This window comes from Mobula birostris, unplaced genomic scaffold, assembly GCF_030028105.1.
Source record: "Mobula birostris isolate sMobBir1 unplaced genomic scaffold, sMobBir1.hap1 scaffold_319, whole genome shotgun sequence".
NCBI lineage: Eukaryota > Metazoa > Chordata > Chondrichthyes > Myliobatiformes > Myliobatidae > Mobula > Mobula birostris.
Window position 1 is genome coordinate 569,506 of NW_027276252.1, and position 143,948 is coordinate 713,453.

General features: G+C 49.2%; 2 protein-coding genes across 4 annotated transcripts in view; both read left to right on the top strand.

The window, feature by feature from the left end:
* LOC140192950 (kin of IRRE-like protein 1) overlaps nt 1-26,260 on the top strand; it is a 210,838-nt gene extending 184,578 nt beyond the window's left edge. For 2 of the 3 annotated variants that reach the window (XM_072250424.1, XM_072250423.1), the window contains 3 exons: nt 13,208-13,347; nt 22,299-22,376; nt 24,215-26,260. In XM_072250424.1, the coding sequence (XP_072106525.1) occupies nt 13,208-13,347; nt 22,299-22,376; nt 24,215-24,616 (620 nt within the window). In that variant the 3' untranslated portion in view covers nt 24,617-26,260. Of the gene's footprint in view, nt 1-13,207; nt 13,348-13,690; nt 13,832-22,298; nt 22,377-24,214 lie in introns of all 3 variants that reach the window. The other variant, XM_072250422.1, reaches the window with a different exon arrangement.
* A 27,855-nt stretch (nt 26,261-54,115) lies between these two features.
* LOC140192946 (calsequestrin-1-like) lies at nt 54,116-112,404 on the top strand. The gene is made up of 11 exons (XM_072250418.1): nt 54,116-54,591; nt 77,340-77,424; nt 77,728-77,828; nt 85,312-85,423; nt 92,589-92,662; nt 96,150-96,280; nt 96,723-96,768; nt 96,929-96,983; nt 97,507-97,607; nt 99,618-99,692; nt 112,027-112,404. The coding sequence occupies exons 1-11, from the start codon at nt 54,358-54,360 to the stop codon at nt 112,192-112,194; spliced, it is 1,182 nt and encodes a 393-aa protein (XP_072106519.1). The 5' UTR covers nt 54,116-54,357; the 3' UTR covers nt 112,195-112,404.
* The last annotated feature ends 31,544 nt before the right edge of the window (nt 112,405-143,948 follow it).

Consider the following 143,948-nt stretch of genomic DNA (forward strand, 5'->3'; position numbering starts at 1 on the left):
ATAGGGAAGTCTAACTCCAGAGCACACAGCCTCAGAATGGAGGGATGTCCACTTAGAATGTAGATGAAGAGGAATTTCTTTAGCCAGAGAGTGGTGAATCTGTGGAATTTGTTGCCGCAGGTGGCTGTGGAGACCAAGTCATTCAGGATACTTAAGGAAGAAGTTGATAGATTCTTGATCAGTCAAGACATGAAGGGATACGCGGAGAATACGTAGGAGATTGGGGCTGAGAAGGAAATGGTTCAGCCATGATGAAATGGTGGAGCAGACACAATGGGCCAAATGGCCTAATTCTGCTCCTATATCTTGTTCTTATGGTCTGACCTATGCCCTGGGAGTGTGTGGTGGGATAAGTTAGAGAGGGCTTCACTCCATGTACTATCTATGCCCTGGAAGTGTATGCCAGATGGTGTAGAGGGAGCTTCACTCTGAGCCTGACCCAGGCAGTGTGTGATGGGGCAGTGCAGATGGAGTTTCATTCTGTCAAACCAAGTCGCTGGGAGAGTGTGATGGGCAGTGTAGAGGGAGCTTCATTTTGTTCCTAACCTGTGCCCAGGAGGTTTGTGATGAGGCAATGCAAGGGGTCTTTCACTTTGTGTCTCAGCCATGCCCTGGGAGTGTGTGATGGGACAGTGTAGAGGTAGCTTTACTCTGTATCTAACCCATGCCCTGGGAGTGTGTGATGGGACAATGTAAAGGGTGTTTCAGTCTGTGTCTAACCCATGTCTTGGGAGTATATGATGGCACAGTCCAGGTAGAGCTTCACTCTGTCCAACACATGCCCTGGGAATGCATGATGGATGGTGTATGTAGGAGATCCATTCTGTATGTTATCCTCAGAGTGTATGATAGAGGGTGTAGAGGGAGATTCAGTCTCTATCTAACCCTTTTTTTAATTTACAAAATACCTTTATTATAAATACAATGCATTCAACAATACTGCAAACACAGCTACTTGATGAACTAAATTAAACTGAAATGTTCCCATCTCTAAAAAGAATGGCACTAATCACCCATGGAGCCCAATGGTCCCAGAACACCTCCTTGGTACCCATGTTGGAATGTGTTCTCTTTCAGTGGTTACCTGGGCATGGACTTTACCAGGCAGTCTGCCCAGTATAACCCTCTGTCACCTGATTCAAGGACCCGCAGACAGCTGTTTTAGCAAGCCCTAGGAGCAAGTTCACGAGGACATCCTCATCTCTCCTTGCTCCCCTTCTTACTGGATGACTGTGTATAAATAGGGTGGGGCTAAGATATAACCAGAACCTGAGGAGCAGCCCTTGAAGATATATGAAAAGGAGTTGCAGTCTCATACACTCCCTGTACATGAGGTACACGGTCTCCTCCAGCCTGCAGAAGCAATATGTGGCTGGGAGATCCATGTACAAAGTAAGAAACTTATTACAGAGCACTGCTTAATGCAGCAGCCTCCATCTCAGGTCCCAAAGGTGCATGGGAAGAACTTCCTCATAAAGAGACTTCCACTGGGGACTCCCCTCATTCCCAGGTGGGAAGACAGGCCGTGTCCGGATGAACGACAAGGGCTAGGATATGGAGGTGTGGAGCAGCAGCCCAAAAAGGACCCGCCTACCTGTATCCCTGAAAGGGACTGTGGGTGTTGATAAGAGATGACTCAAGTTGTATGGCCCCAACAAGCAGCCCTAGGGGAGTGGAGGTGAGCCCAGTCGCTCCACACACCTGAGCTGCACCAACATCCATTGGGTCAGGTTGGGCCATTCCTTCAGCCAGCAAGGAGGGTTCTTGACCTGAGGTAACCATGTTCCAGACTCTTACTGTTTCTGACTGGAAGCTAGGGGCCAACAGCATCAGCACCCCATTGGAGGTGGAGCTGAGGTGACTCACATAGACCCCTCCCTGTCATTCCAGGAGCCAGGTGGATTAGTCTTCCAGGATGGTATGGGTTTCATGAAGGAGACTCACTGCATAACTTCCATGCCTGAGGACTGAGAGGTTGTTGAACAAAATCCCCTTCCACCCCCTCACTTTGTATGGAGTCCCGGTCATTTTCCCTGTGTACCAGCCAACCCATGCTCCACTGTGCTGTTGGTACCTCATCTCCACCTCAGTCCTCAAGGAACAGCTGCAGAGGAGCTTTCCCCCAAAATATCTGAGGAACAAAGGTTCAATACGGGTGGCTCGATGGGGATATCCTTTGCCCAGGAACTTGGCTGAGGAGCAGCCTGAAGGCTCAAGTTTCAGGGGTCCATCCAGAGCCAGGTCCTGTGAGAGGGAGAGCTGGTCTCTGTCTCACCACCCTCCTCTGTTACTCCCATCCCTAAGAAGGCATTAGCCACAAAGCCCTGGGTCAAGGGTTCCTGGACTGTCTCAGTTGCCATACTAGGGCAAAGTCACCTTAAGCAATGGAGATGTCTTCCCACTCAACAGGACTGGGACTGCCCCTCGTCCTCACCACCACAGGGGGATTATCAGGGCATGAGGCCACAACTGGGCGTTCAGGCTGGGGGTTAACCTCCACAGTGGGTCCCACTCCCTCTGATGGCTTCTGCACCTTTGCACTTTCTTTCCCATCAGGAGAAAGACACCTCCTTGTCTTCAGGCCAGAGGAGGATGCCGATGCAGGGGCTACCAAAACACTGGCAGCCTCAGTTTCCATCACCTTGTCCACCTGGCACTTCCCTCAGACCCTGTCGACCTTCAGGGCAAGTGGATTCCCCGATACAAGGCACAGGGGTGGATGAGCTGCGTATCCCCAGGAGTCCGTTATTCCGATGCTTCCTCTTGTTTGCCTTTCTGCTAAAATCGGCTCTTCCCCATCCCTCCCAGCTCCCACGCTTTGCAGCCTCAGGTCCCCCCCCCCCCCCCCGCCCACCGCCACCCTGAACCTTGGGGGGGAGGAGTAGGCAGTGGGGGAGAGGGGGCAGTGGTGCCAGAGGTGGAGACTTTGAGCTGAGATTTAGGGCAGTCCCTCTGAAAATGCCCCACTTCCCTGCTCGTATGGCACTACAGACACTCAGAACCCCAGTATACCTTGTAGTTTTCCCCTCAGTGCCACAAGGTAAATCGATCCTCAACATCCTTCTCCTGGGCCAATTGCAGGAACGCCTGGCACCAGAAAGAGATAATGTCACGGAGGGTGCGGTACTTGAACTTATGCCTCATGGGGTAGTGATCTCAGATCTTACTTGACCCAAGTGGGCAAGATGGGGAAGGAGATCTTCAAGTCAAGTCAAATCAAGTCACCATAACTGCTGGTACAGTACACAGACGCTTTTCAGGACCATGGTGCTACATGAAACAATACAAAAACTACACTGAGCTACGTAAAAGAACACAAAAACTATACTAGACTACAGACCTACCCAGGACCGCATAAAATGCACAAAACAGTGCAGGCATTACAATAATTAATTAAACAAGACAATAGGCACAGTAGAGGGCAGTAGGTTGGTGTCAGTCCAGACTCTGGGTATTGAGGAATCTAATGGCTTGGGGGAAGAAACTGTTACATAGTCTGGTTGTGAGAGCCCGAATGCTTCATTGCCTTTTTCCAGATGGCAAGAGGGAGAAGAGTTTGTATGAGGGGTGTGTGGGGTCCTTCATAATGCTGTTTGCTTTGCGGATGCAGCGTGCGGTGTAAATGTCTGTAAGAGACCCTGGTGATCTTCTCAGCTGACCTCACTAACCGCTGCAGGGTCTTGTGATCTGAGATGCAGTGACGAGTGGGGTACCGCAAGGCTCAGTGCTGGGACCCCAGTTGTTTACAATATATATTAATGACTTAGACGAGGGAATTAAATGCAGCATCTCCAAGTTTGCGGATGACACGAAGCTGGGTGGCAGTGTTACCTGTGAGGAGGATGCTAAGAGGATGCAGGGTGACTTGGATAGGTTAGGTGAGTGGGCAAATTCATGGCAGATGCAATTTAACGTGGATAAATGTAAGGTTATCCACTTTGGTGGCAATAACAGGAAAACAGATTATTACCTGAATGGTGGCCGATTAGGAAAAGGGGAGGTGCAACGAGACCTGGATGTCATTGTACGCCAGTCATTAAAAGTGGGCATGCAGGTACAGCAGGCCGTGAAAAAGGCGAATGGTATGCTGGCATTTATAGCGAGAGGATTCGAGTACAGGAGCAGGGAGGTACTACTGCAGTTGTACAAGGCCTTGGTGAGACCACACCTGGAGTATTGTGTGCAGTTTTGGTCCCCTAATCTGAGGAACGACATTCTTGCCATAGAGGGAGTACAAAGAAGGTTCACCAGATTTAGAAGATTGAGGGAGGATCTTATTGAAACGTATAAAATTCTAAAGGGATTGGACAGGCTAGATGCAGGAAGATTGTTCCTGATGTTGGGGAAGTCCAGAACGAGGGGTCACAGTTTGAGGATAAAGGGGAAGCCTTTTAGGACCGAGATGAGACAAAACTTCTTCACACAGAGAGTGGTGAATCTGTGGAATTCTCTGCCACAGGAGACAGTTGAGGCCAGTTCATTGGCTATATTTAAGAGGGAGTTAGATATGGCTCTTGTGGCTAAAGGGATCAGGGGGTATGGAGAGAAGGCAGGTACAGGGTTCTGAGTTGGATGATCAGCCATGATCATACTGAATGGCGGTGCAGGGTCGAAGGGCCGAATGGCCTACTCCTGCACCTATTTTCTATGTTTCTATGAGATGGTGCAATTCCCAAACCAGGCAGTGATGCAGCTGGTCAGAATGCTCTCAATACAACCTCTGTAGAATGTGGTGAGGATGGGGGGTGGGAGATGGACTTTTCTCAGCCTTCGCAGAAAGTAGAGACGCTGCTGGGCTTTCTTTGCTATGGAGCTGGTGTTGAGGGACCAGATGAGATTCTCCGCCAGGTGAACACCAAGAAATTTGGTGCTCTTAACGATCTCTACAGAGGAGTCGTCGATGAGTGGTTGCTCCGTGTCCTCCTGAAGTCAACAACCATCTCTTTTGTTTTGTTCACATTCAGAGACAGGTTGTTGGCTCTGCACCAGTCCGTTAGCTGCTGCACCTCCTCTCTGTATGCTGACTCATCGTTCTTGCTGATGAGACCCACCACGGTCGTGTCAACGGTGAACTTGATGATGTGGTCCGAGCTGTGTGTTGCAGCACAGTCATGGGTCAGCAGAGTGAACAGCAGTGGACTGAGCGCACAGCCCTGGGGGGCCCCCGTGCTCAGTGTGATGGTGTTGGAGATGCTGCTTCTAATCAGGACTGACTGAGGTCTCCCAGTCAGGAAGTCTAGGATCCAGTTGCAGAGGGAGGTGTTCAGGCCCAGCAGGCTCAGCTATCCAATCAGGTGCTGAGGAATGATTGTGTTGAATGCTGAACTGAAGTCTATGAACAGCGTTCGAACGTATGTGTCCTTTTTGTCCAGGTGGGTTAGGGCTGGGTGGAGGGTGATGGCAATGGCATTGTCTGTTGAATGGTTGGGACAGTACGTGAACTGCTGGGGTCCAGTGAGGGGGGCAGCAGGGTCTTTGTGTCTCATGATGAGCCTCTCGAAACACTTCATGATGATGGATGTGAGTGCAACAGGACGGTGGTCATTGAGGCAGGACATTGAAGACTTCTTCGGCATGGGGATGATGGTGGCAGCCTTGAAGCATGTAGGAACAACGGCGCTGCTCAGGGAGATGTTGAAGATGTCAGTGAGAACATCTGCCAGCTGGTCTGCACATCCTCTGAGCATTCTGCCAGGAATATTGTCTGGTCCAGCAGCCTTCCGTGGGTTGACCCTGCACAGGGTTCTCCTCACATCGGCCACGGTAAGACACAGCACCTGGTCATTTGGAGGAGAGGTGGTCTTCCTCGCTGCCACGTTATTTTCCGCCTCAAAACGAGCATAGAAGTTGTTCAATGCGTCTGGGAGGGAGGCATCACCAGCACAGGCAGGTGGTGTTGTCTTGTAGTTGGTGATGTCCTGAATGCCCTTCCACATGCGCCGTGTGTCGCCGCTGTCCTGGAAGTGGCTGTGGATTCGCTGGGCGTGTGCATGCTTTGCCTCAGTTTGGCTCTCGCTGTTGTTAGGGCTGCCTTGTCGCCTGCTCTGAAGGCGGAGTCACGGGTCGTCAGCAGCGCACGCACCTCCGCGGTCATCCATGGCTTCTGGTTAGCGCATGTAGTGATGGTCTTGGCCACAGTGAAGTCATCGATGCACTTGCTGATGTAGCTAGTCACTGATGCCGTGTACCCCTCTAAATTGGTAGAGTTGCCATTGGTTGCAGCCTCCCTGAGCATGTGCCAGTCAGTGTGCTCAAAGCAGTCTTGAAGAGCAGAGAAAGCTCCTGCTGGCCAGGTTTTCACCTGCTTCTGAACTGGTCTGGAGCGCCTGATGAGCGGTCTGTATGCTGGGATTAACATAACATAGATGTGGCCTGAGTATCCATATGCTCAAAAATTGTGCCTTAAAATTTAATTAAGTAACACCAGATCCAAAAGGCCGTTGCTGCTATGCCACACCGCCTACTGGAGTTCATTGGGGATGAAGAGCTTGAGCCTGAGGATGATCCGCTGTGTGGGAGTAGTCACCAACTCCAACTGAGGAAAATTTCCTCTACCATAAACCCTCCGCCAGCTCAGTCAGTCCTGATGCGCCAGCTCATCGGTCCTCATGTAGAACACAACCTTTCCATACTCCTTCTCAGAGGCCAGCATGCCGCTGACACCAACCAAGTCCTCCATGGCCTCTGAGTACTTTTCTAGAGTCAGAAGGCAAAATGCATTGTTCCCTGCGTTAAGCGATACTGACTGAACAGGGCACTATCTGAAGTTTTAGAGGCAGGAGCCTTTACATAGTACCTCAGGGTCCACTACTCCTTGGTGATCAATCTGTCATGGTGGCAATACAGTCCAAAACCAAACAAAACTATAGTATATATGCAGCTACAGTGTAAGCAGCTATGTCAACTGATAACATCACATAAAAAGCAAGAAGTGTTCCTAACTAGAAAGTTTGGAAGTTTTCACAGCTCACCCAAATGCTGCTGCGTTAGCAGATCCCATTGATATGGCCACCTCAGGGTTGTGGGGTCACATAAAAAAAAATTGGAAAACATCGCTGATCACACTAAAACTAGCCTTTGCTGTTTAGGCATTGAGGGGAAGATGTAATGGAATCTTCTAAGTTGGGATGATAGGAAAACACCCCACACTCAGCGGTCCTCTAGGTAAAACGCCAGCGAATTCCGATGCCAGAAAAGGCTCCGCTGGTCCTGAGAAAACTTCAGGCCTCAAAGAATTGAGACATCTAGGAAACACTCCTCCACTCATACTAACTGAGGTACATGATGAGACAGAGGGAGGGGATTCGTTCTGATGAACGATGAGTTTCTCACTCCCTTAATTGTAAAAACAGCTTCTGACAAATTGCCAGCTGCTGTGGTGAGAAACTGCGCGGTTAACGGCCGCCAACAAATACAGCCCAAACAGGTGGAAAAACTGCAGAAGAAGCTCCCGCAATGGAACAGCTACTCATTAAGATTTTCAGGAGTCATGCTGTGCCCTCCCTGATGCCTCAGGATAACTTTATTCAATGGTTTCTCCCAGCTCAATCAGAACATCTCCACACTGTGTCTAACCCTGGGCATGTGTGATGGGTCAGTGTTGCTGGAGCTTCACCTTGTCTAACCCATGTCCTGAGAGTGTGAGATGGGACAGTGTAGAGGGTGATTCTCTCTGTTAAATGAATGACTTGGTAGAGTTTGATGGGACAGTGCAGAGGAAGTTTCCCTCTGTGTCTGGTCTGTGCCTTGGGAATGTGTGATGGGACAGTGTAGAGAGCAACACTCTGTGTCTGATCCTGGGAGTGTGTGATGGCACAGTATAGTGGGCACTTCACTCTGTGTCTAACCCATGATTTGGGAGTGTGTGATGGGAAAGGGCAGGGGGAATTTCACTCTGTGTCTGATCTGTGCCCTGGGGTGTGTGATGGAATAGTGTAGAGGGATTTTTACTCTGTGTTTTGCCAGTTCCCTGAGAGTGTGTGACAGGCTATGTAGAGGGAGCGTCTTTCTGTATTTAATCCATACCCTGGGAGTGTGTGATGGGATAATGTACTGGGAGATTTGTTCTGTGTCTGACTTGTGTTTTTGGAGTGTGTGATGGACTGTGTAGAGGAAGCTTCACTCTATGTCTAACCTGTGCTCTGGGAATGTGTGATAGACAGTGTAGGGCGAATCTTCATTCTGCATCTGACCTGTGCCTTGGAGGTGAGCGATAGACACTGTAGAAGGAGTTTCACTCTATGTCTGATCCAGGAGTGTATGACGCGACCATATAAGAGAACTTCACTTTGTATCTAACCCATTCCTTGGGAATGTGTGATGAGGCAATGTAGAGGGCATTTCAGTCTTTATCTGACCCATGCCTTGGGTGCATGAGACTGGATAGTATAGAGGGAGCTTCACTCTGTGTCTAACCTGTACCTTGGGAGTGTGATGGGACAGTATATCAGGAGTTTCATTCTGTGTCTGATTCATGCCCTGGAATTGTGTGATGGACGGTGTAGAGGGAGCTTCAATCTTTGTCTGACCCTTCTTTTTAACAAAACTACTGTTATTACTAATTTAAACCCCTACACTAATGTTCAATCATATTACTAAACAAAAGTCAAAACAAAGTATAACGATACACATTACACTAACACATTCCTGTTCCCATCATGGACGGCATCTAACCCCCACAGTGCCTAACGGCCCCGAAACATTTCCATGTTACCTGTATGCTGCGTGTTCTTTTTTGACTGCTAACTGGGTACATACATACCCCCTGAACATTGCCAGACAGTCAGCCCAGTCAGAACACTCCACTGCCTGTCTCCAGGACCCATGGATACCTATCTTAGCTCGCCCCAGAAGCAGGTTAACTCAGACATCCTCCTTTCACCTTGACCCCTCTTTACTGGATGATGAAAGATGCCAATAGTGGGGCTAAAATGCAGCCAGGTGAGGAATAGCCTCCTCAGATCTGCAAATAGAGGCTGCAGCCTTGCACACTCCATGTATATGTGGTACCCTCCTCTTCCAGCCCACAGAAATGACAGGCGGCTGGGAGATCTGTGCGGAAACTGAGAAACTGCAGGACACTGCTTTATGTAGCATCCTCCACCCAAGATCCCCAATGTGCAAGGCAAGGACATCCTCATAAAAAAACTTCCACTGGGGACTGTATGGTGTGTTAGAATGGTGAACAAGAGCTAGGAAATGGATGCTGTGGAGCAGCAGCCCACACAGATGCCTCCTTCCTTCATTTCTGAAAGGGACTGCAGTTGCCGATGTTCAGGAAGTATGTACCGTATATGCTCAGTGAGCAATTGAAAAAGTTGAACAGACTTCCAGATAAGATTCCGGGTTTGATGAATGACTCCAGCTGAGCAAACGTGGGCCACTCCCCCATCTTGGACACCGACACTTGTTAGCTAAGTTTGGTGTCAGCCTGATGTTACCATGTTCCAGACTCTTAGTAGGTCCTGATAGAACCCAGGCAGCATCCACAGAGTATAGAAACATAGAAAACATAGAAAATAGGTGCAGGAGTAGGCCATTCGGCCCTTCGACCCTGCACCGCCATTCAGTATGATCATGGCTGATCATCCAACTCAGAACCCTGCACCAGCCTTCCCTCCATACCCCCTGATCCCTTTAGCCACAAGGGCCATATCTAACTCCCTCTTAAATATTGGCAATGAACTGGCCTCAACTGTTTCCTGTGGCAGAGAATTCCACAGATTCACCACTCTCTGTGTGAAGAAGTTTTTCCTAATCTCGGTCCTAAAAGGCTTCCCCTGTATCCTCAAACTGTGACCCCTCGTTCTGGACTTCCCCAACATCGGGAACAATCTTCCTGCATCTAGCCTGTCCAATCCCTTTAGGATTTTATACGTTTCAATCAGATCTCCCCTCAATCTTCTGAATTCCCAACGAGTATAAGCCTAGTTCATCCAGTCTTTCATCATATGAAAGCCCTGCCATCCCAGGAATCAATCTGGTGAACCTTCTTTGTACTCCCTCTATGGCAAGGATGTCTTTTCTCAGATTAGGGGACCAAAACTGCACACTCCAGGTGTGGTCTCACCAAGGCCTTGTACAACTGCAGTAGTACCTCCCTGCTCCTGTACCCGAATCCTCTTGCTATAAATGCCAGCATACCATTTGCCTTTTTCACCGCCTGCTGTACCTGCATGCCCACTTTCAATGACTGGTGTATAATGACACCCAGGTCTCGTTGCACCTCCCCTTTTCCTAATTGGCCACCAAAGTGGATAACTTCACATTTATCCACATTAAGCTGCATCTGCCATGAATTTGCCCACTCACCTAACCTATCCAAGTCACCCTGCATCCTCTTAGCATCCTCCTCACAGCTAACACTGCTGCCCCGCTTCGTGTCATCCGCAAACTTGGAGATACTGCATTTAATTCCCTTGTCTAAGTCATTAATATATATTGTAAACTACTGGGGTCCCAGCACTGAGCCTTGCGGTACCCCACTAGTCACTGCCTGCCATTCTGAAAAGGTCCCATTTATTCCCACTCTTTGCTTCCTGTCTGCCAACCAATTCTCTATCCACATCAATACCTTACCCCCAATACCGTGTGCTTTAAGTTTGCACACTAATCTCCTGTGTGGGACCTTGTCAAAAGCCTTTTGAAAATCCAAATATACCACATCCACTGTTTCTCCCCTATCCACTCTACTAGTTACATCCTCAAAAAATTCTATGAGATTCGTCAGACATGATTTTCCTTTCACAAATCCATGCTGACTTTGTCCGATGATTTCACCGCTTTCCAAATGTGCTGTTATCACATCTTTGATAACTGATTCTAGCAGTTTCCCCATCACCGATATTAAGCTAACCGGTCTATAATTCCCCGGTTTCTCTCTCCCTCCTTTTTTTAAAAAGTGGGGTTACATTAGCCACCCTCCAATCCTCAGGAACTAGTCCAGAATCTAAAGAGTTTTGAAAAATTATCACTAATGCATCCACTATTTCTTGGGCTACTTCCTTAAGCACGCTGGGATGCAGACCATCTGGCCCTGGGGATTTATCTGCCTTTAATCCCTTCAATTTACCTAACATCACTTCCCTACTAACATGTATTTCCCTCAGTTCCTCCATCTCACTGGACCCTCTGTCCCCTACTATTTCCGGAAGATTATTTATGTCCTCCTTAGTGAAGACAGAACCAAAGTAATTATTCAATTGGTCTGCCATGTCCTTGCTCCCCATAATCAATTCACCTGTTTCTGTCTGTAGGGGACCTACGTTTGTCTTAACCAATCTTTTTCTTTTCACATATCTTTAAAAGCTTTTACAGTCAGTTTTTATGTTCCCTGCCAGTTTTCTCTCATAGCCTTTTTTCCCCTTCCTAATTAAGCCCTTTGTCCTCCTCTGCTGAACTCTGAATTTCTCCCAGTCCTCAGGTGAGCCACTTTTTCTGGCTAATTTGTATGCTTCCTCTTTGGAATTGATACTATCCCTAATTTCCCTTGTCAGCCACGAGTGTACTACCTTCCTTGATTTATTCTTTTGCCAAACTAGGATGAACAATTGTTGTAGATCATCCATGCGATCTTTAAATGCTTGCCATTGCATATCCACCGTCAACCCTTTAAGTGTCATTTGCCAGTCTATCTTAGCTAATTCATGTCTCATACCTTCAAAGTTACCCTTCTTTAAGTTCAGAACCTTTGTTTCTGAATTAACTATGTCACTCTCCATCTTAATGAAGAATTCCACCATATTATGGTCATTCTTACCCAAGGGGCCTCTCACGACAAGATTGCTAATTAGCCCTTCCTCATTGCTCAATACCCAGTCTAGAATAGCCTGCTCTCCAGTTGGTTCCTTGACATGTTGGTTCAAAAAACCATCCCGCATACATTCCAAGAAATCCTCTTCCTCAGCACCCTTACCAATTTAGTTCACCCAATCTACATGTAGATTGAAGTCACCCATTATAACTTTCCTTTATTGCACACATTATGTGTTCCTTTATTGCACACATTTCTAATTTCCTGTTTAATACCATCCCCAACCTCACTACTACTGTTAGGTAGCCTGTACACAACTCCCACCAGTGTTTTCTGCCCCTTAGTGTTATGCAGCTCTACCCATATCGATTCCACATCCTCCCGGCTCATGTCCTTCCTTTCTATTGCGTTAATCTCCTCTCTAACCAGCAACGCCACTCCACCTCCTTTTCTTTCATGTCTATCCCTCCTGAATATTGAATATCCCTGAATGTTGAGCTCCCATCCTTGGTCACCCTGGAGCCATGTCTCTGTGATCCCAACTATATCATAATCATTAATAACAATCTGCACTTTCAGTTCATCCACCTTGTTACGAATGCTCCTTGCATTGACACACAAAGCCTTCAGGCTCGCTTTTACAATTCTCTTAGCCCTTATACAATTAAGTTGAAAAGTGGCCCTTTTTGATGCTTGCCCTGGATTTGTCGGCCTGCCACTTTTACTTTTCACCTTACTACTTTTTGCTTCTACCCTCATTTTACACCCCTCTGTCTCTCTGCACTGGTTCCCATCCCCCTGTTGTGAACTAACCTCCTCTCGCCTAGCCTCTTTAATTTGATTCCCACCCCCCCAACCATTCTAGTTTAAAGTCACTTCAGTAGCCCTCGCTAATCTCCCTGCCAGGATATTGGTCCCCCTGATGTAGCACTTTTTGAGTGGCACAGCTGACGCTCACTGGAGATAGCCATGTCTCTTTATGAAGACAGTAGCCCCTCCAGAGAAAGTACCTTGGCAACATGTGCCATCTGGGAAGGTGCTTGGTGCAGTCTCTGTAGATCCTGAGGTAGAGAGCCGCCAACTGTGTTTGGATTCTGGGTTTGACCCTGGGAGTGCGTGAAAGGACAGAGAGACATACAATTTGTTGAATCCATGCCTGGGAGTGTGTGATGGGACAGTGTAGAGGGAAATTCACTCTGTCGAATCCATGCCTGGGAGTGTGCGATGGGACAGTGTAGAGGGAAATTCACTCTGTCGAATCCATGCCTGTGAGTGTGTGATGAAACAGTGACTCAGTGTCTGACCTGCGTCCTGGGTGTGCGTATTGAGACAGTGTGGGGGAAGCTTCACTCTGTGTCTACCCTGTGCTCTGGGAGTGGGTGATAGGATGGTGTAGAGAGAGCTGCCGTACTATGCTGTCTTTGTCCCCTGAATATTTGGTATATTCTTGCCTAGGTCGGAAGGATGTGACTCTTGGGAAACCTGATATTAAAGTGGAGTCGGTGAACAAAGAGGCACCACTGGGCAGCAAGGAACTGGAGGAGGATGATTCCAGCATCTCCACAGCAACTCGGGTGATGAAAGCCATGTACTCGGTATGGTGGTAGTGTGTTGTAGGTGTTGATATCCTCTTGTATGTGTTTGTGTGTGTGAGAGAGAGAGAGTGTGTCTGTGTTCGTGGACATGTGTGGTCTCCGTATCTTAAATGTTATTCTGTCTCAGGTAGTTTCTGAGTGAATAAAGTGTTGTAGGTTCAGTGTGAGGTAGGTGAGAACATTAGAGAAGAGAGGGACATTCGGGTTCAGTAATATGTGGGTCTAGAGAGAGGTTGAGGCAGAGGAAGTGTCCAGGTGCATCAGGAATTCTGGAGATGGTCATCTATGTGTGAAATCAAAAGGTCTATGAGATCTGAAATGAGTACTTTTTTTCTGCATTTAGTGTGGAGATGATCTTAGGGAATTCAGGAAAGAGAACAATGATGTCTTAGAACATATCCACATTGCAAAAGAGGAGCTGCTGAAGGTCTCAAGATGCAGTAAAATGGAGAATGCCCAGGACCTGACCAGTTATCATCCAGAGGTGAGGTCGCATCTGCAATGTTGCGTGCATTTCTGGGCTCCTTACTTGAGGAAGGATATACTGGCTTTGGAGGCAATGCAGAGAAAGTTCACCAGGTTGATTCCAGAGATGAGGGAGTTAGACTATGAGGACAGATTGAGTCTCCTGGAATTGTACTCGCTGGAATTCAGAAGGATGAGAGGCGATCTTATAGAAACATATAAAATTATGAAAGGGGTAGATAAGATAGAGGCAGGAAAGTTGTTTCCACTGGTAGATGAGACTAGAACTAGGGGACATAGCCTCAAGGTTCGGGGGAGTGGATTTAGGTTGGAGATGAGGAGGAACTGCTTTTCCCAAAGAGTGGTGAATCTGTGGAATTCTTTGCCCAATGAAGCAGTGGAGGCTCCCTCGGTAAATATATTTAAGACAAGGTTAGATAGATGTTTGCAGGGGAATTAAGGGTTATAGGGAAAAGGCAGGTAGATAGAGATGAGTCCATGGTCAGATCAGTCATGATCTTATTGAATAGTGGAGCAAGCTCGACAAGACAGATGGCCTACTCCTGCTCCTATTTCGTATGTCTTATGTTCTTATGATACTGTGGGAAGCTTGGGAAGAAATTGTAGGGGCCATCCAGATATATTTTTTAGCTACACGAGATGTCTGGAAGTTTTGAGGATGGCTAGTGCTCAACCTTTGTTGAAGAAGGAATGCAAGGACAAGCCAGTGAGCCTAATGTCAGTGATCAGAAAGCTAGTGGAGGGGATTCTGATAGAAAGGATCTGGGGCGGGCCCTGAGTTGGATAGTCAGCATGGCTTTTGCATGGAGAACCGTCTCTCAAAAGCTTGACTATTGTTTTTAGAATCGCATAGTAGAACTATACAGCACAGATTTAGCTCAACTCATCTATTCCAACCAAGGTGTCTTCCTGTGCCTGTACCATTTGCCTGTGTTTGGTCCATGAAACCTTTCTTATCTATATACCTGTACATATGTCTTTTAAACGTAGTCATTGTACACACCTTTATTAATTGGTTTGGTATCTTGTTACACACCAACCACACTCTGTGTGAAAAACAACTGACATCACTAATGTTTTTTACAAGCCCTTTGGCCCAACCAGTCCATGCCAAACATGGCACCCGCCCGTTCATGTAGCTATGCAAGTGTTTCTTAAATGATGCTATTGTAGCTGCCTCAACCACTTCCTCTGGCAGCTTGTTCCATAGACTCACAACCCTCTGTGAGAAAAAAATTGCACCTCAGTTCACTTTTAAATCTTTCCCCTCTTATTTAAATCTATGCCCCCTAGTTTTTGAATCCTTTACACTGAGGAAGACACTGTTATCATCAATTATTTATGCTTTTCATAACTTTAATCATTTCTGTAAGGGCAGCCCTAATTCTCCCATATTCCAAGGAATAATTAATTAACTGTCTAGCCAACTTCTCCCTATAACTCAGCTCCTCTAGTCCTGGCAACATCCTCATGAATATTTTCTGCACTCTTTCCAAGCTAACAATGTGTTTCCATTAAAGGGTGACCAATATTGTACATTGTGCTCCCAAGTCTGGCCTTGCCTTATGTAACTGCAATATAATGTCCCAACTTCTATAGTCAATGCCCTGTTTTGTTCATTACTTTGTTAACTTGTATTCCTAGGTCCCTCTGTTCCATTATACTCCCTAGTGCCCTACAATTCAAAGCATAAATGCTACACACTGGTTTGATCTCAGTAGTTGAGAAGATGTTGGAGTCAATTGTTAAGGATGTGATTTTGGGGAACTTGGAGGCACATTATGAAATAGGCTGTAGTCTTCATGGTTTCGTTAAGGGAAAATCTTGCCTGACAAAGTTGCCTGTTGAAATTCTTTGAAGAAATAAAAAGCAGGATAGATAAAGGAGAATTGTGTATGGATTTTCAGAGGCCTTTGACTAGGTGCAACACATGATTCTGCTTAACAAGCTATGAGCCCATGGTATTACAGGAAAGATACTAGCATGGATAAAGCAGTGGCTGATTGGCAGGAGCCAAAGAGTGGGAATAGAGGAGGCCTTTTCTGGTTGGTTGCTGGTGACTATTGGGGTTTCACAAGGGTCTATGTTGGGACCACTTCTTTTTATGTTATATGTCAATGACTAAGATAATGAAATTGATGGCTTTGTGACGAAGTTTGTGGATGAAATGAAGATAGGTGGAGAGGCAGTCAGTGCTGAGGAAGTAAAGAAGCTACAGAAGAATTTAAACAGATTAAGGTACTGGGCAAAGAAATGGCAGATGGAATACAGTTCTGAAAAGTGTATGGTCATGCAACTTGGTGGAAGAAATAAAAGGGTAGACTATTTTTTAAATGGAGAGAAAATTCAAAAACCTGAGGTGCATAGGGACTTGGGTATCTTCATGCAGGATTCCCTAAAGGTTAATTTGCAGGTTGAGTTGGTGATGAGGAAGGCAAATGCAGTGAATTAGAATTAGAATTTATTTAAATCTTATATCCATCCCACAACATGAGAGAGTAAAAATCTTTGTGTTATGACTCCGTTGCAATGTACATGTGAATTTAAAAGTCTAATGACTTGTAGAAAGAAGCTGTCCCGTAGCCTGTTGGTCCTGGCTTTAATGCTGTGGTATTATTTGCAGCTGAAACAGTTTATGGTTGGGGTGACTGGTGTCCCCGATGATCTTCCAGCTGCTGTTTCTTTATACACCTGCTGCTGTAAATGTCCTCAATGGAGGGAAGTTCACATCCACAGATGCGCTGGGCTGTCTGTACCACTCTCTGCAGTGCCCAGCCATCAAGGCTGGTGCGGTTCCCATACCAGACAGTGATACAGCCAGTCAGGATGATCCCAATGGTGCCCTGTATAAGGTCTTGAGGAATTGAGGGACCACGCCAAACTTCTTTAGTCACCTGAGGTGGAAGAGCCACTGTTGTGCTTTTTTTTTTGCCACAAAGCCAGTGTGTACAGTCCAGGTGAGATCATTGGTATTGTGTATATCGAGGAACTTGTCACCGTCTCAACTGTAGACCATTGACATTGATCGGGGCAAGCCTGTCTCCGTACTTCCCGTAATCCACAATCAGCTCTTTTGTTTTTTAGAGATTGAGGGAGAGGTTGTTACCTTGGCCCACTGTGTCAGGGTGTCAATCTCTCCTCTGTCGGGTGTCTCATCACTGCTAGAAATAAGGCCAATCAAAGTCATGTCATCTGTGAATTTGATCAGCAGATTAGAGCTGTGTGTGACAGTACAGTCATGGGTGTAAGGGATGGAGAGAAGGGAACACATAACACAACACTGGAGGAGACCCGTGTGAGGATCAGAGAGGCAAAGGTGTGGGAGCCTATCCATACCATCTGTCGGTGATCTGAAAGGAAGTCCAGGGTCCAGCTGCACAAGGTGAGGTGCAGGCTGAGGTCTCTGAGCTTCCTGTCAAATCTGGAGGTAATTATGGTGTTGAATAATGAACTGTCGTCCAGGAACAGCATTCTAACATATGCATCTCTCTTCTCCAGGTGAGTGAGGACGGTGTGTAGGGCTGTGGCTATGGTATCATCAGTAGACAGTTCTATCGATAGGTGAATTGTAGGGGATCTAGTGTGGGTGGTAGCACGCTGCAGATGTCATCTTTAACCATATTTTCAAAGCATTTACTTATAATTGAGGTGAGTGTGATAGACCGCAAATCATTCAGGCATGCTACCTTGGTTTCCTTAGGTACAGGGACAATGATAGACGATTTGAAACAGGAGGCCACTACAGAGTGGGAGTGGGAGGGATTAAAAATGTCTGTAAACACACCAGCCAGCTGTTCAGCACACTCTTTGAGTAGGTGCCCTGGGATGCCATCCAGCCCCACTGCCTTGCAGCTGTTGGAATGTTCTACGTACCTCGATGACCAGGGTGCAGGTCTTGTCGATAGCTTTTCTCGGGCGTTCAGTCCTCGCAACTTTAAGTTGATGTAAAAAACATTTCACTTGTCTGGAAGCGAGGTGGAAACGTTGGCTGGACTGCTGCATTTCCTCTTGAAGTCTGCGATGGTGTGCAGACCTTGCCAGATGCCGTTTGTATCACTGTCGCAGAGTTGTGACTGGACTTTGTCCCCGTGTTGCCATTTTGCTACTTTGATGGCTCTTCGTAAATCATAGTGGCATCTCTTGAGCTCCTGTTGATCTCCGGAGGTGAAGCAACACGCACTGAACTATTTACCCAAGGCAACACACACAAAACGCTGGAGAAACTCAGCAGGCCAGGCAGCATCTGTGGAAAAACCTGCTGAAGGGTTTCAGGCCAAAATGTTGACTGTACTTTTTTACACAGATTCTGTCAGGCTTGCTGAGTTCCTCCAGCATTTTGTGTGTGCTGCTCAGATCTCCAGCATCTGCAGATTTTCGTCTGTTTGTTATTTATCAAAGGCTTCTGGTTTGGGTAGACCCAGATTAATTTTTAGGGAACAATGTCTTCAGTGCACTTCTGAATAAAGCTTATGAATACCTCTGTGTATTTGGAGATGTTATCAACTCAAAATACGTCCCAGGTGATGCTATCAAAGCAGTCTTGTAACAGTGAGTTTAATTGGTTGGATCAGCAGTGGATAGTTTTCACTATGGCTGCTTCCTGCTTCAATTTCTGCCTGTAGGTGGGTAGGACCAAGATGGAGGAATGGTCAGATTTTGCAGATGGAGCACGGAGAAGTGCTTCATAGGCATTGTGGAAGAAAGAGTAGCAGTGCTTGAGTATGCTTCCTCCCAGAGTGCTCACCCGACGTTTTGGTAGAACTTCGGGTAAGCTCTAGTCAGCGATGCTTGGTTAAAGTGTCCAACGAGAATGAAAGGAGCCTCTGAGTGTGTGGCTTCATGAATATTGATGGTTTGGCAAAGTTTATTGTGAGGCAGGTTGGTATCGGCCTGTGGTGGGATATGTACAGCTATAATAATAACAGACCTGTTATTATTACAATGTTAACATTTACTTTGAGCGATCCAGAATATAAAAGCAAGGATATAATGTTAAGACTTTATAAAGTACTGGTGAGGCCTCACTTGGATTATTGTGAACAATTTTGGACAATGTGCTGACATTGGAGAGGGTTCAAAGGAGTTTCATGAAAATGATTTTGGGATTGAGTAGCATCATACGGGCAGCATCTGATGGCTCTGAGCCTCCACTCAACGGAATTCACAAGAATGAGGGGGGATCTCATTGAAACCTATCAAATGTTGATAGGCCTTGATAGAGTGAATGTGGGGAGATGTGGAGGGGAGTCTGAGACCAGAGGACACAGTTTCAGAACAGAGGAATGGAGTTGCACAGGAATTTATTTAGCCAGAGAGTGGTGAACCTCTGGAATTCATTGCCACTGTCTACTTTTAAGGTCGAGGTTGATCGATTCTTGATTAGTCAGGACATGAAGGAATATGGGGAGAAGGCAAGAGATTGCAGCTGAGAAGGAAATTAAATAGCTTTGATGAAATAGCAGAGCAGACTCATAGAAACATGGACACACAGAAAACCTACAGCCCAATACAGGCCCCTCAGCCTACAATGCTGTGCCGAACATGTACCTACTTTAGAAATTACCTAGGGTTACCCAGAGCCCTCTATTTTTCTCTAGCTCCATGTAACTATCCAGGAGTCTCTTAAAAGACCCTATCGTATCTGCCTCCACCACTGTCGCCAGCAGCCTATTCCACGCACTCTCCACTCTCTGCGTAAAAAACCTACCCCTGACATCTCCCCTGACCTACTTCCAAGCAACTTAAAACTGTGCCCTCTCATGCTAGCCATTTCAGCCCTGGGAAAAAGCTTCTGACTATGCACATGATCAATGTCTCTCATCATCTTATACATCTCTATCAGGTCACCTCTCAACCTCCGCCGCTCCAAGGAGAAAAAACTGAGTTCACTCAACCTATTCTCGTAAGGCATATTCCCCAATCCAGGCAACATCCTTGTAAATCTCCTCTGCACCCTTTCTATAGTTTCCACATCCTTCCTGTGGTGAGGTGACCAGAACTGAGCACAGTACTCCAAGTGGGGTCTGACCAGGGTCCTATATAGCTGTAACATTACCTCTCGGCTCTTAAACTCACTTAATATGACACTCTTAAAAGCTTTCCAATTGCCATTTGTTCTTTTTTCTTCAAACAGGCTCTCCCAAACTACCTCTGCTGGATTCGGCCTCATTCCCAAAAATTAGCTCTGCTCCAGTTTAGGACACTAAACTGTGGACCTGTCCTATTCTTTTACATCACTGTCTTAAATCTAATAGATTTATGATAATGGTGGCAGAAGTTTTCCCTGATTGTCACTACAGTTATTTTCCCTGCCTTGTCCCCTAAGAGGAGGTCCAGTATTGCACCCTCCTGAGTCATGTCCTCTATATATTGACTCAGGAAACCTTCCTGACCACATTTCAGAAATTCCATCCAATCCAGTCGCTTAACCCTCTGGATGTCCCAGTCAATAACTGGGAAAACCTCCTACCAATAAAACCCAAACAACAGGAATTCTGCAGATGCTGGAAATTCAAGCAACACACATAAAAGTTGCTGGTGAACACAGCAGGCCAGGCAGCATCTTTAGGAAGAGGTGCAGTCGACGTTTCAGTTAGTTCTGACGAAGGGTCTCGGCCTGAAACGTCGACTGCACCTCTTCCTAGAGATGCTGCCTGGCCTGCTGCGTTCACCAGCAACTTTTATGTGTGTTACCAATAAAACCCTATTATTCTTACAACTATGAGCAATTTTTCAACCTGCTTCTCAAATACTTACTAGCATATTTCCCTACACAGACATTTGTCCATTTCTGGTCCGTGCAACCCTTCCCTCTTGGATAGATTGCCTCTACCCTTGAAGAGATCCCCGTGGTCCAAGATCTTGAATTCCTGTCCCTTACACGAGCTCCTCATCCACCCATTCACCTGGCCTATCTTTCTATTTCTGACCACTTGTGCATGGTATTGAGTGTAATCTGGATATCACTTCTTTCGGAGTCCTGCTTTTTAATTTTTTATCTCCCTGTACTCATTCTTCCTATATTGTTCTACCTATGTTGTTTTTTTCATCAACATAAACAACAATCTCTAGCTGTTTACCATGCCCCTTGAGGATGTTCTACACCCACTCAGAGACCCATGACCAACTGGAAGACACACACCATCTGGTGTCTTCTTCCACACTATTGAGTCTGCAATCTCTATTACTCACTATTGAGTCTGAAATCACTATTGCTCACTACCGAGTCTGAAATCACTATTGCTCACGACTGAGTCTGAAATCACTATTGCTCACTACTGAGTCTGAAATCACCGTTGCTCACTATTGAGCCTGAAATCACCATTCCTCACTATTGAGTCTGAAATCGCCATTCCTCACTATTGAGTCTGCAATCACCATTCCTCACTATTGAGTCTGAAATCACTATTGCTCACTATTGAGTCTGCAGTCACTATTGCTCTGTCTGACTGTATGCTTTCCCTCTAAGCCTCAGAATCAGTGATAGAGCCATAGACATGGCTACTGCCTCTTGCCCCTGAACGTGGCCTCTCAGTACTTGTACTCAATTGATGGCAAGTGTGCTACGTTTACTCTTTTCAATAGAAGCTACCTGACCTGCTGAGTTCCTCCAGAATTTTGTGAAGTGTGTCACATACCTTCTTCATGATCTCGTCTATTTTCAGGGATATATATACTTACACATACCTCTCAGTCTTTCTGTTCTACAACATTCCCCAAGGCCCTTTAGTCTGGCCCTAGTTTTACTTCTCAAAATGCAACACCTCACACCTGTCTGAGTAGAATTCTATCTGTCATTACTTGTCCTGCTTTCTCTGTTCATCTAACCTTAGATACCTTCTTCACCATTCACTACACCACCACTTCTGGTATCATCCACAATCCTACTAAGCATACTGCCTACATTCTCATACAAACGATTAACAGTAATGACAAATAACAGAGAGCCTATCACCGATGTCTGCAGAACAGTACTTGTTGCAGGTCTTCAGTCCTCATGCCCACCCTCTGACACCTTCCACCAAGCCAACTTCATAACCAATCTGCTCGCTCACCTCCAAAACTGTATGATCACACCATGTGGGACCTTATCAATGTCAATGTAGATTTGTAGACAATATCAATCCCCTGCCCTTCTCAGTCCCCTTGGTCACATCTTCAGAAGCTCAGTGAATACGAAGACATAATTTTCCCCACAAAAAGCCATGCTAATTATTGAAGAGGTGGAAGGTGGCCAGTCAGAAGAGGAACTAGTGAGTGTTCCTCCAGCTGGAACAGAAAACAACTATCTCTCTCTCTCTGTCTCTGTCCCTCTGTCTCTCTGTCTCTCTCTCTCTCTCTCTCTCTCTCTCTCTCTCACACTCTCTCTCACTCACTTTCTCTCATTCACTCTCTCTCTCACACACACACACACACACACACACACACACTCAATCACTTAGTCTTCATTGTCTTTCCTTGCTCAGGCATTCAAGGAGGACATCGAACTGAAGTCCGACCTGCGTCCAGACATCATCGATACACGGGAGGAGAGTGAGCTGAAGGTAAAGGAAACTCCAATCCCACTCCCAGCAACCCCAGCAGGCACCACATCCCACTCAGTGTGGTCCCAGCTGTGGAGCTGTGTAAATGAGGAAGGAGATGGACAGAGCAGTTGGAAAGAGAGTGGGAGGAAGGGAGGAAGTGGACAGATGGAAGAGATGGAAGGAAAATGACAGGGGGGATTGGGTTGGATGAGGGTGAGAGGAAGGAAGGAGGTGGATGGAGCGATCAATGCAGGCTGAGAGGCAGGGAGGAATAGATAGAGGTTGAGAGGGATGAGGTGGATGGTGAGTGAGATAGTGGGAGAGAGGAGGCGAATGGAGGGTCAGAGGGAGGGAGGAGTGTTTGGAGGATGAGAGGGAGGGAGGGAAGGGCATTTGGAAGGTGAGAGAGAGGGAGGAGTGGAAAGAGGATGGATGGACGCTGATAGGAAGGTGTGTATGGATCTTGACAGAGAGGGAGGGGATGGAAGGGGAGACGGTGGGGTGGATAGAGGGTGAGAGGGAGGAGATGGAGGGTGAGGAGGGATCAAGAGTGAGAGAGAGGCTTGTGGGTAAGTGGGAGGGAGGGATGAGTGGAGGGTGAAGGGAAGGAAGGGGGTGAATAGAGGGTGAGAGGGAGGAAGCATGTGATGGAGGGTGGATGGAGAGTGGGGTGGTTAGATGGTGGGAGGGAGGGGTGGATGAATGGTGAGAAGGAGGGATGAGGTGGTGTGTGAGAGTAAGTGAGCTGGAGGAATGGAGGAGTGGATGGCGGGTGAGAGGGAGGGGTGAATGGAGGGTGGGAGAGGGAGGGTGTAGATGGAGAGTGAGAAGGAGGGAGGGTGGAGGTGGATGGAGGATTGGAAGTAGGGTGGGTGGATGGAGGGTGGTAGAGAGGGAGGGTTGGTTGGTGGGAGGGAGACAGTGGGGGTTCGAGGGTGGGAGGGAGGGGTAGATGGAGGTAGAGAGGAGGTGGTTGGAAGGTAAGAAGGATGGAGGGGTGAATGGATGCTGAGAGGGAGGGAGGGGAGGATGGAGGGTGAGAGGGAGGGGAGGATGGAGGGTGAGTGGGAGGGGAGGTTGGAGGGTGAGAGTGAAGGGAGGATGGAGGGTGAGAGGGAGGGGAGAATGGAGGGTGAGAGGGAGGTGAGGATGGAGGGGAGGATGGAGGGTGAGAGGGAGGGGTGAATGGAGGGTGGGAGAGGGAGGGTGTAGATGGAGAGTGAGAAGGAGGGAGGGTGGAGGTGGATGGAGGATTGGAAGTAGGGTGGGTGGATGGAGGGTGGTAGAGAGGGAGGGTTGGTTGGTGGGAGGGAGACAGTGGGGGTTCGAGGGTGGGAGGGAGGGGTAGATGGAGGTAGAGAGGAGGTGGTTGGAAGGTAAGAAGGATGGAGGGGTGGATGGATGCTGAGAGGGAGGGAGGGGAGGATGGAGGGTGAGAGGGAGGGGAGGATGGAGGGTGAGTGGGAGGGGAGGTTGGAGGGTGAGAGTGAAGGGAGGATGGAGGGTGAGAGGGAGGGGAGAATGGAGGGTGAGAGGGAGGTGATGGAGGGTGAGTGGGAGAGGAGGATGGAGGGTGGAGGGAGGGGAGGATGGAGGGTGAGAGGGAGGGGAGGATGGAGGGTGAGTGGAAGGGATGGAAGGCATGAATGGGTGGTGAGAGAGAGAAGGTTTATGTATGGGTGATGGGGGGGATGTACTCAGGGTGGGAGAATTTGAAGGGTGGATGGTTGGGAATTGAGTGGAGCAGTGGAAGGAGGGAAGAGCAGTGGAATTTGTTTCTGGGAGAGTTGGAGGTATGGATGGAGGGGGTTACTGTAGTGACCGAGCACTCACATCTAATCTCCCCTTGGCTTCAGGACCCGACCAATGGTTACTACAATGTGCGGGGTCAAGAAGAGCGACCAGCTTCACGGACACTACTGTATGCGGACTACCGACCTGCGGGGCCACGCTTTGAGACACGCCCTCCTTCCCGCCTCTCCCACACCAGTGGTTATGCCCAGGGTGCTGGTGTGCCCCCACTGACAGGCTCACCCTATGGGCGACTGCCCGACTTCCCTGGGGATGGAGCTGGGGACGCAGTCAGCCAGCTATCATATGAGCCCTATGCCTATACGTATGGCGTGCCCCTGTACACGCGGACATTCGAATCCTTCGAAACTCCGCCCAAGTACACTGGTGCCTCCCGCTTCTCTTACTCCTCCTCCCAGTCCGAGCATGGACGTCCCTACCAACAGCGCATGCAGACCCATGTCTGACCGTATATGATCCTCAAATCCCTTTGTCACCCCATTTCCCTATCTGTCCCTTCGATCATTCCCACCCCTCAGGTGCCTTTCGAATTGTGACCAATCAGTATTGAGGTGGAGATGGTGAAGGAGTTGTTGGACAGTCAGACACCAAGGTCAGAGAGTCACGCCAGCCCTCAATCAGGGAAGCCCCTCACTCTCTCTTCCCTCTACCCTCCCTCATTTGCTTACCTGTCTCCCTCACCCTTCTCCTTCTAACTTCCTTCCTCTCCTCCCCCTCCTTCCTCTCCTCCCCCTCCTTCCTCCTCCACTCCTTCCATGCTTACCTTACATTCTCCCCTCTTATTTTCCTCCCCATTCAACCCCTTCTATCACCTTACCTTCTCCCACCCTTCCCGTTCTCTTCCTCCTCCCTCACCTCCTTCACCTCCTTCCTCTCATCTGTCCATCCTGCTCCCCTCCCAGTCATCCCCTTCCCATGTCACCCCTCCTCTGCCTTCCACTTCCCCTTTCCCTGCCTCCTTCCTCTACTCCTCCCACATCCCTCCCCTCCGCTCCCCTTCCCTCTCCCCAACTCTCTCCTTCTGTTCTTTTCTCCTCTGACCGCTTCTCCCTCTGTCCCTACCAGGTCTTCTCATTCTGCTCCCCTGGCAACGATTTGACTGCTTGTCACCTGCTGACTGCCTCCACTGGCTGCCTCCCAATTGCCGACTCAGAGAGTGTGTATATATTTATACTTCCTTTGGTCAAGTCTATTTTATATAAACTGCGTGTGTGTGTGTGTGTGTGTGTGTGTGTGTGTGTGTGTGTGTGTGTGTGTGTGTGTGTGTGTATATGGACACTGTGGATATATACTGTATATTCTATAAGCTGGGGAACAGGCCCCTCTATATCACAACAAAGAGCTTTGAAATGTATCACAATAAGCTTCAATCGCACATGCGTGATTTTGCAACATTCCAGATCCTGGTGATAGCCCAAGAACGTGACTAATCCCCAAGTCTTCCACAATTTCCTTCAACTACCTCTGCCCCTCAAGAGGCAGCTCACAGTTTCTGTCTCCATACCACCATCTTGGAGTGTGTGATGGGACAGTGTAGAGGGAGCTTCACTCTGTGTCTGACCCGTGTCCTGGGAGTGTGTGATGGGACAGTGTAGAGGGAGATTCAGTCTATGCCTGACCCATGTCCTGGGAGTGTGTAATAGGACAGTGTAGAGGGAGTTTCACTCTGTGTCTGACCCGTGCCCTGGGAGTGTGTGATGGGACAATGTAGAGGGAGCTTCACTCTGTGTCTGACCCGTGTCCTGGGAGTGTGTGATGGGAGAGTGTAGAGGAAGCTGCACTGTGTCTAACCATTGCCCTGGGAGTGTGTGATGAGAGAGTGTAAAGGGAGTGTCACCCTGTGTGTAAGCTGTCCTGTTCCTGCCGTTTAAGGACTATTATCACTGGTACGATTCCACTCCTCATCCTGAACAGTACAAGGGCCCATATGTCCCAATAGGTACTGCCTGTCAGTCTGCACATGTGGGAGAACATCACCCTCTCCTTCACGTGGCAGGAGAGACAGGTGCTGCAAAGGTATGGGCCATTGCCGTGAATGGAGGAACTACCACAGAGCACTTAAAACTATTAAAGAGAAATGTTATACCTTTTTCTAGGTTTGGAATTTTATCAGTGAACAACTTCTGGTTAATCTGACAGAGCCCTGAGGGAGAGGCCATTGTCAGGGAAAAGAGGATGGATGATTAGGGTACGCTGTACTGTGGAAGGAGGGGTGAGATAAAGGCTTCGGTGAGGGGCAATGAGGGATGGATGAATAGGGAGCTCTGTTCTGTGGGAGGAGGGATGAGGGAAGGGCTCTGGTGAAGTGGAGTGATAGAAGGGCAGCGAGGGAACGCTGTACTGTGGAAGGAAGAGGTCGGGAGGGACCACTGCATTACGCGATGAAGAGATGTAGGGAAGGGAGGTGAAGGGAGGTTTCAGCTGTAAAGGATTGCATAACTATTTTTGGGTGAGGGATTGTTTTTATTCTCCTGATTTGAAAGTGGGATGCAGGGAGAACAAATGCAGAAGGACGGAAAGGTATGCAGGGGCTGCGGGAAGAGAGAGTGCAGGAGGGTGGGGAAGCATACAGGAGAGGTGGGCAGAGAGAGTGCAGGAGGGGGTGAGAGTGCATGCAGGAGGAAGGGAAGAGAGAGTGTAGGAGGGACAGAGAGAGTCAGCAGGATGGAGCGGAATCAGACCACAGGGACAGGAGAGTAGGAGGGAAGGGAGATTGTGTAGGAGGGATGAGGTAGAGTTCAGGAGGGATGAGAAAGAGTATAGGAAGGATGGGGGAGGGAGTGCAGGAGGGATTGAGAGAGAGTGCAGGAGGGATGGTAGCGTTAGAAAATAGTCTACGCTTTTGTTTCCTCTACCAAAGCACATGACCATACACTTCCTAACACTGTATTTCATCTGCCACTTCTTTGCCCATTCAACAAATCTGTCTTCAAGTCCTTCTGTAGTGTCTCTACTTCCTCAAAGCTCCCTGCTCCTCCACCTATCTTCATATCATCTGCAAACTTGGCCACAAAACCAACAATTGCTTCATCCAAATCACTGATATATAACATTAAAAGAATGGTTCCCAATACGGACTGCCATGGAACACAACTAGTCACCGACAGCCACCCAGAAAAGGCTCTCTTTATTCCCACTCTTTACCTCCTGCCAAGCAGCCAATGTTCTATTCTTGCTAATATCTTTCCTGTAATACTATGAGCTCTTAATTTGTTAAGTAGCCTCATATGTGTCACCTGTCAAAGGCCTACACAACATCCGCTGTTTCTCCTTTGTCTATCATGCTTGTTATTTATTCAAAGGATTCCAACAGATTTGTTAGGCAGATTTTCCTCTGAAGAAATGGTGCTAACTATGGCCTATTTTATCATGTGCCTCCAAGTACCCAAAACCACATCTTTAACAAACAATTCCAACATCTTCCCAACAGTAAGTTCAGACTAATTGGCCTATAATTTCGCAAACTCGAGGAAATCTGCAGATGCTGGAAATTCAAGCAACACAGACAAAATGCTGGTGGAGCGCAGCAGGCCAGACAGCATCCATAGGAAGAAGAGCAGTCGACATTTTGGACCAAGGGTCTCGGCCTGAAACTTTGACTGTGCTTCTTCCTATGGATCCTGTCTGGCCTGCTGCGTTGCACCAGCATCTTGTGTGTGTGTTGCTGGCCTATAATTTCCTTTCTTCTTCCTCCTCTCACCCTTTTTCAAGAGTGATGTGACATTTGCAATTTTCCAGTCCTCCAGAAACATGGCAGAATCAATTGATTCTTGAAAAATCATTACTAATGCCTCCACAATCTCTTCAGCCACCCTTTGAGAACCCTGGGGTGTATACCATCCAGTCCAGGTGACTTATCTACATTCAGACTTTCAGTTTCCCAAGAACCTTCTCCCTAGTAATGACGACATCACATACTCCTACCCTCTGACACTCTCAAACTTCCGGAATACTGCTCGTGTCTTCCACCATGAAGAGTGATGCAAAACACTCATTCAGTTCATCAGCCATTTCCCATTACTACCTCTCCAGAATCATTTTCCAGCATTCTAATATCTGCTGTTGCCTCTCTTTTGCACTTTATATATCTGAAGAAACTTTTGGAATTGTCTTTAATATTATTGGTTAGCTTACTTTTGTATTTCATCTTTTCTTTCTTTATGACTTTTTCAGTTGCCTTCTGTTGGGTTTTCACAGCTTCCCAATCCTATAACGTCTCACTATTTTTCCTCTATTATATGCCCTCTCTTTGGCTTTTATGTTGTCTTATATTTCTCCTGTCAGTCACGATTGTATCATCCTGGCTTTAAAACACTTCTTTCTCGTTGGGATGTATATATCCTGTGCCTTACGAGTTGCTCCGAGAAATTCCAGCCATTGCTTCTCTGCTGTCATTTCTGCCAGTGTCCTTTTCCAATCATTTCTGGCCACTCCTCTCTCATGCCTCTGTAAGTCGCTTTACTCTACCGTAATTCCCTTTACTCCACTGTAATAATGATACATCTAACTTTAGCTTCTCCTTCTCAAATTGTAGGGTGAATTTGAACATATTATGATCAGTAACCCCTGAAGGTTTAGAAACATAGAAACATAGAAACATAGACATAGAAACATAGAAACATAGAAAATAGGTGCAGGAGTAGGCCATTCGGCCCTTCGAGCCTGCACCGCCATTTATTATGATCATGGCTGATCATCCAACTCAGAACACCGCCCCAGCCTTCCCTCCATACCCCCTGACCCCCGTAGCCACAAGGGCCATATCTAACTCCCTCTTAAATATAGCCAATGAACTGGCCTCAACTGTTTCCTGTGGCAGAGAATTCCACAGATTCACCACTCTCTGTGTGAAGAAGTTTTTCCTAATCTCAGTCCTAAAAGGCTTCCCCTCTATCCTCAAACTGTGACCCCTCGTTCTGGACTTCCCCAACATCGGGAACAATCTTCCTGCATCTAGCCTGTCCAATCCCTTTAGGATCTAAGATCTTTACCTTAAGCTCTCCAATCAATTCTGGTTCATTGCACAACACCCAATCCAGAAGAGATGATCCCCTAGTGGGCTCAACCATGAGCTGCTCTAAAAAGCCAGCACATAGGCATTCTAGAAATTCTTCCTCTTGTGATACAGCACCAGCTTGATTTTCCCAATTTATCTGCATATTGAAATCTCCCATGACTATTGTAACATTGCCCTGCTGGCATGCTTTTTCAATCTCCTATTATAATTTGTAGACCACATCTTTACTACTGTTTGGGGGTCTGTATACAACTCCCATGAGTATATTTACCCTTGCAGTTCCTTAGCTCTATCCACAAAGATTCAACATCTTCCAACCCTATGTCACCTCTTTCTAATGATTTGATTTGATTTTTTACCAAAGAGTCATGCACCCCATCTGCCTTGCTGCCTGTTCTTCTGATACAATGTGTATCCTTGGATGTTAGGCACCCAGCTATAATCTTCTTTCAGGTGTGACTTAGTGATGCTCACACGTCATACATGCCAATCTGTAACTATGCTACAAGTTCATCTATTTTATTCTATACATGTGCACATTCAAATTTAAAACCTACAGTCCTGTATTCACTTTTTCTGATTTCATCTTCCTTTCACATTGCAACACCTGCTGTTGACTGCAATTTTGCTCTATCACCAGCCTCTCCTCCCTAACACACTGCCTCTGTTTGTAAACCAACTACCTCATCCTCAGCACTATCACTCCAGTTTTGTCTCCAGAGGGTGAAAGAGTGAATGCAGGAGGGAGGGAATATGCATGACCAAGGGAGGAGAGAGAGTGCAGAAAGGTCAGAAGAGAGAGTGCTGGAAGGAGGGGAAGAGAGTACAGGAGGGATGGGGAGAGAGTGCAGGAGGGATGGAGAGAGAGTACAGGAGAGATAGGAGAGAGTGCAGGAGGGGTGGGGAGAGAGTGCAGGAGGGATGAGAGAGAGTGCAGGAGGGGTGGGGAGAGAGTGCAGGAGGGGTGGGGAGAGAGTGCAGGAGGGATAGGAGAGAGTGCAGGACGGGTGGGGAGAGAGTGCAGGAGGGATAGGAGAGAGAGAGTGCAGGAGGGATGAGAGAGTGCAGGAGGGGTGGGGAGAGAGTGCAGGAGGGATAGGAGAGAGTGCAGGAGGGATCGAGAGAGAGTGCAGGAGGGGTGGGGAGAGAGTGCAGGAGGGGTGGGGAGAGAGTGCAGGAGGGATGGGGAGAGAGTGCAGGAGGGATAGGAGAGAGTGCAGGAGGGATAGGTGAGAGTGCAGGAGGGATGAGGAGAGAGTGCAGGAGGGGTGGGGAGAGAGTGCAGGAGGGATAGGAGAGAGTGCAGGAGGGATGGAGAGAGAATGCAGGAGGGGTGGGGAGAGAGTGCAGGAGGGATAGGAGAGAGAGTGCAGGAGGGGTGGGAGAGAGTGCAGGAGGGATGGAGAGAGTGCAGGAGGGGTGGGGAGAGAGTGCAGGAGGGATGGGGAGAGAGAGTGCAGGAGGGATGGGGAGAGAGAGTGCAGGAGGGGTGGGGAGAGTGCAGGAGGGATGGAGAGTGCAGGAGGGGTGGGGGAGAGTGCAGGAGGGTTGGGGAGAGAGAGTGCAGGAGGGGTGGGGAGAGAGTGCAGGAGGGATAGGAGAGAGTGCAGGAGGGATAGGAGAGAGAGTGCAGGAGGGGTGGGGAGAGAGAGTGCAGGAGAGGTGGGGAGAGAGTGCAGGAGGGATGGGAGAGAGTGCAGGAGGGATGGAGAGAGTGCAGGATGAGGGGGAGTGTAGGAGTGAGGAGAGAGTGCAGGTGCGACAGGTAGAGAGAGTGCAGGTGAGATAGTGAGAGTCAATGCAGGAGGCAGGGGGAGAGAGAGTGCAGGTAGGTCAGAGAGAGTGTTGGGGGGTTGGGAAGAAAGTATAGGAGGGTTTGGGGACTGTTGTATTGGAAAAAATGAGTGTGGGGGGGGGGGAGTGGATGGGTTCCTAAATCTGGGGGAGGCAGTGAATGTGGACGGGTGGGATTAAGTGACTGAGGGGGTGGGAGAGAGAGGGTGAAGGAGTGTGTTAAGGAGGGTGGGGTGAATGTGGGAAGGAAATTGTGGGAGGAGATTGTGTCTCAGTACTCTACATGTGAAGAGCTCGCTCCATGTCATCTATATTTAGCCATTTCCCAGCTGTTGAGTGTCAGTCTGCACTCAGCTTTCCAGTGGCTGCAGTTAATTTTAACTCAGCTAAGCGTGCAGACATTCCCCTGTCTCAGTCAAGCCCACACCTCTTTCTTGCCTCAACCATTGCCTCAGTTATTTCTCTACACAAGGATCCCACATCAATAGCCGTTTCAATGTAATCTGGACCAGGAGATCACAGCTAGCATTTCAGTGGGTCTGGCAGTCTGTCACTGTCATAGAGCAATATAGTAAGGCTACAGACCCCTTAGCCCATCAAGTCCATGCCAATCATGGTGCCCACCCAGATAGTCTCAATTTCCTGTGTTCAGCTTCTATCTCTCAAAACTCTACCGATCCATGTACCTCTCCAAGTGCTGCTTAAATTATCCCATTGTACCTGCCTGAGCCATTTCCTGCAGCAGCTCATTCCATACACTCACCACATCTGCATGAAGATGTTGCTTCTCAGGCTCCCCTTAAACTTTCCCTTCTCACTTTAAATCTATAACACCAAAATTGGACTCCTGTACCATACCATCCACATTATCTGTGACTCTCATAATTTTTAAACACTTCTATAAGGTCAGCCCTCATTATCCAAGGATTAATAACTGGCCTGACAAACCTTTCCTTATATCTTAGGACCTTTAGTCGTAACAACATTCTCGTAAATTTTCTCCACAGTCCTTCCAGTTTAATTCCAGTGCAACACCCTTTACACAGAGCTTTGAAAAATAGAGGGCTATGCGCTAGGGAAATTCTAGGCAGTCTCTAGAGTAGGTTACATGGTCGGTACAATATTGTGGGCCGAAGGGCCTGTAATGTGCTGTAAATTTCTATGTTCTATGTAGCACACACAAAATGGAGGAGGAACACACAGTATCTATGAAGAGCAGTAAAGAGTCGACATTTCTAGCTGAGGCCATTCATCAGGACTTGCTTCTTCTCTCTTCAAGGTTGGGAGGGCGGGGGAGGAGAGAAGGAGTACAATCTACAAGGGAAGCTGATAGATGAAACCAGATGATGGGGAAGGTGGGTGGGTGGGAGAGGAGAGATGAAATGAGAACCTGGGAGATGGTGGGTGGAAAAGATAAAGGGCTGAAAAAGAAGGAATCTGACAGGAGAGAAGAGTGGGCGATGGGAAAAAGGAAAGAAGGAGCAGCACCAAGGTAGGTGGTAGACTGGTGAGGAGAAGAGAAAGGTTAACGGTGGAGCCAGAATGAAGAATGGAAAAGGAGAGGGGGGTGGGTGGAGGGGAAGAAATTACTGGAAGTCAGAGAAATTGACGTTTATGCCTTCAAGTTGAAGGCTGCCCAAATGGAATAGGAAGTGTTGCTCCTCCAAACTGAGAGTGAGCTCATCATGGCAATAGAGGAAGCCATGGACCAACATGTTGAAATGAAAATGGGGAGTGGAATTAACGTGGTTGACCGCTGAAATCCTCCCGGTTTCAGATGCAGCAAAGTTGCTCAACAAAGCAGTTTCCCCAATCTATCACTAATGTGCAAGACGCCGCACCAGGAAACAGTTTTTAAATACTTTTTCCGTTAACAGGGTGACCAAAAATTGATGCATTACTTGAAGTTCAGCCTCACCAATAACCTATGCAGGAAAGAAACATGGATGGTAGGTTCCCTCCCAGGTGCCAGGGTCCGGGATGTTGCTGATCGCACACACGATATCCTGAAGTGAGAAGGTGAACAGCCAGAGGTCGTGGTACATATTGGTACCAACAACATAGAAGGAAAAGGGAGAAGGTCCTGAGAACAGACTACAAGGAGTTAGGAAGGAAGTTGAGAAACAGGACCTCTAAGATAGTAACTTTGGGATTACTACCAGTGCCATATGACAATGAATATAGGAATAGACTGAGGTGGAGGATAAATGTGTGGCTGAGGGATTGGAGCATTGAGCAGCGATTCAGATTTCTGGATCATTGGGACCTCTTTAGGGAGTGGCATGACCTGTACAAAAATGACAGGTTGCACTTGAATCCAAGGGGTCCAATATCCTGGCAGGGAGATTTGCTAAGGCTATTGGGGAGAGTTTAAACTAGAATTGACAAAGGGTTCCGGCACAAAATGTTGACTGATCTTTTCCACGGATGCTGCCCGACCTGCTGAGTTCCTCCAGCATGTTGTGAGTGTTGCTTAAACTAGAATTGCTGGGGGATGGGAACTGAACTGAAGAGACGGAGGAAGGGGCAGTTGGCTCACAAATAGAAAAAGCTTGGAGACTGTGCGAGAGCGAGGATAGGTAGGTGACAGAGAAGGGATACGCTCAGACCAATGGTTTGAGATGTGTATTTTAATGCAAGAAGCATCATGAACAAAGTGGCATGAGGAAAATCTGCAGATGCTAGAGTTCCAAGCAACAACACAAGCGGTTTCGTAGCCTGCGTCGGGTCTCGCCAATATACCATTTTGCTGAACACCTACGCTCTGTCCGCCAGAGAAAGCAGGATCTCCCAGTGGCCACACATTTTAATTCTACATCCCATTCCCATTCTGACATGTCTATCCACGGCCTCCTCTGCTTTAAAGATGAAGCCACACTCAGGTTGGAGGAACAACACCTTATATTCTGTCTGGGTAGCCTCCAACCTGATGGCATGAACATTGACTTCTCTAACTTCCGTTAATGCCCCTCCTCCCCTTCGTACCCCACCGGTTATTTATTAATTAATTAATTATTTTTTTTATTTTAAAAGTTTTTTTTCTCCCTTTCCTTTTTCTCCCTCTGTCCCTCTCACTATACTCCTTGCCCATCCTCTGGGCTTCCCCCCTCCCGTTTCTTTCTCCTTAGGCCTCCCGTCCTCTCTCTTCTCCAGCCTCATATCCCTTTTACCAATCAACTTTCCAGCTCTTGGCTCCATCTCTCCACCTCCTGTCTTCTCCTATCATTTTGGATCTCCCCCTCCCCCTCCCACTTTAATATCTCTTACTATCTCTTCTTTCCGTTAGTCCTGATGAAGGGTCTCAGCCCGAAACGTCGACTGTACCTCTTCCTATAGATGCTGCCTGGCCTGCTGCATTCACCAGCAATTTTTATGAACAAAGTGGATGAGTTTAGAGCGTGGATCAGTACTTGGAGCTACGATGTTGTGGACATGACAGAGACTTGGATGGCTCTGGGACAGGAATGGTTACTTACAGTGCCAGATTTTAGATGTTTCAGAAAGGACAGGGAGGGAGGCAAAAGAGGTGGGGGAGTGGCACTGTTGATCAGAGATAGTGTCATGGCTGCAGAAAAGGAGGAAGTCGTGGAATGATTGTCTGCTGAGTCTCTGTGGGTGGAAGTTAGAAACAGCAAGTTGTCAATAACTCTACTGTATGTTTTTTTATAGACCACCCAATAGTAACAGGAACATCGAGGAGCAGATAGGGAGACAGATTCTGGAAAGGTGTAATAATAACAGGGCTGTAGTGGTGGGAGATTTTAATTTCCCCAATGTTATTGGCAACTCCCCAGAGCAAGGGGTTTAGATGAGGTAGAGTTTGTTAAGTGTGTTCGAGAAGGTTTCCTGACACAATATGCAGATAAGCCTACAAGAGGAAAGGCTGTACTTGATCTGGTATTGGGAAATGAATCTGGTCAGGTGTCAGGTCTCTCAGTGGGAGAACATTTTTGAGATAGTGATCACAATTCTATCTCCTTTACCGTAGCACTGGAGAGAGATAGGAACAGACAAGTTAGGAAAGCTTCTAATTGGAGTAAGGGGGAAATATGAAGCTATCAGGCAGGAATTTGGAAGAATAAATTAGAAACAGATGTTCTCAGGGAAATGTATGGCAGAAATGTGGCAAATGCTCAGGGAATATTTGTGTGGCATTCTGCATATTCTAATAAGACAGGGAAAGAATGGTAGGGTACGAGAACCATGGTGTACAAAGGCTGTTGAAAATCTAGTCAAGAAGAAAAGAAAAGCTTACATAGAAAACATAGAAAATAGGTGCAGGAGTAGCCCATTCAGCCCTTCGAGCCTGCACCGCTATTTATTATGATCATGGCTGATCATCCAACTCAGAACCCTGCACTAGCCTTCCTTCCATACCCTCTGATCCCCCTAGCCACAAGGGCCATATCTAACTCCCTCTTAAATATAGCCAATGAACTGGCCTCAACTGTTTCCTGTGGCAGAGAATTCCACAGATTCACCACTCTCTGTGTGAAGAAGTTTTTTCCTAATCTCAGTCCTAAAGGGCTTCACCTTTATCCTCAAACTGTGACCCCTCGTTCTGGACTTCCCCAATATGAAAGTATTAAAAAACTAGGTAATGACAGAGATCTAGAAGATTATAAGGCTAGCAGGAAAGAGTTCAAGAATGAAATTAGGAGAGCCAGAAGGGGCCTTGAGAAGCCTTACAAGCAGGATTAAAGAAAACCCCAAGGCATTCTACACGTATGTGAAGAGCAAGAGGATAAGACGTTAGAGAGTAGGACCAATCAAGTGTGACAGTGGAAAAGTGTGTATGGAACCGGAGGAGATTGCAGAGATACTTAATGAATACTTTGCTTCAGTATTCACTATGGAAAAGGATCTTGGAGATTGTAGGGATGAGTTACAGTGGATTGAACAGCTTGAGCATATAGAAATTAAGAAAGAGGATGTGCTGGAGCTTTTGGAAAGCATCAAGTTGGATTAGTCTCCAGGACCAGATGAGATGTAGCCCAGGCTACCATGGGAGGCAAGGGAGAAGATTGCTGAGCCTCTGGCAATGATCTTTGCATCATCAATGGGGATGGGAGAGGTTCCAGAGGCTTGGAGGTTTGCAGATGCTGTTCCCTTATTCAAGAAAGAGAGTAGATTTAGCCCAGGAAATGATAGACCAGTGAGTCTTACTTCATTGGCTGGTAAGTTGATGGAGAAGATCTTGAGAGGCAGGATTTATAAACATTTGGAGAGGTACAATATAATTAGGAATAGACAGCATGGCTTTGTCAAAGGCAGGTTATGCCTCATGAGCCTGATCGAATTTTTTGAGGATGTGACTAAACACATTGATGAAGGTAGAGCAGTAGATGTAGTGTATATGGATTTCAGCAAAGCATTTGACAAGGTACCCCATGTAAGGCTTATTGAGAAAGTAAGGAGGCATGGGATCCAAGGGGACCTTACTTTGTGGATCCAGAATTGGCTTGCCCACAGAAGGCAAAGAGTGGTTGTAGACAGGTCATATTCTGCATGGAGGTCAGTGACCAGTAGTGTGCCTCAGGGATCTGTTCTGGGACCCCTTCTCTTCGTGAATTTTATAAATTACCTGGATAGGGAAGTGGAAGGATGGGTTAGTAAATTTGCTGATGACACAAAGGTTGGGGGTTTTGTGGATAGTGTGGAAGGCTGTTAGAGGTTACTGCGGGACATTGATAGGATGCAAAACTGGGCTGAGAAGTGGCAGAGGGAGTTCAACCCAGATAAGTATGAGGTGGTTCATTTTGGTAGGTCAAGTATGATTGTAGATTATAGTATTAATTGTAATACTCTTGGCGGTGTGGAATATCAGAGGGATCTTAGGGTCCAAAGGACACTCAAAGCTGCTGCGCAGGTTGACTCTGTGGTTATAGAAGGCATACAGTGCATTAGCCTTCATCAACTGTGGGACTGAGTTTTAGAGCCGAGAGGTAATGTTACAGCTATATAGGACACTGGTCAGACCCCACTTGGAGTACTGTGCTCTTTTCTGGTCACCTCACTACAAGAAGGATGTGGAAACTATAGAAAGCGTGCAGAGGAGATCTACAAGAATGTTGCCTGGATTGGCGAGCATGCCTTATGAAAACAGGTTGAGTGAACTCAGCCTTTTCTCCTTGGAGCAGCGGAGGATGAAAGGTGACCTGATAGAGGTATATAAGATGATGAGAGGCAGTGATGAAGTGCATAGTCAGAGGCTTTTTCCCAGGGCTGAAATGGCTAACACGAGAGGGCACAGTTTTAAGTTGCTTGGAAGTAGGTACAGAGGAGATGACTAGGGTAAATTTTTTACGCAGAGAGTGGTGAGCGGGTGGAATGGGCTGCCAGCGACAGTGATGGAGGCGGATATGATAGGGTCTTTTAAGAGACTCCTGGACAGGTACATGGAGTTTAGAAAAATAGAGGGCTATGGGTAACCCTAGGTAATTTCTAAAGTAAGTATATGTTCAGCCCAGCATTGTGGACCGAAGCACCTGTATTGTGCTGTATGTTTTCTATGTTATGCAACTGTAACATAATGTCCCAACTACTTGAGTTTGCTAAATGCCCTTTTCACTACCCGGTTTACCTACAGTATAATGCCAGTTTCAATCATCTTTACACTTGTCCAATTATACTCTCTCATGCCCGAACACTCTTATATACTGAATGTCTCTGCTACCATCCGGGAAGCGGTACAGCAGCATAAAAGCCAGGACCAACTGGCTCTGGGACAGCTTCTTACACCAGGCCACCAGGCTGATGAACTCACACTGATTTGCATGTACTCTATATTACATTGACTCTTCTTTTTATTATAAATTAGATGGAGCGGTAATGTAAAGATTTTTACTCCTCATGTTTGTGAAGGATGTAAGAAATAAAGTCAATTTAATTTTGACTTTCTGGAATGTGTTACCTCACACTTATCTGTACAGAAATGATTTTGCCACTCCTCTGCTCACCTTCCCAATGATCAAAGAACCTCTTTGCAACGTATGGCTTCTCTACTATCAACAACACCTCGCATTAGGGTTAGGGTTAGGGTTAGGGTAACCCTAATTTTGTGTCATCACTGAACTTACTGATCAAGCCTTGTGTATTTGCATCCAAATCACTTCTATAAATAATGACAACAACAGGAATTCTGCAAATGCTGGAAATTCAAGCAACACACATCAAAGTTGATGCAGCAGGCCAGGCAGCATCTCTAGGAAGAGGTGCAGTCGACGTTTCGGTCCGAGACCCTTCGTCAGGACTAACTGAAGGAAGAGTGAGTAAGGGATTTGAAAGTTGGAGAGGGAGGGAGGGGGAGATCCAAAATGATAGGAGAAGACAGGAGGGGGAGGGATGGAGCCAAGAGCTGGACAGGTGATTGGCAAAGGGGATATGAGAGGATCAAGGGACAGGAGGCTCAGGGAGAAAGACAAGGCGATCCCTGCGGAAAGTGGGGGGGGGAGGGAAAGATGTGCTTAGTGGGCCAGGAGGGAGATCAGTGGGGAGGGATGGGGGGGACAAAGCACATCTTTCCCTCCCCCCACTGCTTTCCACAGGGATCACTCCCTATGCAACTCCCTTGTCCATTCGTCCCCCCCATCCCTCCCCACTGATCTCCCTCCTGGCACTTATCCGTGTAAGCGGAACAAGTGCTACACATGCCCTTACACTTCCTCCCTTGCTACCATTCAGGGCCCCAGACAGTCCTTCCAGGTGAGGCAACACTTCACCTGTGAGTCGGCTGGGGTGATATACTGCGTCCGGTGCTCCTGATGTGGCCTTCTATATATTGGCGAGACCCAACGCAGACTGGGAGATTGTTTTGCTGAACACCTACACTCTGTCCGCCAGAGAAAGCAGGATCTCCCAGTGGCCACACATTTTAATTCCACATCCCATTCCCATTCTGACATGTCTATCCACGGCCTCCTCTACTGTAAAGATGAAGCCATGCTCAAGTTGGAGGAACAACACCTTATATTCCGTCTGGGTAGCCTCCAACCTGATGGCATGAACACTGACTTCTCTAACTTCCGCTAGTGCCCCACCTTCCCCTCGTACCCCATCCGTTATTTATTTTTATACACACATTCTTTCTCTCACTCTCCTTTTTCTCCCTCTGTCCCTCTGATTATACCCCTTGCCCATCCTCTGGTTCCCCCCCTTGTCTTTCTCCCTGGGCCTCCTGTCCCATGATCCTCTCATATCCCCTTTGCCAATCACCTGTCCAGCTCTTGGCTCCATCCCTCCCCCTCCTGTCTTCTCCTAACATTTTGGATCTCCCCCTCCCCCTCCCACTTTCAAATCTCTTACTAACTCTTCTTTCAGTTAGTCCTGACGAAGGGTCTCGGCCTGAAACGTCGACTGTACCTCTTCCTAGAGATGCTGCCTGGCCTGCTGCGTTCACCAGCAACTTTGATGTGTGTTGTTTCTATAAATAATAAATTACATATATCCCAACATTGATCCCTGCGGCACACCACTAGTCTCCGGCCTCCACTCTGAGGGACTACTTCCACTCTCTGTTTCCTATCTCCAAAACAAGTTTTAATCCACCTAACTAGCTCTTCTGAATTCCATGAGACCTAATCTTCCCACTGGCTTGGGACATTGTTTAAGACCTTGCTGAGTTACAATCAGAAAGCATCCACTGTCTTAACCTCATGTACTTACTTAGTTATCTCTTCAAAAACTCTAAAAGATTCATCAAACACAAAACTACGCTTACTCCTCCTAATCAGACTCTATCCAAATGCAGGTAGATCCTGTCCCTCAGAACTCCTTGCAGTGATTTGCCTGCTACTGATGTTAGACTGACGAGCCTGTAGATCTCTATCTTTGTTATCCTCTATCCTCCTTATACATTGGAGCTATGTTAGCCAACTTTCAGACTTTGGGAGACTCACCTGTGGCTAACGAAGCAAATTTCACTTCAAGGACCTTTGCAATTTCTTCTCTAACCTCTAAGAACTCTTCACACTTGGACATTTATCCACCTTAATACTCTGTAAGGCTGTATATACCTCAACACTGATAATATGAATATTCTTCAAAACATCTCCCTTGATTCCCTTATCTTTTCAGAACCACGTTTTTCTCCCCAGTGTATACTGCGGAGAAATATTAAAAATCCTGTCCATTTCTTGTGACTCAAGACATAGGCAGCCCTGTTGATCTCTAAGTGGGCCGACTCTCTCCCTAGCCACTCTTCACTCTTAATATACAGTATCTTATCCTTTTCTATCACTATATTAAAACTAATAAAGTGATGTTCACAAGAGTTAAAGTGTTTCCTTGACTGCCAGTTCACGTACCCGCCCTGCTTCTTCCCCTAAGTGCATTGTACCCTCTCGAGTAGAGCCTTTTGCATATCAACTCAGGAACTTTTGTTGACACATTTTACTAATTCCAGGCCCTTAACACTCTGAGTGATCCAGTCAATACCAGGGAAATGGAAATCTCCCAATAATACATTAGAAAGATCTGAATAATGTGTACATGGAGTGGATGTTTCAAGTAACGGGCCAGTCCAGGATACAAGAGAACAGAATCAAATTAAAAAGGACATCCCTTAAGGACAGAAATAGAACAGCATAGGACAGGTTCTCAACGTTGTGCCAACAATGAGGAGGAATTTCTATAGCCAGAAGGTGGTGAATCTGCGGAATTCATTACTACGGATGGCTGTAGAGGCCAAGTCATTGGGTATGTTCAAAAGGAAGGTTGATGGGTTCTTGATTAGTAAGGGTGTTAAAGGTTATGGTGAGAAGGCAGGAGAATGTGGTGGAGAAAGAAAAGATTCAACACTCTCTGGCTAAAGGAATTCTTCCTCATCTCTATTCCGAAAGGACACTCTTCAATTCTGAGGCTGTGTATGCTGGTTTTAGACTCTCCCACCATAGGAAACATTCTCCACATCCACTCTATCAAGGCCTTTTACCATTCAACAGGTTTTACTGAGGTTGCCCCTCATTCTTCTGAACTCCAGTGACTACAGGCCTAGAGCAATCAAACTCTCTTCATATGACAAGCCATTCAATCCTGGAATCATTTTTGTGAACCTCCCTTGAACCCTCTCCAGTTTCAGCACATCCTTTCAAAGATAAGCGGTCCAAAACTGTTCACAGTAGTCCAAGTTTATTGTCTCAAAATGCAACAGCTTGCACTTATGCAAATTAACCATCATTTTCCAAGATGCAGTGAAAGCACCTTTGGCACTGAGCTTGTCTCTGTGGCTCAGAAGAGAAATGGGGTAAAGTGGAATGGAGTAGTGGCAGGGGATTGCATTGTTAGAGGAGCAAATGGGTGAGCTTGTGGACATTGAATAGACACCCAGATGGTATGTTGCTTCCTAGGGTGAGGACTAGGAAAGCCTTGGCCAGTATTCTAAAGGGGAAGAATGAACAGCCAGAAATCATGGTATATATTGGTACCAACAACATAGGTAGGTAAAGGGATGAGGTCCAGAAGAAAGAATATGGAGAGTTGGGTAGTTAACTGAAGAGCAGGACTTTAAGGGTAGTAATCCCTGGATTACTGCCTATGCTACATGCCAGTGATGGTAACAATAGGATGATTTGGCAGATGAATGCATGGTGGAAGAATTTATGCAGATGGCAGGGTTTCTGATTTCTGGGTCATTGGGATTTCTAGGGAAGGTATGTCCTGTAAAAAAAGGATAGGTTACACCAGATAAAGGGGGACCAATATCCTTGCAGGCAGATTTGCTAGAGCAGTTGGGGAGGGGTTAAACAAATTTGGCAGGGTGTAGGAACAAGAGTGATAAGGCAACTAATATACAAGGAAAGATAGGCAGATGATTGGGTGAAATTGCAGTCACTGGGATGAATTGAAGTGTAATATGGGGGTTAAAATATAAAAGGGTGATAAATACAAGACTGCTGGTCTTATATTTGAAAGCATGCAGTCTAACAAATTAGGTAGATGATCTTATAGCTCAGTTAGAAATTAGCAGATATGATGTTGAGGCCATCAGTAAGTCATCACTAAAAGAAGTTGGGAGCTTCACATCCAAGGATACATATTGCAGGAAGGTAGATGGGGTAACAGAGATCTGTTGGTAAAAAGATCGCCCAGTAATTTTTCCTGACTGTCTGCACTGCCTACCATACCATCTCATTTGGTGTCATTCACAGACTTAACCATGCCTTATACATTCCCCTCAAAGTTGTTTATAAAAATAGCAAACAACAAATGTTTCAATTTGCAGCCCTGTGGCCACAATTAGTCAGACAACTCCAGTCTGAGAAATACTTTCCACCATCACATTCTGCTTTCTACCATTCAGATAATTAATAATCCTCTTAGCTAGCTCTCCCTAGATCCCATGTGATCCAAACACCCAGACTATTCATCCATGTGGGCAATGATAAAGACTATATAGACAATCTCCGCAGCCTTGTCCTCATCAATCCCCTTGGTTCCATAGAATACAGAATAAAGAATGGTACAGCACAGGAAACAGGCCCTTTGGTTCACCATGTTATGCCAGACTCATTAAACTAGTAATTACATGCCTAACTAAACTAATCTCTTCTGCCTACACCATGCCTATATCCCTCCATTGTGATGAACTTCTAAAAGCCTCTTGAATGCCACTATGGTAAATGCCCCCATCACCAAAGTACATTCTGAGTACCCTGTTCCAGGTGCAATTCCATTTTCAAATTAACTTCTCTCATCTTAAGTGCATGCCCTCTGGTATTAAACATTTGAAAGCTGAGAAAAAGATACTAACTGTCTATCCTATCTATGCCACTCATAACCTTATAAACTTCTATCAGGTCTTAAATCAGCCTCCAACACTGGAGAAAATAACTCAATTTCACCCAAGCTCACCTATACCACATGCTCTCTAATCCAGGAAACATCTTGGCAAACCTCCTCTGTGCACTTTCCAAAGACCTCACATCCTTCCAGATAGGGCAATCACTATTGAAAACAAGATTCTGGATGTGGTCTAACTATAGTTTTAGAAAGCCTCAGCATAACTTCCTGACACTTAAAATCAGTCTCTTGCCTAATAAAAGAAAGTATGCCACACCCTTCTTTATTACCCGATCATCCTGTACAGCTATTTTCATGAGCCTATGGACGGACCCCAAGATCACTCTGTACAAGAATCCTGTCATTAACTGTGTACTGTCCCTTTGCATTTGATCTCCCAAAGTGCAGCATCTCACATACGGCCAGGTTACACTCTATCTGCCATTTCTCTGCCCATATCTGTAACTGATCTATATTCCACTCTATCCTTTTGCAATCTACACTATCCAAAACACTACGTCTTTGTAATGCCTTTAAACATACTAACCCAGCCAGCCAATTTTTTATCCAGGTCATTTATATTTGTCACAAACAACAGAAATTACAGTATGGATACCTGCAAAACACCTGATAAAGGTGTATAAGATGATGAGAGGCATTGATTGTGTGGATAGTCATAGGCTTTTTCCCAGAACTGAAATGGCTAACACGAGAGGACACAGTTTTAAGGTGCTTGGAAGCAGGTACAGAGGAGGTGACAGGGGTAAGTTTTTTACGCAGAGTTGTGAGTGCGTGGAAAGGGCTGCCGGCGACGGTGGTGGAGGCGGTTCCAATAGGGTTTAAGAAACTCCTGGATAGGTACATAGAGCTTAGGAAAATAGAGAGCTATAGGTAACCCGAGGTAATTTCTAAAGTAAGTACATGTTTGGCACAGCCAAAGGGCCTATATTGTGCTGTAGGTTTTCTAAATTCTAAGTTCTAAAACCATTAGTCACAGACCTCCAGGCAGAATAAGTCTCATCAATGACTAGAATACAAGAGGTTTAGAATACAAGGATGTGATGCTGAGGCTTATAAGGCTCTGGTGAGGCCTCACCTGGAGTATTGTGAACAGCTTTGGGCTCCTCATCTCAGAAAAGATGTGCTGGCAGAGGAGGTTCACAAGGATGATTCCAGGAATGGAAGGTTATCATAAGAGGAACATTTGATGGCGCTGGGTCTGTACTCGCTGGAATTCAGAAGGATGAGGGGGGATCTCATTGAAAACTTTCGAATGTTGAAAGGCATAGACAGAGTAGATGTGGAAAGGATCTCCAAGGTGGGAGAGTCCAGGACAAGAGGGCACAGTCTCAGGATAGAGGGGTGCCCTTTCAAAGCAGAGATGTGGAGAAACTTCTTCAGCCAAAAGGTGGTGAATTTTTAGAATATGTTGCTACATGCAGCTGTGGAGGCCACGTCATTGGGTATATTTAAGGCAGAGATTGATAGGTTCTTGATTGGACATGGCATCAAAGGTTACGGGGAGAAGGCCGGGAACTGGGGTTAAGCAGGAAGAAAAAAAAGAGGATCAGCCATAATTGAATGGCAGAGCAGACTTGATGGGGCAGATTGTCTAATTCTGCTCCTCTGTTTTATGGTCATGGTCTTATGGACTACCCTTTGCCTTCTATGGGCAAGTTAATTCTGAATCCAAATGAGCATGTCCCTGTGGACCCATTGCATCTTAATCTTCTGGTTGAGCCGTCCATGTCTATAAGGATTTATCAGGATGTTGCCTGGACTTTCAGGCCTGAGTTACAAGGAGACAAGGGCAGCGTAGTTTGCGGGCTGCGGAGTGAGCCGGGAGCAGAGTGAAGGCTTAAAGGCTTCAGCTCAATGGGCTTAGGCGGAAACAGGTGAGGCGAGGAAGGTTTGGTATTCATTTTTTGTTGTTATTTCAGGAGAGGGGCGGTATGAGTGTGAGGGCAGTTTGTTGTTCTCAGTGCCAGATGTGGGAGGTCCTGGCATCTCCAAGCCTCCCGGACGTCCACATCTGCGCCAGGTGCGCCGAGATGCAGCTCCTAAGGGACCACGTTAGGGAACTGGAGCTGCAGCTCGATGACTTTTGTCTGGTCACGGAGAGTGAGGAGTTACAGGCAGGTGGTCACACCGGGGCCACGGGAGGCAGACAGGTGGGTCACGGTTAGGAAGGGGAAGGGGAAGGGTTAGGTAATAGAGAGTACCCCAGTGGCTGTGCCCCTTGACAATAGGTACTCCTGTTTGAGTACTGTTGGGGAGGACAGTTTACCTGGGGGAAGCGACAGTGGCCATGCCTCCGGCACAGAGTCCAGCCCTGTAGCTCAGAAGTGTAGGGAAAGGAAGAGGAGGGCAGTAGTAATAGGGGACTCGATAGTAAGGGGGTCAGATAGGTGATTCTGTGGACGCAGTCCAGAGACCCAGATAGTAGTTTGCCTACCTGGTGCCAGGGTCCGGGATATTTCTGATCGTGTCCAAGATATCCTGAAGTGGGAGGGTGAGGAGCCAGAGGTCGTGGTACATATAGGTACCAATGACATAGGTAGGAAAAGGGATGGAGTCCTGAAAGGAGAATATAGGGAGTTAGGAAGGGAGTTGAGAAAAAGAACTGCAAAGGTAGTAATCTTGGAATTATTGCCTGTGCCATGCGACAGTGAGAGTAGGAATGCGATGAGGTGGAGGATAAATGCGTGGCTGAGGGATTGGAGCAGGGGGCAGGGATTCAAGTTTTTGGATCATTGGGACCTCTTTAGGCGCAGGTGTGACCTGTACAAAAAGGATGGGTTACACTTGAATCCTAGGGGAACCAATATCCTGGCGGGGAGATTTGTGAGGGCTACTGAGGTGATTTTAAACTAGAATGGTTGGGGGGTAGGAATCAAATTAAAGAGACCAGAAGAGAGGAGGTTAGTTCACAACAGGGGGATGGGAACAAGTGCAGAGAGACAGAGGGGTGTAAAATGAGGGTAGAAGCAAAAAGTAGTAAGGTGAAAAGTAAAAGTGGCAGGCCGGCAAATCCAGGGCAAAAATCAAAAAGGGCCACTTTTCAACATAATTGTATAAGGGCTAAGGGTGTTGTAAAAGCGAGCCTGAAGGCTTTGTGTGTCAATGCAAGGAGCATTCGTAACAAGGTGGATGAATTAAAAGTACAGATTGTTATTATGAATATGATATAGTTGGGATCACAGAGACATGGCTCCAGGGTGACCAGGGATGGGAGCTCAACATTCAGGGGTATTCAATATTCAGGAGGGATAGACATGAAAGAAAAGGAGGTGGGGTAGCATTGCTAGTTAGAAAGGAGATTAACGCAATAGAAAGGAAGGACGTTAGCCGGGAGGATGTGGAATCGATATGGGTAGAGCTGCATAATACTAAGGGGCAGAAAACGCTGGTGGGAGTTGTGTACAGGCCACCTAACAGTAGTAGTGAGTTTGGGGATGGTATTAAACAGGAAATTAGAAATGTGTGCAATAAAGGAACAGCAGTTATAATGGGTGACTTCAATCTACATATACATTGGGTGAACCAAATTGGTAAGGGTGCTGAGGAAGAGGATTCTTGGAATGTATGTGGGATGGTTTTTTGAACCAACATGTCGAGGAACCAACTGGAGAGCAGGCCATTCTAGACTGGGTATTGAACAATGAGGAAGAGTTAATTAGTAAGCTTGTCGTGAGAGGCCCCTTGGGTAAGAGTGACCATAATATGGTGGAATTCTTCATTAAGATAGCAAGTGACATAGTTAATTCAGAAACAAAGGTTCTGAACTTAAAGAAGGGTAACTTTGAAGGTATGAGACGTGAATTAGCTAAGATAGACTGGCAATTGATACTTAAAGGGCTGTCAGTGGCTATGCAACGGCAAGCATTTAAAGATCACATGGATGAACTACAACAATTGTTCATCCTAGTCTGGCAAAAGAATAAAGCAGGGAAGGTAGTACACCCGTGGCTGACAAGAGAAATTAGGGATAGTATCAATTCCAAAGAAGAAACATACAAATTAGCCGGAAAAAGCGGCTCACCTGAGGACTGGGAGAAATTCAGAGTCCAGCAGAGGAGGACAAAGGGCTTAATTAGGAAAAGGAAAAGAGATTATGAGAGAAAACTGGCAGGGAACATAAAAACTGACTGTAAAAGCTTTTATAGATATGTGAAAAGAAAAAGATTGGTTAAGACAAATGTAGGTCCCTTACAGACAGAAACAGGTGAATTGATTATGGGGAACAAGGACATGGCAGACCAATTGAATAACTACTTTGGTTCTGTCGTCACTAAGGAGGACATAAATAATCTTCCGGAAATAATAGGGGACAGAGGGTCTAGTAAGATGGAGGAACTGAGGGAAATACATATTAGTAGGGAAGTGGTGTTAGGTAAATTGAAGGGATTAAAGGCAGATAAATCCCCAGGGCCAGATGGTCTGCATCCCAGAGTGCTTAAGGAAGTAGCCCAAGAAATAGTGGATGCATTAGTGATAATTTTTCAAAACTCTTTAGATTCTGGACTAGTTCCTGAGGATTGGAGGGTGGCTAATGTAACCCCACTTTTTAAAAAAGCAGGGAGAGAGAAACCTGGGAATTATAGACCGATTAGCCTAACATCGGTGGTGGGGAAAATGCTAGAGTCAGTTATCAAAGATGTGATAACAGCACATTTGGAAAGCGGTGAAATGATCGGACAAAGTCAGCATGGATTTGTGAAAGGAAAATCATGTCTGACGAATCTCATAGAATTTTTTGAGGATGTAACTAGTAGAGTGGATAGGGGAGAACCAGTGGATGTGGTATATTTGGATTTTCAAAAGGTTTTTGACAAGGTCCCACACAGGAGATTAGTGTGCAAACTTAAAGCACACGGTATTGGGGGTATAGTATTGATGTGAATAGAGAATTGGAAAACAAAGAGTGGGAATAAACGGGACCTTTTCAGAATGGCAGGCAGTGACTAGTAGGGTACCGCAAAGCTCAGTGCTGGGACCCCAGTTGTCTACAATATATATTAATGATTTAGACAAGGGAATTAAATGCAGCATCTCCAAGTTTGCGGATGACACGAAGCTGGGCGGCAGTGTTAGCTGTGAGGAGGATGCTAAGAGGATGCAGGGTGACTTGGATAGGTTAGGTGAGTGGGCAAATTCATGGCAGATGCAATTTAATGTGGATAACTGTGAGGTTATCCACTTTGGTGGCAAAAACAGGAAAACAGATTATTATCTGAATGGTGGCCGATTAGGAAAAGGGGAGGTGCAACGAGATCTGGGTGTCATTATACACCAGTCATTGAAAGTGGGCATGCAGGTACAGCAGGCGGTGAAAAAGGCGAATGGTATGCTGGCATTTATAGCGAGAGGATTTGAGTACAGGAGCAGGGAGGTACTACTGCAGTTGTACAAGGCCTTGGTGAGACCACACCTGGAGTATTGTGTGCAGTTTTGGTCCCCTAATCTGAGGAAAGACATTCTTGCCATAGAGGGAGTACAAAGAAGGTTCACCAGATTGATTCCTGGGATGGCAGGACTTTCATATGATGAAAGACTGGATCGACTAGGCTTGTACTCGATGGAATTTAGAAGATTGAGGGAGGATCTTATTGAAACGTATAAAACCCTAAAGGGATTGGACAGGCTAAATGCAGGAAGATTGTTCCCGATGTTGGGGAAGTCCAGAACGGGGGGGCCACAGTTTGAAGATAAAGGGGAAGCCTTTTAGGAATGAGATTAGGAAAAACTTCTTCACACAGAGAGTGGTGAATCTGTGGAATTCTCTGCCACAGGAAACAGTTGAGGCCAGTTCATTGGCTATATTTAAGAGGGAGTTAGATATGGCTCTTCTGGCTAAAGGGATTGGGGGTATGGAGAGAAGGCAAGTACAGGGTTCAGAGTTGGATGATCAGCCATGATCATACTGAATGGCGGTGCAGGCTCGAAGGGCTGAATGGCCTACTCCTGCACCTATTTTCTGTGTTTCTATGTTTCTATTCCCTGGAATGTAGGATATTGAAGAGAACTGATAGAGATATCATGTTATGAGGGATGGTCATAGACAGGATTAAAACACATTGTATTTCCCAGATAAGGGGTGCTAAAAGGAAGGGGGCTTACGTTTAAGATCATAGGCAAGTGTTTTAAAATGGACATCATTGTAGCTTCTTCATGCAATGGGTGACATGTATTTGAAAGGAGTTGGCAAAAATAATGATTAAAAGCCATCTAGATAAGTGCATGGATAAGAAACATTCAGAGAGCTATGAACCAAATGTAGGTAGATGGGACTAGCTTGTTAGGCAACATAGTCAGCATGAACAAGTTTGACTGGAGAATCAACTTCCATACTGTATTACTCCATGTGGAATCCTGTCATATGCTGAGGCTTTGAAGAGGGTGCAGAGGAGTTCATCAAGATAGAGGGCATGTGTTATAAGGAGAAGTTGGTCAAACTTGGATTGTTTTCTCTGGAATTTTAGAGGCTGGGGGTCAATGTGTTAGAAATTTATAAGATTATTGGAAGCATTAATAAAGTAGAAAGCTTGTATTCTTTTCACAGCATTGAAATGCCTATTACCAGAGGACATGTATTTATGGTGAGAGGGGTTAAGTTCAAAGGAGGTGCGTGGAGCAAGTTTTTTACATAGAGAGTGGTGGGTGTTAGAGCTGGAGGTGGAGAAAAATGTGATTAGCACATGAATGTGCAGAAAATGGAAGAATATGTACATTGTGTAGGCAGAAGGGATTCTTGTAGATCAGCATTTGATTACTAATTTAACCACAACATGGTGGGCCGAAAGTCCTGGTTACTGTGTGGTCCTGTTCTATGTTCTATACGTCTTACTACAATCAAGGTAGAGAACATCAGCAGCTCTATGCTCATGTATACAGTATACTGAATACAGTACTCCAGATGTGGCCTAATCAGTTTTATAAAGCAGCGACATAACTTCCTATCTCTCGAATTCAATACTTCTACTAATAAAAGGCAAGTATGCCATGCACCTTCTTTACCAGCCTATCACCCTCAGCACCCACTTTCAAGATGCTGTGGGCTTGGACCCCAAGATGCCTTTTGTACATTAACACTGTCCACGATCTTCATAACTTCATTGAAAAACCCAATCGTTAGTAAGAGATGACATGCCCTGCACAAATCCATGTTGACTGTCTCCATTTAGGCAAAGATTTCCCAAATGCTCATAAATTATTTTCATTGCATGGACTGCATGGTAGCGTAGTAGTTAGTACGATGTTTTATAATATCAGTGACCTGGTTTCAATTCTCATCACTGCTTGTAAGAAGCTTCTACGTTCTCCCTGTGACTGCATGGGTTTTCTCCAGGTGCTCCAGCTTCCTCCAAAGATGTAGCAATTGGTTGGTTAATTGGCCATTGTAAATTGTCCCATGATTAGATTAGAACTGAATTAGTGTGTTGCTGTGTGGTATGACTCAAAGGGCTGGAAGGGCTTACTTCACACCGTATCTCAATAAATAAATAAATTTAAAAGCCTTCCACTTACTCATCATCCTTTTACCTGTAAACGCTCTCACCCAATTGACCTCTGCAAGATCATGCTCAATACCTCCAGAATTGGCCTTGCCTCAATTTAGTACTTATCCCATTCTTCTTCATAACAGTTTAAAACTGATCATACGTAGTCATTGACATGCATTTCTTCCACTGCCCTACTTCATTCCTCAGGAGGAGGGTTAGTCTTACACCCTCCATATGTCGATTAAGAAACTTTCTTGGATACAGTTAACAAATTCCACCTTGTCCAAGCCCCTTGCACTTTGTACCCAGACAGTATTCGGCAAGTTAAAAGTATTGCACCAATACTGCCCCATTGCTCTTACAACTATCGGCAATCTCCCAACACAACTGCCCATTGACTGTGGTGGGGCCTACAACATGGTGCAGTCAAAGTGACCATCTCCTTCTGGTATCTATATTTAATTCATATGGTCCTACTTGACAATCACTAAGGAATATCTACTCTAAGCACCACTTGTATGTCCTCCCTCATCAAAAAGACAAAGCTCCTTCCTCCTCTACCTCTGTATCCTGGATCTCTGAGCTACCAATCTTGCTCTTCTCTCTGTCGTGTTTCTGTTATTCCTGTGAGGTTCCAGTACAAGAGTTTTTCCATGCTTTTGAGTTCATTCACCTTACCTTATTAGATAATGCTGTCTCTGTAATACCCTCCCACACCTACACCTCTCTCTAACTCTGAAACCCCTTTAGCTCTGGTATCCATCCCTATCCCTGTGGCCTCTACAGTTCCCCTGTTTCTGTGAAGTCTTCTGCCCTCACATCCCACCGAATCCGTAAACCCCTTCAGCACTGACACACCTTCCTGGCTCCGTAACCCCATCCAGCTCTTACATTAATTTTAGTTTCTATGAACCCCTCTTGCCTCTACACCATTATAATCTCTATAGCCTTTCCAGCACCTATATCTATATTCCTGTAAACCTCCTGGCTCCTACACCCTCCCTAACAATGTAAACCCCTTCAACTCCTATATGCCTCCCTACCTCTGTCACCTCTCCCATTGTTTACACTGGAAGTGAATGGCAAGCGGTCAGCTTCATTGGGAGTGTGGACTGTAGGAGTGAATGGGAAGAGGTGGAAACTGTAGAGTGTGGACGATGGAGGTAAATGGAAAGAGTTGGGGTCCATGGGAGTGAGGAATACTGGGACTGAATAGGCGGGGTTGTGGTCCATTGGGATTGAGCGGTGATAGTAAATGTGAAGAGGTAAGGTCCATTGGGATTGGACTTTGGGAGAGAATGAGAAAGAGTTGGACCCATGGGAATTGGATGAAGGAGTGAATGGGAAGGAGTGGGGACCATTTGGAGTGCAGATTGATGGGGTGAGGGACAAGATATCCTTCCCACTTCCCAGTGCTTGGGAGAACGTGTAAGACAAATGAATTTGGGCTCCATCTGTTTTTGGGCAGATTGCCGACATTTGCTGCTCTCCCTGCATTCTGTAGAATAGTTTGCTGGCAGTAATTTAATCCACAGGGCTATATTTACAAGAGCATATCGTATGTGAGCTCAGCCTGGCTGGGATTTGAACATAGCTGATGAGTGTTGAATTGAATCCTGCTTACAGTGGGACTCATGTAGAGGGGGTTGAAATTGTCCTATCCTGTCAACCTGCCCCCCTTCCATCTCATTCTCCCCCAGCCTAGGTGGGGCTCTCCTCAGGAGATGTGATCAGTGTTTCATAAGGTGGTCCCAATCCTGGACACCCAGCAAGTCCATCTTTCCATTGCTTGGTGTTCCACACCAGCACTTCTCTGATGGGGTCCACCCTCAACTCCCCAATGCTGGTAAACATTGTTGGTATGGCCAATGTCCACACCTGCTCTCTCCCCACTTCTTCTCTCTCCCATGCTCGCTCTGAGGTGTTCCTCAGCGATCAGTATTAGGACTGCTACTTTTCACATTGTTTGTCAATGATTTAGATAGTGGATTCGATGGCTTTGTGGCAAAGTCTGTGGATGATTCGAAGATAGGTGGAGGGGTAGGTAGTGTTGAGAAAGCAATGCGATAGTTTCCTGATTGGTCAGGGCATCAAAGGATATGGTGAGAGGGCAGGTGCATGGGGCTGACTGGGATCTGGGATCAGATGATGTAATGGCAGAGTGGACTTGATGGGCTGAATGGCCAAATTCTGCTCCTATGTCTTATGGTCATGAACTTATTGTCTCTCTCTGCTACCCTCGTTCTCTATTCCCATCATCATTCTCTCTGCCCACATGCCCTTTCACTCTCCCCACCACTGCTCTCTCCCCCATTCCAATACCCCTGCTATCCCTCCCCACCCCTCCACTCTCTCCTTAATCCCATGCTCTCCCCCCATCCCCTCCCCACCAAACACTCTGCCCCTACTCTGTTCCTATCCTCACATTCTTACCCCCACCTACACACTTTCTCCCCACCCACAACTTTTCCCAATCCACTCTCTTCCCAGGCATGCTCTTTCTCCCCAAAAAACCCTCCATATGCCCACTACCCGCTCACTCCCCACTCCTGCTCTTTTTCTCCAAACCCCCTCTCCCTAACCCCACTCTCACACCACCCGCTCTCTGCCCATCTGTGCTCTTTCTCCCAAATCCTGCTCTCCCTCAAAACCCCTGCTAACCCACACCCCCGCACTTCCCTCGTCTTTCCCTCCTGCTTTTTCTCCCTTCCCTTCTCTCTCCATCTTCCACTTCACCCATGTTTTGTTCTTGCTCACGGTCTTTCTCACTGCCTGTGTCCTCTCTCCCTCTTCCTCTCCAGCCCCAGTCTCCCATTCTCTGCCTCGTCCCCAGCCCAGTGACATCACAAACTGAAAAGCAGCTTCAATGGAAACTGGAGCCACCGAATCAAACCCAGCAGAGAGATGGCCATGTCCCCTGGAACAGCACACCCACCACTCACGACACATTCGCCTCATCCTCCTCACATTTCATCTCCCCTTTTCTGACCATCCATCCCTGCTCCCTCCATTCCTCCTTCCTCCCTCCTATATCCATTCACCCCTCTTTCTGTACTCCCTCCATCCATCCTCCCTCCTCCCTACATCCATCTCTTCTCCTTCCATCCTTTCTCTTTCTCCCCTCTCCATTCATCAGTCTTTCTATCTCTTTCTCTCTCTCTCTCTGTTCTTCCAAAATTTCTTCCTTCCCTCACCTGTTCCGCCCACGCTTCCATAGATCCTCATTTCCTGTCTCCACTTAACTTTGCCCACCAACACTTCCATCTACCTGTTCATCTGTATTTTCCTCTCTCTCGCTCCCCGACTCTTTCTCTGCATATATAATTTCGAGATACCATCTCTCACCGTCATTTCTTCTACCTACAGTATCTATTCACCGGTTCTCTGTCTCCCTTGCCTCCCCTTTCTGAAACCATTGGTCATTGGTCACATTCGCTCTCACTGAATGTGCTCCTAGTTTGCCTCTCCCTCTACCTACTTATACTCTCTCTGCATATATACTTGGCCACCCACTTTTACCCCATCATTATTTTCATCCCCCATCTCCTCGATGTCCATTGTTCCCCCCAGCACTGCTGCCGCCGCCCACTCATCCCCCGTCTGCCCTTCTCCTTGCCACCTCCTCCTTCACTCTCCCTGCTTGCTGACCTATGGGTCGACCTCTCTCTCTAATTCCTCCGCGCAAGCAACGTATTAATTTTCTCGGTGCTGGGGTGTGAGCCGCGCTGCTTGGCTGCGCCGGGGCAGCGCGATCCTTTGCTCCTTCTTTCCTGGGCTCAGCTTCCTTTATTTTTAGAAGTGTTGCTTTCTGTCCTGGGTCATTTTCCTTAATATGGGTGTATAGCTCCCTCGTCGTGAGGCAGCCTCCTTGCCAGAGCCAGAATCTCCACACCCAGCACATTGCCACGGCTTCAGGCTGCAGCTGGCTTGACCAGGCTCTTGCTCTCCTCCTTGCATCTCGGCGCAGTCCAAGCGTGCGGCTGAATTTTTCCCGAGTTCCCGCTTTCTGCTTCCCCCGTCCGAGGCTGCCCCTATCTCTATCTCTGCTTCAGGGTTCTCTCTCTGTGCGCCCTCCCCAGAGCTCTCCAACTGCACGATGAGATGCCCCTGGCTGCTCCTCCTGTCGGCCGCTACCCTCGCCCTGAGCCAGGCGGAGGAGGGCATCAATATCCCTGAGTACGACGGCGAAGACCGGGTCATCCACCTTTCCTCAAAGAACTATAAGCAGGTCCTGAAGAAGTTTGACATCCTCTGCCTGTATTACCACGAGCCCGTAGGCGATGACAAGGTCTCCATGAAGCAGTTTGAATGGGACGAGCTCACGCTGGAGGTACGGACAGGCAAAAGGCGCCAGCAGGGCTGTGGACCCCACGAAAGAATCATCCACAGCCCTGATGTTGGGGGTGGGAGAGATGTTTGGGGGCGGAGGGTGGGGGGCGGGAGTCTCCTTTGCCTACTGAAAACTGCTATTTTAATATTTCAGTATTCGCCGGGGCAGGGAGCAAGGCTCAGCTCTGAATGTGGTCTGGGCTTGTGTGGGACAGCTCAGAGCAACAGGATTCTTGTGCGCGGGCATACACGATACACAAATGGATGTTTGTGTATGCGTGCGCGTGGGTATATATATATATATATATATATATATATACACACACACTCATGTGAGTTCGTCTCTGCATGTGTGTGAGTGTATGTGGCTGTATATGGATGTGTGTGTCAAATGATCACTCGCGTGATAGGTAAAATAATGTATGTCGAATGAGCATGGTATCATTTCACTGCTAATATGTCCATCTCTTCCTCTTTCCTTGTCTCCGTATCTCTGACCCAGGGCGAGAAAAAGAGGTGTGTGTGTGTGTGTGTGTGTGTGTGTGTGTCTTTAAATGTCCTGCACAGCCAGCCAGCCCCTAGTCACACGCTGCCAGTTTGGAAACAGGTTTACGGATGGCCTGTACCCAGGCGTCTCTAATCCTACTCGTGCCTCTGAGACCTAAAATTGCTTGAACCTGACACCTTGGCTGCAGGACGGAGCGCTGCAGGGCGCAAGTAACACAACCCAGAGTCATATGTTGACCTCGTCACACAACTCCTCCTCTACAGCTGGTACAGTGAAGGGTTCGAATCCCTGCCCTCGTCATGCACTGGGCAGCATTCCCGGACACATACAGCCTGGACACTCGGATGCTTTTTCCAATTCCTGTCACAATTCTTAGTGAGGAGCGAGGCTGTTCTTTCCATTAGCCAATCTAGAGCAGCAGAATAGTCATTCAAACCCCTCATGCACCCACTAGTAAAGGGTTGCCAGCCCTGGAGTCAAATACATCAGCTTCAGCTTCACCCTCCCCATCATAAAACAGAACAAGCTGCCCAGCAGGGAGATACAGGGACATGGAAGGTGCAAAAGCTGGAAGAGATAGAGGGACAGGGAGAGGTGTAGGGGAGGGAGGGTTTACTGAGACAGGGAGGGATGAAAGACAAAAAGTAGTGTGGGGGCCAGAGGAGGTTACAGAGGCAGGGAGAGACGTATGGACTGTTGGGTTTATATGGATGAGGACATGTGTAGGCACTAAAGGGATTAGAGAGATTGAGAGGCCTGTAGGGCTGAAGGAGAATAGAGATAGAGATAAGTGTAGGGGACGGAGGGAGTTACAGGGACAAAGAGGGGGTTAAGAGCTGGAGGGAGTTATAGAGACAAGGAGGGCTTTAGGGGCCAAAAAGGGTTACAGGGACAGTAGAGGCCACAGAGAGGGGTGTAGGGGTTGCAGGGAGTTATAGAGACAGGGCAGAGTATAGAGGCTAGAAGAGGTTACAGTGATAGAGAGGAATGTCAGAACTGGAGGGGATTTATGAGACTTGGGTCAGCACGTTTGAACTGTACAATATGTTGGTGTTGACTGTAGTTCTGGTCACTATCTACAAAAAGGATGTTATTCTATCAGAACAGGTACAGAAAGGTTTCAAAGAATGTTCTTGGGACCAGAGGACTTCAATGATAAGGAGGAGCTGGATAGGCTGGAAATGTTTTCACTGAGTGTTGGAGTCTGAGGTTGAACTTATAGAGGTTCTTATAAAATGATGAGGGGCATGTATAAGTTGAATAGTCTTACGTCCCATGTAGGAGAGTCCAATCCTAGAAGGATTTTCCTCTGCTGTAAAACTATATCCCACTGTTCCCCCTAGAAACTGCCCCCATCTGTGACCCTTACCGGTACCTACAAACCCACCCCCTGCGTCTCTCTAACCTCCTTCACTCCCTATATACCTCTATGTCAAGAGTCATATAGCATGGAAACAGGCCCTTCCCAACTGGTCCACACCGACCAAGATGCCTACTTGAGTGAGCCCCATTTGAATTCATTTGGCCCCTCCTATCTATCTGTGTCTTTTGAATGTTGTTACTGTACCAGCCTGTATCACTGCAACTAGCAGCTCGTTCCACACATCAACTGCCTTCTGTGTGAAAAACTGATCCCACAGGTCCCCTTGAAGATTTGCCCTTCTCACCTTAAACCTGTGCCCTCTAAATTTAGACCACCCTATCCTGGGATATAGATCCTATCGATCCTATCTATGTCTCTATAATTTTACAAACCACTATAAGTTCACCTCTCAGCCTCTACTGGTCAGTAAGAACTAACCCAGCCAATGCAGTCTTTCTTTATAATTACAGCTCACCATTCCTGACAATATCCAGGTGATTCTCTTCTGCATTCTCTCTAACACTACCACAACATTTCTGTAGTGGTGACCAGAAATGCACCCAATATTCCAAACATGGCCTTGCCAATGTATCGTACAGCTGTAATGCTTCATTCTAGTATTTATTTGCAATGCCCCTGCTTATGAAGGCAAGCAAGCTAAATCCTGTCTTCACTACTCTACCCATGTAAACTTGCTGACCAAAGACTTTCTCCACATCAAAGCTTCTTTTATCCTTGCCATTTACTATATATGCCCTGCCAGAATTAAAGGGACAAAGTACTTGACCATACTTTTCTGGATTAAATTCCATCTCCCTTCACCCTATCCAACATTCAAGCTGGTCTACATCCCTCTGTATTGTTTCACAACTTACTCCACTCTTTGCAATATCTGAAAATTCATGAACCATATCACTACATTCTCAACCAAGTTATTCGTACATACCATAAACAATAATGGTTACAGCACTTACCAATGTGGTACACTGCTGGATACAAACTTTCAGTCAGATAAATACCTATATTACCTTACATTCTGCCTCCTATCACCAAGGTAGGTTTAGAACCAGTTTTCAGATATATCTCAAAATCATCGTGCTTTAACTTTCAGGACCAGCCTACCAGCCAACTTTCAGGAACTTGTTAAAAGCCTAACTAAGGTGTATGTAACCCACATCTACCATCCTGACTTCCTCAGTTTTATCCTCAAAGAAAAACTTTGTTTGTGGGACATGATCTCCCATGCACAAATCCATGCTGACACCTCCTAAACAGTCCCTGCCCTTCCAAATGAATAAGGATCCTTTGTCTAAGGATTATTTCCTGACCAATGATGCAAGACTTCCTGTTCTGTAGTTCCCAGGTTTAACCCAACTGACCCTCTTGAACATGAAAAAAACATTACCATCCTCCAATCTTCCGGTACCTCAGCAATGGCTAAAAAGTATGTAAACATGTCTGTTAGAATTCCAGTGGTCTCCTCTCTTGCTTCCACCCTGGGATAGATTTCATTGGACCAAGAGCTTCTGTCCAATTCATGTACATCAATTTCCAACACTTCCTCCTTCCTGATGGACATATTCCAGACTATCAGTGTACACCTCACCAATTCCACTTCGGATTGGTGGTGATGGAGCATATGTCAAAGTCAGAGCTGGTAACAATGGGTGGTATGTGGGGGCCTAAGAGGCTCCAGAATAGGGAGGACTGTAGGGGCTGGAAGAAAATAAAGAGACAGGGAGGAGTGTAGGAAGCAGCATTGGTTACAGGGATTGGGGCTGTTGTGCTCCCTCATTGGTACATCAGGCTGTGGAGGGTCTTCTGATCCTGGAGACCGTAGATCCCACCCTGGAGCTGCCTGCTTTAGGTGATGCTCTGGCTATCCCCTACTGAACCTTGGTAATTGGTTCTTGTTCTGCTAGCCCATTGTGAACTGGGTCTCTGCCCTGAATGAGACTTCACATTCCTGGATTTTAATGAAACTTCAGTGGGGCCCTGTAGGATCTTCATTAGATACATTCACAAATGTTGACATTTGCTATTGTGTGTATTCTTCATCGCTGAGACTTCCACAAGACTTTACCAAAACTTCATGATCAAATACACTGTTTCCCAGATCGTTATTGGGTCTTTACTGAAGGTGACTAAGCCTTTGTCAGATTTTGTCGTAAGTCGCTTAATCTCCGTCTAGTTCTTGTATTTTTCTTGGGTCTTTGATCAGAACCAAACACTCAAAACAACCCAAAGTTTATCAAGGATTCTCTGCTAATTCAAAACTGAACAAGGACCGAGTGAATCGACATGGGCCCCTCAGGGAAATGTTCCCAGAAGACCAGCAAATATCCAAAGATTGAACAAAAACTCATCAACATGTCACACTTGTCCTTAGATCTCAGCAAAACTCTAAAACCTCAACAGGAATCAGCCAGACTCGAGAAAGCATCACTAGGAACACAATTAAAGTGCTGAGCCATTAGGGTCTTTTCTTGAATATATGACAGATCTCTTGGATTTTAGGCTCCTTGTTACGTCTTTGATTAGTTCTCCTGAATTTTGTCTTTTATGTAAATTTTAAAATGGTCTTCATTCAGTAGATGACCACTCCGATGGACTATTCTTATTTACTGTACCAGCCCTCAATCTTTCTTAGCCACTTGGGGATCAGGATCTGGGCACTAAGTAACCCTCTGCTCTCTATATACTCATGACTGCGTGGCTAGGCATAGTTCAAATACCGTCTATAAATTTGCTGACAATACAGCCATTGCTGGTAGAATCTGAGGTGGTGACGAGAGGGCATACAGGAGTGAGATATGCCAACTAGTGGAGTGGTGCTGCAGCAACAACCTGGCACTCAATGTCAGTAAGAGGAAAGAGCTGGTTGTGGACTTCCGGAAGAGTAAGACGAAGGAACACATACCAATCCTCTTAGAGGGACCAGAAGTGGAGACAGTGAGCAGTTTCAGGTTCCTAGATGTCAAGGTCTCTGAGGATCTAACCTGGTCCCAACATATCGATGCAGTTATAAAGAAGGCAAGACAGCGGCTGTACTTTATTCGGAGTTTGAAGAGATTTGGTATGCCAACAAATACACTCAAAAACTTCTTGTCATAAGGGCGGTGGCTGGGAATGGACCCAAGTGCAAGACACAGACACGGAAGTACTAGGGACAGGACTAGGATACAGGGCGATGGCAAGGACATGGACAGGAAAACCAGGAACCCGGAACAGGACTGGACAAAAGAGCTGGGAGCCCGGGCTTGGACTCCAAGCCAGAGACTGGACAAGGACCCAGTACCTGGGTCTTGCCTCTGGCTCGGACCACAGAACTAGGCAAGGACAAGGCTTGGCAGGCAGGCAGGACGAGGCAGAAATCTACAGGCTTGAAACTTGAGGCTAGAGACTTGGCTTGGCTAGAGGCTGGAGGCTGGAGGCTGGAGTCTGGAGGGTGGAGACTTGAGGTGAGGCGAGGCTGGAGGCTGGAGGGAGGAGACTTGAAGCGAGGTTAGACTGGAGGCTGGAGACTTGAGGTGAGGCTGGAGGGAGGAGACTTGAGGTGAGGCGAGGCTGGAGGGAGGAGACTTGAGGCGAGGCGAGGCTGGAGGCTGCAGACTTGAGGCGAGGCTGGAGGCTGGAGACTTGAGTCGAGGCGAGGCTGGAGGCTGGAGACTTGAGTCGAGGCGAGGCTGGAGGCTGGAGACTTGAGGTGAGGCGAGACTGGAGGCTGGAGGGAAGAGACTTGAGGCGAGGCGAGGCTGGAGGCTGGAGACTTGAGGCGAGGCGAGGCTGGAGGGAGGAGACGAGGTGAGGCGAGGCTGGAGGAAGGAGACTTGAGGCGAGGCGAGGCTGGAGGGAGGAGACTTGAGGCGAGGCGAGGCTGGAGAGAGGAGACTTGAGGCGAGGCGAGGCTGGAGGGAGGAGACTTGAGGCGAGGCGAGGCTGGAGGGAGGAGACTTGAGGCGAGGCGAGGCTGGAGGGAGGAGACTTGAGGCGAGGCGAGGCTGGAGGGAGGAGACTTGAGGCGAGGCGAGGCTGGAGGGAGGAGACTTGAGGCGAGGCGAGGCTGGAGGCTGGAGGGAGGAGATTTGAAGCGAGGTTAGACTGGAGGCTGGAGACTTGAGGTGAGGCGAGGCTGGAGGCTGGAGGGAGGAGACTTGAGGCGAGGCGAGGCTGGAGGCTGCAGACTTGAGGCGAGGCTGGAGGCTGGAGACTTGCGTCGAGGCGAGGCTGGAGGCTGGAGACTTGAGGTGAGGCGAGACTGGAGGCTGGAGGCTGGAGACTTGAGGCGAGGCTGGAGGCTGGAGACTTGAGGCGGGGCGAGGCTGGAGGGAGGAGACTTGAGGTGAGGTGAGGCTGGAGGGAGGAGACTTGAGGCGAGGCGAGGCTGGAGACTTGAGGGGAGGCTGGAGGGAGGAGACTTGAGGCAAGGCTGGAGGCTGAAGGGAGGAGACTTGAGGCGAAGTGAGGTGAGGCTGGAGACTTGAGGCTGGAGGGAGGAGACTTGACGCGAGGCTGGAGGCTGGAGGGAGGAGACTTGAGGCGAGGCTGGAGAGAGGAGACGAGGCGAGGCTGGAGGGAGGAGGGAGGAGACTTGAGGTGAGGCAATGCTGGAGGCTGGAGACTTGACGAGGCAAGGCTGGAGGCTGGAGACTTGAGGCGAGGCTGGAGACTGGAGGGAGGAGACTTGAGGCGAGGCGAGGCTGGAGGCTGGAGGGAAGAGACTTGAGGCGAGGTGAGGCTGGAGGCTGGAGGGAGGAGACTTGAGGTGAGGTGAGGCTGGAGACTTGAGGCGAGGCTGGAGGCTGGAAACGAGGCGAGACTTGAGGTGAGGCTGGAGGGAGGAGACTTGAGGCGAGGCGAGGCTGGAGGCTGAAGGGAGGAGACTTGAGGCGAGGCTGGAGGCTGGAGTTTGGAGACTTGAGGCGATGCTGGAGGCTGGAGACGAGGCGAGGTGAGGCTAGAGGCTGGAGGGAGGAGACTGGAGGCTGGAGGGAGGAGACTTGAGGCGAGGCGAGGCTGGAGGCTGGAGGGAAGAGACTTGAGGTGAGGCGAGGCTGGAGGGAGGAGACTTGAGGCGAGGCGAGGCTGGAGACTTGAGGCGAGGCTGGAGGCTGGAGAGAGGAGACTTGAGGTGAGGCGAGGCTGGAGGGAGGAGACTTGAGGCGAGGCTGGAGGGAGGAGACGAGGCGAGGCGAGGCTGGAGACTTGAGGCGAGGCTGGAGGCTGGAGGCTGGAGACGAGGCGAGACTTGAGGTGAGTCTGGAGGCAGGAGACTTGAGGCGAGGCTGGAGGCTGGAGGGAGGAGACTTGAGGGGAGGCTTGAGGCTGGAGTTTGGAGACTTAAGGCGAGGCTGGAGGCTGGAGGGAGGAGACTTGAGGCGAGGCTGGAGGCTGGAGGGAGGAGACTTGAGGCGAGGCGAGGCTGGAGGCTGGAGGGAGGAGACTTGAGGTGAGGCGAGGCTGGAGGGAAGAGACTTGAGGCGAGGCGAGGCTGGAGGTTGGAGACTTGAGGCGAGGCGAGGCTGGAGGGAAGAGGGAGGAGACTTGAGGCGAGGCGAGGCTGGAGGCTGGAGGGAGGAGACTTGAGGCGAGGCGAGGCTGGAGGCTGGAGGGAGGAGACTTGAGGCGAGGCGAGGCTGGAGGCTGGAGGGAGGAGACTTGAGGCGAGGCGAGGCTGGAGGCTGGAGGGAAGAGACTTGAGGCGAGGCTGGAGGCTGGAGGCTGGAGGGAGGAGACTTGAGGCGAGGCGAGGCTGGAGGCTGGAGGCAGGAGACTTGAGGTGAGGCGAGGCTGGAGGGCGGAGACTTGAGGCGAGTCGAGGCTGGAGGGAGGAGACGAGGCGAGGCGAGGCTGGAGGGAGGAGGGAGGAGACTTGAGGCGAGGTGAGGCTGGAGGGAGGAGACTTGAGGCGAGGCGAGGCTGGAGGCTGGAGACTTGAGGCGAGGCTGGAGGCTGGAGGGAGGAGACTTGAGGTGAGGCTGGAGACATGAGGCGAGGCTGGAGGCTGGAGACTTGAAGCGAGGCGAGGCTGGAGACGAGGAGACTTGAGGCAAGGCTGGAGGCTGGAGACTTGAGGCGAGGCTAGAGGCTGGAGAGAGGAGACTTGAGGTGAGGCGAGGCTGGAGGGAGGAGACTTGAGGTGAGGCGAGGCTGGAGGCTGGAGGGAGGAGACTTGAGGCGAGGCGAGGCTGGAGGCTGGAGGGAGGAGACTTGAGGCGAGGCGAGGCTGGAGGCTGGAGGCAGGAGACTTGAGGTGAGGCGAGGCTGGAGGGCGGAGACTTGAGGCGAGTCGAGGCTGGAGGGAGGAGACGAGGCGAGGCGAGGCTGGAGGGAGGAGACGAGGCGAGGCTGGAGGCTGGAGGGAGGAGACGAGGCGAGGCTGGAGGCTGGAGGGAGGAGACGAGGCGAGGCTGGAGGCTGGAGGGAGGAGACTTGAGGTGAGGCGAGGCTGGAGACGAGGAGACTTGAGGCAAGGCTGGAGGCTGGAGACTTGAGGCGAGGCTAGAGGCTGGAGAGAGGAGACTTGAGGTGAGGCGAGGCTGGAGGGAGGAGACTTGAGGCGAGGCTAGAGGGAGGAGACTTGAGGCGAGGCGAGGCTGGAGACTTCAGGCAAGGCTGGAGGCTGGAGACGAGGTGAGACGAGGTGAGGCTGGAGGGAGGAGACTTGAGGCGAGGCTGGAGGCTGGAGGGAGGAGACTTGAGGCGAGGCTGGAGGCTGGAGACTTGAGGCGAGGCTGGAGGGAGGAGACTTGAGGTGAGGCGAGGCTGGAGGGAGGAGACTTGAGGCGAGGCTAGAGGGAGGAGACTTGAGGCGAGGCGAGGCTGGAGACTTCAGGCGAGGCTGGAGGCTGGAGACGAGGTGAGACGAGGTGAGGCTGGAGGGAGGAGACTTGAGGCGAGGCTGGAGGCTGGAGGGAGGAGACTTGAGGCGAGGCTGGAGGCTGGAGGGAGGAGACTTGAGGCGAGGCTGGAGGCTGGAGGGAGGAGACTTGAGGCGAGGCTGGAGGGAGGAGACTTGAAGCAAGGCGAGGCTGGAGGGAGGAGACTTGAGGCGAGGCTGGAGGGAGGAGACTTGAGGCGAGGCGAGGCTGGAGACTTGAGGGGAGGCTGGAGGCTGGAGGGAGGAGACTTGAGGCAAGGCTGGAGGCTGAAGGGAGGAGACTTGAGGCGAAGTGAGGTGAGGCTGGAGACTTGAGGCTGGAGGGAGGAGACTTGAGGCGAGGCTGGAGGCTGGAGGGAGGAGACTTGAGGCGAGGCTGGAGGGAGGAGACTTGAGGCGAGGCGAGGCTGGAGGCTGGAGGGAAGAGACTTGAGGTGAGGCGAGGCTGGAGCGAGGAGACTTGAGGCGAGGCGAGGCTGGAGACTTGAGGCGAGGCTGGAGGCTGGAGAGAGGAGACTTGAGGTGAGGCGAGGCTGGAGGGAGGAGACTTGAGGTGAGGCGAGGCTGGAGACTTGAGGCGAGGCTGGAGGCTGTAGGCTGGAGATGGGGCGAGACTTGAGGTGAGTCTGGAGGGAGGAGACTTGAGGCGAGGCTGGAGGGAGGAGACTTGAGGCGAGGCTGGAGGCTGGAGTTTGGAGACTTGAGGCGAGGCTGGAGGCAGGAGACTTGAGGCGAGTCTGGAGGCTGGAGGGAGGAGACTTGAGGGGAGGCTTGAGGCTGGAGTTTGGAGACTTAAGGCGAGGCTGGAGGCTGGAGGGAGGAGACTTGAGGCGAGGCTGGAGGCTGGAGGGAAGAGGGAGGAGACTTGAGGCGAGGCGAGGCTGGAGGCTGGAGGGAGGAGACTTGAGGTGAGGCGAGGCTGGAGGGAAGAGACTTGAGGCGAGGCGAGGCGAGGCGAGGCGAGGCTGGAGGTTGGAGACTTGAGGCGAGGCGAGGCTGGAGGGAAGAGGGAGGAGACTTGAGGCGAGGCGAGGCTGGAGGCTGGAGGGAGGAGACTTGAGGCGAGGCGAGGCTGGAGGCTGGAGGGAAGAGACTTGAGGTGAGGCGAGGCTGGAGGGAAGAGACTTGAGGCGAGGCGAGGCTGGAGGTTGGAGACTTGAGGCGAGGTGAGGCTGGAGGGAGGAGACGAGGCGAGCTGAGGCTGGAGGGAGGAGGCGAGGCGAGGCTGGAGGGAGGAGACTTGAGGCGAGGCTGGAGGCTGGAGACTTGAGGCGAGGTGAGGCGAGGCTGGAGACTTGAGGCGAGGCTGGAGGGAGGAGACTTGAGGTGAGGCGAGGCTGGAGGCAGGAGACTTGAGGTGAGGTGAGGCTGGAGGCTGGAGGGAGGAGACTTGAGGCGAGGCTGGAGACTTGAGGCGAGGCTGGAGGCTGGAAACGAGGCGAGACTTGAGGTGAGGCTGGAGCGAGGAGACTTGAGGCGAGGCTGGAGGCTGGAGGGAGGAGACTTGAGGCGAGGCGAGGCTGGAGGGCGGAGACTTGAGGCGAGGCGAGGCTGGAGGGAGGAGACGAGGCGAGGTGAGGCTGGAGGCTGGAGGGAGGAGACTTGAGGCGAGGCGAGGCTGGAGGCTGGAGACTTGAGGCGAGGTGAGGCGAGGCTGGAGACTTGAGGCGAGGCTGGAGGGAGGAGACTTGAGGTGAGGTGAGGCTGGAGGCAGGAGACTTGAGGTGAGGCGAGGCTGGAGGCTGGAGGCGAGGCTGGAGGCTGGAAACGAGGCGAGACTTGAGGTGAGGCTGGAGGGAGGAGACTTGAGGCGAGGCTGGAGGCTGGAGGGAGGAGACTTGAGGCGAGGCTGGAGGCTGGAGGGAGGAGACTTGAGGTGAGGCGAGGCTGGAGGCTGGAGGGAGGAGACTTGAGGCGATGCTGGAGGCTGGAGACGAGGCGAGGCTGGAGGCTGGAGACTTGACGAGGCGATGCTGGAGGCTGGAGACGAGGCGAGGCGAGGCTGGAGGCTGGAGACTTGACGAGGCGAGGCTGGAGGCTGGAGACTTGAGGCGAGGCGAGGCTGGAGACTTGAGGCGTGACTGGAGGCTGGAGGGAGGAGACTTGAGGCGAGGCGAGGCTGGAGGGAAGAGGGAGGAGACTTGAGGCGAGGCGAGGCTGGAGGCTGGAGGGAGGAGACTTGAGGCGAGGCGAGGCTGGAGGCTGGAGGGAGGAGACTTGAGGTGAGGCGAGGCTGGAGGGAAGAGACTTGAGGCGAGGCGAGGCTGGAGGTTGGAGACTTGAGGCGAGGCGAGGCTGGAGGGAGGAGGGAGGAGACTTGAGGCGAGGCGAGGCTGGAGGCTGGAGGGAGGAGACTTGAGGCGAGGCGAGGCTGGAGGCTGGAGGGAGGAGACTTGAGGCGAGGCGAGGCTGGAGGCTGGAGGGAAGAGACTTGAGGCGAGGCTGGAGGCTGGAGGCTGGAGGGAGGAGACTTGAGGCGAGGCGAGGCTGGAGGCTGGAGGCAGGAGACTTGAGGTGAGGCGAGGCTGGAGGGCGGAGACTTGAGGCGAGTCGAGGCTGGAGGGAGGAGATGAGGCGAGGCGAGGCTGGAGGGAGGAGGGAGGAGACTTGAGGCGAGGTGAGGCTGGAGGGAGGAGACTTGAGGCGAGGCGAGGCTGGAGGCTGGAGACTTGAGGCGAGGCTGGAGGCTGGAGGGAGGAGACTTGAGGTGAGGCTGGAGACATGAGGCGAGGCTGGAGGCTGGAGACTTGAAGCGAGGCGAGGCTGGAGACGAGGAGACTTGAGGCAAGGCTGGAGGCTGGAGACTTGAGGCGAGGCTAGAGGCTGGAGAGAGGAGACTTGAGGTGAGGCGAGGCTGGAGGGAGGAGACTTGAGGTGAGGCGAGGCTGGAGGCTGGAGGGAGGAGACTTGAGGCGAGGCGAGGCTGGAGGCTGGAGGGAGGAGACTTGAGGCGAGGCGAGGCTGGAGGCTGGAGGCAGGAGACTTGAGGTGAGGCGAGGCTGGAGGGCGGAGACTTGAGGCGAGTCGAGGCTGGAGGGAGGAGACGAGGCGAGGCGAGGCTGGAGGGAGGAGACGAGGCGAGGCTGGAGGCTGGAGGGAGGAGACGAGGCGAGGCTGGAGGCTGGAGGGAGGAGACGAGGCGAGGCTGGAGGCTGGAGGGAGGAGACTTGAGGTGAGGCGAGGCTGGAGACGAGGAGACTTGAGGCAAGGCTGGAGGCTGGAGACTTGAGGCGAGGCTAGAGGCTGGAGAGAGGAGACTTGAGGTGAGGCGAGGCTGGAGGGAGGAGACTTGAGGCGAGGCTAGAGGGAGGAGACTTGAGGCGAGGCGAGGCTGGAGACTTCAGGCAAGGCTGGAGGCTGGAGACGAGGTGAGATGAGGTGAGGCTGGAGGGAGGAGACTTGAGGCGAGGCTGGAGGCTGGAGGGAGGAGACTTGAGGCGAGGCTGGAGGGAGGAGACTTGAGGTGAGGCGAGGCTGGAGGGAGGAGACTTGAGGCGAGGCTAGAGGGAGGAGACTTGAGGCGAGGCGAGGCTGGAGACTTCAGGCGAGGCTGGAGGCTGGAGACGAGGTGAGACGAGGTGAGGCTGGAGGGAGGAGACTTGAGGCGAGGCTGGAGGCTGGAGGGAGGAGACTTGAGGCGAGGCTGGAGGCTGGAGGGAGGAGACTTGAGGCGAGGCTGGAGGCTGGAGGGAGGAGACTTGAGGCGAGGCTGGAGGGAGGAGACTTGAAGCAAGGCGAGGCTGGAGGGAGGAGACTTGAAGCAAGGCGAGGCTGGAGGGAGGAGACTTGAGGCGAGGCGAGGCTGGAGACTTGAGGGGAGGCTGGAGGCTGGAGGGAGGAGACTTGAGGCAAGGCTGGAGGCTGAAGGGAGGAGACTTGAGGCGAAGTGAGGTGCGGCTGGAGACTTGAGGCTGGAGGGAGGAGACTTGAGGCGAGGCTGGAGGCTGGAGGGAGGAGACTTGAGGCGAGGCTGGAGGGAGGAGACTTGAGGCGAGGCGAGGCTGGAGGCTGGAGGGAAGAGACTTGAGGTGAGGCGAGGCTGGAGCGAGGAGACTTGAGGCGAGGCGAGGCTGGAGACTTGAGGCGAGGCTGGAGGCTGGAGAGAGGAGACTTGAGGTGAGGCGAGGCTGGAGGGAGGAGACTTGAGGTGAGGCGAGGCTGGAGACTTGAGGCGAGGCTGGAGGCTGTAGGCTGGAGATGGGGCGAGACTTGAGGTGAGTCTGGAGGGAGGAGACTTGAGGCGAGGCTGGAGGGAGGAGACTTGAGGCGAGGCTGGAGGCTGGAGTTTGGAGACTTGAGGCGAGGCTGGAGGCAGGAGACTTGAGGCGAGTCTGGAGGCTGGAGGGAGGAGACTTGAGGGGAGGCTTGAGGCTGGAGTTTGGAGACTTAAGGCGAGGCTGGAGGCTGGAGGGAGGAGACTTGAGGCGAGGCTGGAGGCTGGAGGGAAGAGGGAGGAGACTTGAGGCGAGGCGAGGCTGGAGGCTGGAGGGAGGAGACTTGAGGTGAGGCGAGGCTGGAGGGAAGAGACTTGAGGCGAGGCGAGGCGAGGCGAGGCTGGAGGTTGGAGACTTGAGGCGAGGCGAGGCTGGAGGGAAGAGGGAGGAGACTTGAGGCGAGGCGAGGCTGGAGGCTGGAGGGAGGAGACTTGAGGCGAGGCGAGGCTGGAGGCTGGAGGGAAGAGACTTGAGGTGAGGCGAGGCTGGAGGGAAGAGACTTGAGGCGAGGCGAGGCTGGAGGTTGGAGACTTGAGGCGAGGTGAGGCTGGAGGGAGGAGACGAGGCGAGCTGAGGCTGGAGGGAGGAGACGAGGCGAGGCGAGGCTGGAGGGAGGAGACTTGAGGCGAGGCTGGAGGCTGGAGACTTGAGGCGAGGTGAGGCGAGGCTGGAGACTTGAGGCGAGGCTGGAGGGAGGAGACTTGAGGTGAGGCGAGGCTGGAGGCAGGAGACTTGAGGTGAGGTGAGGCTGGAGGCTGGAGGGAGGAGACTTGAGGCGAGGCTGGAGACTTGAGGCGAGGCTGGAGGCTGGAAACGAGGCGAGACTTGAGGTGAGGCTGGAGCGAGGAGACTTGAGGCGAGGCTGGAGGCTGGAGGGAGGAGACTTGAGGCGAGGCGAGGCTGGAGGGCGGAGACTTGAGGCGAGGCGAGGCTGGAGGGAGGAGACGAGGCGAGGTGAGGCTGGAGGCTGGAGGGAGGAGACTTGAGGCGAGGCGAGGCTGGAGGCTGGAGACTTGAGGCGAGGTGAGGCGAGGCTGGAGACTTGAGGCGAGGCTGGAGGGAGGAGACTTGAGGTGAGGTGAGGCTGGAGGCAGGAGACTTGAGGTGAGGCGAGGCTGGAGGCTGGAGGCGAGGCTGGAGGCTGGAAACGAGGCGAGACTTGAGGTGAGGCTGGAGGGAGGAGACTTGAGGCGAGGCTGGAGGCTGGAGGGAGGAGACTTGAGGCGAGGCTGGAGGCTGGAGGGAGGAGACTTGAGGTGAGGCGAGGCTGGAGGCTGGAGGGAGGAGACTTGAGGCGATGCTGGAGGCTGGAGACGAGGCGAGGCTGGAGGCTGGAGACTTGACGAGGCGATGCTGGAGGCTGGAGACGAGGCGAGGCGAGGCTGGAGGCTGGAGACTTGACGAGGCGAGGCTGGAGGCTGGAGACTTGAGGCGAGGCGAGGCTGGAGACTTGAGGCGTGACTGGAGGCTGGAGGGAGGAGACTTGAGGCGAGGCTAGAGGCTGGAGGGAGGAGACTTGAGGTGAGGCGAGACTGGAGGCTGGAGGGAGGAGACTTGAGGCGAGGCGAGGCTAGAGACTTGAGGCGAGGCGAGGCTGGAGGCAGGAGACTTGAGGTGAGGCGAGGCTGGAGGGAGGAGACTTGAGGCGAGGCGAGGCTGGAGGGAGGAGACTTGAGGCGAGGCGAGGCTGGAGGGAGGAGACTTGAGGCGAGGCGAGGCTGGAGGGAGGAGGGAGGAGACTTGAGGTGAGGCGAGGCTGGAGGGAGGAGACTTGAGGCGAGACTGGAGGGAGGAGACTTGAGGCGAGGCTGGAGGGAGGAGACTTGAGGCGAGGCTGGAGGGAGGAGACTTGAGGCGAGGCTGGAGGCTGGAGACTTGAAGCGAGGCGAGGCTGGAAACGAGGTGACTTGAGGCGAGGCTGGAGGGAGGAGACTTGAGGCGAGGCGAGGCTGGAGGCTGGAGACTTGAGGCGAGGTGAGGCGAGGCTGGAGACTTGAGGCGAGGCTGGAGGCTGGAGGGAGGAGACTTGAGGTGAGGCTGGAGGCTGGAGACATGAGGCGAGGCTGGAGGCTGGAGACTTGAAGCGAGGCGAGGCTGGAAACGAGGCGACTTGAGGCGAAGCTGGAGGCTGGAGACTTGAGGCGAGGCTGGAGGCTGGAGGGAGGAGACTTGAGGCGAGGCTGGAGGCTGGAGGGAGGAGACTTGAGGCGATGCTGGAGGCTGGAGACGAGGCGAGGCGAGGCTGGAGGCTGGAGACTTGACGAGGCGAGGCTGGAGGCTGGAGACTTGAGGCGAGGCGAGGCTGGAGACTTGAGGTGAGACTGGAGGCTGGAGGGAGGAGACTTGAGGCGAGACTGGAGGCTGGAGGGAGGAGACTTGAGGTGAGGCGAGGCTGGAGGCTGGAGGGAGGAGACTTGAGGTGAGGTGAGGCTAGAGACTTGAGGTGAGGCTGGAGGCTGGAGACCTGAGGCGAGGCTGGAGGCTGGAGACTTGAGGCGAGGCGAGGCTGGAGACTTGAGGCGAGGCAAGGCTGGAGGCTGGAGGCTGGAGGGAGGAGACTTGAGGCGAGGCTGGAGGCTGGAGACGAGGCGAGGCGAGGCTGGAGGCTGGAGACGAGGCGAGGCTGGATGCTGGAGGGAAGAGACTTGAGGTGAGGCGAGGCTGGAGGCTGGAGGGAGGAGACTTGAGGTGAGGCGAGACTGGAGGGAGGAGACTTGAGGCGAGGTTGGAGGCTGGAGGGAGGAGACTTGAGGCGAGGCTGGAGGCTGGAGGGAGGAGACTTGAGGCAAGGCTGGAGGCTGGAGGGAGGAGACTTGAGGCGAGGCGAGGCTGGAGGCTGGAGGGAGGAGACTTGAGGCGAGGTGAGGCTGGAGGCTGGAGGGAGGAGACTTGAGGTGAGGCGAGGCTGGAGGCTGGAGGGAGGAGACTTGAGGCGAGGCGAGGCTGGAGGCTGGAGGCAGGAGACTTGAGGTGAGGCGAGGCTGGAGGGCGGAGACTTGAGGCGAGTCGAGGCTGGAGGGAGGAGACGAGGCGAGGCGAGGCTGGAGGGAGGAGGGAGGAGACTTGAGGTGAGGTGAGGCTGGAGGGAGGAGACTTGAGGCGAGGCGAGGCTGGAGGCTGGAGACTTGAGGCGAGGCTGGAGGCTGGAGGGAGGAGACTTGAGGTGAGGCTGGAGACATGAGGCGAGGCTGGAGGCTGGAGACTTGAAGCGAGGCGAGGCTGGAGACGAGGAGACTTGAGGCAAGGCTGGAGGCTGGAGACTTGAGGCGAGGCTAGAGGCTGGAGAGAGGAGACTTGAGGTGAGGCGAGGCTGGAGGGAGGAGGCTTGAGGTGAGGCGAGGCTGGAGGCTGGAGGGAGGAGACTTGAGGCGAGGCGAGGCTGGAGGCTGGAGGCAGGAGACTTGAGGTGAGGCGAGGCTGGAGGGCGGAGACTTGAGGCGATCGAGGCTGGAGGGAGGAGACGAGGCGAGGCGAGGCTGGAGGGAGGAGACGAGGCGAGGCTGGAGGCTGGAGACTTGAGGCGAGGCTGGAGGCTGGAGGGAGGAGACTTGAGGTGAGGCTGGAGACATGAGGCGAGGCTGGAGGCTGGAGACTTGAAGCGAGGCGAGGCTGGAGACGAGGAGACTTGAGGCAAGGCTGGAGGCTGGGGACTTGAGGCGAGGCTAGAGGCTGGAGAGAGGAGACTTGAGGCGAGGCAAGGCTGGAGACTTCAGGCGAGGCTGGAGGCTGGAGACGAGGTGAGACGAGGTGAGGCTGGAGGGAGGAGACTTGAGGCGAGGCTGGAGGCTGGAGGGAGGAGACTTGAGGCGAGGCTGGAGGCTGGAGACTTGAGGCGAGGCTGGAGGGAGGAGACTTGAAGCAAGACGAGGCTGGAGGGAGGAGACTTGAGGCGAGGCTGGAGGGAGGAGACTTGAGGCGAGGTGAGGCGAGGCTGGAGGGAGGAGACTTGAGGCGAGGTGAGGCGAGGCTGGAGACTTGAGGCGAGGTGAGGCGAGGCTGGAGACTTGAGGCGAGGCTGGCGACTGGAGGGAGGAGACTTGAGGCGAGTCTGGAGGCTGGATACTTGAAGCGAGGCTGAAGGCTGGAGACTTGAGGCGAGGCTGAAGGCTGGAGACTTGAGGCGAGGCTGAAGGCTGGAGACTTGAGGCGAGGAGAGGCTGGTGGCTGGAGGGAGGAGACTTGAGGCGAGGCGAGGCAAGGCTGGAGGCTGGAGGCTGGAGGGAGGAGACTTGAGGCGAGGCTGGAGGCTGGAGGGAGGAGACTTGAGGCGAGGCTGGAGGCTGGAGGGAGGAGACTTGAGGCGTGGCGAGGCTGGATGGAGGAGACTTGAAGTGAGGCGAGGCTGGAGGCTGGAGGGAGGAGACTTGAGGCGAGGCTGGAGGCTGGAGACGAGGCGAGGCGAGGCTGGAGGCTGGAGACTTGAGGCGAGGTTGGTGAGGCGAGGCTGGAGACTTGAGGCGAGGCTGGAGACTGGAGGGAGGAGACATGAGGCGAGTCTGGAGGCTGGAGACTTGAGGCGAGGCTGAAGGCTGGAGACTTGAGGTGAGGCTGAAGGCTGGAGACTTGAGGCGAGGAGAGGCTGGAGGGAGGAGACTTGAGGCGAGGCGAGGCAAGGCTGGAGGCTGGAGGGAGGAGACTTGAGGCGAGGCTGGAGACTTGAGGCGAGGCGAGGCTGGAGGCTGGAGGGAGGAGACTTGAGGCGAGGCGAGGCTGGATGGAGGAGACTTGAGGTGAGGCGAGGCTGGAGGCTGGAGGGAGGAGACTTGAGGCGAGGCTGGAGGCTGGAGACGAGGCGAGGCGAGGCTGGAGGCTGGAGACTTGAGGCGAGGCGAGGTTGGAGACTTGAGGCGAGGCTGGAGGGAGGAGACTTGAGGCGAGGCGAGGCTGGAGGCTGGAGGGAGGAGACTTGAGGTGAGGCGAGGCTGGAGGCTGGAGACGAGGCGAGACTTGAGGTGAGGCTGGAGGCTGGAGGGAGGTGACTTGAGGCGAGGCTGGAGGCTGGAGGGAGGTGATGAGGCAAGGCTGGAGGCTGGAGGGAGGAGACTTGAGGCGAGGCTGGAGGCTGGAGGGAGGAGACTTGAGGCGAGGTGAGGCTGGAGGCTGGAGGGAGGAGACTTGAGGCGAGGCTGGAGGCTGGAGGGAGGAGACTTGAGGCGAGGTGAGGCTGGAGGCTGGAGGGAGGAGACTTGAGGCGGGGCGAGGCTGGAGGCTGGAGGGAGGAGACTTGAGGCGGGGCGAGGCTGGAGGCTGGAGGGAGGAGACTTGAGGTGAGGCGAGGCTGGAGGGCGGAGACTTGAGGTGAGGCAAGGCTGGAGGGCGGAGACTTGAGGCGAGGCTGGAGGGAGGAGACTTGAGGTGAGGCTGGAGGCTGGAGGGAGGAGACTTGAGGTGAGACGAGGCTGGAGGGCGGAGACTTGAGGCGAGTCGAGGCTGGAGACTTGAGGTGAGGCTGGAGGCTGGAGGGAGGAGACTTGAGGTGAGGCTGGAGGCTGGAGACTTGAGGCGAGGCTAGAGGCTGGAGACTTGAGGCGAGGCTGGAGGGAGGAGACTTGAGGTGAGGTGAGGCTGGAGGGAGGAGACTTGAGGCGAGGTGAGGCTGGAGGGAGGAGACTTGAGGCGAGGCTGGAGACAGGAGGGAGGAGACTTGAGGCGAGGCTGGAGGCTGAAGGGAGGAGACTTGAGGCGAGGCTGGAGGCTGGAGATTTGAGGCGAGGCGAGGCTGGAGACTTGAGGCGAGGCTGGAGGGAGGAGACTTGAGGCGAGGTGAGGCTGGAGACTTGAGGCAAGGCTGGAGGGAGGAGACTTGAGGCGAGGCTGGAGGCTGGAGACTTGAGGCGAGGCTGGAGGCTGGAGACTGGAGGGAGGAGACTTGAGGCGAGGCTGGAGACGAGGCGAGGCTGGAGGCTGGAGACTGGAGGGAGGAGACTTGAGGCGAGGCGAGGCTGGAGACTTGAGGCGAGGCGAGGCTGGAGACTTGAGGCGAGGCGAGGCAAGGCTGGAGGGAGGAGACTTGAGGTGAGGCTGGAGACATGAGGCGAGGCTGGAGGCTGGAGACTTGAAGCGAGGCGAGGCTGGAGACGAGGAGACTTGAGGCAAGGCTGGAGGCTGGGGACTTGAGGCGAGGCTAGAGGCTGGAGAGAGGAGACTTGAGGTGAGGCGAGGCTGGAGGGAGGAGACTTGAGGCGAGGCTAGAGGGAGGAGACTTGAGGCGAGGCTAGAGGGAGGAGACTTGAGGCGAGGCGAGGCTGGAGACTTCAGGCGAGGCTGGAGGCTGGAGACGAGGTGAGACGAGGTGAGGCTGGAGGGAGGAGACTTGAGGCGAGGCTGGAGGCTGGAGGGAGGAGACTTGAGGCGAGGCTGGAGGCTGGAGGGAGGAGACTTGAGGCGAGGCTGGAGGGAGGAGACTTGAAGCAAGGCGAGGCTGGAGGGAGGAGACTTGAGGCGAGGCTGGAGGGAGGAGACTTGAGGCGAGGCTGGAGGGAGGAGACTTGAGGCGAGGTGAGGCGAGGCTGGAGACTTGAGGCGAGGTGAGGCGAGGCTGGAGACTTGAGGCGAGGCTGGCGACTGGAGGGAGGAGACTTGAGGCGAGTCTGGAGGCTGGAGACTTGAGGCGAGGCTGAAGGCTGGAGACTTGAGGCGAGGCTGAAGGCTGGAGACTTGAGGCGAGGCTGAAGGCTGGAGACTTGAGGCGAGGCTGAAGGCTGGAGACTTGAGGCGAGGAGAGGCTGGTGGCTGGAGGGAGGAGACTTGAGGCGAGGCGAGGCAAGGCTGGAGGAGACTTGAGGCGAGGCTGGAGGCTGGAGACTTGAGGCGAGGCTGGAGGCTGGAGACTTGAGGCGAGGCGAGGCTGGAGGCTGGAGGGAGGAGACTTGAGGCGAGGCGAGGCTGGATGGAGGAGACTTGAAGTGAGGCGAGGCTGGAGGCTGGAGGGAGGAGACTTGAGGCGAGGCTGGAGGCTGGAGGCGAGGCGAGGCTGGAGGCTGGAGACTTGAGGCGAGGCGAGGTTGGTGAGGCGAGGCTGGAGACTTGAGGCGAGGTGAGGCGAGGCTGGAGACTGGAGGGAGGAGACATGAGGCGAGTCTGGAGGCTGGAGACTTGAGGCGAGGCTGAAGGCTGGAGACTTGAGGCGAGGCTGAAGGCTGGAGACTTGAGGCGAGGAGAGGCTGGAGGGAGGAGACTTGAGGCGAGGCGAGGCAAGGCTGGAGGCTGGAGGGAGGAGACTTGAGGTGAGGCTGGAGACTTGAGGCGAGGCGAGGCTGGAGGCTGGAGGGAGGAGACTTGAGGCGAGGCGAGGCTGGATGGAGGAGACTTGAGGTGAGGCGAGGCTGGAGGCTGGAGGGAGGAGACTTGAGGCGAGGCTGGAGGCTGGAGACGAGGCGAGGCGAGGCTGGAGGCTGGAGACTTGAGGCGAGGCGAGGTTGGAGACTTGAGGCGAGGCTGGAGGCTGGAGGGAGGAGACTTGAGGCGAGGCGAGGCTGGAGGCTGGAGGGAGGAGACTTGAGGTGAGGCGAGGCTGGAGGCTGGAGACGAGGCGAGACTTGAGGTGAGGCTGGAGGCTGGAGGGAGGTGACTTGAGGCGAGGCTGGAGGCTGGAGGGAGGTGATGAGGCGAGGCTGGAGGCTGGAGGGAGGAGACTTGAGGCGAGGCTGGAGGCTGGAGGGAGGAGACTTGAGGCGGGGTGAGGCTGGAGGCTGGAGGGAGGAGACTTGAGGCGGGGCGAGGCTGGAGGCTGGAGGGAGGAGACTTGAGGCGGGGCGAGGCTGGAGGCTGGAGGGAGGAGACTTGAGGTGAGGCGAGGCTGGAGGGCGGAGACTTGAGGCGAGGCTGGAGGGAGGAGACTTGAGGTGAGGCGAGGCTGGAGGGCGGAGACTTGAGGTGAGGTGAGGCTGGAGGGCGGAGACTTGAGGTGAGGCGAGGCTGGAGGGCGGAGACTTGAGGCGAGGCTGGAGGGAGGAGACTTGAGGTGAGGCTGGAGGCTGGAGGGAGGAGACTTGAGGTGAGGCGAGGCTGGAGGGCGGAGACTTGAGGCGAGTCGAGGCTGGAGACTTGAGGTGAGGCTGGAGGCTGGAGGGAGGAGACTTGAGGTGAGGCTGGAGGCTGGAGGGAGGAGACTTGAGGCGAGGCTAGAGGCTGGAGACTTGAGGCGAGGCTGGAGGGAGGAGACTTGAGGTGAGGTGAGGCTGGAGGGAGGAGACTTGAGGCGAGGTGAGGCTGGAGGGAGGAGACTTGAGGCGAGGCTGGAGACAGGACGGAGGAGACTTGAGGCGAGGCTGGAGGCTGAAGGGAGGAGACTTGAGGCGAGGCTGGAGGCTGGAGATTTGAGGCGAGGCGAGGCTGGAGACTTGAGGCGAGGCTGGAGGGAGGAGACTTGAGGCGAGGCGAGGCTGGAGACTTGAGGCAAGGCTGGAGGGAGGAGACTTGAGGCGAGGCTGGAGGCTGGAGACTTGAGGCGAGGCTGGAGGCTGGAGACTGGAGGGAGGAGACTTGAGGCGAGGCTGGAGACGAGGCGAGGCTGGAGGCTGGAGACTGGAGGGAGGAGACTTGAGGCGAGGCGAGGCTGGAGACTTGAGGCGAGGCGAGGCTGGAGACTTGAGGCGAGGCGAGGCAAGGCTGGAGGCTGGAGGGAGGAGACTTGAGGCGAGGCAAGGCTGGAGGCTGGAGGCAGGAGACTTGAGGCCAGGCCAGGCGAGGCTTGGCAGGCTCCTCCTGGGCAGGGTGCGGATCACCACCCGACAGAGGCAAGGGACAGGAAGGGACAGAACCAACCCCAGGTAATGGCAAGACGGCCTGGCTTACCCGGGCAGAGGCAAGGGACAGGAAGGGAGCTAGGTACTGGGTGGCTCCAGGACCAGACAGCAAGACAAGGCAAGGCTAGTGGCAAAGCAAGACAAGGCAAGACAAGAACTTCAGGCGAGGCGAGAGTTACTGGCAAGACAAGGCAGGGCTTCAGGTGAGGAAACAAAAGGCAGAGCAAGGGATACAAGGAGTAAGGACAAGAACAATCCAGCAGCCACACCCTGGTCTCTGGAAATATTTATGCAGCCAGCCCCAACGAGCATCAGCTGCCGCAATTAGCTCAACAAGGACAGAAACAGGGTAGATTGGAAAAGCTGGAGCAAGGCTCGATGGACCAGACTGTGAACCGGAATATGGATTTTACGGACCGGACTATGACACTTCTATAGCATTCTATAGTGGAGAGCACAGGCTGCTTCACTGTCTGGTATGGGGCAGCTACTGTCAGGAGTGGAAGAAGCTGCAGGGGGTTGTAAATTTAGTCAGCACCATCTTGGGTACTAGCCTACAATGGACCTATGACATCTTGGAAAAACATCGAAAACATAGAAAACTTCAAGGAGCAGTGTCTTAGAAAGGCAGCGTCCATTACTAAGGACCTCCAGCAATCAGGACATGCCCTTTTCTCACTGTTACCATCAGGTAGGAGATACAGAAGCCTGAAGGCACACACTCAGTGATTCAGGAACAGCTTCTTCCCCTCTGCCATCCAATTCCTAAATGAACATTGAACCCCTGGACAATACCTCCCTTTTTTGAAATATATAGTAATTCTGTTTTTTGCATGATTTTTAGTCTATTCAATATACGTATACTGTATAAAGATACTGAATAAAATCTATTTATTTATTTATTTATTAATTTATTATTATTTTGTTTATTTTCCTTCTACATTATGTTTTGCATTGAACTGCTGCTGCTAGTTACCACATTTCATGTCATATGCCGGTGATAATAAGCCTGTTTCTGATTCTCTCCCATCCACCAGCTGGCAGCACAGGTCTTGGAAGATAAGAACATTGGGTTTGGCTTGGTTGATGCAGAGGAGGATGAGGCTGTTGCAAAGAAACTAGGTGAGTTCACTCAATTTCCCCATGTACTTGAGAGGAAAGAGGGGGCAGGAAGGGGTTAGTGAGATGGCTATTGTAAGAGAGAGGAGTGGAGAGTGGAGGGGAAGGGGGGGAGGAAATGGTAGTGGAGTGTAGGAGGGAAAGTTGGATGAGGAATTCTGAGTTGGAGGGGAGGCAGTAATAGTGGATTGATGATGTTGGGTGGGAGGATAGGGAAAGGAGGTGAGTCCCATTCAGATAGAACTTGCCTGACTGATCTCCCTTTCCCCCCTCTGTGCCCCTCTGCTGAACAATGTCCTGTTACAGGTCTGGTTGAAGAAGGCAGCATTTATGTCTTCAAGGAGGATAACGTGATCGAATATGATGGTGAGCTGGCAGCTGACACTATAGTGGAGTTCCTCCTGGATGTAAGTGACCGGGTGTGATGGGGTTGATGGTGGGGAGATTACCAGACGGCTTTGCTATATGTACAGTGATTCTTTTTCCACTCCATCTTTTTTCAATGTTCCATTATTTGAACACCACTAGGCCACCACATTTTTGGTTTGGTTTGAGACTATAAGACTATAACACCAAAAGACATAGGAACAGAATTAGGCCATACAGGTCATCAAAACTGCTCTGCCATTTGATCATGCTGATCTATTTCCCTCTCAGCTCCATTCCCCTGACTTCTCCCTATAATGATCATGCCCTGACTTATCAAAAATCGATTAATATCCACCTTAAATATACACAATGACTTGGCCTCCACAGCCGTCTGTGACAATGAATTCCTGAGTTCGCTGGTACTGTAATACATTGTGCTAACCACTACACTATGATGCTGCCCTGTTTTTTGCTATAGAATCTGCTTGAGGGATTTATAAGGCATTGGTAAGGCCTCACTTGGGCTATTGTGAACATTTTTTGGCCCTTCATCTAAGAAAGGTTGTGCTGATATTGGAGAGAGTTCAAAGGAGTTCATGAAAATGATCCCGGGATTGAAAGGCTTATCAGCTGAGGAGTGTTTGATGGCTCTGGGCCAGTACTTGCTGGAACTTAAAAGAATTAGGGGGATCTCATTGAAATCTATTGAATGCTAAAAACCCTTGAAAGAGTGGATGTGAAGAGGATGTTTCTGGGACCACTTCTCTTTTTGATTTTTATAAATGACCTGGATGAGGAAGTGGAGGGATGGGTTAGTAAATTTGCTGATGACACAAAGTTGGGGGTGCTGTGGGTAGTGTGGAGGGCTGTCAGAGGTTACATCGATAAGATGCAAAACTGGGTTGAGGTGGCAGATGAAGTGTGAGGTGGTTCAAATTGGTAGGTCAAATATGATGGCAGAATATAGTATTAATGGCATGACTCTTGGCAGTGTGGAGGATCAAAGGGATCTTGGGATCCGAGTCCATAGGACACTCAAAGCTGCTGCGCAGGTTGACTGTGGTTAAGAAAGCATATGGTGCATTGGCCTTCATCACTGTGGGGTTGAGTTTCAGAGCTGAGAGGTAATGAAACAGCTAAATAGGACCCTGCTCAGACCCCACTTGGAGTACTGTGCTCAGTTCTCATCATCTCACTACAGGAAGGATGTGGAAACCATAGAAATGGTGCAGAGGAGATTTCCAAGGATGGGGGAGCATGGCCTTTGAGAATAGGTTGAGTGAACTCAGTCTTTTCTCCTTGGAGCGACAGAGGATGAGAGGTGACCTGATGGAGGTGTATAAGATGATGGGAGGCATTGATCGTGTGGATAGTCAGAGGCTTTTTCCCAGGGCTGAAATGGCTAACACGAGAGGGCGCAGTTTTAAGGTGCTTGGAAGTAGGTACAGAGGAGATGTCGGGGTAAGTTTTTTACGCAGAGAGTGGTGAGTGTGTGGAATGGGCTGCCGGCGACGGTGGTGGAGGCGGAAATGACAGGGTCTTTTAAGAGACTCCTGGATACAGTAGGTCTTAGAAAAATAGAGGGCTATGGGCAACCCCAGGTAATTTCTAAAATAAGTACATGTTCGGCACAGCATTGTGGGCTGAATGGCCTGTATTGTGCTCTAGGTTTTCTATGTTTCTATGAACAGAACTGCTCACAATACTCCAAATTAGGCCTCACCAATGTCTTAAACAATTTCAGCATAATATCCCATCTCCTGCGCTTGGAAAATTGATTTATGAAGGCCAATGTGCCAAAAGCTTTCTTTACGAACCAATCTACCTGTGACGCCACTTTCAATAAATTTTGGACCTGTATTCCTAGATCCCTTTATTCTCCACATCATCATTGCCATACCATTCACCGTGTAGGACCTACCCTGGTTTGTCCTACCGAAGTGCAAACTTCGCACTTGTCAGCATTAAATTCCATCTGTCATTTTTCAGCCCATTTTCCCAGCTGATGCAGATACCTCTGCATGCCATGATAGGCTTCCTCACTGTCCACTTCACCCCCAATCTTGCGGTCATTCACAAACTTGCTGCTCCAGTTGATCACTTTATTATCCAGATTGTTGATATAGATAACAAACAACAAATGACCCAGCACCGATCCCTGCAGCACGCCACTAGTCACAGGTCAGAGAGGCAACCATCGACTACCCCTCTCTGGCTTCTCCCACAAGGCCAATGTCAAATCCAATATACTACCTCAGAATGGATGCCGAGTGACTGAACCTTCTTGACCAGTCTCCAATGCTGGATATTGCCAAATGTCTTGTTAAAGTCCAGGTAGACAACATCCACTACCTTGCCTTCATCCATTTTCCTGGTAATGTCCTCGAAAAACTCTATAAGATTGGTTAGACATAACCTGTCCTTAGCCATGCTGACAGTTCTTAATCAGGCCATGTCTATCCAGGTACTTACATATTCGGTCCCTCAGAATACCTTCCAATAACTTTCCGTCCACTGATGTCAGACTCCATGACCTATAATTTACTGGTTTACGTTCAGAGCCTTTTTTAAACAGTGGAACAACATTGGCTATCCTCCAATCCTCAGGTATCTCTCCTGTCAGTAAGGATGATTTAAATATTTTTCCAGTGCCATGGCAAATATTGCATTTGCCTCCCTCCCATAGCATCAAGGGAACACCTTACCAGGCCCTGTGAATTTATCCACCATTATTTGCCTTGGGATAGCAAACACCTCCTCCTCTGTAATTCAGTCAGGATCCATGAAATTGATGCAGCTTTGCCTGACTTCTACAGGCTATGTCGGTCTGCTGAGTAAATGCTTAGTTACTAGGATTTGGGGGCCCATACCAAACTTCCTCAACCGTCTGAGGTGAAAGAGGTGCTGTTGTTCCTTTTTCACCACACAGCTGATGTGTACAGACCATGTGAGGTCCTTGGTGATGTGGATGCTGAGGGTTTTGAAGCTGTTTACCCTCTCAACCCCAGATCCATTGATGTCAATAGGGGTTAGCCTGTCTTCATTCCTCCTGTAATCCACAACCAGCTCCTTTGTTTTTTTGACTTTAAGGGAGGGTTTGTTTTCTTGACACCACTGTGTCAGAGAGATTACTTCTTCCCAGTAAACCACCTTGTTATTGTTTGAGATAAGGCCAATTAATGTAGTGTCATTGGCAAATTTAATTAGCAGGTTGGAGCTGTGGATGGGTATACAGGCAGTAAAGGAGGGGACTCAGTAAGCAGCACTGAGGGGCTCCTGTGTTGAGAGTCAGAGAGGTGGGGGTGAGGGAGCCCACTCTTACAACCTGCTAGCGATCTGACAGGAAGTCCAGGATCCAGCTGTACAAGGCAGGGTCAGGGCCGAGGTCTCTGAGCTTCTTGTCAAGCCTGGATAGAACAATGGTGTTGAATGCTGAACTGTAGTCCAAGAACAGCATTCTCACATAAGCATCCAGATGTGTGAGGATGGTATGTAGAACAATGGCTATTGCATCATCTGTCAATTGGTTGTGTTGGTAGGCGAATTGTAGCCAAATTGTATTTTCCAGTGACATAAAGAGTAAAAGGGAAGTGAGAGTTGATATTGGAAAATGATGCTGGTCAGGTAGTAATGGAGGACAAAGAAATGGCAGATGAACCAAATGAGTATTTTGAATCAGTCTTCACTGTGGAAAACACGAGCAGTGTGCCAGATGTTGAAAGGTGTGAGGGAAGAGAAGTGAGTGCAGTTACAATTACAAAGGAGGAGGTGCTCAAAAAGCTGAAAGACCTCAGGGTACATAAGTGAACTACAGCCTAGGGTTCTGAAAGAGGTGGCGGTACAGAATGTGGAAGCATTAACAATGATCTTTCAAAAATCATTGGACTCTGGCATGGTACCAGAGGACTGGAAAATTGCAAATGTTACTCCACTCTTTAAGAAAGGAGAAAGGCAGCAGAAAGGAAATTATAGACCAGTTAGCCTGACCTCAGTAGTTGGAAAGATGTTGGAGTCAATGTTAAGGTTGAGGTGATGGAGTACTTGGTGACACAGGACAAGATACAAAATTAGCATGGCTTCCTTAAGGGAAAATCTTGCCTGCTGAAACTGCTGGAATTCTTTGAAGAAATTACAAGCAAGATAGAGTAAGGGGATGCAGTGGATGTTGTATATTTGGACTTTCAGAAGGCCTTTGACAAGGTGACACACATGAGGCTGCTTTCCAAATTAAGAGCCCATAATATTACAGGAAAGTTACTAGTATGGTTAGACCATTGGCTGATTGGAAGGAGGCAGTGAGTGGGAATAAAAGGATCCTTTTCTGGTTGACTACAGGGGTTGGTGTTGGAACTGCTTCTTTTTATGTTGTATATCAATGATTTAGATGATGGAATAGATGGCTTTGTTACAATGTTTACAGGTGATATGTAGATCGGTGGAGGGAGAGGTAATGTTGAGGAAATAGGTAGGCTGCAGAAGGACAGACAGATTAGGAGAATGAGCAAGAAAGTGGCAAATTAAATATGACGTTGGCAAATGCATGGTCATGGACTTAGGTAGTGGAAATAAATGTGCAGACTATTTTCTAAATGGGGAGAAAATCCAAAATTCTGAGATGCAAAAGGACTCGGAAGTCCTTGTGCAGAACATTCTAATGGTTAAGTTGTAGGTTGAGTCGGTGATGAGGATGGCAAATGCAATGCTAGGATTCATTTCAAGAGCTCTAGAATACAAGAGCAGGGATGTGATGCTGAGGCTTTATAAAGCACTGGTGAGGCCTCACCTTGAGTATTGTGAACAGTTTTGGGCTCCTCATCTAAGAAAAGATGTGCTGGCATTGGAGAGAGTTCAGAAGAGGTTCACAAAAATGATTCTGGGAATGAAAGGGTTATTGTATGAGGAATGTTTGATAGCTTTGGGTCTGTACTCACTGGAATTTAGAAGGATGAGGGGAGATCTCATTGAAATCTTTTGAATGATGAAAGGCCTAGACAAAGTAGATGTGAAAAGGACATTTCCCATGGTGGGAGTCTCTAGGACAAGAGGACACAGCCTCGGGATAGAGGGGCACCCATTTAAAATAAGTATGTAGAGAAATTTCTTTAGTCAGATGGTGGTGAATTTGTGGAATTTGTTACCAGAGGTAACTGTGGAGTCTGTCATTAGGTGTATTTAGGGCAGAAATTGATCGGTTTTTGATTGGACATGGCATCAAAGGTTACGGGGAGAAGGCCAGGGAGTGGGGCTGAGGAAGGGAAATGAGGATCAGCCATAATTGAATGGCAGAGCAGACTCAATGGGCCAAATGGCCTACTTAGAACCATAGAACATTACAGCACAGAAACAGGCCTTTTGGCCCTCCTTGGCTGTGCCAAACCATTTTTCTGCCTAGTCCCACCGACCTGCACCTGGACCATATTCCTCCATACATCTCTCATCCATGTACCTGTCCAAGTCTTTCTTAAATGTTAAAAGTGAGCCCGCATTTACCACTTCATCTGGCAGCTCATTCCACACTCCCACCACTCTGTGTGTGAAGAAGCTCCCCCTAATGTTCTCTTTAAACTTTTCTCCCTTCACCCTTAACCCATGTCCTCTGGTTTTTTTTCTCCCCTAGCCTCGGTGGAAAAAGCCTGCTTGCATTCACTCTATCTAAACCCATCATAATTTTATATACCTCTATCAAATACACCTTTATTCCCTGGAGCGTAAAAGAATGAGGGAATAAAGTCCTAACCTATTCAACCTTTCTCTGTAACTCAGTTTCTCAAGTCCTGGCAACATCCTTGTAAACTTTCTTTGCACTCTTTCAACCTTATTAATATGCTTCCTGTAATTTGGTGACCAAAACTGAACACAATACTCCAGATTCGGCCTCACCAATGCCTTATACAACCTCACCATAACATTCCAACTCTTATACTCAATACTTTGATTTATAAAGGCCAATGTACCAAAAGCTCTCTTTACGACCCTATCTACCTGTGACACCACTTTTAGTGAATTTTGCATCTGTATTCCCAGATCCCTCTGTTCTACTGCACTCCTCAGTGCCTTACCATTTACCTTGTATGTTCTACCTTGGTTTGTCCTTCCAAAGTGCAATACCTCATACTTGTCTGCATTAAACTCCATCTGCCATTTTTCAGCCCATTTTTCCAGCTGGTCCAAATCCCTCTGCAAGCTTTGAAAACCTTCCTCACTGTCCACTATACTTCCAATCTTTGTATCATCAGCAAATTTGCTGATCCAATTTACCACATTATCTTCTGCTCCTATATTTTATGATCTTATGGCCTTACCAACTCCTTAGTCTTTGTTTCAAATTTGAAGACTTCCGTACCAAACAAGGAGACATGAGGTTCTTTGTTGCCTAGGGGAATTGCACCTGGATCCCATCCACTTTCTAGATGATCCAGACAACATTCAGATAAAAGTTTAAAAGTGACAGGTATCATTACAACTACATAACTGCCAGACAAAGACTTTCTCCAACAAGAGCGGGTCTAGCCACTGACATTCCATCATTCAGTCTCCACCATCAACATCCTAAGGTCACCACCAAATAGACTATCAACCAGATCAGCCTATGACTATGGATTAACATCATAGCTCTAGGAGCAGGTCAGAGACTGGAGGTCTTGTGGGGTGTGTCTCACATTCCGATATCCCATGGCTCTCCCCATTTACAAGTCATGAATGTGATAGATCATTCTCAACTTGTCTGGGTAACTGCAGCTCCAACAACTCTTTAGAAGGCCAACACCATCCAGGTCAAAGGAGCTGCTCTATCAGCTCTCTATCCAACTTCCAAATCATTCCTTCCCTCCACCCCCTAAACACTCCATCTCTCCAGCTTCCTAAATACTCATTCCCTCAGCCCTAAATAACCTCTCCATCTGCTGCCCTAAAAACTCCCTCCCTCCTCCTCCCTAAACAACCCCTCCCTCCATCAACACACTGTGATTGCAACGTGTACCACCTGCTGGAGTCACTCAGCAAGGTGACAAAGTAGAACAACTTCAAATCCATGGTTCAGGTAACTCTGCCCTAATTTAGTCTATAAAAGGAGCACTTGGAATAGATCTTCCAAGTGCTAATCAGGGTGGGATCTTGGTTGGTGTAACCCCCACCATTCCAACTCTTCCCCTCTGGCAGTGCTTTCACTATGGTTCCATTAACCTTCAGAGTAGTCCTCCAGCAATGGACGTGTTCCAAGATCCCAGTGTTCATGGAGTTCACCCTCAGACCCTCTTCCTACTCATCCAAACAGGCACCCATCCTGATACCCTGTGCCCAACCCTACTGGGATATCAGGTTTCCAGTCTACAGGGTGGAGATCCTCTGGTCGCATGACCAACAATAATCAGTGCATCATGTGGGAGTCCAGGTATGTGGGGAGGTAATGATGGTGAGGGACTGGTGGAGAGCAGCAAGGTGGAGGTGGAATTGGGAGGATTGTGTGTAGTTGACTTGTTCTGTGCCATGATAGTGATTGCTGACATGCTGGTATTTCTAAAGGTTCTGGAAGACCCAGTGGAGATGATCGACGATGAGGGTGAACTAGAAACGTTTGAGGACAATGAGGATGAAATCAAGCTGGTTGGGTACTTCAAGAATGAAGATTCAGAACGTAAGATTTTAGCAGTCATAGAATTGCCAATGACTGCTCCACCCTCCTGTCTGGTCATGCCAGCCACCTCAGCATCGCCATCTTGCACCTTTGATTGTCTTTCTCTGCAATACAGCGGGAGATCTAAAGAGTTTCACATGTGATACGAGACTTAGTCTTTACAGGTTGATCATAGTGTGCTCTGACCCAGGAATATGTAAGATCAGAAATGAACACAATGCTCTCAGTATGGTCTAATTGAGGGATATGGAAATTAGAACACGACACAGTGCTCCCAGTGTGATGTAATCCAGGGATATGAAGGTCAGAACTGTGCATGATGCTGTCAGTATGGTCTGACCCAGAGGAAGGGAGAGTAGAACTGTGCAGTGTTCCCTGTGTGGACTAACCGAGGGATATGGAGACCAGAAATGTACATGGTACACCGGTATCGTTGAACCCAAGGATTTAGATATCATACTTGCACATACTGCACCCAGTTTGATCTAATCCAGCAGTCCAAAGCTGTGCACAGTGCTTTTAGTGTGGGTCTGATCCAGGGGAGGTGTTCTGACAAGTTTGAAAGGAAGAACAGACAGAGCCATATAAATGAACATGGTGGGACTGAAGAGCATCTGATTCAATACAAGAAGCATTATGGGTGAAGCAGATGGACGTGTCCTGTGTAGTTCATGGAATTATGAAGTTGTGGCCATCACGGAGACTTAGTTCGAAGAGGAATAGAACTGGGTTTCGATGTTATATACGTGATAGAGAAGGAGATAATAAAAAGGGGATAATTAGGGAGAGGGCATGACCACTCAAGGATAAAGCAGGAAATTTATACTTGGAATCAGAGGATGTGGGCAAGGTACTAAATTAATAGTTTGCATTGAGATTCACCAAGGAGAGTATATGGACGATAGTGAGATCAACGTGGGGAATTCTACCATGCTGGGGCGTTTTGAGATCAGGAAGGAGGGGATATTAGGTCTCTTGAAAAATAAGCCCCCAGGGCCTGAAGAATATATTCCTGTTTATTGAAGGAGGCAAGAGAGGAGATTGCTGAGGTCTTGACCTATATTTTTGTATGTTTTCAAGACACAGGCAAGATCGCAGAGGACTAGTGAGCTGCGAAATTTCTTCCTTGGTCAAGAAAAAGATACAGATAATGGATAATCCAGGAAATTATAGACCAGCAAATCATATCAGTGGCAGAGAAGTTATTGGAAAGCAACACACATCAAAGTTGCTGGTGAACGCAGCAGGCCAGGCAGCATCTCTAGGAAGAGGTACAGTCGACGTTTCAGGCCGAGACCCTTCGTCAGGACTAACTGAAAGAAGAGTTAGTAAGAGATTTGAAAGTGGGAGGGGGAGGGGGAGATCCAAAATGTTAGGAGAAGACAGGAGGGGGAGGGATGGAGCCAAGAGCTGGACAGGTGATTGGCAAAGGGGATATGAGAGGATCATGGGACAGAAGGCCCAGGGAGAAAGACAAGCCGGGGGGGGGGAAACCCAGAGGATAGGCAAGGGGTATAGTTAGAGGGACAGAGGGAGAAAAAGGAGAGTGGGAGAAAGAATGTGTGCATAAAAATAAATAACGGATGGGGTACGAGGGGAAGGTGGGGCATTAGCGGAAGTTAGAGAAGTCAATGTTCATGCCATCAGGTTGGAGGCTACCCAGACGGAATATAAGGTGTTGTTCCTCCAACCTGAGTGTGGCTTCATCTTTACAGTAGGGGAGGCCGTGGATAGACATGTCAGAATGGGAATGGATATGGAATTAAAATGTGTGGCCACTGGGAGATCCTGCTTTCTCTGGCGGACAGAGCGTAGGTGTTCAGCAAAGCGGTCTCCCAGTCTGCGTCGGGTCTCGCCAGTATATAGAAGGCCACATCAGGAGCACCGGATGCAGTATATCACCCCAACCGACTCACAGGTGAAGTGTCGCCTCACCTGGAAGGACTCTCTGGGGCCCAGAATGGTGGTAAGGGAGGAAGTGTAAGGGCATGTGTAGCTCTTGTTCTGCTTACGAGGATAAATGCCAGGAGGGAGATCAGTGGGGAGGGATGGGGGGGGGGACAAATAGACAAGGGAGTCGCGTAGGGAGCGATCCCTGTGGAAAGCGGGAGGGGGGGAGGGAAAGATGTGCTTCATGGTGGGATCTCGTTGGAGGTGGCGGAAGTTACAGAGAATAATATGTTGGACCCGGTCTCCAAGATGAAGCCACACTCAGGTTGGAGGAACAACACCTTATATTCCATTTGGGTAGCCTCCAACCTGATGGCATGAACATTGACTTCTCTAACTTTTCTAATGCCACACCTCCCCCTTGTACCCCATCCATTATTTATTTTTATACACACATTCTTTCTCCCACTCTCCTTTTTCTCCCTCTGTCCCTCTGACTATACCCCTTGCCCATCCTCTGGGTTCCCCCCCCTTGTATTTCTCCCTGGGTCTCCTGTCCCATGATCCTCTCATATCCCCTTTGCCAATCACCTGTCCAGCTCTTGGCTCCATCCCTCCCCCTCCTGTCTTCTCCTATCATTTTGGATCTCCCCTTCCCCCTCCCACTTTCAGATCTCTTACTAACTCTTCCTTCAGTTAGTCCTGACGAAGGGTCTTGGCCTGAAACGTCGACTGTACCTCTTTCTAGAGATGCTGCCTGGCCTGCTGCGTTCACCAGCAACTTTGATGTGTGTTGCTTGAACTTCCAGCATCTGCAGAATTCCTGTTGTTTAAGTTATTGGAAAGGTTTCTTTGAAATAGGATTTACTCATGTTTCAAACTGCATGGCCAGATAAGGCACAGTGAGTTGGCTTTATTGGGGGCAGGTCATGTCTTCTGAGGCGGTGACAAAGGTAGATGCCAAAAGTAGATCTCTAGATATTGTCTACATTGATTTTAGTTAGGTGTTTGACAAGATGCCTCATGGTATGGTCATCCAGAAGATTAAGATGCATGAGATCCACAATAACATGGTCATTTGGATTCAGAATTGCCTTTTCCACAGAAAAGAGATGTTAGTTTTTGATGTGACGTGCTCTGGCTGGATATCCATGACAGGTAGTGTTCTTCAGGGATCCAGAGTAGGACATGAACTGCATGTTGATCCCTACAAATTTCAAAAGAGATGCCAGGAAGTGCATCGGCTCCTAACTGCTAGGGTCGAGGATGTCTCTGAGTGGTTGCAGAATATTCTTGAAGGGTAGTGTGAGTAACCAGAGTTTGTGATACATGTTGGTGTCAATGACATGGATGGAGAGGGGTAGAGGTCCTGCACACTAAGTTTAGGGAGTTAGGAAGGAGGCTGAAGAGCAGGACCTCCAAGGTGTTAATCTCTAGATTACTCCTGGTGCCATGAGCTAGGGAAGGTCAGAAAAGAAAGATAGCATAGTTGACCTAAGGAGATGGTGCAGGGGGCAGGGTTTCAAGTTCTTGGATCATTGGAGCCTTTTCTGGGGAAGGAGTGACCTGCACAAGTGAGATGGGTTGAACCTGAACTGGAGGGGAAGCAATATCCTGGGAGAAGGGTTTGCTAATGCTATTGCGGAGGATTTAAAATAGAGTTTTAGGGTGGTGGGAACTGAGGTGAAGAAGCAGAGCAGGGGGCAGTTGGCACATAAGTAGGGACAGCTTGTAGGGAGTTTGTGAGGCAGGATAAGCAGATGATTGAGCAAAGATGGACTCAGCCAGATGGCTTGAGATGTGTCTATTTTAATGCAAGGAGTATGATAAACAAGGCAGATGAATTTAGATCAATACGTGGAGCTATGACGTTGTGGCCATAACAAAGACTTGGATGTCTCAGGGGCAGGAATGGCAGCTGAATATGCCGGGCTTTAGATGTTTCAAAAAGGACAGGTAGGGAGACAAAAGGGGTGGGGGTGAGGCATTGCTAATCAGGAATAGCATCACCGCTGCAGAAAAGGAGGAAGTCTACTGAGTCGTTCTGGGTAGAAGTCAAAAACAGGAAGGAGGAAATAACTCTACTGGGTGTTTTTTATATAGCCCCCAGTAGTAACAGAGACATTGAGGACCAGATAGGGAGGCAGATTCTGGAACAGTGTAATAATAATAAGATTGTGTGATGGGTGATCTTAACTTTCCTAATATTGACTGGCATCTCCTTAGAGCAAGGGGTTTAGGTGGGTAGAGTTTGTTAGGTGTATTCAGGAAGGTCTTCTGGCACAATATGTAGATAAGCCAACTCAAAGAGAAGCTGTACTTGATCTGGTATTGGGAAATGAACCTGATCAGGTGTCAGATCTCTTGGTGTGAGAACATTTTGGAGGTAGTGATCACAAATCTATCTCCTTTACTATAGCACTGGAGAGGGCTAGGAGCAAACAATTTGGAAAAAAAACATTTAATTATGGTAGGGGGAAATATGATGCTATTACATAGAAACATAGAAAACCTACAGCACAATACAGGCCCTTCGACCCACAATGCTGTGTCGAACATGTACTTACTTTAGAAATTACCTCGGGTTATCCATAACCCTCAATGTTTCTAAGCTCCATGTACCTATCCAGGAGTCTCTTAAAAGATCCTATCGTATCTGCCTCTATCACGGTCGCTGGCAGCCCATTCCACACACTCACCACTCTCTGTGTAAAAATCTTAATCCTGACATCTCCTCTGTAGCTACTTCCAATCAATTTAAAACTGTGCCCTCTTGTGTTAGCCATTTCAGCCCTGGGAAAAAGCCCTTGACTATCCACACGATCAAAGCCTCTCATCATCTTATACAACTCTATCAGGTCACCTCTCATCCTCTGCCGCTCCAAGGAGAAAAGGCCGAGTTCAATCAATCTATTCTCATAAGGCACGCTCCACAATCCAGGCAATATCTTTGTGAATTTCCTATTAACCCTTTCTATAGTTTCCACATCCTTCCTATAGTGAGGTAACCAGAACAGAGCACAATACTCCAAGTTGGGACTGACCAGGGTCCTATATAGCTGTAGCATTACCTTTCAGCTCTTAAGCTCAATCTCATGGTTGATGAAGGCCAATATACCGTTTGCCTTCTTAACCACACAGTCAACCTGTACAGCAGCTTTGAGTGCCCTATGGACTCGGACCCCAAGATCCCTTTGACCTCCCACACTGCCAACAGTCTTACCATTAATACTATATTCTGCCGTTATATTTGACCTCCCAAAATGAACCACCTCACACTTATCTGGGTTGAACTCTATCTGCCACTTCTCAGCCCAGTTTGCATTCTATTGATGTCCCTTTGTAATCTCTGACATACCTCCACACTACTCAAAACATCCCCAACCTTTGTGTTATCAGCAAATTTACTAACCTATCCCTCCACTTCCTCATCCAGGTCATTTATAAAAGTCATAAAGAGGAGGGGGTCCCAGAACAGATCCCTGAGGCACACACTGGTCACAATTAGGCAGAAACTTGGGAACATAAATTATGAGCAGATGCTCTCAGGGAAATGCACAGCAGAAATGTGGCAAGTGTTCAGGGAAGCTTTGCATGGCATTCAGCATGGTATGTTCCATTGAGGCAAGGAAAGGTTGGTAGGGTAAAAGAACCATGCTGTACAAAGGATGTACAAAATCTAGTTAAGAAGAAAAGCTTACGAAAGGTTCAAGAAAATAGGTATGGTTAGAGCCCTAGAAAATTACAAGGATGCCGAGAAGGAGATCAAGAATGAAATTATGCGAACTAGAAAGAGCCAGAAGAAGGCCTTGGTGAGCAGGATTAAGGAAAACCCCAAACCCCTGCAAGTATGTGAAGAGCAAAAGGAAGTGCTGTGTGAGAATAGGAGCCATCAGGTGCAATAGTGGGAACACGTGCTTGGAGCCAGAGGAGGTAACAGAAGTATACTTTGCTTCAGTATTCACCAAGGAAAAGGACCTTTGCAATTGTAGGGATGACTTTCAGTGGACTGAAACGCTTGAGTGTATAGACATTAAGAAAGAGGATGTGCTGGAGCTGTTGAAAGGTATTAAGCCAGATAAGTCACTGGGACTGGACGAGATATACCCCAGGCTACTGTGAGGAGATAGCTGAGCCTCCAATGATGATCTTTGCATCATCAATAGGGGTGGGAGAAGTACCAGAAGATTGGAGGGTTGCAAATGTTGTTCGCTTGTTCAAGAAAGGGAGTGGAGATAACCCAGATAATTATAGACTATTGTGTCTTACTTCAGTGGTAGGCAAATTTTTGGAGAAGATCCAGAGATGCAGGATATATGAACATTTGGAGAGACGTAGTCTGATTAGGGATAGTCAACATGGTTTTGTCAAGGGCAGGACATGCCTTACAAGCCTAATTGAATTCTTTGAAAATGTAGCAAAACACATTGATGAAGGTAGAGCAATGGATGTAGTGTATATGGATTTCAGTAAGGCATTTGATAAGGTTCCCCATGCAAAGCTCATTCAGAAATTAAGGAGGCATGTGATCCAAGTAACCCTAACTCCCCACTTTGTGTGTGATGCTTTGGGTTTCCAGCATCTGCAGAATCTCTTATGCATAGAATATGCAGAGAATGCATGGCAAAGAGCCATATGCAGGCTGAAGGTACGAGTCATTTGCTTATTAATTCAATGCAACACCATCGGCTGAACTACAGTAAAGTGTGTGGAGATTGTGGAGAAGGTGGAGAAGATGTTTATAGGAACGTTACCTATTTTAGAGGGCATATGATGTGAGGAATGGTTGGACAAAGTTGTTTTTTTCTTGGAATGATGGAAGCTGATGGAAGATCTGATAGAGGTTTACAAGATAATGAGAGGCAAAGATAGAGTAGAAAACCTTTTTTCTGTTCCCTAGGGCTGAAATGTCTAATATCTGAGTACATGCATTTAAGATGTGGGGCGGGGTGGGTTGTAAGTTCAAAGAAGAACTGTGGGAGGCAAATTTTGTTGTGCAGAGTGGTGAGTGTATGGAATGCATGGTCAGAGGTGGTTGTTCAGGAAGATATGACAGAGGTATTTGAGGCTCTTAAATGGGCACATGAATACTCAGAGAATGGACAGATATGGGCAAATTAGTTTAATTAAGCGTCTTAAGCTTAATTATTTCAGCGCAGCATCATGGGCTGAAGGGACAGTCCCCTATGCCAAACTTTGTTCTGTATGGAGCGTGTAACTGTGCATAGTGCTCCAAATGCATCAAGAGATAAAAATTACCCTTCTTAATCCCCAGATTTCAAAGCATTTGAAGAGGCAGCAGAAGTATTTCAACCCTATATTGCATTCTATGCCACTTTCAACAAACGGGTGAGTCTGGAGCTGCTGGGCGAACCGAAGCAATTGTTTCTGGTCACTGATAGTGCTGGCTGACACACTGCAGAACTGTAGATTCAGCCACAGTAGTACCAAGGGTGAGCTGTGCTGGGGAAATGGCAGTGAGGGAGCGCCACACTGTTGGAGGGGTAGTGAGGTAGCTCCGCATCGTGGGACAAAATGCCACACAGCAGGAGGGACAGTATGAGTGTGCCACACTGAGGGAGGGACAGTACGAGTGTGCCACACTGTGGGAGGGACAGTACGAGTGTGCCACACAGCAAGAGGGACAGTACGAGTGTCCCACACTGTGGGAGGGGCAGTACGAGTGTGCCACACTGTGGGAGGGACAGTACGAGTGTGCCACACAGCGGGAGGGACAGTACGAGTGTCCCACACTGTGGGGTGGACAGTACCAGTGTTCCACACTGTGGGAGGGGCAGTACGAGTGTGCCACACTGTGGGAGGGACAGTACGAGTGTCCCACACTGTGGGGTGGACAGTACGAGTGTGCCACACTGCAGGAGGGGCAGTACGAGTGTGCCACACTGCGGGAGGGACAGTACGAGTGTGCCACACCGCGGGAGGGACAGTACGAGTGTGCCACACTGTGGGGGGGGGGGACAGTACGAGTGTGCCACATGTGGGAGGGACAGTGCGAGTGTGCCACACCGCGGGAGGGACAGTACGAGTGTGCCACACTGTGGGGGGGGGACAGTATGAGTGTGCCACATGTGGGAGGGACAGTACGAGTGTGCCACACCGCGGGAGGGACAGTACGAGTGTGCCACACTGTGGGGTGGACAGTACGAGTGTGCCACACTGTGGGGTGGACAGTACGAGTGTCCCACACTGCGGGAGGGACAGTACGAGTGTCCCACACTGTGGGAGGGATAGTACGAGTGTGCCACACTGTGGGAGGGATAGTACGAGTGTGCCACACTATGGAAGGGACAGTACGAGTGTGCCACATTGTGGATGGACAATATGGAGAACCACATTGGGGATGTGTGAAGATGAAACTCTGCACTAGGGGGAGAAGGGGGTGGGATAGTGCTGTGGGCAGTGAGGGAAGCATGCTATGGGAATGCTGCACTCTCGGAAGGGTGGTGAAGAGGGAGTGCTGCACTCGGAGAAGGGAGGTGAGGGTGGGCTACGATGGAGAGACGGAAAAGAAAATCTGCACCATAAGAAGGGATTTGAGGAAACCCTGCACTGAACAGAATTGATATAGAGCAGGAACTTTCTGTTCAAGTCCATAGTTCTTTGAAGAATAGCTACACCATTTGAGAGGGTGTTGAAGAAGATATATGGCAGGCTTGTCCGTATTTGTTCAGGCTCTTACTTCAAGGCTCAGAAACTTCTCGGAAACAGCAGAGTTCCAACCATATAAATCTATCTGAACCACATCTGGAGTATTGCATTCAATTTTGGTAGCCCTATTTCAGGAGTGATGTCAGGGCTTTGGAGATAAGATTTCTGAGCATTTGGAAAACCATGGCCGACTTTGGGACAGCCAGCATGGCTTTGTGTGAGCAATCCATGCCTTATGGATTTAATTGAGTTTATAGGGAGGCAATGAAGATAGTTGATGAAAACAAGGCAGCAAATGTTGCTTACACGGATTTTAGTGAGGCGTTTGAGAAGATCCCCCATGGGAGGCTCATCCATAATTTTGAAAGGCCTTGACAGAGTGGATGTGATGAGGATGCTTCCTTTGGTGGGGGAGTCTAAGATCAGAGGGCACATCCTCGAAAAGGAATGACATCCATTTAGAAAAAAGATTAGGGGTAATCTCTTTAGCCAGAGGGTGGTGAATCTGTGCACTCATTACCAAAGGTGTCTGTGAAGGCCAGGTCACTGGGTTCATTTAAGGTGGATGTTGATAGGTTATTGATCAGTCATGAAAGATTATGGGGAGAAGGCAGGAGAATGGGATTAAGATGGAAATAGATCAGCCATGATAAAATGGCAGAGGGACTCATTTGTGGGAAAGTTTGCGGATGAAATGGAGATAGGTGGACAGTAGGTAGAGGAGTAAAGGAAGAAATGCAATTGCAGTAGGACTTAGACAAATTGAAAGAATGGGGAAACAAGTGGCAGATGGAATATAGTGTTGGGAAATGAATGATAATGTATTTTGGTAAAAGGAACAATAGTGTGGACTATTATCTAAATGGGCATAAGGTTCAAACATCAGAGGTGCAGTGGGACTTAGGAGTCCTCGTGCAAGACTCCCAGAAGGTTATTTTACAGGTTGAGTCTGCAGTAAAGAAGGCAAACACAATGTTGGCATTTATTTCAAGGGGAATGTAATATAAAAGCAAGGAGATAATGCTGAGCCTTTATAAGACACTGGTCAGGCTGCAGTTTGTATTGTCAACAGTTCTGGGCCTCATATCTCAGAAAGGTTGTGTTGTCGTTGGACTGAGTCAAGAGAAGGTTCACAAGGATGATTCTGGGAATGAAGGGATTAACATGAGGAGCGTTTGGCAGCTTTGGGTCTGTACTCACTGGAATTTAGAAGAACGTGGGAGGATCTTGTTGAAACCTAGCGATTGTTGAAAGGACTAGATGGGGTGGATGTGGAGAGGATGTTTCCTATGGTGAGAGTATCCAGAACTAGAGGGCACAGCCTTCAAATTGAGGGGTGACCCTTTGGAACAGAGGTAAGGAGGAATTTTTTAGCCAGAGAGAAGTAAATCTGTGGAATGCTCTGCCACAGACTGCGGTGGAGGCCAAGCCTGTGTTATATTTAAAGGGGAAATTAATAGATTCTTGATTGGTTGGGGCATCAAGGGATATGGTGAGATGTCAGCTGTATGGAGTTGAATGGGATATAGGATCAGCCATGATGAAGACCTGTTGGACTGAATGGCCTAATTCTGCTCCTGTCTCATGGTCTTATGGTCACTGTCTCCTTGTACTTTTTCCTGCGACCGTAGGAGGAGCAACATCAGTCACACAGTTTTAACCCCTCCCTGCTTCAGTTTGATGTACCACCCCATGATTTTAAAAGACTTCTATCACTAGTGTCTTATGTCTCTTGTTCTCAAGTTCCATCTAACAATATTGACATCAGCTTTCCCCTTTTAGGGCCTGAGTTTCAAAACTGTCCTGACCACTTCCCATAACTAGCTTGAAAATTAGTGCCATACTGTCTCCTGTTGAGATGGTCCTTACCTGATACTTTGTGAATTTACTTGTTATTTGTCAGCCTGTGTCTGAATAATGACCAGGTCTCACTACATACAGATACGATGTTCTTCATTTGTTGAAGAGTTGTGAGTGGAACTGAAGATTTTACAATCATTGATTGTTAGGCCACAAGATGAGAGAAATGCAAGGAAACTGGGAGGGAAGCACTTCTAAGAGGACCGGTGATAGTCGTGTGTGAATGCACGGAGGGGCAGGTAACAGGGTGAAGGATGCGTTGCTCACCATAGTTAAGAGCTCCTAAGTCTCTCTCTGCTTTATATAGGTGGCAAATAACCTGGACCTTAAAATGAACCAAGTTGACTTCTATGAACCATTTATGGATGAGCCAGATACAATCCCCGGAAAACCCTACACGGAGAAAGAAATTGTCAATTATGTCAATGAACATAAAAGGTGAGCAGAGGGCAGAAAGCAGAGGGATCGTCACTCTGTGTCTAACCCATCCCTGCGAGACACAGTAGAGGGAACTCCACTCAATGTCTGAACCGTGCTTTGTCAGTGTGCGATGGGACAGTGTAGAGAGAACAATACTTTTGTCTGATTCGTGTTCTGGGAGTGTGTAATGGGACAGTGTAGAGGGAGTCTCACTCTGTGTTTGACGCGTGCCCTGGGAGTGTGTGATGGGATGATGTAGAGGGAGTTTCACTCTGTGTCTAATCCATTCCCTGGGACTGTGTGAGGGACAGTGTAGAGGGAGCTTCACTCTGTGTCTGGCCCTCCCCTAGGAGTATGTGATGGACAGTGTGGAGGGAGGGTGTAATAAATAAGTACAAGGGGAGCTTTACTGTGGAAATGCTCAATGATTTTCTAAACATAATGGTTTGAATGTTTGCAGGGCTACTCTGCGGAAGCTGAAGCCTGATAGTATGTACGAGACCTGGGTGAGTGTTCATATTGCTCAGAGACTGCTCTGTTATCACCCCTCTAGTGACCTCTCATCTTCCGCTGCCTGTGATGCAGCTTTGGTGACACAAGCTGTTTCATGACCTTGTGATTCTTTGTCTTCCCCATCCCTACACCCCACCACCCATCTGGACTCAGGAGGACGACATCAATGGGATACACATCGTGGCCTTTGCAGAGGAGGATGACGCAGGTGATGCTCAGAGACAGGGCTGAGACCAATCTTGTTGGCTTTATTTTGGAAATACAACGGGCAATAGTTATTTCAAGAGAGCAGTCTTTATTCCTGTCACCCCACCGGCCCCAACCCATTCTCCATTGCTGTCACCCCCTTTGGTCCCCCCAGCTTCCTTATCCCTGCAACCTTCTCTGGCCTCTGCACCCTTCCTGTCTCTGTAGCCTCCTCTGACATCTACAAACCTCCCTGTCTCTGTAACCTCCTCTGGCCATTACTTCTGTTGCTACCTAACCAATTCTCTGACTAACAACCCCTCACTGCTGAGGGAGCACCATTCTTTGGGAAGGGCTGAGTAAGGGAGCTCCTCACTGTTCAGTAGGGCAGTGAGGGACCTGCTAGCTGTGGCTGGAGCCAGTGAGGGTGCTATGCTCTGTGGGAAGGGTGGCAAGGAGGCACACTGAAGGTGAAGTTGCATCGATGTACTATTACTGCCATAATCACTGCTTCTCTCTTTCCCCCTGGATTCTCCCTGTCCTAGATGGTTATGAATTCCTGGAGATTCTGAAGGAAGTGGCAGAGGACAACACTGACAATCCAGACCTCAGCATCATCTGGATCGATCCTGAAGACTTCCCTCTGGTACGTGTTGCACTGAGAACTTTGATTCACTGATGGTTCCCAGATGAACACAGCCTGTTCCCAAACCTACACACCTTCGTCTTCACTCCCCAAACCAAACTCCCACATCCCTGTCCTACCCTAAAACATCCTGAGCCCCAGCTCACACAAAACCTGGGTACAACCTCACTGCCCAGGCTCTAAGACCATCTCAAATCTATGAGCCTCACCTTTCATATCAATCCACAGTTCCCATCACTTTTCATATGAATGGCTTCCTCACGTGCCAACCCTCCCCAAGGAGCCTTCACTACACAACTCTTCCCAACGTCTGTCCCACTTCCAAAAACTTCCCAATGTCTCTTTCATTCCCCAACCCTTAACTACAGCTGCCTCACTTTCCAACCATTCCCAAGGCCCCTCACTCCTCAACCCCTCCCAACATCCGTTCCACTTTCTTTGTCACTGACTCTAAACCTGACTTCGATGCTCTGCCTGACCCTCATCATCAAGCCCATACCTGAAGCCAGACCCAAGCACTTGCTCAGTTCCTAGTGCTCATTGTGTCCCAGCCTCAGACTCACTCTGACCTTATTTAAATGTACTTGCAATCCTAACAATACCCTTAACCTAAACCTTACTCCAACCCAGCTGTTCCCTTTACTCCATCATTGGCCTATCCCTACAGATAATGCCAGGCTTTGCTGTAAACTTACTCTGACCATAACCTTTTCCAGTGCAACAGATACAGAATGCTGGAGGAACTCTGCAGGCCAGCAGTATCTATAGAAAAGAGTACGGTCGACATTTCAGGCCGAGACCCTTTATCAGGACTGGACAAAAAAAGATGATGAGTCAGAGTTAGAAGGCAGGGACAGGGGAGGAAGAAACACAGGGTGACAGGTGAAACCAGGGGGTGGTATCAAAGTTAAGAGCTGGGAAGTTCATTGATGAAAAAGGTACAGGGCTACAGGAGGGGGAATCTGATAGGAGAGGACAGAAGGCAGTGGAAGAAAGAAAAGGGAGAGGAGCATGAGAGGGGGGTGGTAGGCAGGTAAGGAGATAAGGTGAGACAGGTGAAAAGGGAATGGGGAACGGTGAAGGGGCCAGGGCATTACCAGGTTCAAGAAATTGATGTTCATGCCATCAGGTTGGCGGCTACCCAGGAGGTATATAAGGCGTTACTCCTCCAACCTGAGTGTGGCCTCATCACGACAGTAGAGGAGGCTATGGACTAACATGTCAGAATGGGAAGTGGAATTAAACTGCCTCCTTCACCATTTCTCTTTCCCCTTTCCCTCTCTCACCTTATCTCCTTACCTGCTCATCACTTCCCTCTAGTGCTCCTCCCCCTTTTCTTTCTTCCATGGCCTTCTGTCCTCTCCTATCAGATTTCCCCTTCTCCAGCCCTGTATGTCTTTCACCAATCAACTTCCCACCTTTTCACTTCATCCTTCACCCCCTCAAGGTTTTACCTATCACCTTGTGTTTCTTCCTCTCCTCCTCTCACCTTCCAACTCTGATTCCGCATCTTTTTTTCCTTCAGTCCTGATGAAGGGACTAGATCGGCTGAATGGCCTAATTCTGCTCCTATGACTTATGGTCTTGGCCCAAAACATCAACTATACTCTTTTCTATAGATGCTGCCTGGCCTGCTTAGTTCCTACAGCATTTTGTGTTTGTTGCTTGGATTTCTAGCATCTGCAGATTTTCTTTTGCTTGTGATTGGTCCCTTTCCAGTGTCCTGGGCCTTGTGTCAGGCTGGCTACCTCCTCTCCTGGTCCTGCCAGGAGTTGAGTGCTGGGAAGTCTGTTGGATAGGATGTCTGTGGGCACTTTCTGTCAAAGTTTGCAAGATGCTGCAAGCCTGGAAGGAGGGGCAGAATATTTACGTTTATCCTGAACATTACACCAACTTCCTTCTGGGGAGGAAAAGTCATTGTCATTCCTCTTTTGCTGCCCCTGCCCTTTGGCCATGCCTGCCCTCCATCTCTAATCTCTGCTCACCTCTCTCCCATTTCCCTTTCTGCAGCTGAACCCATACTGGGAGAAAACATTCAACATCGATTTGTCCGCGCCCCAGATTGGGATCGTCAATGTCACTGACGTAAGTGTTTTGCACGTATGAGGTGGCTTTCTGAAGGGCCGGTGAGTTGTGTATGTATCTGTGTGTGGGGAGGTGGGGGGGTACTGGTGATGGTTGCGGAGCTGTAATGGGAAAGGTGGGGAACAGATGTGTTGGGGATACAATTCCATATTAACTCTGGCACAGGAGGAGGCCACAGTGCATTACAGCTGATTTGATTCACCCCACTACATTAACCTGCTGATATTTCTACCACTCTCTTAGCCAGTCAAAATCAACCTGCAACTTCTTTGCACCCTCACGTCCACCTCACAGCCCAGCTTTCTGTCATTTGCAACTTGGAGATAATACCTGGTTATCCTGATCTAGGGACAGTGTTTATAACTGCCCTCGGTGCTTGTTGACAATCTGCAGGATACCAAGGGTTTGTGTGGTATCCAGGATTTTTTCCTTATGGAGAATTAGGCTGTTCCCTAAGTGGGCAAGTTCCTTTTTCCAGGTTCAGTCCTCTGCATTATGTTTTGTTTCTGTATCCCTGTTAGAACATTGCTGCTCACCACATCACCATGTTTAACAAGCATTTAGACAGTTACCAGAAAGCAAGGAACAGGATACAGTCCTAATTTGAGCAAATAGGGTCAGTGTAGATGGACAGAAGGGTCGCCATGGACACTATAGGTCTTCTTCTGTGCTGTACAAATCTGTGAGTTGGTAACACTGCGACTCTCTGTGGGTCGGACCGGTGACTCCTTCCACTGGAAGGATTCCCCATTGGATGGTACAGCTCCCTCTGTTCCTGCAGAATTGTATCGTGAAGTCTGCATTGCCCAGGTCCCAGCCCTCCTCACATGCTATGGTCCTTTTCCCCTCTCTTCTGTTGTTCCAACTGTCTGTTGGTGGGTGGTATAACGAGAAGTGTGGATAACAAGTGTCAATCTGGAGACAGAAAGGTGGAAGGATCACTGTTCTGCAATCTGAACACAGAACGTAAGATCAGGGACAGGTTGCTGGAAGCACGTCCAACGATGTTTAGACCCTAGCCTGAGACAGGAGAAAGATTAATAGGTAGGGAAGGGAGAACATCAGATAGTGGGGAGTATTATTGTGGCCATCCCCCTCAACAATAAGTGCTCCATTTTGAATACACTAAGGAGAGAGGAGGACCTACATGGGAGAGGCAACAGCAGCCGTCCCTCTGGCACTGAGTCTGCCCCTGTGGCTCTGAAGAGGATGGCAGCACTAATAGAGGATTCTATAATTAGGAGGACAGATAGGTGATTATGTGGGTGAGAAAAAGGAAAATGGATAGTAGTTTGCCTCCCAGGTGCCAGGGTCCGCGATGTTTCTGAACACGTCCATAATATCCTGAAAGGGGAAGGAGAGCAGCTAGAAGTTGTGGTACATATTAGTATCAATGACATGGGTAGGAAAAGGGAGAAGGTTCTGAACACAGAATACAGAGATTTAGGAAGGAAGCTGAAAAGCAGGACCTCAAGGGTAGTAATCTTGAGATTGCTGCTTGTGCCACACGACAGTGAGGAAAGGAATAGAATGAGGTGGCAGAAGAATTGGAGCAAGGTGCAGGGATTCAGTTTTCTGGATCATTGGGACCCCTTCTGGGACAGATGGAACCTGTACAAAAGGGATGGGTTGCACTTGAATCTGAGGGGGACCAATATTCTTGGGGGCAGGTTTACTAGAGCTGTTGGGAGTGCTTTAAACTAATAGGGCAGGGAGATGGGAACCAGTATGATAGAGCTTAGGGTGAGCCAGCACGTTTACAAGTAGATGATGGGTGTAACATGAATGCAAGGAAGGATAAGCCAATGACTGGGTACAAATGCAGACAGCAAAGAGTTTAGTTATATCACAGGCAAAGATCAAAAGGATGAAGAGTGCAGGACTGAAGGTGCTGTATTTAAATGTGCGTCACATTCATTATCAGGTTGATGAACTCATGGCACAATTAGAGATTAGTCAGCATGACGTTGTGGGCATCACTGAGTCATGGCTAAAAGAAGGCCATAGTTGGGAGCTTAACATCAAGAATATATTTTGTATTGAAAGGACAGGGAGAAAGGCATAGGCAGTGTATGGCTCTGTTGGTAAGACATGGAATTACATGTTTAGAAAGAGGTGACATAGGGTCAGAGAATGTTGAATCTTTGTGGGTGGAGTTAAGCAACTGCAAGGGTAAAAAAAAAACATGATGGGAATCATATATAGGCCTTCAAATAGTAGCCATGGTGTGGGGTTGAGATTGCAAAAGGACACGGAAAAGGCATGGAACAAGGGTAACGTCACAATAGTAATGGGGGACTTCAATATGCAAGGGGTTTGGAAAAATCAGGTTGGTGTCAGATCACAATAAAGGGAATTTGTTGAATGCCTATGAGATGGTTTTTTAGAGCAACTTGTGCTTGAGCCTGCTAGGGAAAAGGCGATCTTAGATTGGGTGTTGTGTAATAACCCAGATCTCATTAGGGAGCTTATTGTAAAAGGACCCTGAGGGGACAATGATCATAATATGATTGAATTCATAGTACAGTTTGAGAGGGAGAAGTACAAGTCACACGTATCAATATTGCAATGGAATAAAGGGAGTTACAGAGGCATGAGAGAGAAGCTTGACCAGTAGGAGGATACTGGCAGGGATGATGGTAGAGCAGAGGAGGCTGAAGTTTCTGGAATTAATAAAAGGCACAGGATAGACATGTTCCACAGAAGAGGAAGCTCTTAAATGACAGGGATAGGCAACTGTGGCTGACAAGGGAAGTTAAGGACTGCATAGAAGCCAAGGAAAAGGCACATAAGGTAGCAACAGTGAGTGGGAAGTTGGATGATTGGGAAGCTTTTAAAACCCAACAAAGGGCAACTAAACAAGCCATAAGAAGGAAATGATGAAATATGAGGGCAAACTTGTCAATAATATAAAGCAGGGTACTGAAAGTGCTTGGCAAACTCAAGGGTCTTAGGGTGGATAAGTCACCTGGACCAGATGGACTACATCCCAGAGTCCTGAGAGAGGTTGCTGTAGAGATAACAGACGCATTGGACATGATCTTTCAAGAATCATTTGATTCTAGCATGGACCTGGAGGACTGGAGAACTGAAAATGTCATTCCTCTCTTTAAGAAGGGAGGAAGGCAAAGGAAATGAAGTTGTAGGCCAGTTAGCCTAACCTCAGTGGCTGGGAAAGTGTTGGAGTTTATCATTAAGGATTTGGTTTCCGGGTAACTTGAGACTAATGATAAACCAAGTCAAATGAAGCATGGTTTCTGTAAGGGAAACCTTGCCTGACACATCTGTTAGAGTCCTTTGGGGAAGTATCCAGCTGGGTGGACAAAGGAGAGGCAGTGGATATCATTTACTTGTATTTTCAAATGGCATTTGATAAGGAGCCACACATGAAACTGCTTAACATGTTAAAATCCTACGGCTTCACAGGAAAGATATTGGCAAGGATAAGGGAATGGATGGCAGGCAGGAGGCATTGAGTGGGAATAAAAAAGGCCTTTTCTGGTTGGCTGCCAGTGACTAGTTGTGTTCCTCAGGGGTCAGTATTGGGACTGCTACTCTTCACATTGTTTGCCAGTCATTTAGAGAATGGGATTGATGGCTTTGTGGCAAAGTTTGCAGAGGATGCAAAGATAGATGGACAGGTAGATAGTGCTGAGAAAGAAATGCGATTGCAACAGTGACTGGGATGTGAACCATGGATTACAACAGGAAATAGAAAAGACGTGTCAAAAGGGCAATGTTATGAGAGTCATGGGAGATTTTAACATGCAGGGCGATTGGGAAAATTAGGTTGGTAACGGATCTCAAGAGAGTGAATTTGTTGAATGCCTAAGAGATGGCTTTTTAGAGCAGTTTGTCGTTGAGCCTACTAGGGGATCAGCTATACTGGATTGGGTGTTATGTAATGAACCGGAGGCAATTAGGGAGCTTAAGGTAAAAGAACCTTTGGGAACCAGTGATCACAATATGATTGTGTTCAAATTGAAATTTGATAGGGAGAAAGTAAAGTCGTGTAGCAGTATTTCAGTGGAGTAAGGGAAATTACAGTGGTTTGAGATGGGAGTTGGCCAAAGTAAATTGGAAGGAGCTGCTGGCAGGGATGTCAGCAGAGCAGCAATGGCATGAGTTCCTGGGAAAAATGAGGAAGGTGCAGGACATGTGTATTCCAAAAATAAAGAAATACTGAAATGGTAAAATAGTACAACAGTGGCTGACAAGGGAAGTTAAAGCTATTGTAAAAGCAAAAGAAAGGGCATACAATAAAGCAAAAAATAGTGGGAAGATAGAGGATTGGGAAGTTTTTAAAAACCTATAGAGGACAACTAAAAGAATCATTAGAAGGGAAAAGATGAAGTATGAAAGCAAGCTAACAAATAATATCAAAGTAGATAGCAGGAACTTTTTCAAGTATGTAAAAAATAAAAGATAGATGAGAATGGATATAGGACTGCTAGAAAGTGAGGCAGGAGAAATAATAACAGAAGACAAGGAGATGGCAGATGAACTAAATGAGTATTTTGCCTCAGTCTTCACTGTGGAAAACACTAACAGTGTGCCAGATGTTGTAGTGTGTTTAATGAAGAGAAGCGGGTGCAGTTACTATTACAAGGGAGAAGATGCTCAAGAAGCTGAAAGACCTAAAAAGTACACAAGTCACCCTGACCAGATGAACTGCACCAAAGGGTTCTGAAAGAGGTAGCGTTAGAGATTGTGGCAGAATTAGAAATGATCTTTCAAAAATCAATGGACTCTGGCATAGTGCCAGAAGGCTGGAAAATTGCACATCACTCCACTCTTTAGAAAGGGGGAAGGCAGCAGAAAGGAAATTATAGACCAGTTAGCCTAACCTTACCGGTTGTGAAGATGTCAGAGACAATTGTTAAGGATGAGGTGATGGAGTACTTGGTGACACAGGACAAAATAGGCCAAAGTCAGCATGGTTTCCTCCATGGAAATTCCTGCTTGACAAACCTGCTGGAATTCTTTGAGGAGACTACAAGTAAGATAGATAAAGGGAATGCAGTGGACGTTGTATATTTGGACTTTCAGAAGGCCTTTGACAAAGTGCCACACATGAGGCTGCTTTCCAAGTTCAGAGCCCGTGGTATTACAGGAAAATTACTAACATGGTTAGAGCATTAGCTGATTGGAAGGAGGTAGCGAGTGGGGATAAAAGGATCCTTGTCTGGTTGGCTGTCAGTATGTAGTCGTGTTCCGCAGGCGTCGGTGTTGGGACCACTTCTTTTTATGCTGTATATTAATGATTTAGATGATGAAATAGATGGCTTTGTGGCCAAATTTGCAGATGATAAGAAAATTGATGGAGGGGCAGGTGGTGTTGAGGAAACAGGTAGGATGCAGAAAGACTTAGATTTCGGAGAATGGGCAAGAAAGTGGCAAATGAAATATAATGATGGAAAATGCATGGTCATGCACTTTGGTAGTGGAAATAAATGTGTGGATTGTTTTTTAAACGGGGAGAAAATCTAAAAATCTGAGATGCAAATAGATTTGGAGTCCTTGTGCAGAACACCCTAAATGCTGAGTTGGTGGTGAGAAGGGAAAATGCAATGTTAGCTCTCATTTCAAGAGGTCTAGAATACAAGAGCAGGGATGTGATGCTGAGGCTGTATAAGGCACTGGTAAGACCTCACCTTGAGTACTGTGTGCAGTTTTGGGCTCCTCATCTTAGAAAAGATATGCTGGCATTGGAGAGAGTCCAGAGGAAGCTCACAAGGATGATTCCAGGAATGAAAAGTTTATCATATGAGGAACGTTTGATAGCTCTGGGTCTGTACTCGCTCGAATTTAGAAGGATGAGGGGGATCTCATTGAAACCCTTCAGATATTAAAAGGCCGAGACAGAGTAGATGTGGAAAGGATGCTTCCCAAGATGGGAGAGTCTAGGACAAGAGGGCACAGCCTCAGGTTAGAGGGGCATCCATTTAAAGCAGAGATGCAGAAAAATTCTTTAGCCAAACGGTGGTGAATTTGTGGAATTTGTTGCCATGTGCAGCTCTGGTGGCCAGGTTATTGGATGTATTTAGGGCAGATATTGATAGGTTCTTGATTGGACATGGCATCAAAATCTACTGGGAGGAGGCTGGGAAATAGGGTTCAGGAGGAGTAAAAAAGTATCAGCCATGATTGAATAGCAGTGCAGACTCAATGGGTCAAATGGCCTAATTCTGCTCCTATGTCTTATGGTATTATAGTTCAGCTTCTCCCTTTCACCCAGTCCTTACAATCCTGCCAACATCCTTGTATATCTTTTCAGCACACTTCCCAGTTTAATAACATTTCTTACAGTAGAGTGAGCAAAACTGAACACCATACTCCAATTATGGCCTCTTGTACAACTGCACCATAAAATCTCAACTTCTTACCCTGCACCCTGACTGATGAAAAGCATCTTCTTCACCATCATGTTTATTGCGGTGCCACTTTCAAAAACCATGTACCAAGTTCTCTAAGGTCTCTCTGTAGCACAACATTCTCCAGGGCACTTCCTACCTGGATATAACTTTCGAAATTGCAATACCTCGCACGTATAAAATTAAATTCCATTTACCATTTCCCAGTCCACTTTTCAAAATGGTCAAGGTCCCACCGTAAGCCCTGATAATCATCTTCATTGTTAACAATACCACCTACAAACAATACCAATGACTTCTTGCAAACTTACAAGCCATCCTTTGTACATTTTCATCCATATAGATGTAGCTGATAATAGCAGTGGTACACCTCTGGGTATAATAGCAGTGGTATAATCATGGGCCTCTATTCCAAGTAGCAACATTGCATCATCACCCTCTGCTTTACACATAGTAGTCATAGTCATAGTCATACTTTATTGATCCCAGGGGGAACTTGGTTCATCAATTAGCCATCAATTAGCCAGATCTCCTTGGATCTGGAGTGATCTTGCACCCATAGCCGATGGCCATGCTTAACCTTAAAAAAGGTCTTACTGAATTCCATATAGACCATGGCTTGACCTGCTTTCATGGACCTTCTTTGACACCTCATCAAAAAGCTCAATCAAGTTCATGAAACATGATTTCCCACACACAAAGGTGTATTGACTATCCCTAATCAACCCCTGTCCCTCCAGATGTTTGTGTAACTTATTCCTCTGAATTCCCTGTAGTAACCTACCAACCACAGTTGTTTTGCTTACTGGTCCATAGTTCATAGATTTTTCTTTGCTGTCCTTCTTAACTGAAGTCACACCATTTACTGTGCTCTAATCTACCAAAAACTTGCCTGTGGCTCCAGGATTGGTGTTGGTATTATGCAGCACAGATGAAGAACTTTCGACCCATCATGCCCATGGTGGTTATTTCTCTATCTATTTCAATTCCATTTCACAGCACTCAGTCCATACCTTCCTCGGTGATTCAAATGCTGGTCCAGGGGCATCAGTGTGATGAGAGTCTCTGCCTCCGCACTCCACCCCACCTTCAGGCAGTGTGAATAAGTTCGAAACTCCTATGGGAAAAGCAGACTTCCCAGAACTCCTCTGAAACCTCCCATCATTATAAACTCTCTTGTCTGAAAGATTCTCACCAACAGAAGTAGAATCCCATCATCTACATGATTTTATAAAACTGATTGACAGCCTGTTTCTTTGATTCATGGCTAGAAGTCTCTTGTGACCTCTCAGCCTCCTCTGCTTCAGAGAGATCAGGCCCAGCCTCTCCAATCTCTTCCCATAACTGGAGTGCTTGGCTCTCCTGTACAGATCCTCTTTTCTGATGAGGCGGCACTACCAATGTCCTCACTGACTGGGTCCATTCTGTGTTCATTTATTCTGAGTTCACCAGACTTTTTTCCTGAGTTTTCTCCAATGCTTGTGGGTTAAATGAGAGAAGGATGGTCACCGATCATAGAATAGCATATCACAGTTCAGACCCTTTGGCTGAAGATACTGTGCTTTTGTGCTAACCTACTCCAAAGCCAATCTACTCCCTTCTTCCCACATGGCAGTGTGTACAATGCACTTATCACTCTGTGTGTGAAAAAAAACTCTGGGATTTCCCCTATACTTTCCTTCACTCATCATAAAATTATGCCCCCTCACATAGCTGCACTGGGGAAAAGATATCAGCTGCACATTCTATCTACGCCCCTCATCGTCTTTTTTACCTTTATCAAGTCACCTCTCAACTTTTTTCACTCCAAAGACAGAAGTCCTAGCTCGCTCAAACTTTCCCCATTAGACATGATCTCTAATCCAGGCAGCATCCTCCGGTAAATCTCCTCTGCATTCGCTCTTCCACATCCTTCCTATAATGATGCAGCCAGAACAGAACACAATACTGAATGTGCTGAATGGTCTCTTCCTGCGTTTGATTCTTATTTTTTCTATATCTGTTTGTGTAGAAACCAGGTCTTTCCAGGTGCCCTCCTTCTTTCTATTTCTCCTCTTGAGGGGTCTGCCTGAACTTCAAACTGAGTGGTCTCCCCTCCATGAAAGCAAGCCACCCTCCCATCTAGAATGTGGTGAAGACTCATTTCATGCAGCAATCAACAATGGAGGGAGTTGAGTGTGGGGGTTGGATGACCTTTGCAGTCACAGAGCCTCTCTTGAATAACAAACAGGAAATGCTGGAGGAACTCATCAGGCCAAGCAACATCTATGGTGGGAGGTGAACAGTTCATGTTTTGGACTGAGGTCCTTCAGCAGGACTGGAATAGAAAGGGCCAGAAACCAGAATAAGAAGGTGAAGGAAGAGGAAGAGCACAAACTGGGAGGTGATAGGTGAGACCTGAAGAGGTTAAAACATAGAAAATAGGTGCAGAAGTAGGACATTTGGCCCATCGAGCCTGCACCGCCATTCAGTACGATCATGGCTGATCATCCAACTCAGAACCCTGCACCAGCCTTCCCTCCATACCTCCTGATCCCTTTAGCCACAAGGGCCATATCTAACTCCCTCTTAAATATAGCCAATGAACTAGCCTCAACTGTTTCCTGTGGCAGAGAATTCCACAGATTCACCACTCTCTGTGTGAAGAAGTTTTTCCTAATCTCGGTCCTAAAAGGCTTCCCCTTTATCCTCAAACTGTGACCCCTCGTTCTGGACTTCCCCAACATCGGGAACAACCTTCCTGCATCTAGCCTGTCCAATCCCTTTAGGATTTTATATGTTGCAATCAGATCCCCCCTCAATCTTCTAAATTCCAACGAGTACAAGCCCAGTTCATCCAGTCTTTCATCATATGAAAGTCCTGCCATCCCAGGAATCAATCTGGTGAACCTTCTTTGTACTCCCTCTATGGCAAGGATGTCTTTCCTCAGATTAGGGGACCAAAACTGCACACAATACTCCAGGTGTGGTCTCACCAAGGCCTTGTACAACTGCAGTAGTACCTCCCTGCTCCTGTACTCGAATCCTCTTGCTATAAATGCCAGCATACCATTCGCCTTTTTCACCGCCTGCTGTACCTGCATGCCCACTTTCAATGACTGGTGTATAATGACACCCAGGTCTCGTTGCACCTCCCCTTTTCCTAATTGGCCACCATTCAGATAATAATCTGTTTTCCTGTTTTTGCCACCAAAGTGGATAACTTCACATTTATCCACATTAAATTTCATCTGCCATGAATTTGCCCACTCACCTAACTTATCCAAGTCACCCTGCATCCTCTTGGCATCCTCCTCACAGCTAACACTGTCGCCCAGCTTCGTGTCATCCACAAACTTGGAGATGCTGCATTTAATTCCCTTGTCTAAGTCATTAATATATATTGTAAACAACTGGGGTCCTAGCACTGAGCCTTGCGGTACCCCACTAGTCACTGCCTGCCATTCTGAAAAGGTCCCGTTTATTCCCACTCTTTGCTTCCTGTCTGCCAACCAATTCTCTATCCACATCAATACCTTACCCCCAATACTGTGTGCTTTAAGTTTGCACACTAATCTCCTGTGTAGGACCTTGTCAAAAGCCTTTTGAAAATCCAAATATACCACATCCACTGGTTCTCTCCTATCCACTCTACTAATTACATTCTCAAAAAATTCTATGAGATTCGTCAGACATGATTTTCCTTTCACAAATCCATGCTGACTTTGTCCGATGATCTCACCGCTTTCCAAATGTGCAGTTATCACATCTTTGATAACTGACTCTAGCATTTTCCCCACCACCGACGTTAGGCTAACCGGTCTATAATTTCATGGTTTCTCTCTCCCTCCTTTTTTAAAAAGTGGGGTTACATTAGCCACCCTCCAATCCTCAGGAACTAGTCCAGAATCTAACGAGTTTTGAAAAATTATCACTAATGCATCCACTATTCCTTGGGCTACTTCCTCAAGCACTCTGGGATGCAGACCATCTGGCCCTGGGGATTTATCTGCCTTTAATCCCTTCAATTTACCTAACACCACTTCCCTACTAGCATGTTTTTCCCTCAGTTCCTCCATCTCACTGGACCCTCTGTCCCCTACTATTTCCGGAAGATTATTTATGTCCTCCTTAGTGAAGACAGAACCAAAGTAGTTATTCAATTGGTCTGCCATGTCCTTGCTCCCCATAATCAATTCACCTGTTTCTGTCTGTAGGGGGCCTACATTTGTCTTAACCAATCTTTTTCTTTTCACATATCTATAAAAGCTTTTACAGTCAGTTTTTATGTTCCCCGCCAGTTTTCTCTCATAATCTTTTTTCCCCTTTCTAATTAAGCCCTTTGTCCTCCTCTGCTGGACTCTGAATTTCTCCCAGTCCTCAGGTGAGCCACTTTTTCTGGCTAATTTGTATGCTTCTTCTTTGGAATTGATACTATCCTTAATTTCCCTTGTCAGACACGGGTGCACTACCTTCCTTGATTTATTCTTTTGCCAAACTGGGATGAACAATTGTTGAACAATTAAAGATTGATTGGAGGCAGAGAGAAAGAATGTGAGAAGCTGGGAGTTGATAGGTGGAAGAGCAATAAAGGGAAGGAGGGTGGGAAACCAGTAGAAGGTCATGGACACATCATGAGGGCGGGGAGGAGATGGGGTGAGAGGGCAACCAAAATGAGAGAAAAAGGTTGGCAGTTGTAAAAAGAAACAGGGGGCAGTCATTACCGTAAGTTAGAGATGGCTACTTTCATGCAATCAGATTGGAGGTACCCAGGTGGAATATGAGGTGTTCCTCCTTCAACCTGCATCTGTGACCACTGTGGAGATCATTAATTGAAGGTAGGTATGGGAACAGGAAGTAGAGTTGAAATGGTGGCTGTTGTGAGATCTCAGCGAGCAATGCAAATATACTTGCCAAAGTTGTCTGCCAATCCGGGTCGGTACTCACTAATGTAGAGGATTCCACATTGGGAGCATCGGATACAATAAATGACATCAAAAGACTCACAGGTGCAACACTGCCTCAGCTGGCAAGGTTGCTCTTTTCCCTCCACAGATGCTTCTTGATCTGCTGAGTTCCTTCAGTATTTCAAAGGTTCAAAGGTCCAAAGGTCCAAAGGTCCAACTTAATGTCAGAGAAATGTATACAATATACATCCTGAAATGTTTTTTCTTCACAAACATCCACGAAAAAGAGAAGTGCCCCAAAGAATGAACGACAGTTAAACATAAGAACTCCAAAGTCCCCCCCAGCTCTCCCCTCCCGCGCGTTGCGGCAACAAGCAACAATCCCCCCTCCCCCTCCCCAGCAAAAAAAGCACACCCGCTATCGAGCACAAGCATGAGCTAGGCAATAGCAAATACATAGACATTGCAGTTACCCCAAAGACTACCGCTTTTCATCCAGCAATTGACAAACTACAGGTTCTCTCTCTCCCTAATAAGGGAGAGGGAGGTGTCTCCCATTTTCACAGCGAACGGGAGAGATAACAACAACCTGCTAGTTTACGATATTAAAAAAATCCATTTCGTTGCTTTTTAAAAGCTCTGTGCCTGAAGATAGTAAAGATCTCGGATCTACGGGCCCACAGCGAAAGATTTTCCGGCCTCCCCGATGACACACAGGTCTCCTGTCGGGATACCAACCCTCAATCCACCCGTCTCCAGAGCCCTGAGATCTTAGGCTTTCAAATTTCAGCCGGACTCTCAGGACATCCCCTTGGCGTGCTGAGCAACAACAGCCGGTCCTGAAACCCCGAGAACAGGTCCCATTCCCGCAAAGAACCGAAGTCTGCATGTAACTCCAGGTCAGGGTCTTCAAAAGAACACTGAAAGGGAAAAATAAAGATATTAAAGATGGAAATAGAGCTGTTGATAGATTTTGTGTGTGCTCTCCAAATTTCCATCTCCAGAATCTCTTGTGCCTTCCCTCTCTTCTCTCTTAGTCTCCCCCCCTCTCTCTCTCTCTCTCTATGGCTGCAGGCCGACAGCGTCTGGCTTGACATGGATGAGGATGACCTACCCAGCACTGATGAGCTAGAGGACTGGATTGAGCACGTACTTTCAGGCGAGATCAACACAGAAGATGATGATGATGACGACGACAATGATGATGATGACGACGATGATGATGATGATGATGATGATTAATCGCCATCCAATCAGCAGCCATTGTTCAGTTGCAGGTGGATGATACTCTGGTCTGCCCCTGCATTTCCACTCCCGGCAGGCGCCACCTGATGTTCTTTTTTCTATCTGTAAAGCTCTTTAACTTAATCTTTTTCTATTGAGAAATCAGCACGAAAATCTCGTGGGAATAGAGGTAAAGAGAAAGAAAATATAAACAAGACACTAAGATAACAGACCAGTCTCTTTTTTGGAAAGCTGGGTAAAGGAGACTAACGTGGTCCCCACACCTCACACAGCATCTGAGCAAACATCTAGTGAATCCCACAAACCTGGCTGAACAGGGCAGGTAGATCTCACAACATGGTCTGATGACTTCTGACCTTCCCTGGGTCAGCCACTCTTCCTTCTTCCATGTTCATATTTAGTGTTGTTGTTGACGAATATGCCAAAGGGTATAAATACCATAAAACTTACTTCATGCAGGAGCAGAACAGTGCGTTAATAGATGAGGACAAACATGTGATCCCAATGTTATATTAACACTAATTGTACACTATTTACTCTTGTGCAAAAATGACAACTAGATAAAGGTAAGAGTACTAGTGCAAGAGGTTACTTCCCATGGTTGTTCGCACTCTCTGTCTCTGCAGGGTCAGTCTGCAACCTTTTCTCCTTAGTTCCTCCATTTTCTGTCCTGGCTTCCTCTCTCCTCACACTTTTCCTCAATGTTGGTCCTTCTCTTTCATCCCTTCTCCCCCTCACTGCCTGCCTTTCTCATACTGCCATTCTCCTCCCTTCCTTGCTCACATATTCTTTCTTAAGAAAAAATAAAATAATATATGCGATTTTATTAGAATTAAAAACATGATTACCCTTTTTTACGATGCCGTCAAACTCCCTTGGCATCCCCCAGTCCTGGAACACCCTCCCAAGGTGCTCATGGACAACACATGTTCCCTCTCCGGGGACACCTGGAAGGGTATATCCTCATAAGAGGTACCAGCAGCCGGCTGGGCAGGTTGCTGTTTGCACTCTGCCTCGATCATCTTGGTCGGGCTCAGGAGATAGTTGAAAAGAAGATCTCCTGACTATCCCACCTCAACCCCTTTCCACCAAGTACCCAAAGTCAGGAGTGTAGGGCTGTAGTCCAACTAGAACTTGAGGAGCAGACCCTTCAAATACATAAGCATGGGCGGCAACCACTCACACTCTATATATGCACCCACATAGCCAGCCATAAAGCACATAACCTGTGGTACCATTTGCTAGATGGAAGCAGCTGAAATAGTTTGTGGTTAGGGTGGCTGGAGCCCCTGATGATCCTCTGGGCTCTGTTTATGCATCTACTGCAGTAAATGTCCTGAGTAGAGGAAAATTCACATCCACAGATGCAATGGGCTGTCCACAACATTTTCTGCAGTGCCCTGTGATTGAGAGTAGTAAAGTTCCCAGAGCAGGCACAGACACAGCCAGTCAGGATGCTCTTGATGGTGCCCCTGTTAAAGTCCTGAAGATTTGGGGACTCGTGCCAAACTTCTTCAGGCCTCTAAAGTGAAAGAAGCACTGTTGTGCTTTTTTCGCCACACAGCCGGTATGTACATTTCAGGTGATATCATCGCAAATGTCTATACTGAGGAACTTGAAACTACTCACCCTCTCAACTGCAGACCCATTAATGTCAATAGGGTCACCTGATGTGAAACCCCTGCCCTAAAACTCCTGCCCTGAAACTGCTGCCCTGAAACTGCTGCCTTGAATCTCATGACCTGAAACTCCTGCCCTAAAAATACTGCCCTGAAACTACTGCCCTGAAGCTCCTGCCCTGAATCTCATGACCTGATACAACTACCCCAAAACTGCTGCCCAGAAACTCCTGCCCTGAAACTCCTGCCCTGAAACTCCCACCTTGAATCTCATGCTCTGAAACTGCTGCCCGGAAACTGCAGCCCTGAAACTCCTGCCCAGAATCTCATGCCCTGAAACTCCTGCCCTGAAACCCCTGCCCTGAAACGACAGCCCTGACACTACTGCCCTGAAACTCCTACCCTGAAACTCCTGCCCTGAAACCCCCACCTTGAATCCTTGAATCTCATGCTCTGAAACTCCTGCCCTGAAACTACTGCCCTGAATCTCATGCCCTGAAACTGCTGCCCTGAAACTCCTGCCGTACAACTCCTGCCCTGAAACTACAGCCCTGAAACAACTACCATGAATCTCATGCCCTGAAACTGCTGCCCTGAAATGTTGCACTTAATCTCCTGCCCTGAAACTCCTGCACTGAAACTCCTGTACTGAATCTCCCACACTGAATCTCCTGCCCTGATACTCATGCCTTCAAACTCCTGACCTGAAACTTTTGCACTGAATCTCCTGACGTGAAACTCCTTTTCTGAAACTCATGTCCTGAAACTCCTTCACTGCAACTACAGCCCTGAAACGCCTGCCATGAATCTCATGACATGAAACTCCTGACCTGAAACTCATGCCCTGAAACTCCTGCCTTGAATCTCATGCCCTGAAACTGCTGCCCGGAAACTCCTGCTCTGAAACTCCTGCCCTAAATCTCCTGCCCTGAAACTACTGCCCTAAAACTACTGCCCCGAAACTACAGCCCTGAAACTGCTGCCCTGAAACTGTTGCCCTGAAGCTCCTACCCTGAAATTGCTGCCCTGAAACTCCTGCCCTGAAACTCCTGCCCTACAACTCCTGACCTGAAACTATAGCCCTATAACAACTACCCTGAACCCCCTGCCCTGATTCTCCTACCCTGAAAATGCTGCACTGAAATGCTGCCCTTTATCTCCTACCCTGAAACTCCTGCCCTGAATGCCAGCCCTGTAACTCATGCCTTCAAACTCCTGACACGACACTTCTGCACTGAATCTCCTGAAGTGAAACTCCTGCTCTGAAAGTCATGGCCTGAAGCTCCTGCCCTGAAACTATAGACCTGAAACTCCTGCCTTAAATCTCGTGAACTGAAACACATGCCCTGCAACTCATGCCCTGAAACTCCTGCCTTGAATCTCATGCCCTGAAACTGCTGCCCGGAAACTGCTGCTCTGAAACTCCTGCGCTGAAACTGCTGCCCTGAATCTCTTGCGCTGAAACTCGGGCCCAAAAACTCTTTCCGTGAAACTACGACCCTGAAGCTCCTGTCCTGAATCTCATTCCCTGAAACTCCAGCCCTGAATCTCCTGCCCTAAAACTCATGCCTTCAAACTACTGACCTGACACATCTGCCCTGAATCTCCTGACGTGAAACTCCAGCCCTGAATCTCATGCCCTGAAACTGCTGCCCTGAAACTCCTGCCTTGAAACTCCTGGCATGAATCTCCTGCCCTGAAATTACTGCACTGAATCCCATGATCTGAAACTCCTGCCCTGAATCTCATGCCCTGAATCTCCTGCCCTGAATTTCCTGCCCTGAAACCCCTATCCTGAAATTGCTGCCCTGAAACTCCTGCGCTGAAACTCCTACCTTGAATCTCATGCTCTGAAACTGCTGCCAGGAAACTGCTGCTCTGAAACTCCTGCCCAGAATCTCATGCACTGAAACTCCTCCCCTGAATCGCCTGCCCTGAAACTTCTGCCCTGAAACTCCTGCCGTGAAATTACTGCACTGAATCCCATGACCTGAAACTCCTGCTCTGAATCTCATGCCCTGAAACTGCTGCCCTGAAACTCCTGCCCTACAACTCCTGCCCTGAAACTATAGCCCTAAAACAACTACCCTGAAACTCCTGCCTTGAATCTCATGCCCTGAAAATGCTGCCCTGAACTTCCTGTGCTGAAACTGCTGCCCTGAATCTCTTGAACTGAAACTCCTGCCCGAAAACTCTTTCCCTGAAACTACGACCCTGAAGCTCCTGTCCTGAATCTCCTTCCCTGAAACTCCTGCCCGAATACTCCTGCCCTGAAACTCAAGCCCTAAAACTCCTGCCCTGAAACTTCTGCCCTGAAACTCCTCCATTGAATCTCGTGCCCTTAATCTCCTGCCCCTAATCTCCTGCCCTGAAACCCTTGCCCTGAATCTCCTGCCCTGAAACTCATGCCTTCAAATTCCTGAACAGAAACTTCTACACTGAATCTCCTGATGTAAAACACCTTCTCTGAAACTCATGCCCTCAAACTACAATCTTGAATCTCATGCCCTGAAACGGCTGCCTTGAAACTGCTACCCGAAAACTACTGCCCGGAAACTCCTGCCCTGAATCTCCTGCCCTGAATCTCCTCCCCTGAAACTTCTGCCCTGAAACTCCTGCCCTGAAACTCCTGCCCTGAAACTGCTGCACTGAAACTACAGCCCTGAAACTGCTGCCCTTAATCTCCAGCCTTGAAACTCCTGCCATGAATCTCCTGCCCTGAAACTCATGTCTTCAAACTGCTGACCTGAACCTTCTACACTGAATCTCCTGACGTGAAACTCCTTCTCTGAAACTCATGTCCTGAAACTACTGGCCGAAAGCTCCTGGCCTGAAACTACTGCACTGAAACTACTGCACTGAAACCACTGCCCTGAAACTCCTGCCCTGAATCTCCTGCCCTTAATATCCTGCCCTGAATCTCCTGCCGAAAATCTCCTGCCCTGAAACCCCTACCCTGAAATTGCTGCCCTGAGACTCCTGCGCTGATACTCCCACCTTGAATCTCATGCTCTGAAACTGCTGCCAGGAAACTGCTGCCCTGAAACTCCTGCCCAGAATCTCATGCACTGAAACTCCTCCCCTGAATCTCATGCCCTTAAACTGCTGCCCTGAAACTCCTGCCCTACAACTACTGCCCTGAAACTATAGCCCTAAAACAACTACCCTGAAACTCCTGCCCTGAATCTCATGTCCTGAAACCCCTGCCCTGAAACACCTGCCCTGAAACGACAGCCCTGACACTACTGCCCTGAAACTCTTGCCTTCAATCTCATGCCCTGAAACTGCTGCCCGGAAACTGCTGCAATGAACTTCCTGCTCTGAAACTGCTGCCCTGAATCTCTTGCACTGAAACTCCTGCCCGAAAACTCTTTCCCTGAAACTACGACCCTGAAGCTCCTGTCCTGAATCTCCTTCCCTGAAACTCCAGCCCTGAAACTCCTGCCCGAATACTCCTGCCCTGAAACTCAAGCCCTGAAAGTCAAGCCCTGAAACTCAAGCCCTAAAACTCCTGCCCTGAATCTCCTGCCCTGAAACTCATGCCTTCAAACTGCTGAACAGAAACTTCTACACTGAATCTCCTGATGTGAAACACCTTCTCTGAAACTCATGCCCTGAAACTACTGCCCTGAATCTCCTGCCCTGAATTTCCTGCCCTGAAACTGCTGCACTGAAACTACAGCCCTGAAACTGCTACCCTTAATCTCCTGCCTTGAAACTCCTGCCATGAATCTCCTGATCTGAAACTCATGCTTTCAAACTGCTGACATGAACCTTCTACACTGAATCTCCTGACGTGAAACTCCTTCTCTGAAACTCATGTCCTGAAACTACTGGCCGAAAGCTCCTGGCCTGAAACTACTGTACTGAAACCACTGCCCTGAAACTCCTTCCCTGAATCTCCTGCCCTGAAACTATAGCCCTAAAACAACTACCCTGAAACTCCTGCCCTGAATCTCATGCCATGAAACCCCTGCCCTGAAGCACCTGCCCTGAAACGACAGCCCTGACACTACTGCCCTGAAACTCTTGTCTTGAATTTCATGCCCTGAAACTGCTGCCCGGAAACTGCTGCCCTGAACTTATGCGCTGAAAATGCTGCCCTGAATCTCTTGCACTGAAACTCCTGCCCGAAAACTCTTTCCCTGAACCTACGTCCCTGAAGCTCCTGTCCTGAATCTCTTTCTCTGAAACTCCAGCCCTGAAACTCCTGCCCGAATATTTCTGCCCTGAAACTCATGCCCTGAAAGTCAAGCCCTGAAACTCAAGCCCTAAAACTCCTGCCCTGAATCTCCTGCCCTGAAACTCATGCCTTCAAACTGCTGAACAGAAACTTCTACACTGAATCTCCTGATGTGAAACACCTTCTCTGAAACTCATGCCCTGAAATTCATGCCCTCAAACTCCTGCCTTGAATCTCATGCCCTGAAACTGCTGCCTTGAAACTGTTACCCAGAAATTCCTGCCCGGAAACTCCTGCCCTGAATCTCCTGCCCTGAATTTCCTGCCCTGAAACTACTGCCCTGAAACTCCTGCCCTGAAACTCCTGCCCTGAAACTGCTGCACTGAAACTACAGCCCTGAAACTGCTACCCTTAATCTCCTGCCTTGAAACTCCTGCCATGAATCTCCTGATCTGAAACTCATGCCTTCAAACTGCTGACATGAACCTTCTACACTGAATCTCCTGACGTGAAACTCCTTCTCTGAAACTCATGTCCTGAAACTACTGGCCGAAAGCTCCTGGCCTGAAACTACTGCACTGAAACCACTGCCCTGAAACTCCTTCCCTGAATCTCCTGCCCTGAAACTATAGCCCTAAAACAACTACCCTGAAACTCCTGCCCTGAATCTCATGCCATGAAACCCCTGCCCTGAAGCACCTGCCCTGAAACGACAGCCCTGACACTACTGCCCTGAAACTCTTGTCTTGAATTTCATGCCCTGAAACTGCTGCCCGGAAACTGCTGCCCTGAACTTATGCGCTGAAACTGCTGCCCTGAATCTCTTGCACTGAAACTCCTGCCCGAAAACTCTTTCCCTGAACCTACGACCCTGAAGCTCCTGTCCTGAATCTCTTTCCCTGAAACTCCAGCCCTGAAACTCCTGCCCGAATATTTCTGCCCTGAAACTCATGCCCTGAAAGTCAAGCGCTGAAACTCAAGCCCTAAAACTCCTTCCCTGAAACTTCTGCCCTGAAACTGCTGCCCTGAAGCTCCTGCCCTGAATCTCATGACCTGATACAACTACCCCGAAACTGCTGCCCAGAAACTCTTGCCCTGAAACTCCCACCTTGAATCTCATGCTCTGAATCTGCTGCCCGAAAACTGCAGCCCTGAAACTCCTGCCCAGAATCTCATGCCCTGAAACTCCTGCCCTGAAACACCTGCCCTGAAACGACAGCCCTGACACTACTGCCCTGAAACTCCTACCCTGAAACTCCTGCCCTGAAACCCCCACCTTGAATCCTTGAATCTCATGCTCTGAAACGCCTGCCCTGAAAATACTGCCCTGAATCTCATGCCCTGAAACTGCTGCGCTGAAACTCCTGCCGTACAACTCCTGCCCTGAAACTACAGCCATGAAACAACTACCATGAATCTCATGCACTGAAACTGCTGCCCTGAAATGTTGCACTTAATCTCCTGCCCTGAAACTCCTGCACTGAATCTCCTGCCCTGAATCTCCTGCCCTGATACTCATGCCTTCAAACTCCGGACCTGAAACTTTTGCACTGAATCTCCTGACGTGAAACTCCTTTTCTGAAACTCATGTCTGAAACTCCTGCCCTGAAACTAAAGCCCTGAATCTCCTGCCATGAATCTCATGACATGAAACTCCTGCCCTGAAACTCATGCCCTGAAACTACGACCCTGAAGCTCCTGTCCTGAATCTCCTTCCCTGAAACTCCAGCCCTGAATCTCCTGCCCGAATACTCCTACCCTGAAACTGAAGCCCTAAAACTCCTGCCCTGAAATTTCTGCCCTGAAACTCCTCCATTGAATCTCATGCCCTTAATCTCCTGCCCCTAATCTCCTGCCCTGAAACCCTTGCCCTGAATCTCCTGCCCTGAAACTCATGCCTTCAAACTGCTGAACAGAAACTTCTACACTGAATCTCCTGATGTGAAACACCTTCTCTGAAACTCAGGCCCTGAAACTCATGCCCTCAAACACCTGCCTTGAATCTCATGCCCTGAAACTGCTGCCTTTAAACTGCTACCCAGAAACTCATCTCCGGCCCTGAATTTCCTGCCCTGAATTTCCTGCCTTGAAACTCCTGCCATGAATCTCCTGCCCTGAAACTCATGACTTCAATCTGCTGACCTGAACCCTTTACACTGAATCTCCTGACGTGAAACTCCTTCTCTGAAACTCATGTCCTGAAACTACTGGCCGAAAGCTCCTGGCCTGAAACTACTGCAATGAAACTACTGCACTGAAACCACTGCCCTGAAACTCCTGCCCTGAATCTCCTGCCCTGAATCTCCTGCACTTAATATCCTGCCCTGAATCTCCTGCATTGAATCTCCTGCCCTGAAACCAGTACCCTGAAATTGCTGCCCTTCAACTCCAGCGCTGATACTCCCACCTTAAATCTGATGCTCTGAAACTGCTGCCAGGAAACTGCTGCCCTGAAACTCCTGCCCAGCATCTCATGCACTGAAACTCCTCCCCTGAATCGCCTGCCCTGAAACTTCTGCCCTGAACACCCCTGCCCTGAAATTACTGCACTGAATCTCGTGACCTGAAACTCCTGCCCTCAATCTCATGCCTTGAAACTCCTGCTCTACAACTCCTGCCTTGAAACTATACCCCTAAAACAACAACCCTGAAACTCCTGCCCTGAAACCCCTGACCTGAAACTCCAGCCCTGAAACTCCTGCCATACTCCTGCCCTGAAACTCAAGCCCTAAAACTCCTGCCCTGATACTTCTGCACTGAAACTACTCCATTGAATCTCGTGCCCCTAATCTCCTGCCCCTAATCTCCTGTCCTGAAACCCTTGCCCTGAATCTCCTGCCCTGAAACTCATGCCTTCAAACTGCTGAACAAAAACTTCTACTCTGAATCTCCTGATGTGAAACACCTTCTCTGAAACTCATGCCCTCAAACTCCAGCCTTGAATCTCATGCCCTGAAACTGCTGGCCTGAAACTGCTACCCGAAAACTTCTGCCCAGAAACTCCTGCCCGGAAACTCCTGCCCTGAATCTCCTGCCCTGAAACTACTGCCCTGAAACTCCTGCCCTGAAATTGCTGCACTGAAACTACAGCCCTGAAACTGCTGCCCTTAATCTCCAGCCTTGAAACTCCTGCCATGAATCTCCTGCCGTGAAACTGATGCCTTCAAACTGCTGACCTGAACCTTCTACACTGAATCTCCTGACGTGAAACTCCTTCTCTGAAACTCATGTCCTGAAACTACTAGCTGAAAGCTCCTGGCCTGAAACTACTGCACTTAAACTACTGCACTGAAACTCCTGTCCTGAAACTCCTGCGCTGATACTACCACCTTGAATCTCATGCTCTGAAACTGCTGCCAAGAAACTGCTGCCCTGAAACTCCTGCCCAGAATCTCATGCACTGAAACTCCTCCCCTGAATCGCCTGCCCTGAAACTTCTGCCCTGAAACTCTTGACCTGAACTTACTGCACTGAATCCCATGAGCTGAAACTCCTACCCTGAATCTCATGCCCTGAAATCCCTGCCCTGAAACACCTGCCCTGAAACGACAGCCCTGACACTACTGCCCTGAAACTCTTGTCTTGAATCTCATGCCCTGAATCTGCTGCCCGGAAACTGCTGCCCTGAACTTCCTGCGCTGAAACAGCTGCCCTGAATCTCTTGCACTGAAACTCCTGCCCGAGAACTCTTTCCCTGAAACTACGACCCTGAAGCTCCTGTCCTGAATCTCCTTCCCTGAAACTCCAGCCCTGAAACTCCTGCCCGAATATTCCTGCCCTGAAACTCATGCCCTGAAAGTCAAGCCCTGAAACTCAAGCCCTAAAACTCCTGCCCTGAAACTCCTGCCCTGAAACTGCTGCCCTGAAACTGCTGCCTTGAATCTCATGACCTGATACTCCTGCCCTAAAAATCCTGCCTTCCAGCTCCTGACCTGAAACTTTTGCGCTGAATCTCCTGACGTGAAACTCCTTTTCTGAAACTCATGTCCTGAAACTCCTGCCCTGAAACTAAAGCCCTGAAACTCCTGCCAGGAATCTCATGACATGAAACTCCTGCCCTGAAACTTATGCCCTGAAACACCTTCTCAGAAACTCATGCCCTGAAACTCCTCCATTGAATCTCATACTCTTAATCTCCTTCCCTGAAACCCTTGACCTGAATCTCCTGCCCTGAAACTCATGCCTTCAAACTGCTGAACAGAAACTTCTACACTGAATCTCCTGATGTGAAGCACCTTCCCTGAAAATCATGCCCTCAAACTCCTGCCTTGAATCTCATGCCCTGAAACTGCTGCCTTGAAACTCCTGCCGGAAACTCCTGCTCTGAATCTCCTGCCTTGAATTTCCTGCCCTGAAACTACTGCCCTGAAACTCCTGCTCTGAAACTCCTGCCCTGATATTCCCACCTTGAATCTCATGCTCTGAAACTGCTGCCAGGAAACTGCTGCCCTGAAACTCCTGCCCAGAATCTCATGCACTGAAACTACTCCCCTGAATCGCCTGCCCTGAAACTTCTGCCCTGAAACTCCTGCCCTGAAATTACTGCACTGAATCCCATGACCTGAAACTCCAGCCCTGAATCTCATGCCCTGAAAACCCTGCCCTGAAACACTTGCCCTGAAACGACAGCCCTGACACTACTGTCCTGAAACTCTTGCCTTGAATCTCATAACCTGAATCTCCTACCCTTAATATCCTGCCCTGAATCTTCTGCCCTGAAACCCCTGCCCTGAAACCACTACCCTGAAATTGCTGCCCTGAAACTACTGCGCTGATACTCCCACATTGAATCTCATGCTCTGAAACTGCTGCCAGGAAACTGCTGCCCTTAAACTCCTGCCCAGAATCTCATGCACTGAAACTCCTCCCCTGTATCGCCTGCCCTGAAACTTCTGCCCTGAAACTCCTGACCTGAAATTACTGCACTGAATCCCATGACCTGAAACTTCTGCCCTGAATCTCATGCCCTGAAACTCCTTCCCTACAACTCCTGCCCTGAAACTATAGCCCTAAAACAACTACCCTGAAACTCCTGCCCTGAATCTCATGCCATGAAACCTCTGCCCTGAAACACCTGCCCTGAAACGACAGCCCTGTCACTACTGCCCTGAAACTCCTGCCCAGAATCTCATGCACTCTAACTACTCCCCTGAATCGCCTGCCCTGAAACTTCTGCCCTGAAACTCCTGCCCTGAAAAAACTGCACTGAATCCCATGACCTGAAACTCCTGCCCTGAATCTCATGCCCTGAAACTCCTGCCCTGAAACTATAGCCCTAAAACAACTACCCTGAAACTCCAGCCCTGAATCTCATGCCCTGAAAACCCTGCCCTGAAACACCTGCCCTGAAACGACAGCCCTGACACTACTGTCCTGAAACTCTTGCCGTGAATCTCATGACCTGAATCTCCTACCCTTAATATCCTGTCCTGAATCTCCTTCCCTGAAACTCCAGCCCTGAAACCCCAGCCCGAATACTCCTGCCCTGAAACTCAAGCCCTAAAACTCCTGCCCTGAAACTTCTGCCCTGAAACTCCTCCATTGAATCTCATGCCCTTAATCTCCTGCCCCTAATCTCCTGCCCTGAAACCCTTGCCCTGAAACTCATGCCTTCAAAATGCTGAACAGAAACTTCTACACTGAATCTCCTGATGTGAAACAACTTCTCTGAAACTCATGCCCTGAAACTCATGCCCTCAAACTCCTGCCTTGAATCTAATGCCCTGAAACTGCTGCCCTGAAACTGCTACCCGGAAACTCCTGCCCGGAAACTCCTGCCCTGAATCTCATGCCCTGAAACCCCTGCCCTGAAACAGCTGCCCTGAAATGACAGCCCTGACACTAATGCCCTGAAACTTTTGCCTTGAATCTCATGCCCTGAATCTGCTGCCCGGAAAGTGCTGCCCTGAACTTCCTGCGCTGAAACTGCTGCCCTGAATCTCTTGCACTGAAACTCCTGCCCGAAAACTCTATCCCTGAAACTACGACCCTGAAGCTCCTGTCCTGAATTTCCTTCCCTGAAACTCCAGCTCTGAAACTCCTGCCCTAAAACTCCTGCACTGAAACTACAGCGATGAAACTGCTGCCCTTAATCTCCTGCCTTGAAACTCCTGCCATGAATCTCCTGCCGTGAAACTCCTGCCTTCAAACTGCTGACCTGAACCTTCTACACTGAATCTCCTGACGTGACACTCCTTCTCTGAAACTCATGTCCTGAAACTACTGGCCGAAAGCTCCTGGCCTGAAACTACTGCACTGAAACTACTGCACTGAAACCACTGCCCTGAAACTCCTTCCCTGAATCTCCTGCCCTGAATCTCCTACCCATAATATCCTGCCCTGAATCTCCTGCCCTGAAACCCCTGCCCTGAAACCACTACCCTGAAATTGCTGCCCTGAAACTCCTGCGCTGATACTCCCACCTTGAATCTCATGCTCTGAAACTGCTGCCAGGAAACTGCTGCCCTGAAACTCCTGCCCAGAATCTCATGCACTGAAACTCCTCCCCTGTATCGCCTGCCCTGAAACTTCTGCCCTGAAACTCCTGACCTGAAATTACTGCACTGAATAGCATGACCTGAAACTCCTGCCCTGAAACTCCTTCCCTACAACTCCTGCCCTGAAACTATAGCCCTAAAACAACTACCCTGAAACTCCTGCCCTGAATCTCATGCCATGAAACCCCTGCCCTGAAACACCTGCCCTGAAACGACAGCCCTGACACCACTGCCCTGAAACTCTTGCCTTGAATCTCATGCCCTGAAACTGCTGCCCGGAAACTGCTGCCCTGAACTTCCTGCGCTGAAGCTGCTGCCCTGAATCTCTTGCACTGAAACTCCTGCCCGAAAACTCTTTCCCTGAAACTACGACCCTGAAGCTCCTGTCCTGAATCTCCTTCCACGAAACTCCAGCCCTGAAACCCCAGCCCGAATACTCCTGCCCTGAAACTCAAGCCCTAAAACTCCTGCCCTGAAACTCCTCCATTGAATCTCATGCCCTTAATCTCCTGCCCCTAATCTCCTGCTCTGAAACTCTTGCCCTGAATCTCCTGCCCTGAAACCCATGCCTTTAAAATGCTGAACAGAAACTTCTACACTGAATCTCCTGATGTGAAACACCTTCTCTGAAACTCATGCCCTGAAACTCATGCCCTCAAACTCCTGCCTTGAATCTAATGCCCTGAAAATGCTGCCCTGAAACTGCTGCCCTGAAACTGCTACCCGGAAACTCCTGCCCGGAAACTCCTGCCCTGAATTTCCTGCCCTGAATCTCATGCCCTGAAACCCCTGCCCTGAAACAGCTGCCCTGAAACGACAGCCCTGACACTAATGCCCTGAAACTTTTGCCTTGAATCTCATGCCCTGAATCTGCTGCCCGGAAAGTGCTGCCCTGAACTTCCTGCGCTGAAACTGCTGCCCTGAATCTCTTGCACTGAAACTCCTGCCCGAAAACTCTATCCCTGAAACTACGACCCTGAAGCTCCTGTCCTGAATTTCCTTCCCTGAAACTCCAGCTCTGAAACTCCTGCCCTAAAACTCCTGCACTGAAACTACAGCGATGAAACTGCTGCCCTTAATCTCCTGCCTTGAAACTCCTGCCATGAATCTCCTGCCGTGAAACTCCTTTTCTGAAACTCATGTCCTGAAACTCCTGCCCTGAAACTAAAGCCCTGAAACTCCTGCCAGGAATCTCATGACATGAAACTCCTGCCCTGAAACTTATGCCCTGAAACACCTTCTCAGAAACTCATGCCCTGAAACTCCTCCATTGAATCTCATACTCTTAATCTCCTTCCCTGAAACCCTTGACCTGAATCTCCTGCCCTGAAACTCATGCCTTCAAACTGCTGAACAGAAACTTCTACACTGAATCTCCTGATGTGAAGCACCTTCTCTGAAAATCATGCCCTCAAACTCCTGCCTTGAATCTCATGCCCTGAAACTGCTGCCTTGAAACTCCTGCCGGAAACTCCTGCTCTGAATCTCCTGCCTTGAATTTCCTGCCCTGAAACCACTGCCCTGAAACTCCTGCTCTGAAACTCCTGCCCTGATATTCCCACCTTGAATCTCATGCTCTGAAACTGCTGCCAGGAAACTGCTGCCCTGAAACTCCTGCCCAGAATCTCATGCACTGAAACTACTCCCCTGAATCGCCTGCCCTGAAACTTCTGCCCTGAAACTCCTGCCCTGAAATTACTGCAGTGAATCCCATGACCTGAAACTCCAGCCCTGAATCTCATGCCCTGAAAACCCTGCCCTGAAACACTTGCCCTGAAACGACAGCCCTGACACTACTGTCCTGAAACTCTTGCCTTGAATCTCATAACCTGAATCTCCTACCCTTAATATCCTGCCCTGAATCTTCTGCCCTGAAACCCCTGCCCTGAAACCACTACCCTGAAATTGCTGCCCTGAAACTACTGCGCTGATACTCCCACATTGAATCTCATGCTCTGAAACTGCTGCCAGGAAACTGCTGCCCTTAAACTCCTGCCCAGAATCTCATGCACTGAAACTCCTCCCCTGTATCGCCTGCCCTGAAACTTCTGCCCTGAAACTCCTGACCTGAAATTACTGCACTGAATCCCATGACCTGAAACTTCTGCCCTGAATCTCATGCCCTGAAACTCCTTCCCTACAACTCCTGCCCTGAAACTATAGCCCTAAAACAACTACCCTGAAACTCCTGCCCTGAATCTCATGCCATGAAACCCCTGCCCTGAAACACCTGCCCTGAAACGACAGCCCTGACACTACTGCCCTGAAACTCCTGCCCAGAATCTCATGCACTCTAACTACTCCCCTGAATCGCCTGCCCTGAAACTTCTGCCCTGAAACTCCTGCCCTGAAAAAACTGCACTGAATCCAATGACCTGAAACTCCTGCCCTGAATCTCATGCCCTGAAACTCCTGCCCTGAAACTATAGCCCTAAAACAACTACCCTGAAACTCCAGCCCTGAATCTCATGCCCTGAAAACCCTGCCCTGAAACACCTGCCCTGAAACGACAGCCCTGACACTACTGTCCTGAAACTCTTGCCGTGAATCTCATGACCTGAATCTCCTACCCTTAATATCCTGTCCTGAATCTCCTTCCCTGAAACTCCAGCCCTGAAACCCCAGCCCGAATACTCCTGTCCTGAAACTCAAGCCCTAAAACTCCTGCCCTGAAACTTCTGCCCTGAAACTCCTCCATTGAATCTCATGCCCTTAATCTCCTGCCCCTAATCTCCTGCCCTGAAACCCTTGCCCTGAAACTCATGCCTTCAAAATGCTGAACAGAAACTTCTACACTGAATCTCCTGATGTGAAACAACTTCTCTGAAACTCATGCCCTGAAACTCATGCCCTCAAACTCCTGCCTTGAATCTAATGCCCTGAAACTGCTACCCGGAAACTCCTGCCCGGAAACTCCTGCCCTGAATTTCCTGCCCTGAATCTCATGCCCTGAAACCCCTGCCCTGAAACAGCTGCCCTGAAACGACAGCCCTGACACTAATGCCCTGAAACTTTTGCCTTGAATCTCATGCCCTGAATCTGCTGCCCGGAAAGTGCTGCCCTGAACTTCCTGCGCTGAAACTGCTGCCCTGAATCTCTTGCACTGAAACTCCTGCCCGAAAACTCTATCCCTGAAACTACGACCCTGAAGCTCCTGTCCTGAATTTCCTTCCCTGAAACTCCAGCTCTGAAACTCCTGCCCTAAAACTCCTGCACTGAAACTACAGCGATGAAACTGCTGCCCTTAATCTCCTGCCTTGAAACTCCTGCCATGAATCTCCTGCCGTGAAACTCCTGCCTTCAAACTGCTGACCTGAACCTTCTACACTGAATCTCCTGACGTGACACTCCTTCTCTGAAACTCATGTCCTGAAACTACTGGCCGAAAGCTCCTGGCCTGAAACTACTGCACTGAAACTACTGCACTGAAACCACTGCCCTGAAACTCCTTCCCTGAATCTCCTGCCCTGAATCTCCTACCCATAATATCCTGCCCTGAATCTCCTGCCCTGAAACCCCTGCCCTGAAACCACTACCCTGAAATTGCTGCCCTGAAACTCCTGCGCTGATACTCCCACCTTGAATCTCATGCTCTGAAACTGCTGCCAGGAAACTGCTGCCCTGAAACTCCTGCCCTGAATCTCATGCACTGAAACTCCTCCCCTGTATCGCCTGCCCTGAAACTTCTGCCCTGAAACTCCTGACCTGAAATTACTGCACTGAATAGCATGACCTGAAACTCCTGCCCTGAATCTCATGCCCTGAAACTCCTTCCCTACAACTCCTGCCCTGAAACTATAGCCCTAAAACAACTACCCTGAAACTCCTGCCCTGAATCTCATGCCATGAAACCCCTGCCCTGAAACACCTGCCCTGAAACGACAGCCCTGACACCACTGCCCTGAAACTCTTGCCTTGAATCTCATGCCCTGAAACTTCTGCCCGGAAACTGCTGCCCTGAACTTCCTGCGCTGAAGCTGCTGCCCTGAATCTCTTGCACTGAAACTCCTGCCCGAAAACTCTTTCCCTGAAACTACGACCCTGAAGCTCCTGTCCTGAATCTCCTTCCACGAAACTCTAGCCCTGAAACCCCAGCCCGAATACTCCTGCCCTGAAACTCAAGCCCTAAAACTCCTGCCCTGAAACTCCTCCATTGAATCTCATGCCCTTAATCTCCTGCCCCTAATCTCCTGCTCTGAAACTCTTGCCCTGAATCTCCTGCCCTGAAACCCATGCCTTCAAAATGCTGAACAGAAACTTCTACACTGAATCTCCTGATGTGAAACACCTTCTCTGAAACTCATGCCCTGAAACTCATGCCCTCAAACTCCTGCCTTGAATCTAATACCCTGAAACTGCTGCCCTGAAACTGCTACCCGGAAACTCCTGCCCGGAAACTGCTGCCCTGAAACTCCTGCCCTGAATCTCATGCCCTGAAACCCCTGCCCTGAAACGACAGCCCTGACACTACTGCCCTGAAACTCTTGCCTTGAATCTCATGCCCTGAAACTGCTGCCCTGAATTTCCTGCGCTGTAACTGCTGCCCTGAATCTCTTGCACTGAAACTCCTGCCCGAAAACTCTTTCCCTGAAACTACAGCCTGAAACTCCTGCCCGAGTATTCCTGCCCAGAACTCATGCCCTGAAAGTCAAGCCCTGAAACTCAAGCCCTAAAACTCCTGCCCTAAAAATCCTGCCCTGAAACTACTGCCCTGAAGCTCCTGCCCTGAATCTTATGACCTGATACAACTACCCAGAAACTCCTGCCCTGAAACTCCCACCTTGAATCTCATGCTCTGAAACTGCTGCCCGGAAACAGCAGCCCTGAAACTCCTGCCCAGAATCTCATGCCCTGAATCTCCTGCCCTGAAACCCCTGCCCTGAAACGACAGCACTGACACTACTGCCTTGAAACTCCTACCCTGAAACTCCTGCCCTGAAACCCCCACCTTGAATCCTTGAAACACATGCTCTGTAACTCCTGCCCTGAAACCGCTGCCCTGAAACTCCTGCCGTACAACTCCTGCCCTGAAACTACAGCCCTGAAACAACTACTATGAATCTCATGCCCTGAAACTGCTGCCCTGAAATGTTGCACTTAATCTCCTGCCCTGAAACTCCTGCACTGAAACTCCTGCACTGAATCTCCTGCCCTGAATCTCCTGCCCTGATACTGATGCTTTGAAAATCCTGACATGAAACTTTTGCACTGAATCACCTGACGTGAAACTCCTTTTCTGAAACTCATGTCCTGAAACTCCTGCCCTGAAACTAAAACCCTGAAACTCCTGCCATGAATCTCATGACATGAAACTCCTGCCCTGAAACTCATGCCCTGAAACTACGACCCTGAAGCTCCTGTCCTGAATATACTTCCCTGAAACTTCTGCCCTGAAACTCCTCCATTGAATCTCATACCCTTAATCTCCTTCCCTGAAACCCTTGCCCTGAATCTCCTGCCCTGAAACTCATGCCTTCAAACTGCTGAACAGAAACTTCTACACTGAATCTCCTGATGAGAAGCACCTTCTCTGAAAATCATGTCCTCAAACTCCTGCCTTGAATCTCATGCCCTGAAACTGCTGCCTTGAAACTCCTGCCCGGAAACTCCTGCTCTGAATCTCCTGCCTTGAATTTCCTGCCCTGAAACTACTGCCCTGAAACTCCTGCCCTGATATTCCCACCTTGAATCTCATGCTCTGAAACTGCTGCCAGGAAACTGCTGCCCAGAAACTCCTGCCCAGAATCTCATGCACTGAAACTACTCCCCTGAATCGCCTGCCCTGAAACTTCTGCCCTGAAACTCCTGCCCTGCAATTACTGCACTGAATCCCATGACCTGAAACTCATGCCCTGAATCTCATGCCCTGAAACTCCTGCCCTGAAACTATAGCCCTAAAACAACTACCCTGAAACTCCAGCCCTGAATCTCATGCCCTGAAAACCCTGCCCTGAAACACCTACCCTGAAACGACAGCCCTGACACTACTGTCCTGAAACTCTTGCCTTGAATCTCATGACCTGAATCTCCTACCCTTAATATCCTGCCCTGAATCTTCTGCCCTGAAACCCCTGCTCTAAAACCACTACCCTGAAATTGCTGCCCTGAAACTCCTGCGCTGATACTCCCACCTTGAATCTCATGCTCTGAAACTGCTGCCAGGAAACTGCTGCCCTTAAACTCCTGCCCAGAATCTCATGCACTGAAACTCCTCCCCTGTATCGCCTGCCCTGAAACTTCTGCCCTGAAACTCCTGACCTGAAATTACTGCACTGAATCCCATGACCTGAAACTTCTGCCCTGAATCTCATGCCCTGAAACTCCTTCCCTACAACTCCTGCCCTGAAACTATAGCCCTGAAACAACTACCCTGAAACTCCTGCCCTGAATCTCATGCCATGAAACCCCTGCCCTGAAACACCTGCCCTGAAACGACAGCCCTGACACTACTGCCCTGAAACTCTTGCCTTGAATCTCATGCCCTGAAACTGCTGCCCGGAAACTGCTGCCCTGAACTTCCTGCGCTGAAACTGCTGCCCTGAACTTCCTGCGCTGAAACTGCTGCCCTGAATCTCTTGCACTGAAACTCCTGCCCGAAAACTCTTTCCCTGAAACTACGACCCTGAAGCTCCTGTACTGAATCTCCTTCCCTGAAATTCCAGCCCTGAAACCCCAGCCCGAATACTCCTGCCCTGAAACTCAAGCCCTAAAACTCCTGCCCTTAAACTTCTGCCCTGAAACTCCTCCATTGAATCTCATGCCCTTAATCTCCTGCCCCTAATCTCCTGCCCTGAAACCCTTGCGCTGAATCTCCTGCCCTGAAACCCTTGCCCTGAAACTCATGCCTTCAAAATGCTGAACAGAAACTTCTACACTGAATCTCCTGATGTGAAACAACTTCTCTGAAACTCATGCCCTGAAACTCATGCCCTCAAACTCCTGCCTTGAATCTAATGCCCTGAAACTGCTGCCCTGAAACTGCTATCCGGAAACTTCTGCCCGGAAACTCATGCCCAGAATTTCCTGCGCTGAAACTACTGCCCTGAAACTCCTGCACTGAAACTCCTGCCCTGAAACTGCTGCCCGGAAACTGCTGCCCTGAACTTCCTGCGCTGAAACTGCTGCCCTGAATCTCTTGCACTGAAACTCCTGCCCGAAAACTCTTTCCCTGAAACTACGACCCTGAATCTCCTGTCCTGAATCTCCTTCCCTGAAACTCCAGATCTGAAACTCCTGCCCGAAAACTGTTTCCCTGAATCTACGACCCTGAAGCTCCTGTCCTGAATCTCCTTCCACGAAACTCCAGCCCTGAAACCCCAGCCCGAATACTCCTGCCCTGAAACTCAAGCCCTAAAACTCCTGCCCTGAAACTCCTCCATTGAATCTCATGCCCTTAATCTCCTGCCCCTAATCTCCTGCTCTGAAACTCTTGCCCTGAATCTCCTGCCCTGAAACCCATGCCTTCAAAATGCTGAACAGAAACTTCTACACTGAATCTCCTGATGTGAAACACCTTCTCTGAAACTAATGCCCTGAAACTCATGCCCTCAAACTCCTGCCTTGAATCTAATACCCTGAAACTGCTGCCCTGAAACTGCTACCCGGAAACTCCTGCCCGGAAACTGCTGCCCTGAAACTCCTGCCCTGAATCTCATGCCATGAAACCCCTGCCCTGAAACACCTGCCCTGAAACGACAGCCCTGACACTACTGCCCTGAAACTCTTGCCTTGAATCTCATGCCCTGAAACTGCTGCCCGGAAACTGCTGCCCTGAACTTCCTGCGCTGAAACTGCTGCCCTGAACTTCCTGCGCTGAAACTGCTGCCCTGAATCTCTTGCACTGAAACTCCTGCCCGAAAACTCTTTCCCTGAAACTACGACCCTGAAGCTCCTGTACTGAATCTCCTTCCCTGAAACTCCAGCCCTGAAACCCCAGCCCGAATACTCCTGCCCTGAAACTCAAGCCCTAAAACTCCTGCCCTTAAACTTCTGCCCTGAAACTCCTCCATTGAATCTCATGCCCTTAATCTCCTGCCCCTAATCTCCTGCCCTGAAACCCTTGCGCTGAATCTCCTGCCCTGAAACCCTTGCCCTGAAACTCATGCCTTCAAAATGCTGAACAGAAACTTCTACACTGAATCTCCTGATGTGAAACAACTTCTCTGAAACTCATGCCCTGAAACTCATGCCCTCAAACTCCTGCCTTGAATCTAATGCCCTGAAACTGCTGCCCTGAAACTGCTATCCGGAAACTTCTGCCCGGAAACTCATGCCCAGAATTTCCTGCGCTGAAACTACTGCCCTGAAACTCCTGCACTGAAACTCCTGCCCTGAAACTGCCGCCCGGAAACTGCTGCCCTGAACTTCCTGCGCTGAAACTGCTGCCCTGAATCTCTTGCACTGAAACTCCTGCCCGAAAACTCTTTCCCTGAAACTACGACCCTGAATCTCCTGTCCTGAATCTCCTTCCCTGAAACTCCAGATCTGAAACTCCTGCCCGAAAACTGTTTCCCTGAATCTACGACCCTGAAGCTCCTGTCCTGAATCTCCTTCCACGAAACTCCAGCCCTGAAACCCCAGCCCGAATACTCCTGCCCTGAAACTCAAGCCCTAAAACTCCTGCCCTGAAACTCCTCCATTGAATCTCATGCCCTTAATCTCCTGCCCCTAATCTCCTGCTCTGAAACTCTTGCCCTGAATCTCCTGCCCTGAAACCCATGCCTTCAAAATGCTGAACTGAAACTTCTACACTGAATCTCCTGATGTGAAACACCTTCTCTGAAACTCATGCCCTGAAACTCATGCCCTCAAACTCCTGCCTTGAATCTAATACCCTGAAACTGCTGCCCTGAAACTGCTACCCGGAAACTCCTGCCCGGAAACTGCTGCCCTGAATATCCTGCCCTGAATCTCATGCCCTGAAACCCCTGCCCTGAAACACCTGCCCTGAAACGACAGCCCTGACACTACTGCCCTGAAACTCTTGCCTTGAATCTCATGCCCTGAAACTGCTGCCCTGAATTTCCTGCGCTGTAACTGCTGCCCTGAATCTCTTGCACTGAAACTCCTGCCCGAAAACTCTTTCCCTGAAACTAAGACCCTGAAGCTCCTGTCCTGAATCTCCTTCCCTGAAACTACAGCCTGAAACTCCTGCCCGAGTATTCCTGCCCAGAACTCATGCCCTGAAAGTCAAGCCCTGAAACTCAAGCCCTAAAACTCCTGCCCTAAAAATCCTGCCCTGAAACTACTGCCCTGAATCTTATGACCTGATACAACTACCCAGAAACTCCTGCCCTGAAACTCCCACCTTGAATCTCATGCTCTGAAACTGCTGCCCGGAAACAGCAGCCCTGAAACTCCTGCCCAGAATCTCATGCCCTGAATCTCCTGCCCTGAAACCCCTGCCCTGAAACGACAGCACTGACACTACTGCCTTGAAACTCCTACCCTGAAACTCCTGCCCTGAAACCCCCACCTTGAATCCTTGAAACTCATGCTCTGTAACTCCTGCCCTGAAACCGCTGCCCTGAAACTCCTGCCGTACAACTCCTGCCCTGAAACTACAGCCCTGAAACAACTACTATGAATCTCATGCCCTGAAACTGCTGCCCTGAAATGTTGCACTTAATCTCCTGCACTGAAACTCCTGCACTGAAACTCCTGCACTGAATCTCCTGCCCCGAATCTCCTGCCCTGATACTGATGCTTTGAAAATCCTGACATGAAACTTCTGCACTGAATCACCTGACGTGAAACTCCTTTTCTGAAACTCATGTCCTGAAACTCCTGCCCTGAAACTAAAACCCTGAAACTCCTGCCATGAATCTCATGACATGAAACTCCTGCCCTGAAACTCATGCCCTGAAACTACGACCCTGAAGCTCCTGTCCTGAATATACTTCCCTGAAACTTCTGCCCTGAAACTCCTCCATTGAATCTCATACCCTTAATCTCCTTCCCTGTAACCCTTGCCCTGAATCTCCTGCCCTGAAACTCATGCCTTCAAACTGCTGAACAGAAACTTCTACACTGAATCTCCTGATGAGAAGCACCTTCTCTGAAAATCATGTCCTCAAACTCCCGCCTTGAATCTCATGCCCTGAAACTGCTGCCTTGAAACTCCTGCCCGGAAACTCCTGCTCTGAATCTCCTGCCTTGAATTTCCTGCCCTGAAACTACTGCCCTGAAACTCCTGCCCTGATATTCCCACCTTGAATCTCATGCTCTGAAACTGCTGCCAGGAAACTGCTGCCCAGAAACTCCTGCCCAGAATCTCATGCACTGAAACTACTCCCCTGAATCGCTTGCCCTGAAACTTCTGCCCTGAAACTCCTGCCCTGCAATTACTGCACTGAATCCCATGACCTGAAACTCATGCCCTGAATCTCATGCCCTGAAACTCCTGCCCTGAAACTATAGCCCTAAGACAACTACCCTGAAACTCCAGCCCTGAATCTCATGCCCTGAAAACCCTGCCCTGAAACACCTGCCCTGAAACGACAGCCCTGACACTACTGTCCTGAAACTCTTGCCTTGAATCTCATGACCTGAATCTCCTACCCTTAATATCCTGCCCTGAATCTTCTGCCCTGAAACCCCTGCTCTAAAACCACTACCCTGAAATTGCTGCCCTGAAACTCCTGCGCTGATACTCCCACCTTGAATCTCATGCTCTGAAACTGCTGCCAGGAAACTGCTGCCCTTAAACTCCTGCCCAGAATCTCATGCACTGAAACTCCTCCCCTGTATCGCCTGCCCTGAAACTTCTGCCCTGAAACTCCTGACCTGAAATTACTGCACTGAATCCCATGACCTGAAACTTCTGCCCTGAATCTCATGCCCTGAAACTCCTTCCCTACAACTCCTGCCCTGAAACTATAGCCCTGAAACAACTACCCTGAAACTCCTGCCCTGAATCTCATGCCATGAAACCCCTGCCCTGAAACGACAGCCCTGACACTACTGCCCTGAAACTCTTGCCTTGAATCTCATGCCCTGAAACTGCTGCCCGGAAACTGCTGCCCTGAACTTCCTGCGCTGAAACTGCTGCCCTGAACTTCCTGCGCTGAAACTGCTGCCCTGAATCTCTTGCACTGAAACTCCTGCCCGAAAACTCTTTCCCTGAAACTACGACCCTGAAGCTCCTGTACTGAATCTCCTTCCCTGAAACTCCAGCCCTGAAACCCCAGCCCGAATACTCCTGCCCTGAAACTCAAGCCCTAAAACTCCTGCCCTTAAACTTCTGCCCTGAAACTCCTCCATTGAATCTCATGCCCTTAATCTCCTGCCCCTAATCTCCTGCCCTGAAACCCTTGCGCTGAATCTCCTGCCCTGAAACCCTTGCCCTGAAACTCATGCCTTCAAAATGCTGAACAGAAACTTCTACACTGAATCTCCTGATGTGAAACAACTTCTCTGAAACTCATGCCCTGAAACTCATGCCCTCAAACTCCTGCCTTGAATCTAATGCCCTGAAACTGCTATCCGGAAACTTCTGCCCGGAAACTCATGCCCAGAATTTCCTGCGCTGAAACTACTGCCCTGAAACTCCTGCACTGAAACTCCTGCCCCGAAACTGCTGCCCGGAAACTGCTGCCCTGAACTTCCTGCGCTGAAACTGCTGCCCTGAATCTCTTGCACTGAAACTCCTGCCCGAAAACTCTTTCCCTGAAACTACGACCCTGAATCTCCTGTCCTGAATCTCCTTCCCTGAAACTCCAGATCTGAAACTCCTGCCCGAAAACTGTTTCCCTGAATCTACGACCCTGAAGCTCCTGTCCTGAATCTCCTTCCACGAAACTCCAGCCCTGAAACCCCAGCCCGAATACTCCTGCCCTGAAACTCAAGCCCTAAAACTCCTGCCCTGAAACTCCTCCATTGAATCTCATGCCCTTAATCTCCTGCCCCTAATCTCCTGCTCTGAAACTCTTGCCCTGAATCTCCTGCCCTGAAACCCATGCCTTCAAAATGCTGAACAGAAACTTCTACACTGAATCTCCTGATGTGAAACACCTTCTCTGAAACTCATGCCCTGAAACTCATGCCCTCAAACTCCTGCCTTGAATCTAATACCCTGAAACTGCTGCCCTGAAACTGCTACCCGGAAACTCCTGCCCGGAAACTCCCACCTTGAATCTCATGCTCTGAAACTGCTGCCCGGAAACAGCAGCCCTGAAACTCCTGCCCAGAATCTCATGCCCTGAATCTCCTGCCCTGAAACCCCTGCCCTGAAACGACAGCACTGACACTACTGCCTTGAAACTCTTGCCTTGAATCTCATGCCCTGAAACTGCTGCCCTGAATTTCCTGCGCTGTAACTGCTGCCCTGAATCTCTTGCACTGAAACTCCTGCCCGAAAACTCTTTCCCTGAAACTAAGACCCTGAAGCTCCTGTCCTGAATCTCCTTCCCTGAAACTACAGCCTGAAACTCCTGCCCGAGTATTCCTGCCCAGAACTCATGCCCTGAAAGTCAAGCCCTGAAACTCAAGCCCTAAAACTCCTGCCCTAAAAATCCTGCCCTGAAACTACTGCCCTGAAGCTCCTGCCCTGAATCTTATGACCTGATACAACTACCCAGAAACTCCTGCCCTGAAACTCCCACCCTGAATCTCATGCTCTGAAACTGCTGCCCGGAAACAGCAGCCCTGAAACTCCTGCCCAGAATCTCATGCCCTGAATCTCCTGCCCTGAAACCCCTGCCCTGAAACGACAGCACTGACACTACTGCCTTGAAACTCCTACCCTGAAACTCCTGCCCTGAAACCCCCACCTTGAATCCTTGAAACTCATGCTCTGTAACTCCTGCCCTGAAACCGCTGCCCTGAAACTCCTGCCGTTCAACTCCTGCCCTGAAACTACAGCCCTGAAACAACTACTATGAATCTCATGCCCTGAAACTGCTGCCCTGAAATGTTGCACTTAATCTCCTGCCCTGAAACTCCTGCACTGAAACTCCTGCACTGAATCTCCTGCCCTGAATCTCCTGCCCTGATACTCATGCTTTGAAAATCCTGACATGAAACTTTTGCACTGAATCACCTGACGTGAAACTCCTTTTCTGAAACTCATGTCCTGAAACTCCTGCCCTGAAACTAAAACCCTGAAACTCCTCCATTGAATCTCATGCCCTTAATCTCCTGCCCCTAATCTCCTGCCCTGAAACCCTTGCCCTGAAACTCATGCCTTCAAAATGCTGAACAGAAACTTCTACACTGAATCTCCTGATGTGAAACAACTTCTCTGAAACTCATGCCCTGAAACTCATGCCCTCAAACTCCTGCCTTGAATCTAATCCCCTGAAACTGCTGCCCTGAAACTGCTACCCGGAAACTCCTGCCCGGAAACTCCTGCCCTGAATTTCCTGCCCTGAATCTCATGCCCTGAAACCCCTGCCCTGAAACAGCTGCCCTGAAACGACAGCCCTGACACTAATGCCCTGAAACTTTTGCCTTGAATCTCATGCCCTGAATCTGCTGCCCGGAAAGTGCTGCCCTGAACTTCCTGCGCTGAAACTGCTGCCCTGAATCTCTTGCACTGAAACTCCTGCCCGAAAACTCTATCCCTGAAACTACGACCCTGAAGCTCCTGTCCTGAATTTCCTTCCCTGAAACTCCAGCTCTGAAACTCCTGCCCTAAAACTCCTGCACTGAAACTACAGCGATGAAACTGCTGCCCTTAATCTCCTGCCTTGAAACTCCTGCCATGAATCTCCTGCCGTGAAACTCCTGCCTTCAAACTGCTGACCTGAACCTTCTACACTGAATCTCCTGACGTGACACTCCTTCTCTGAAACTCATGTCCTGAAACTACTGGCCGAAAGCTCCTGGCCTGAAACTACTGCACTGAAACTACTGCACTGAAACCACTGCCCTGAAACTCCTTCCCTGAATCTCCTGCCCTGAATCTCCTACCCATAATATCCTGCCCTGAATCTCCTGCCCTGAAACCCCTGCCCTGAAACCACTACCCTGAAATTGCTGCCCTGAAACTCCTGCGCTGATACTCCCACCTTGAATCTCATGCTCTGAAACTGCTGCCAGGAAACTGCTGCCCTGAAACTCCTGCCCTGAATCTCATGCACTGAAACTCCTCCCCTGTATCGCCTGCCCTGAAACTTCTGCCCTGAAACTCCTGACCTGAAATTACTGCACTGAATAGCATGACCTGAAACTCCTGCCCTGAATCTCATGCCCTGAAACTCCTTCCCTACAACTCCTGCCCTGAAACTATAGCCCTAAAACAACTACCCTGAAACTCCTGCCCTGAATCTCATGCCATGAAACCCCTGCCCTGAAACACCTGCCCTGAAACGACAGCCCTGACACCACTGCCCTGAAACTCTTGCCTTGAATCTCATGCCCTGAAACTGCTGCCCGGAAACTGCTGCCCTGAACTTCCTGCGCTGAAGCTGCTGCCCTGAATCTCTTGCACTGAAACTCCTGCCCGAAAACTCTTTCCCTGAAACTACGACCCTGAAGCTCCTGTCCTGAATCTCCTTCCACGAAACTCCAGCCCTGAAACCCCAGCCCGAATACTCCTGCCCTGAAACTCAAGCCTAAAACTCCTGCCCTGAAACTCCTCCCATTGATCTCATGCCCTTAATCTCCTGCCCCTAATCTCCTGCTCTGAAACTCTTGCCCTGAATCTCCTGCCCTGAAAACCATGCCTTCAAAATGCTGAACAGAAACTTCTACACTGAATCTCCTGATGTGAAACACCTTCTCTGAAACTCATGCCCTGAAACTCATGCCCTCAAACTCCCTGCCTTGAATCTAATACCCTGAAACTGCTGCCCTGAAACTGCTACCCGGAAACTCCTGCCCGGAAACTGCTGCCCTGAATATCCTGCCCTGAATCTCATGCCCTGAAACCCCTGCCCTGAAACACCTGCCTGAAACGACAGCCCTGACACTACTGCCCTGAAACTCTTGCCTTGAATCTCATGCCCTGAAACTGCTGCCCTGAATTTCCTGCGCTGTAACTGCTGCCCTGAATCTCTTGCACTGAAACTCCTGCCGAAAACTCTTTCCCTGAAACTAAGACCCTGAAGCTCCTGTCCTGAATCTCCTTCCCTGAAACTACAGCCTGAAACTCCTGCCCGAGTATTCCTGCCCAGAACTCATGCCCTGAAAGTCAAGCCCTGAAACTCAAGCCCTAAAACTCCTGCCCTAAAAATCCTGCCCTGAAACTACTGCCCTGAATCTTATGACCTGATACAACTACCAGAAACTCCTGCCCTGAAACTCCCACCTGAATCTCATGCTCTGAAACTGCTGCCCGGAAACAGCAGCCCTGAAACTCCTGCCCAGAATCTCATGCCCTGAATCTCCTGCCCTGAAACCCCTGCCCTGAAACGACAGCACTGACACTACTGCCTTGAAACTCCTACCTGAAACTCCTGCCTGAAACCCCCACCTTGATCTTGAAACTCATGCTCTGTAACTCCTGCCCTGAAACTCCTGCCGTACAACTCCTGCCCTGAAACTACAGCCCTGAAACAACTACTATGAATCTCATGCCCTGAAACTGCTGCCCGGAAACTGCTGCCCTGAACTTCCTGCGCTGAAGCTGCTGCCCTGAATCTCTTGCACTGAAACTCCTGCCCCGAAAACTCTTTCCCTGAAACTACGACCCTGAAGCTCCTGTCCTGAATCTCCTTCCACGAAACTCCAGCCCTGAAACCCCAGCCCGAATACTCCTGCCCTGAAACTCAAGCCCTAAAACTCCTGCCCTGAAACTCCTCCATTGAATCTCATGCCCTTAATCTCCCTGCCCCCTAATCTCCTGCTCTGAAACTCTTGCCCTGAATCTCCTGCCCTGAAACCATGCCTTCAAAATGCTGAACAGAAACTTCTACACTGAATCTCCTGATGTGAAACACCTTCTCTGAAACCTCATGCCCTGAAACCTCATGCCCTCAAACTCCTGCCTTGAATCTAATACCCCTGAAACTGCTGCCCTGAAACTGCTACCCGGAAACTCCCTGCCCGGAAACTGCTGCCCCTGAATATCCTGCCCTGAATCTCATGCCCTGAAACCCCTGCCCTGAAACACCCTGCCCTGAAACGACAGCCCTGACACTACTGCCCTGAAACTCTTGCCTTGAATCTCATGCCCTGAAACTGCTGCCCTGAATTTCCTGCGCTGTAACTGCTGCCCTGAATCTCTTGCACTGAAACTCCTGCCCGAAAACTCTTTCCCTGAAACTAAGACCCTGAAGCTCCTGTCCTGAATCTCCTTCCCTGAAACTACAGCCTGAAACTCCTGCCCGAGTATTCCTGCCCAGAACTCATGCCCTGAAAGTCAAGCCCTGAAACTCAAGCCCTAAAACTCCTGCCCTAAAAATCCTGCCCTGAAACTACTGCCCTGAAGCTCCTGCCCTGAATCTTATGACCTGATACAACTACCCAGAAACTCCTGCCCTGAAACTCCACCTTGAATCTCATGCTCTGAAACTGCTGCCCGGAAACAGCAGCCCCTGAAACTCCTGCCCAGAATCTCATGCCCTGAATCTCCTGCCCTGAAACCCCTGCCCTGAAACGACAGCACTGGACACTACTGCCTTGAAACTGCCTACCCTGAAACTCCTGCCCTGAAACCCCCCACCTTGAATCCTTGAAACTCATGCTCTGTAACTCCTGCCCTGAAACCGCTGCCTGAAACTCCTGCCGTACAACTCCTGCCCTGAAACTACAGCCTGAAACAACTACTATGAATCTCATGCCCTGAAACTGTGCTGCCCTGAAATGTTGCCACTTAATCTCCTGCCCTGAAACTCCTGCACTGAAACTCCTGCACTGAATCTCCTGCCCTGAATCTCCTGCCCTGATACTGATGCTTTGAAAATCCTGACATGAAACTTTTGCACTGAATCACCTGACGTGAAACTCCTTTTCTGAAACTCATGTCCTGAAACTCCTGCCCTGAAACTAAAACCCTGAAACTCCTGCCATGAATCTCATGACATGAAACTCCTGCCCTGAAACTCATGCCCTGAAACTACGACCCTGAAGCTCCTGTCCTGAATATACTTCCCTGAAACTTCTGCCCTGAAACTCCTCCATTGAATCTCATACCCTTAATCTCCTTCCTGAAACCCTTGCCCTGAATCTCCTGCCCTGAAACTCATGCCTTCAAACTGCTGAACAGAAACTTCTACACTGAATCTCCTGATGAGAAGCACCTTCTCTGAAAATCATGTCCTCAAACTCCTGCCTTGAATCTCATGCCCTGAAACTGCTGCCTTGAAACTCCTGCCGGAAACTCCTGCTCTGAATCTCCTGCCTTGAATTTCCTGCCTGAAACTACTGCCCTGAAACTCCTGCCCTGATTATTCCCACCTTGAATCTCATGCTCTGAAACTGCTGCCAGGAAACTGCTGCCCAGAAACTCCTGCCCAGAATCTCATGCACTGAAACTACTCCCCTGAATCGCCTGCCCTGAAACTTCTGCCCTGAAACTCCTGCCCTGCAATTACTGCACTGAATCCCATGACCTGAAACTCATGCCCTGAATCTCATGCCCTGAAACTCCTGCCCTGAAACTATAGCCCTAAAACAACTACCCTGAAACTCCAGCCCTGAATCTCATGCCCTGAAAACCCTGCCTGAAAACACCTGCCCTGAAACGACAGCCCTGACACTACTGTCCTGAAACTCTTGCCTTGAATCTCATGACCTGAATCTCCTACCCTTAATATCCTGCCCTGTATCGCCTGCCCTGAAACTTCTGCCCTGAAACTCCTGACCTGAAATTACTGCACTGAATCCCATGACCTGAAACTTCTGCCCTGAATCTCATGCCCTGAAAACTCCTTCCCTACAACTCCTGCCCTGAAACTATAGCCCTGAAACAACTACCCTGAAACTCCTGCCCTGAATCTCATGCCATGAAACCCCTGCCCTGAAACACCTGCCCTGAAACGACAGCCCCTGACACTACTGCCCTGAAACTCTTGCCTTGAATCTCATGCCCTGAAACTGCTGCCCGGAAACTGCTGCCCTGAACTTCCTGCGCTGAAACTGCTGCCCTGAACTTCCTGCGCCTGAAACTGCTGCCCTGAATCTCTTGCACTGAAACTCCTGCCCGAAAACTCTTTCCCTGAAACTACGACCCTGAAGCTCCTGTACTGAATCTCCTTCCCTGAAACTCCAGCCCTGAAACCCCAGCCCGAATAGTCCTGCCCTGAAACTCAAGCCCTAAAACTCCTGCCCTTAAACTTCTGCCCTGAAACTCCTCCATTGAATCTCATGCCCTTAATCTCCTGCCCCTAATCTCCCTGCCCTGAAACCCTTGCGCTGAATCTCCTGCCCTGAAACCCTTGCCCTGAAAACTCATGCCTTCAAAATGCTGCACAGAAACTTCTACACTGAATCTCCTGATGTGAAACAACTTCTCTGAAACTCCTGCCCTGAAACTGCTGCCCCGGAAACTGCTGCCCTGAAACTTCCTGCGCCTGAAACTGCTGCCCTGAATCTCTTGCACTGAAACTCCTGCCCGAAAACTCTTTCCCTGAAACTACGACCTGAATCTCCTGTCCTGAATCTCCTTCCCTGAAACTCCAGATCTGAAACTCCGTCCTGCCCGAAAACTGTTTCCCTGAATCTACGACCCTGAAGCTCCTGTCCTGAATCTCCCTTCCACGAAACTTCCAGCCCTGAAACCCCAGCCCGAATACTCCTGCCCTGAAACTCACAGCCCTAAAACTCCTGCCCTGAAACTCCTCCATTGAATCTCATGCCCCTTAATCTCCTGCCCCTAATCTCCTGCTCTGAAACTTCTTGCCCTGAATCTCCTGCCCTGAAACCCATGCCTTCAAAATGCTGAACAAGAAACTTCTACACTGAATCTCCTGATGTGAAACACCTTCTCTGAAACTCATGCCCTGAAACTCATGCCCTCAAACTCCTGCCTTGAATCTAATACCCTGAAACTGCTGCCTGAAACTGCTACCCGCGAAACTCCTGCCCGGAAACTGCTGCCCTGAAACTCCTGCCCCTGAATCTCATGCCATGAAACCCCTGCCCTGAAACACCTGCCCTGAACACGACAGCCCTGACCACTACTGCCCTGAAAACTCTTGCCTTGAATCTCATGCCCTGAAACTGCTGCCCGGAAACTCGCTGCCCTGAACTTCCTGCGCTGAAACTGCTGCCTGAACTTCCTGCGCTGAAACTTGCTGCCCTGAATCTCTCTTGCACTGAAACTCCTGCCCGAAAACTCTTTCCCTGAAACTACGACCCTGAAGCTCCTGTACTGAATCTCCTTCCCTGAAACTCCAGCCCTGAAACCCCAGCCCGAATACTCCTGCCCTGAAACTCAAGCCCTAAAACTCCTGCCCTTAAACTTCTGCCCTGAAACTCCTCCATTGAATCTCATGCCCTTAATCTCCTGCCCCTAATCTCCTGCCTGAAACCCTTGCGCTGAATCTCCTGCCCCTGAAAACCCTTGCC

Bases quoted from the DNA above. Each gene is read 5' to 3' on its own strand.
- LOC140192946 (XM_072250418.1), top strand. From the start codon at position 54,358: ATGAGATGCCCCTGGCTGCTCCTCCTGTCGGCCGCTACCCTCGCCCTG. The intron at 54,592-77,339 runs GTACGGACAGGC...CCCATCCACCAG, and splicing joins GGGACGAGCTCACGCTGGAG to CTGGCAGCACAGGTCTTGGA. The intron at 77,829-85,311 runs GTAAGTGACCGG...GTATTTCTAAAG, and splicing joins TAGTGGAGTTCCTCCTGGAT to GTTCTGGAAGACCCAGTGGA.